Below are 144,179 nucleotides of genomic sequence, written 5' to 3'. Positions count from 1 at the left end.
GATTCATTTTACTATTATTAAGACAAACAACAAAAAAGCCATGTACCGAAGCAAGTCCAGAGTTTTCATAGTGGCTCCACAAATAGTACTCCCCATTCCTTGCTTAAAATACCTTCAACATGTCCCAAGTGACCCTGAGACCACCAACTTCATAGGGGAGAAGTTAGTGGCCTAGAAAGGCAGATGCTCAAAACCTGACATAGTTTGTGGATAGAAGAGCAAATGTAAGATGCCAGAGCTAATTGCTGTCGGTAGCCCGTAGGGACCCCTGTCTAGCTGGTACTGCTGACAAAACTTTTCATCAGACAGAAATGAGGGCTTTAAGAATATCCCAGGATTTGATTTGGGCAGGCATGGCAAAAACAAAAAATCCCTAAGATCCCTATTATACATGCGTCTCAAATCAATCCTTTAAACACTCAGTGACTCACACAGTTTGGAGGTGTTTTCCCCTCCTGAATGGCTGCCTTATGGGCTGGCCTTAGAAGACAAGGTTTATGGCAAAAAATAATTCATCAGAACACTTACTTGACTAGAACTCAGGACTAATTCTCAGCTCTGTCTGACCTCTCTACTGCCTTCAAGCTGGGTGTTGTGCTGAGGAAGGAGCACGGATGGAGTGTAGGTATAAACTCTGGTTATACCCTGTAATCAGTGGAATATAACAAATGTGAGATTTCTTGAAGGTGCCCAACCTTGTTGAGTATCCAGCCCCATTCACCAGCCTCTGGAAGAAAATGAACTTCCAGCTTGATCATGAATTAATAGGCAGAACATTCAAAACCAGAAGTCGATTTCCTTGCTTATAATTTTCTACTTTCCTTTTTTGCTGTTAATGCCGGTAATTAATGAAAGTATTTGTGTTTGAGTGAGATTTCTGTCCCTCCCTCTGCATTGTCAGTGTTGGCTTTGGATCCCACAAGCGTCTTTCTATTTGTGAGTCAAGAACTACACCCCAAGGTGCCATGGGGAAAACCATGAATAAGGCCAGGGGAAAAAGCAAAGCAAGAATTGAAAGAATCTTACCTCTAGAATAAAATAAACTTGTTTCAACTAGAAACAAGGAAAATAAGGATTATTTAATCAATAATACTACTGTCTCTTGACTTAACTGAATTTATTATTTCAGTGTCAATGTGTGTATATAAATTAAACATCTCTGAAAACATACTTTTTTTCAACCTAATGTAAGTTTCCTTACCACACAAGGACATTCAAGGACATGCTATCTGAATTGTAGGGAGAACACTTGCAACCTGTAGCTCATAATCAAATATCAATATGGAGCCTAATGTGATGGTTAACATTTGTAAAGTGGTCTCTATGCAAGCACTATCACATAATTTTATTTGATTCTCATAACAGCACAATGATGGGGTATACAAGCAATTAAACTTAGACTCAAAACATTCATGTAGCCCTTATAAGGCCACACAGCAGTTAAAACTACTGAGTCCATGTGATCCCAAAGCCAGCGATCTTAAGGACTGCTTTACAGTGTGAAATAGAGGCCTGTGGGATTTTCTGCAGGTGAGAGTATGTGCAATGTGTGGTCATGATATGAGAGTGCTGGGTGAGAGGTCAGTAAGTATGAATGTGAATCTGGATTCCATTGTGCAACCATTAGATAACATTCACTAAGTCATCAGTTTCCTTATCTGTGAAATGGGCATAATTGGATTGTTGTTGTTGTTTTAAAATACATTTTTTATTGATTTCAGAGAGGGAGGGAGAGGGAGAGAGAGAGAAATATTAATGATGAGAGAGAATCACCTATTGGCTGCCTACTGCACACCACACACTGGGGATCAAGCCTGCAAACTGGGCATATATATGCCCTGACCAGGAATTGAACCGTGACTTCCTGGTTCACAGATTGACACTCAACAACTGAGCCACTGCGGCCGGGCAGGCATAATTGTTTGACGGACTTGAGGCCTGGGTTGTCCTGAAGGCCAAATGAGAAATAAACCAACACTAGCACTCAGGAAACTGTAAAAGCTCTAAATATGAAGTTTTATCATTTCAACATTATAAAGAGATACATTACCATCCTAGTTTCTTAAATGATAGATAATGATTCAAATAAGAGCATAAATGAGTTTTGCAGACACAGGGAGAAGTAAATGAGATAATGCAGAGTAAGAGAAACAAGACCCATTGGAGGGGAAAACATATGAGAAAGGTTGATGGGCTCCCATGGCAGATGGAGCTCAGGGAAACCACACACAGCCCAGAGGCAGTGTCTATCACACAAGATCCAGAGGAGTCGGCCTTCCCAGGCCAGACAGAAAAGCAGATCTGCTGGGGCAGAAAATTATTTGACACCCTCTGGACTCTCACAATCTATTTCTTAGGATACAGAGAAATATAATTCTGATCGTTAAATCTTAGACAATAAAAAATACTGGGTGCAAATGAAAAAGTGAAGTAGACATGGGATGGAATTTGAAATAAGCCATCAGTCCAAATCTTGTTCCAAATAGGAAGGCTTTATGTACATCTCTGGATGGAGTTAACTTCCTGCTCTTGAACATTAGCCAATAATAGCAGCCTCCATTTGTACACCCTTTCTCCCCTTAAGCCCCCATAATTAACATTTTATCCTCAATAGAATGGGACTTTGATTTTTTCCCATTTCCTAGACTGGTCCATCTCTGAAAAACTGCATGTTTTCCTTCTGAGCTTTGAGGGAGGTTGTAACGTAGGCTCGTGTCTTGGCTTTCTGTCCTTTGTCCTGTACATACTCAACTTTCAACATGTTGTGTCAGCTCATGACTTCATACTTGTATATAAATGGCTTTAAGCCTTTAGCTCCAACTGGCCACCTTTGCGGAGGAACACTGGCTCTGCAGGAGCACCACAGCCTTCTAGTTCATATTCCACTGTTACCTACAACTCATTATTCATCCTCTCAATTGCCCTATACAACATCTCTGCTGTTTCGTCTTTCTTCATTTTGTCAATTATGTTTCCATTTTCCAAATGAGCCAAGGTCAAAACCTCTTGAGTTCATCACATAAAAAAAATCAACCCCTTTGACACAACTGGAAAAATTATGTAGACAGATGATTCTCACATCTAACCTGTTCATCATACTTACCCCCTTCTTCTTGATCCCGCAAAGTAAATGGAGCTGCTCCATTATTTCTGTGTAGTATTTCGCTCACCTACTCACCAACCCATCTTTACCTTCCTTTTTCATTGGACCCTAATTTAGGTCCTTTAACTTACGACAGATTTTTAACAGTTGACAGATTTTTTTCTAACTGAAACCAGTCTCTCTCACCTTTAGTCTTTCTACTGAACTGTTTACATGTTCCAGATTAATAGTCCTAAATTTTTAAAGTCAAATCTTCCCCTAATGTATGTTTTCATTGGTTCACAGATCTTAAGAGGAGAAACCTCATAAGAGGTATGTCATTCTTTTCAAAGTTTTATTTCATTACACCCTACCAAAACACTTAGGTTCTCTCAAAACAATTATTTTGTTTCATTGCCTTTACACACTACTTGTATTTCCCTGCCTTTGTGCCATCCATCTCGTGGTATGTCCTCACATTTTCTGTGTGTGTGCCTATAACCTTTTAACTCTGAGGTATTATGCCTCATATAAACTTTAAGTCCTGCTTTCATTACCTTCCATTTGCTCTTCTAAAACTATAACTGTCACACATGTTCTATATTTATCTAATTTAATGTGTAATTTACAAAAGTAAATGCATATTATTAAACCAGAATAATTTGTCCCAAGGAGCCCTATCATGATGTAAATTCAGGTCCTCTGAGTTTCACCTTGTAGTTCACTGTCAGTATGAGAAAACATGTAGACATTTCATGACCTGAAGGTCAACCCACACAGGTTCATGGACAATAGTCCTATGTAAACAAACTCAGTGTCTCATCTTATCGCCTTACCCATCCATCAAGCTGAGAATCCTTAAGCTGTCACAGATGCTCCCTGCGGCCACCTCCCATGTCTAGCGTTCCTAACCTTGGCAGCAATACCTCCTTCCTTTCATGTTGTGAGAATAATGCTGGTGGTAGATCATAACCTCGAAGCAGCAGGAATACAGTGTTGGACTTCTACCTGCCTCCTCTGAGACACAGCTACGGAGCCAGGCACCTGCTGTTGGATGAATGCCCAGTGCCAGGGAGTGCTCGTCAGCACATGAGGCAGAGCTCTGCCAGAAATCAGTGAGGTTCCATGTTTCCATGCATAAGTTAAGTTGCAAATGCAGCAGAAACAGGAACAAATATAGGACTAACCCCATGTGTGTTTGGGAGCGGTGGTAGGATGAGAAGGTAAAGGCAAAGAAGGACATGGCAGACTACAGGAAGGATGGCCTTGGACGCTGTGGCAGGAATCTGAAAGTATAGGCTTGAGTTCAGTTTCTCAAGAACCAAGTTTCATCTGTTAAAAACAAGATAGCTTTAGATGATTTTCTGGGTTTCCCCTTCTTTATATTTTTATAATTCTAGGAAGGAAAGTATCAGAGAAAAGAGAGGAGGAGAGAAAATGACTGCAGTCTGACTGGAACCAGGTAGATTTAGCATCTAAACAACCCAACAATCTTCTGCTATCTTCCACATATTAGGAAATAAATGAGGAACAGTTATAGAAATTTACCACTCCTTTTCTTTTTTCTTCTTTTGTCCCTTTCTTCCTTGCTTGCTTCTTTTGTTCTGCTTCTTTTCAATACCAGCCTCAGCTGCCATCAAAGGCTCACTGGGCCCTATGGGAACAAATCCTGTGGTGCACAGCTCCTTCTTGCCAAAGGTAAACAGAGGTCAGGTTGGAATGGCAGCCAGGAGCTTGGCACTGGCCAGAGTAAGGATCAACAAGAGATGAGAACAGCAAATCAGGGCACACCCTGCTTCCCGGAGCCAGCTCTTTTCACATCCCTCATTGTCCCCATGTTATATTCTGCCAGGACCTGGGGCTGAGCCTGGCAGTGATAAACTGTGGCCAAAATGCCTTCAAATGATCAGGAAAGCCACGTAGCGGTGAGCCAGGCCTGTGCTGCTTGCCTAGTGTCTTCTGATCATCTCCCCGGCATTAGAAGCATTCAAGTAGAGAAGGGTGACCTCACAAAACCCCCTGCATCTCAATGATCTTCTGATCTTTCTCTAGATCAGAGTTGCTTAAGCCTCAAACATGACACTTGAAAGAAAAGAAAATCCTAACCTTAGTTCATTAGCAAATCACTGCTTCTCTCTCCCTTTCTGCTCACGTCTCAGTGTCAGTCTCTACTTGTTTAAAGTATGTGCTTTGGGAAGAAGCCTTTCAAGGTGCTCCCAAGCTAAAGTAAAAATGACAGGAGATTTATGTTTCAAGTTGCTTTGTGAATGATGGTTGTGTATAACTTGGGGTTAATGTTGAGAACATAAGGATATCAGCAGAATTAATGAAGGTGGCTAATCATTATGATCTAGTTTCTGCCATGGATCCTTGCATACAGACTGCATGCAGTATATCTGTGCTTCCAGAGAAGAGAATGTGGGATATATATATGGACACACACACACACACACACACACACACACGCACACATTTCCTTCATGCCCCCACCTACCCACCTTCAGGTAGGGAGCAGAAGACAGTGATGAATAGACTTAGACTCCAGGAAAGAAATTTAAACAGGATCTAGGAAAAGCAGATTTTGGACATCTTGCCAACCAATCTGTTACTTAAGTCAAAGATAAGTCTACTTATTTTCCTCCAGTATTTCTTCCCTACCTTTTCCAAAGTTTCCTTGCATAATTCCACAGAGAGTAAGAGATTGCATAGTTAAAAGGAATTTATTCATATATCAAATACCGTGCTGAGCACCCACAGGTAAATTATTTACCCTGTTAATGTATCCTTTCTGTAAGGATGAGATAGGCACATGACAGGATGCCCAGGATAGGTGGTTGAAGAATGGGAAATGGAAACACACACGATGGCAGCAGATAATGAAGACAGTAAAGATAATAACATACCAGAAGCTAAAAATTTATCAAATATTTACCACATGCTAGGCCTTGTGCTAAAAGCATGTACAGCTCTAACAATCTTAAAACAAAGATACACAAAAAATATAATATGCAAAACCATGTTCATTTCAATCCAGTGAACCCAATCTTTATATTTCTCTTGTTTCTCATGTCACTAGCATACTATGCAGAATAAGTGGCTGGGAGGTATTGTTTTAGGTTTGGGAAAACAAACTTAAAATCCTAGCACTGGTCCACACAGTTTATGTAAACCTGGACAATTCTTTAACTTCTCTAAGCACCCCATTTTTATTTTATAAAATAAAATATTAACATTTTTCTTACAAGGTTATTGTGAAATTTATATTCATTATCTCATAGACCTTGATTTCAATATGTTAGATTTGGGTGCTTAAAAATGTTAATTACCACCTGACACCAAGATCTACCCCCCCGCCCCGCACCCCCTCCCAGATCTTGATTTCTAATACTCTTCTCCAATCAGAGGAACCAGGGTTCCTTGAAGAAATAGCTCAAACTAGGACTGGGGCAGGTAATAGTCAAGATGAACCCAAAACATTTTACAGTGCCAGAAAGAAAGGAAATTCTCACAAGCAAATATTCCAATGCCTCACAATGATGAGAGGTGTCAAAGAGACACGGGAAACAAACGATTTACCTCCCATTAGCTAAGCTACATAATTTGAACAACAAAATAAAATAGTATTAGATTATAATCCAAACTATAAAATAAACATATATGAGTCTATGCTGTTATAAATGACTAAATTATTAGCAAATGGGTAAAATGGATAAATTTCATGTTCAAAACATAACTTCTTCTCTTTCCTTAAGTGTGGTTTGTGGATAGTGATTTTCTTCCAAAAAGTACAGTGTGGAGAGAGGAAATAACAGTACCTTTACAGTGGAGAAACCTGACAAACACTCCCTCAGCCAGGTGATCAAGGTCAACATCAACAACGATAATTCATATTGATAGTATACACCCTTGATATGATGTGTTGAAAATGGTACTTTACCTCTGTGGTTTTCTTCCCCAAAACCCATAACCTCAATCTATGAGAAAAACATCGAACACATTTCAGTTGAGGGATTTTCTACAAAACACCTGACCAGTACTCCTTAAAACTGTCAAGGTCATCAGGAACAAGGCAAGTCTGAGTAATTGTCACAGTCTAAAGAGGCCTAAGGAGACATGACTAACTGTAATGCAGTTTCCAAATGGGATCTCAGAACAGAAAAAGGACATTAGGTAAAAACGAGGAAAATCTGAGTAAAGCATGGACTTTAGTTCATAAGAATGGATCAACCTTGGTTCATTAATTGTAATAAATGTACCATACTAATGTACCATGTTAATAATAGAGGGAAATAGGTGTGGGGTATTTGGGAAAGTCACTATACAATCTTTGAAGTTTTTATGTAACTCTAAAGCTGCTCTAAAATATCCCTGCTAGTGTTGCTCAGTGATTGAGCATCGACCTATGAACCAGGAGGTCAATGTTCCATTCCCAGTCAGGGCACATGCCCCAGTTGTGGGCTGGATCCCCAGTAGGGAGCGTGCATAAGGCAGCAGATCAATGATTCTCTCTCATCATTGATGTTTCTCTCTCCCTCTCCCTTCCTCTCTGAGATCAATATGTTAAAAAATAAAGAAAACTGCTATAAAATAAAAACCTAAAGGTTTAAAAGTATTTTGAAATGTTGGATGACTTCTTTTCGTTTATAATGATTGATGGATAATTGTGAATGCAGGGGAAGCAGTCACAGCAGAGGTGCTATAATTAGGCAGTGAGGGTAGCTGTGTATTTAAAGAGGCCTTCACTACATGGTTTCTCTTTACTTTCCTGAGTCCCTAACAGGCCTGGGTAAGGAAACCTCAGTTAAATGGAGGGTCTCTTTAGGCCTGAATGTGGAAAACACATGGTGACAAAATGGGTTTAGGAAAGATTTCCGAAGAGCTGAAACGGAGGAAGTGTGTTTTGTAGTTGTTGTTTTTAAAGCCTTGTGCTCAGGACATGAGTTGCTGTCATTGATGGTAGAGGTGTTTGTCTGTTTTTTTTGTTTGTTTGTTTTGTTTTGTTTTCAAACAGAAATGATGAAACCCCACTGCACACTCAGTAAGGAGGGTACTTGGTGACAACTTCCACTCACAAGTGTACGGAGGATTGCCTGAGGTGGGCCAGGTTAAAGGGAGAGAACAGGGGAACTGCAGGGGCAAGAGGAAAATGAGTTGTCTGAGGAATAGGGAGAAAACTGGTCTATACTTTAGCAACAACAAAACGTCCCAGCTCTGGGACATCTCTGTGCTGGGGTCCCAGCACAGCCTTGTGCATTTCCAATTCCCTCATTTCCCAAGTCTTTGTATCAGTAAAAGACAGATGGTCTATGACTGCCAGGCAATCAGAAAAACTGCCAAGTCAAGGAAACTTGGTGGAGTGAAAAGCTGTGGTAATCCCTGTTAGCTGAAGAATGAGGGCAACTTGCAGAGCTGGGGAGGAGCGTGCTCTACACACAATAGCTCTTTTTTATGAAAAGGTATGTTTACAAGCCTGCAACTAGCACCTTTCCACCCCGGGCCTCCTCCTGCTCCCACTTCTGGAGCTATGAGTCAGGGAAGCCCATCTATTATATCTCAGGCATGCGAGCTGACTATAAAAAAGGCAGAGCTGATTTATTTCTGTTGTGTGGAACACAAGCTCTATTGGCATCTGCTTTTCACTGAAAAAGCTGAGCATTCAGATCTTAAAGCTACAGCTCAGAGAAGTTACGCTAACTTCTACAGGTGATTTTTTTTTTCAGAGACCATGTACTCCACAGCTATCAAAACTATCATCTGCATCAATTAACTGCTAATCACCTCCCTCCCAACTTCAATGTCACATGGCTCTATAGGAATGGTTAACATCTAATAAGGATTAAGTCCTAAATCAAGAGAGCTTGGGAAAGTTGGTAGTAAAAGCAGAAAGGAGTGGCAATTATATCATAAGACACTGGGAATTCATAGTACAAATGCCATATTATGGCAGACCAGAACTATGGAGTTGCAGAGTTTAGAGATAAAATTCCTCGTCTGACACTTAATTCAGTGGTACCCAGGGGAGTGATGCTCTGGCTGTGAGCTCAAAGCTGTCAAAAATTTGGGGGCCTCCTATATTTCTGCTTGTTCAATTTTTGTAGACCGTGGAGGAATGCCAAACTCCAAGCTACAAGTCTCTATGCAAAGCCACGTATAATGGAGCAATGGGAAAATGGACAAATGAAGGAAGAATCTAGGTAGTCATATTGAATTCCAGCCTCTCCTCTCTTAGCCAGACAGCCCCCCCAAGTCATCTCTCATCCCGCAGACCCTTGTGCTGATGAAGCATCCAAGGATGCCATCATACTCCCTGTCTCTCTAATCTCCATACCATCAGCTTGGCAATGGTGGCAGTCTCTTGTGATGCCGCTTGGGTCCTGTGTAACCCTTTGTTCAGAAATCTAGATTTGCATCCACATCAGGTCTCCTCTCCTTCATTGGACTACCTTTCAGTGAATTTCCTAGCCTGGTCGTATAGCTCCTTGCTCACAACCAGGCCCTCCTTTGTCATCTCGCCAACCAGTTCACCGTCTCTGAACTGTAGCATGTTCATTCTCACAGCAGGGTTCAGGGCACTCCTGCTGCCTGAAATACCATTCTCGTCCTTCCTCCTTAGCAAGGCCTGAGCAATTCCACACAGTGTCAGCCTTCCCCATGGATTCTCATTTTGATTCTCATTCCATGTCATGATTTCCATCATGCATCATTTGAGTCAAAATTCTATTATTTTCACTTACTTCACAAAGAATATTGATTATTTTGCCATAGCTGGTTTGGCTCAGTACCCTTGATTCTGGTCAAGGGTACATAACTTGGTCACAGGCTTGATCCCCAACCCTGGTAGGGGCTCGTGAGGGAGGAAACCAATCCATGTGTCTCCCATTGATGTTTCTCTCTCTGTGTTTCTCCCCCTCCCTTCCACTCTCTCTAAAAATCAATGGAAAAATACCCTCCGGTGAGAATTAACAACAACAAAAAAAAAAATTGGATTATTTTTATATATGATCTCATTCTAAAAAAATATTTAGGTAGTTTCATGTTTTCATCTTTCTTCAGCAGTTAAATATTGTTTCTCAAGTAACAGAAAGTATGACTATATTGCACTGTTACCTTAAAAATCCTAGGTCCCAAAATCAGGGCTCATGAAGGTATGGACTAGTTGACAATTTATGGGAATCCTCTGTGGTAAAGTGAGGAAGTTTTGGAGTCAACCCTACTGTCTAATATCACCTTTGACACTTTCTAATCACCTACCTCATCATATTGCTCTAAGGGCTAGAGGAAATGTCACATGAAGCACTTAAACCGTGACAGACACAAAGCAAGCACTCATTAAGTGGTATTTGTTTTGTTGTTCCTGTTGTGACTGTTATTATCTTTATCTCTCTCGTGTCCAGTAATAAATCTCATCAGAGCATGAATGTGTGCTAGATCTTTCTTCCATCATAGATTCCTTCTCATCCTATCTCATACCATGGCTCTCCACTGATGTTTCTCCTGAGAAACATTGCACTACATGTACCATACTGTTCTGTCTTTTTCTGCTCTTCCCCCATCTTTTTTTTTTAAACGGTTTCTTCTGAAAGGCAACTTTGTTGGACTTCCCCAACATTCTCTGGAGCAGAGAAACACTGGCACTAGAAAAGAGCTGTCTGACAAGTGGCAAGGAGATTCCTGGGTGAAGATGCTTCAACTCAACCACCTGCTGATTTGGCTGTCGAAGCTATATGCTATCTGGGGAGGCATCCTACAGATAGACATATGTATGCCTCATGGTAGAAACAGTAATCAGCACTGCCAACTAAAAATTAACATTTTGGATTATTTTTAAAAAATGCCAGAAACAATCTCATTCTGTCTGTAGTCATCTCAAACATATCTATTAGGCCACCATCCCTCCTCTGGATGGACACATTGCAGTTATTGCTCAGAGCCTTGTGGGGGGTCCATCGTGAGCCAAGGCCTTAAGTACCCTTTTGCCAGCCATCTTTTCTGTATCTGTCCTTTGACAAGATGGTGTTAATCAGGTTGTCCTGTTATCAAAGTGGACATTGGCTATTTCTCTCTACTTGGGCAAGACTAACCTCCAAAATGTTACAGACCAGTCAGTCATTCATAGCCACATATGAGGTTTCTATTATCACCGCCACTGTATTGGTCCAAACTTTGTCATCTACCCTGTCCTATTTTTCCTTCTCTCCTCCTTCTCAGTCCAGCTCTTATTCTCCTGTCAGACAGATTTGGAGACCTTCAGACCCGAGACCAGCCCCTGAGGACCACGTGAGCAGCAGGGCCATCTGGAGAGGCAACTCTCTCCTCACTCATATGCTCTCACTCACCCCTCCCTCTGCTCACGCTTTACCCCCAGTGGATTGTGTTGAAGGCCTAAAACAATCCTGGCAAGGTCACACTGTTTGATTCTGCTGTCAGTTTAAATTATGTCTCAGCTTTTATATCTAAATCAAAATACAAGAGAATTAAAAAAGAGAGAGACAGCAAAGAGATATGGCAATATCCTACAGTGAGTGGAGAAATGACATTTCAATTGCCCCATTGATTTGTTTCCTTGACAGTTGCCCCCCTCACACACCCTAAGAGGTTAACATACACAAACTCTGAGCCCACTTCAAGCCTCTGTAGATGGAGCATACACCTTCTTCTGGAGTGTAAGAGAATACGATATTTTCTATGATGACAAAATAATAAGTTATTTTGAGATGATGATTTTAAGAAAAAGTTCGATCATTTATGTTAAAATTAAGCTATTTTTTCCTCAGAATTTATTTTTTTGCATTTTAATTTCTTTATTGATTAAGGTATTACATATTTGTCATCATCCCCCCATTACCTTCCCAACCCCCCTACTGCAGTTCAATAAAATTTCTTAAGTTCTTATAGAATATGTGTGCTTTTTAGTGCCTATATTTTGTTCAATTCAGCTCAGCCATTACCAAGACTAGAATTTAAAGCTATATTCCACTATTAGGCTGTGTCTAAATAACTTTTTATGAAGCCAAGGGTAGAAATGGCTTATTTGCTGCATGTGGCTGCTCTCCATTGGCTCTGAATTTTGTATGCTCTATTCAACAGAAGGGTAATGCTATTTGTTTTACAAGGAGTTCGCTTGGACACTTTCACTGAAGCATACCCACAGAGAGTTAAGACCTCTGTCCATTAGTTTTTTGTTTGTTTTTTTTTAAAAAAACTTCAAAACAGATTGCAGTGGTCATAAGAAAAGTTGGCAGCATTAGGGACAAACACTGTAAAGTACTATACAGGTGTGAGATAGCACCCCATTTAAACATGGTGTGAACTGGTATTTTACTGACAATATCACCATTGCATTAAAAAGAAATTACAGCTTTACTTATTAATTCTGCAATTGTCCTTCCTACACTGGAAAAACAGTCTACCGGTTTTATAACCTTTCCTGAGTCTATTTTACACTGAAAATGTTTTTAAGCCCTTATAGTGGCCTCCAGTTTTCCTTGCTTATCCTTGTGTGGTGTTTGATTTATTCTGATCCAGCCATGACACATAACCAGCATTTCTAACAAGGGGTTTTCATTACAATTAGTAAACAAACATTAAAAAACAGTGACTGCCCTCAAATCATTTATAATTAATTAAAGTTAGAATGCTAGTCTATTTCCACTCTACTATTGTTTGATCACTAATTGACAAGTATCAAAATTTCTCTGAGCCTCAGGTTTTGTTTTTTGTTTCTGTTTTAATCTGTAAAACAGAGTTACCACTACTTACACAGGTACTTTACAGAGTGTTTATAAAGGCTAAACATGATAATATGGCATTGATTTTTAATTGTCAAGCTCTATTTGATTGCAAGATATTATCAGACTCTAATAATGATTTTGACTTTGTTGTCACCAAGTACTAACCCTCTATGTCAGTGATTTTCAACCGGTGTGCCACAAGAATTTTTAAACATTCAGTACCTGCCTATTTAGTCAGGGGCACTGACCTCTTTTCCCTTAGGTTGTCAAATAACAAAAATGATAATAGCCAGCGCAACAATAGCCACCTGGTGTGAATGAATCAAAATTATACTTCTATTTTTTGTCACATCAGTGAAAAACACAATATGTTTTTGTGTGTGCCACAGAATGTTAGAATTTGAGATGAAAAGGTTGAAATTTGATTCTATGCATTTATAGGCACTTTGGGTCTCAAAATTCTGCAAAGACAACTTTCTTTACTAGGTAAGAGAACATTACGATATTTTAATTAATTATATAAACTCATGAATTATGTCTAGTGAAATGGCTAGTGGTTAGATGAAACCTGGTGATATTGTAGATATGAAATGGCTGGTCTTTACTTTGAAAACCCTCTTTGGGATAATAGGTTAAAGTCGTAGGTTCTTATAATCTTCCACTGGAGTTGGAGTAGTAACATTTGCAGAGTGCTAACAGAGTGTTGGTATTCTTGCTTCCCCTTTGTGCCAACAGCAGGAGAAATGCTGACGTAACACCCCACATATCCACTACCCCAATTTTGGGCTACGACAATAACAATAAAAAGGCCAATTGTAAGACTTCGGTACCAAATATCTCAGGAGCATTATGCTTTAATTTTCTTGTCTCACTGAGACTGAACTATGGTTACTACTTTAACTATTAGGTGGTAAAATATAGATGTCTCTTGAGTATAAGTACCAGAATACAATGATACTATTTTTTCATTCAAATTTAACCTTATATTTATTTGGTTTATTGCAACCAAAAGTCATTATATTTATTTTTTAATATATTTTTATTGATTTCAGAGCGGAAGGAAGAGGGAGAGAGAGATAAAAATATCAATGATTGGTTGCCTTCTGCACAGCCCCTATTGGGGATCAAGCCCGCAACACAGGCATGTGTCCTTGACCAGAATCAAACCCGGGACCCTTCAGTCCACAGACTGACGCTCTGTCCACTGAGCCAAATCAGCTAGGGCTATATTTCAAAGAGGTTTAAAGTATAAGACTTTCACAATTTTCTGATGTTACCTCACTCCAAACTGAAATAGAGAAAAAGAGGGAAGTTACTTTAAGAATTTGGTATATTTTACATGGTAACTTAGATGGTGATTTACTTAACTTGCATAAAATAACTACCCTTTATTGTCACATAAAAGATCAGGAGTTTTTGTTTGTTTGTTTGTTTTGTTAATCCTCACCCAAGGATATTTTTCCATTGACTTTTAGGGACACTGGAAGAGAGTGGAAGAGACAGAGAGAGAGAAAAACATCAATGTGAGAGAGACAAATCAGTTGGTTGCCCCTCCTAGGGCTTTGGCACAGTGAGGGAGATGGGAGAAGATATATGAAGCTTAAGCTTCATTAGCCTTAAGGCAAATTGACCTCTAAATGCACCTTGTAACCTTAAGTACTTTTGAAAACAAAAGAAAAATACTTATCCAAAAATGAAAATATATCACATAACCCAAGGAAAGCTATAAATCATGTATGGACTAAGAATTTTATTCGTCAATTCAATTTTCTAAAATATATTTTTAATTTATTTCAGAGAGGAAGGGAGAGGGAGAGAGAGATAGAAACATCAATGATGAAAGATAATCATTGATTGGCTGCCTCCTGCATGCCCCACACTAGGGATCAAACCCACAACCTTGGCATGTGCCCTGACCAGGAATTAAACAATGACTGGGAATCAAATCATCACATCCTGGTTCATAGTTTGACATTCAAACACTGAGCCATGCAGTCCAGGCATCAATTCAATTTTTATTGTTTACCTACAATGATGTATTAGCTGGAAGGTTCACAGATGAGTAGGAATTAGGAGTTCAGGGTCTAGGGCTGGAGTCAAGCGTATTTCTAAGTAACTCAGCAGATGATCCCATCTAATAGAGAGGGAATATGCAAATTGACCCACACCATCACAAAGATGGAAGCACCCACAGCCAATAAGGAGGGAATATGTTAATTGACTGCCATGCCCTCAAAGATGGTGGCGCCCACAGCCACAAGAAGGCAACACCCAGTCCCCTCAGCCCCGCCAGGGTGGCAGGCGCGTCTGCCTCCATAGTCCCCCAGTCCCCTCAGCCCTCCAGCCACCCAGGGCCGCCCAAGGCTCAGGTAACCAGGACTGGCCAAGGCTTGCACTGCCAGCAGTGGCAGCAGCAGAGGTGTGATGGGGCGTCGCCTTCCGCTGATCGCTGGGTCACCTCCCACCCCTGAGGGCTCCCAGACTATGAAAGGGTGCAGGCCTGGCTGAGGGACCCCCCCACCCCCTGCTCCAGTGCATAAATTTTAATGCACCGGGCCTCTAGTCAAGTAATAACGCTCTACTAAACTAGTTCATTTGACATTCATGATCTATGAAGGCTTCTCTTAAGAGGTGGATTCTGAACTGGCCCTTAAATAATAATGGTACTTGCAAACACAGAACTAAGATCTAAGAATTCAAAGAAAACAGGAAAAGAGAGAGGTATTTGCAATGAGAAATAAAGAAGAAAAGATTAATTAAAACTGAACCTTGGAAAACTTTCATATGCAATTACAGAAACAAGTTTATTTTTTATTTCCTCTGTACCATATGAAACATGCAAAGTTTCTTTGAACAGGGAGTTGACTTGAACATGTGCACTTTGGGCAGAGTTTTTGGTAAGGGTGACCAGGAACTTGAGACTGTTGTTATTGTTGTGGTAGGAGTGGTGAGGGCTTCTCCTAAAGATGAGATTGTGGGAATAGAAAGAAGAGAATATAAGTGGGATGCAAAAAACAGACTAGCTAGATGAGGGCATATAGGCAGAGAGGAAAAGAAAATATAAAAAGATAAAGTTTAAAGCCAAAGACTGTAGTGACACTACTAACTGAGATGGATGTTGCTGAAGGACAAAGATGGTAGGGAAGTGGAAGAGAAGGAAAATAGGTGGGATTCATATTAGACAGCCACAGGATATCATGTGTGGTTTCCCAGCAGAAAATTGGAGAGACCATGAACACTATACTCAGCTGTACAAAGCACTGCTCTTTCTCCTCTGACCTGAAGTGCTTTGATTTTTCTCTTGAACTCTTAGGTCCTTCTCCTAAAAGTTAATGACATTCTCCAACTAACTGGATAGCTTCTGCACTCTTTTGAATAACCCCGTTCAATATATACCTTACCAATGGAATCCTTTAGGATTATCCCCTGAAGTATTATAATCATACATTTTGAGTTATACTAAATTGATTGGATATTCATGTCAACTTTTTTAAAATATATTTTATTGATTTTTTACAGAGAGGAAGGGAGAGGGATAGAGAATTAGAAACATCGATGAGAGAGAAACATTGATCAGCTGCCTCCTGCACACCTCCTACTGGGGATGTGCCCGCAACCTAGGTACATGCCCTTGACAGGAATCAAACCTGGGACCCTTGAGTCCGCAGGCTGACGCTCTATCCACTGAGCCAAACCGGTTAGGACTTCACGTCAACTTTATTTCTGCTCTTCCTTCCTTGCAGGTTAATCTAAAACTTCTGTTAGAATAGGTTGCAAGCTTTTTTAAAGGCAGGGAGCCAGACACAATATACTGGTATACCACTATAGTGACCAACTCAGAACTATTGGCAAATAGTAGGTTTTTAAAACAATCATAATCATCCTGCATAATAAAATGGTAATATGTAAATTACCATCACTCCGCTACGCCCACGATTGGGCCAGCAGGAGGCGCAGGGGGCGGGACTCAGGGTGGCCGGGGTAGCTGATTGGGCCAGCAGGACGCTGAGCTCGCGGCGCCAGTGGCGCCGCGAGCTCAGCGTCTGTGCCATGGCTGCGCCAGAGGCTTTCGGAAGGCCTGGTGCACCAGCGGATAGACAGCCAGCTCCCCCGCGATCAAAAGCCAAAGCGGGGGAGCTGGCTGTCTGTCTGCTCCGGCACAAGGCCTTTCAAAAGCCTCCGCCGCACCGGAGGCTTACGGAAGGCCTGGTGCACCAGCGGACAGCCAGCCAGCTGGTGCACCAGGTGCATGATTAAATCATGCACTGGGCCTCTAGTTGTTATCATAAGAGCTTATATTTTTAAAATATATTTGTATTGATTTCAGAGAGGAAGGGAGATGGGGGGAGAGAGAGAGAGAAAGAGAAAGAGAGAGAGAGAGAAAGAGAAAGAGAAAGAGAGAGAGAGAGAGAGAGAGAGAGGGAGAGAGAGAGAGAGATCAATGATGAAAGAGAATCATTGATTGTCTGCCTCCTGCACTCCCCCTACTGGGGATCGAGCCTGCAACCAGGTTGTGCCCTTGACTGGAATTAAACCTGGGACACTTCAGCCCCCAGGCCAATGCTCTAGCCACTGAGCCAAACCAGCTAGGGCATAAGAGCTAATATTTATTGAGCATCTAGTTTATGCCAAGTGCTGCTGCCTATACAAAATCCTATCCTGCAGCAATACTACAAAATGTGCTTTTAATGCTCTTTACATGAGGAAAATAAAGCTAAAAGAAATTAGAAACTTCCACAACTCCACTTTACTAGGGCAGAGTTTTTATACAAATCTATTTTGCTCCAAAACCTACCAACCTTTCCACAAGAATACAAGGATTTTCCAAGCAATTTCCACTTAACCCTATACTGAACACAATTTATGTTTTTCCTAAAAATGGAAGAAGGTATTTAAGTATATTACTATGCCTCACTATTGGACTACATATAATAATGATCTTGTTATTTAGCTGTACTAAATGTTCATTTCTGACATTAAAATATTAACCTAATTCTTCTTAATAGTATATTTTATGTACCAGTTTTTAAATAAGAGTGAACGTTGCAGCAGGGTTATTCCTAGATAATAAATGAATATTTTCCAACTTATATCACAAAATTCAATTTGTAACTGGGTTATTCAAAACTTAGGATGCATATTTCCCCATTAAAATTATGTTGTAAACAACTACTATATTCTTCTAGATTGCTTTATGTTCACCTTTGATTTATCATGCATCATTTTTGCCATAGATTATAATTACTTATGTTTGTTTCCCTTTCTCCTTCCTTCCTTGCCCAACATAGACTGTTAGCTTCCTGAAGGCAGATCACATGCTTGCCTTCATCCAAATATATACAACTTAAATATCTAATACAGCTGTTACAGTAGATACCCATTCCTCCACTCATCCCTTCATTTATTCTAGCATGTCTATTGTGTGCACTAAGACTGATGCTGAGGATACAAGGTGGGTTAAAGAGACTCTTATTAATCTTATGATCTGATGAGGAAGCTAGCAAATATTTATGAAACTACAGTATGTATTTGAAATGTATTGCATGTGCTACACAGAAAAATTATGAGGAACAGTCAAAGCATAAATAAAGGAGATTAAGTCTGAGGAGTTAGGATAGAATTGAAATAAATTTCCCATATAAGAAATGAGATAAATTGCATTCATAGGTATGCCTATTACAAATGACATTTTTTATTTTTTTTTCTTTATTGATTAAGGTATTACATATGTGTCCTTATCCCCCCCCCCCCCATTACCCCACTCATACTCTCACCTCCCCCCTGGTGTCTGTGTCCATTGGTTAGGCTTATATGCATGCATACAAGTCCTTTGTTTGATCTCTCTATTATTGGTTAGAATGGGGTTTTAAATAATCTATAAACAAATAGTAATTTATAACATTTCAATGGAAAAAAATATACTCCAATATCCTTCTTCAAAGAATAAAAATGGATCCTTTCTGACCCTCCATCCTTGACAGCACAAACAGTTATCTACTTATTCGTGCTGAGACTTGTTATCGTAAAAGCTAATAAAAGTACAAATAAAGGCCAATTTCCTCCAGTCGCTGAGGATAATACTACAGTTATAGGGCCCATAAGGAGGAGAATGATGGCTTCTAAGGCAAAGTTTGAGGACTTATCATACTTCAGAACCATTCTGGAGTATCCTTAATTGAGGATCTTTGGAAATTGGCAAGAGAAAGAAAAGCATATCATCAGACCATTGTGAAAATGGATGATTTCTTTCTAAGTCACTTTCCACCCATATCCTTCCATGTCCTTCGTATAAGGACTGCTCAAAGGATGCTGCCACATTTCTACTGGGACAACTGTCTCTGTATGAGTCAGTGTGAGAGTTGGCATGGCCATAAGGCCCCTGGCTATTGCCTTTGCACATGTGGCCATGAGATTACATGATCCTGTACACTTAGGCACACAGAATATTTGATAATCACTGATTTGAAACACATGGTAGACATGACCAGTGAAATAACTAGGGGGATTGGCTTTCAACACCAAGTTTTATGTAATCCACAAGTCATTATGAACTGCAACAGCAACTTAGTTAGTAAACAAAAATCAAAATTGAAAAATTAAAAACTGAACAGCTCCAAACATATTTCCAATTTGAGTAAACCAAAATTAAAGCTATTATCTTCAATCTGTAATCTTTATCCAGTATTACTGATTTTATTCAAAATGAATGTTTCTCCTATAAAATAGCCAATTATGTCTTCTTCCCCTGCTAAATGTTGCTTTATCTCCTCTCTCCATGAGATATTCTACTTTCAGTCTTTTGAAAAATGACTTCTATTTTGATATTGATTTTGAAATCATGCATTCCCAAACTTTTTTTATCTAAGCAACCTTGTGTCTTCAATCTGTGTTTCTCTTACAGAGCATGTCCATCCCACCCACACAATATAGCTGTTCTATATGAATAGCAATGACTAGCACAATTCTCTATTTAACATATTATTGAATAAATGATATCATAGAGAAGAACTGTAAGTTATAATGTTCTAGATCCAGAAAAAAAATCTGACTTATAGCTGAAAGGAGATGGACAATAGTTCCTTATTTGGGGAATGATGATGGACCATTCATTAGTGTTCCCCAGTGCTTTGTACATGCTCCTGTTAGCTCTTACTTTAAAATTATGTCTTTTTTTATATTTCTCATTTCTTCTTCACTAATCTCTGATTTTTTAAAGGACCAGAATGGCTTCTAGTTTCTTTGTATCTGTACTTAACACAGTGGCTGATTTGTATTAGATGCTTAATGAATACTTGCAAAAGAAAGAAATAGAAGGGAAAGGGAAGGAAGTAACCTCAACAGTAAGCAAGGGTTAGGGGATCTGAGTGAATAATTAGGCAACTCAGGCAAAGTTTATGGGTTAAAGATGTTGGATTTGATTTTCTTTAAATTTCTCCTAGTATTGTATTTTATGGCAATGAATGTGGGGAGAGTAATATTGCATATGCACTTTGCATGGTGCTTATGAAGTGTATTGCAGTGTAAGTAAAAAAACAAAAAACAAAAAATGCAGCCCTGGCTAGTGTTTCTTAGTGGTTAGAGCATTGGCCCATGCCCAGAAGGCTCTCAGATTTAATTTGCAGATTTGATCCCTGGCCTTGGTTGGGGCACAGGGGGGAAGCAACCAATCATTGTTTATGTCTCTCTCTCAGTCTCTCTCTATATATCTCTCCCCCTTCCACTCTCCACTCTCTCTAAAAATCAATGGAAAAATATCCTCAGATGGGTATTAACAAAAACAACAATAAACCCACAAAAATAGATGACTGCTTTAACAAAAGGTTTCTGGCATATTTTTTGCAATTAGTCAGCTTTTCAGATATTTTTTCTTTGAAAAGTTGTAAGTGCATACATCCTGAAGACATTTACCTGTCATAATTCATATAATCTAAGGGGGGGGGGGCTATTAAAGTCCCAAACAAGAAGAGAAAAAGAGACAGAAATAGACATTTATTGTAGACTTACACTATGCAAGGTGCTGAGCAAGGCATCTTGCCTAAGTTATTTAATTGAATCCTCATGACAACCTTATTAAGTCATCATCACTCTTCTCTAAATGAGGAAACTGAGGTTCTGCAAAATGAAGCTACGTGCCCAGTCTACAAAGCTAGTAAGTGTCAGAGCTGTAGATCTGCTCTAGTACTGTCTGACTCTGAACAAAATGCCCTTTCGCTATGCAAAACTGCAGCTGATGATAAAAGACAAGCTTTAAATTTTATTTATATCACAAGCCATGTCAATAAATATTTTACATACTCTGGAACACTGCCTCTCAGACATTTCCTTCAAAATCTCCTAGAGGCAGAGGAGAGAAAATGCAAACATTTGGGGCCAACTGTAGGCACCTGATGCATCTGCTATAAGAGCATTCTCTTGGAACCCATGTGTTTCTTCAACATTAACACAAAACTTTATTCTCTTACATAACAGATCTATGGTTATCTTAATATAAAAAGAACAACCCCTTTTCTTGAAATCAGTGAGTAAAACTGACACTCCATGAGCATGTAGTATGTTCTTCAGTGGCTCAGAAAACTTGTTCACACACTTAGTCACCACTAGGAATATCCACATCTCCAAAGAAGAGTAAGATTCCAGGATTTTCCCACAGCCAAACTGAGAAATGTCTGTTTTATTTTGTTTTGTTTTGTTTGTCTTATTTTTCTAAAAAATACATTTTATTCAAGTGCCCAAAGCTGTGTTGATGGGTTTCTTGAACCTTAATAAATAGGACCCTTGATCATTTTCTTCCCTTTCCATTTTTCTTAGGAAAGACATTCTTTTTCAAGAATAAAAAAACCTTAAAAGAGTGGAAAATAGAATTGAACATTGTGGAAGTCCTGGAAACTTTTTAGAATATTAGAAGTTAAGGTATCCCTCTTGTTCCTACTTGTCTAAATATGGAAGCTTTGAAAATGTTCTCTTTCTCTTTTTACCATAGTTATAATACATTCTTCCTTAGAGCTAGAAGTAATCTTATAGATAATTTATTCCAACCTCTTTTTCTATATGTGAGGAAATTGAGACCCCTATGAATGGAAATTACTAGTCCACTTCCACAGAAGTGATTACAAATAGATCCAGGTCTAGAACTCCAAACCCATGTTTCCCAGCCCAGTGCTTTTAGCATAGCAGATACTTCCAATATTAATCATAACTTGGCTAAGGAATATCCAACCTCGCCTTTGAATTCTATTTGGGCAGACAAAAATTCTGAATTATAACTATGACTTTACATTGCCAGTTTGGCATGATTCAGCAAGACATCCAATTGCCATTTAGAAACTTAAAGAGGTCAAGATGGCTCAGCAATGCCTACTCTCATTGTTGTCGATGGGTGGCATAGCTCACAAATTGCCTGGGTTCTTTTCCCAGCCTTACAAAGGGTTCAGCATTCTGGAGAAAGGGGCTGCACGTAGATGATTATAGAGTCCAGAGACGAAAGATAATTTTAAAAGGCATTGGGGGTCAGAGGTTCTTTAGCTGAAGGAGCTAAAGACTCATCCTTGACCAAGGACCAGTGCTTTTATTCTAACACAATTTGTCCCAAGGGAAGGTAGAAATATACACTTCAAAGGGTAAGGTATCAAAGGGTACAGAAGCATTGTCAGTTTCCGGAATAGCCTATAGCTGTTCAGGTGTTTGGCCAACAAGAGGCAATAAAATGCCCTGAGCTGTCTGGCAGTTAACTATTATCCTATTCAGGTTTGTGGGAAGTGCCATTTAGCCATTTCCAACCGGTAAACTACATGTGTGGCTCACCCTTGTTGAGCCCCCCAAGCTTCACCAACCTTTTGGTGAAACTCTTGTAATTATTACATGCTGGAATTGGTTCTCGGCAACAAGGGGTAAAATCTGTTCTCCAGCAGAATTAAACTTTGCATTTTCACTGGCTAATACAATTGCTTTCTAATTTTGTTTGACAAACAAAATCCAAAGTGTGTTATATAATATCCCCAAAGTGAATTATATAATATCACTTGTAAAAGAGCATGCCATGGAACTAGATATGGCTAATCTAATCCAATTTGTTGTCTGCCCCCAGGGTACAGTTTATAGTTTTTATGATTGGATGAAAACAAACAAGTAGTAGGGAGTGGTGAGCTCAATTAGTATGTTTCTGTCTCATAGTTGTGAAGAAGTAAATGAGTTAATACATGAAAGCCTTTGGAACAGTTTCTAGCACATGTTAAGCTCTCCATAAGTGTTTGTAAAGGAAGTATTTAAGGATCAAGTACTTGAAAGAGGAAAGGACAGAGTGATGAAACTTAAAACTGGGCTGGAGACATGTTAGGGTTGTTTAAAGTGGCCTCAGGGAGTCTTCTGCTCTTTCTGGGATTGCTCCTCAGTTTAGATTAAGTCCCTCAAGCTCAGGAAGAGCTGCATTTACATAAAATACCCAAATGGCCAAAAGGCTTCTTCTGAGACACCAGGAATCCATAGACATTTCCTACCTAAACTGCAGCTCTGCTCATTTAGCAAAGTATAATTGCACAAAATTATCCTCTACTTCTGTGTCTACAATACCCACTTCAGCAAAACCCTGAGGTTATATCACAGTTTTTAAGTAAAGAGCTCAGAAGCTCTCCTGATTCTTGCTAGTCTCCTCTTAATTGAATTAGCTAGTTAATAAAATCAAATCACTATTTTCCACAGTGATTGCAACACCTGGAATTCATAAAGATTTGTCCTTTATTCTGGACCTTTTGGATTTCCACAAATCAAAATGATGACATTAAGCCAAATACCCTTTCTTCTCTTCTGAAAATGAAATACACATAACCACTGATTTTAACACCAAGCTTAAATATGTATTCACATATGTTAAAGAAAGGTTTGCTTATATAAATTCATCACCACTTTTTTTTCTTAGTTTCCTATAGCCTTGATGAAATCATCTGAGAAGTTCATTCTTGCTAAGTTAGTAAGCAAATACATTAAGAATGGTTTCATAGTCTGACTTGTTTAAATGAAATAGCTCTAATGAAGAATATATATATATTACTCAATTTCTATTTCAACTGCATATTTTAAAAATTAAGTTTAGCATTATAAAGGCTATCTATGCACATTGTTGGAACTCCAGGTGTACAGAAAAGTGGCTGTTTTAATGGACTTTTAAATCCACATTTAATGGATTTTTATTAACTATGATTCATAATTAGGATTATATGGCCTAGAATACAAGGTACACTGTTTTCAACTGTATCAAAAGATCAGGCATAAAATATCACATTTAATATTGTATCTTCTTTACCTGAGATATGCGAGTTTTGATTTTTTATTTTATTTTTTTTTTTTTTGCGGGGCTGGTATTCTTGACCATCATTCTATACTCACAACATTCCACCAGCTCCTAACGTTCTTCCTCCAGTCTTCTTATAGAAAGAGCCTAATGGCTGTGGTGAGCAGCCACAGAGGTAAGCAATGTTCCCACACTTTTAAGGAGTCATGGTGAAGTTTGGGTAACTATTTAACTGAATCCTTAAAAAAGCTATGATAAGCGTCTATTTAAGGAAGAGTGTCCTTGATTACACAGATAATGGGACAAAGTCATCTGCAGGTGGAAAGAAAGACCAGGACACTATGTTAAGGATGCAAAGCCTTCAAGGACTTATTTCTCTTTCTGGCATGGCAGGCAGGCAAAATACATAGTGTATCTATTGAGTCATCTAATTTGGGTGAAAAAGATCAAATAAGCAAGTAATTTTGAAACTTACACCTTTCCAATGTAGAGAGACATACTTATGAGCCTGGGTAGTCCAGTACATTGCAAGTTGAAGGTCAACAGAAGAACAAAGAGGTAAAAAGTAGGTTAATATGAAAGGAGGAGAAGAACATAATTGTAGCCTCTGATCTAGAGAAGAATTCAAAGGTCGGAAACAGTGTAGTCATGTTAGGTTTCCTATTGTGTATATGTGTGGGGATGGAGAGAGCAAAGGATGAAGAGTTGGGCAGGTGAAAGAGAAGGAGGCAAGTTTGCACTATTATGGGTTTTCAGCTCAGAACAAACAGAGCCTTGAAGTTTGTGAGATGACATTGTGATTATAGCTCAATCAGAGGTTAAGCCTTTGAGAACAGGTGGTTACAGAAAGTGCTGGAAAGTGGGGTAGTGCCATCTGTTTGCAAGGAGTCATTTGCTTTTTAAGAAGAAAACTAAAATCACTGCCCTACTGATGACAGGGTGCTGGGTGGTAAGTTTTGTTGGGGAGAATATGGAACCATAACTCAAAAGAGAATGGATATTTCATGATCTTCCAGTGACTTTTCATGAAGTATTATTTTTTAGTAAATAATATATACAGAAAACATGCATTTCCATTCACAAGGATATTATAAAGATCTACTTATTAAAACAGTGTTTTGAACTCCTGGTAAATAGATACTCTATTAATTCAATATGTAATTATTTATTTCCATGGGCCAGTACATCAGACAATGATTTTTAGATGCATTTTAAGCTGAATTTAATCACATTTTCTGAAACTTGGAAATAGTCTATTTCTATTTGGACAGATGCCAGGGTGACATGGGCTGATTTATTCCAAACAACTCTCCTAAGATAATATCAGTTGGCTTATAAATACCAGCGAATAGGCTTTAGAAAGTTTCTCAGAAATTAAATTTAAATTAACTGCTAAGTTGCTAAAGAATTCCCAAGGCACCCTCAAGTTTTAGAACTTACAATGTTGTTGCTGGTAAATTACAGAGAGCCATAGCTATACCCTCACTACTTAACTATAACTGAGGAAAACACTACTATACTTTCAGACTATCTTGTCTAATTAATAAATAAAACATCTGCTTAGTCAACAAATATTTAGGGAGTATCCATAATGTGCCAGACATGGTGCTAGATATTGGAGATAGAAGTATAAACAAGAAATGGACTCTGAACTGTTTAGTTGATAAAAAATAGTATACAATCATGTAAATTCTAACAAAACATACAGTATCTGTTGAAAGTGTACTAAAGGAGAGGGTTGTGGGTTGAGCTATGGCTAAGGTAAAAAACACATATGGCTCTCTGGTTAGAAATCCTTTAGCAGGTGTCTGGTTTGGTAAGCTTGTTAAAACCAGCAGGTTATATATAAGTATCACATGATCTCACTCATATGTAGAATCTAATGAACAAAATAAACTGATGAACAGAATAGATTAAAAAAGAAACATAGAAGCCTGGAACACACTGATGAATTTCAGAGGGAAGGTGTGTGTGGAGGGGAGCAGGGGCGGGGGGTTGGGGGGAGATTGGGGAGATTAACCAAAGAATTTATATGCATAACCCATGGGCACAGACAATAGTGTAGTGAAGGCCTGGGGGGCAGGGGCGTGGTGAGAGGGATCAATGGGAGAAAAAAGGGTACATATGTAGTACTTTCAATAATAAAGATAAATTATAAAAAAAGAATCAGCACAGCAAGTCATGTGGACAATCAAAAGCACACATGTAAGAAGCTTGCTCAAACCAAGAGACCACATTTAATCTACTTGGAATTGTTTACAGTATAAGTTTTTAGGGAAAGAAATTACAGTAACAACAAAATAAAACAAAAGTGAATCAGTACATAGTTTTTCATTATTGCCTAGGAACTCTTGGTAATCTAGGAAAGACAAACAGTGGTAGGCTATAGTGGTTTTATAAATGTTAACCCTAGTTGATTTTTCCATCACAGCCTCATTAAGTAATGAAATATAGAATGTGGTAACTTAGATGACAACACCCTGGAACAGTCAAATGAGAAATAAATGACACCAAATTGAACTGCATGCAAGAATGATGGGAGGATTCTCCTGAAACATTTAGCTTGCTCTAGACACCTATTTGATAACCTGAAACACTGATGATTGAAAGGTAGAGAGAGAATGGAGAATACTGAGAGGGGAGTATTAAAAATGCTTAAAGACTAAACAGATCAAACAAGAGGAGCATACACAAATTAGAATTTTTGTAAAACCTATCCATGGATGCCTAGAAAAATTACCTAAGTACATAAAAATGTAAAAATATGTATTTAAAGAAATGTTGTTTTAAGGCTTTCATATAAATGCAGTGACTAACTGCTGACAAAGTTTATCCAAGCTTGCCGGACTAAGTTTTAATGAATAGATGAGACTAATTGTAATTAGCAACACTCATCTATATAAAACGAGTATCTGATAATTTATTTAAATTTTCTTTCCCTTTCTTAAAATGGTCTGTAGAAGTGCTTTCCTATAGAGTGAATTAAACTTAATTTTGTTTAGAGGCATTGTGTGGATGTATTGAGATGTTCAAAACTAAATGGAGGCATTTTGAATTGTAAAGAAGAGGTTGAAAATCATTTATTTATAACCCTATTTATTGACAGAACAAATTTTAAGATTTTACAATAATGCAAGTAATTACAAACTAGATCATCAAATCTTATAAATTATGCCAAATGCATTTGAATTATAAGTTAAATAAAATGCCAAATATATGAAAAGTGAGCAACCAGTAAAATGTCAGCATAGAACTATCCCTGATTAACTCTCCAGGCAACATAATTCCAGAAAAAATGTTGCTAGAAGAGCCATGCATAGTCATGAAGAAATCTCTTGTAAGTAAACTACATCAAGCCTTAATCACTTAAAAAAATTTTTTTTTTCACTTGTAATGCTGATGGCAAGACACCCATGGAATTATACTGGTGTCAAAATAAGCCAAAGGAAAATGGTCTGGTTAAAGGAAAGATCCCGAGTCTGGATTATGGAAGGGTCCCTTTATTAACCTTTGTTCAAGGATATGCTTGTGTATTTCCAGAAAACTCCTCCAAGCCTGTGTGAAAACTTCAACAAGGATCCGAGAGAGGAACTGACCAGATTACTCCAACCACAGATAGCAGTAGCCCCAAGCAACATGCTGACAAGACACAGGAGAAGCAGTCCAGAGATGGGGGATGGTAAAGACACCTTGCCATGCTAGCAGTCATCAGCTGTGTGTCGGTGCAGGTTGTACTGGACATAGCCAAAGAAGGTTGGACCTGCATTGCCCCTGCCCACTGTTTGTCCACTATCCAGAACTCAAATATCATTGCTGTCATGTCACGAGGGGACAGTGATTGGGAAGGGGACCCATAAAGAACTGTTGGCCCAGAAAGGAGCCTACTGCAAACTAGTTCCTTAGATGCCTGACAGCAATTTAAAAGGACATGAAAGAATTCAATCCTTTTCATTGAATCCAAAAGTCTTAAAAGGACTCAAGCCCTGCAAATGGCACACACTTTTCTAAAATTATTAAGAAAACAAAAAGGGGGAAATGCCAGAGGGTAAAACCAAGTAGTTAGCATAATTATGCAAGAAGTCCACTGGAAGGCTAATGGACTTTGATATTCAGGAAGGGCTGAAAATCAGCATAATATTGCCCTTCTTTTGGCTGAATGGCTGAAGGCAATCCCCTAACCTGATAATCCATTTACTGTTTACCAAACTTTACCTTTGATATGCCATGCCTGTTTGCTTTGCTAACGGCAAATGTGTATTCTAATAAATAAAATTAATGGGTCTGGGGTTTCAGAGAGCCTCTCCGCTAGAGAGTAAGGTCTCCACCTGGCTCCCCATGCCTTCTAAATTTATATTTCTTGTCTAGTATATTTGTTTGTGCATCAGCCCCTTTTCCAGACCTTGAAACCTAGCCATAAATGGATGTGGCATTCACATAGACAATCATCTTATTTTACTTAAAATGAAAAGTACAAGTTATTATAATAACCAAAAAAGGCAAGCCAAAATTAAATTTAGTAAAATGTTCTTATATGTTTTAAAAATAATGTTTATTCAATTTATAACAATGATATACTTTCATAGAAAAAGTCACATAATATAGAATGTAAAATGATGTATCGCCTCAAATGCCATCACCTAGAAATTGCCATGATTGGTATTTTTTATAATGACTTTTAGATGATGATGCATGTATACATATATTAATATAAACACAAGTATACATGACATGGAAAATGTCCTACATAAAATCTCTTTTTTTCCAAAACTCAACAATGTGTTCTGAACAGCTTTTCAAATAAATTAATTCTACATAATTATTTCAATGGAACTATACTAGCAAAATTTAATTATAGCTGGAGCCATCATACAATTCAATAATAATTGATGAATATTTACAGTGTTTTCTTTATTATAATTCCTATTATAAAGCATTCAGCTGTGAGTATTTTTATAGATATAATTTTAGCTAGAATAACTTTCTAGAACTAAGACTGATAGGGCAAATCTGTGCACAATTAGCATTGGAATATCTATATACAATGAGTGGCCAGGGTATTATGATCTCTGAATGCATAATAATCTGTATACACACACAAACACACACACACACACACACACACACACACACCCGGTGCATGAATTCGTGCATGGGTGGGGTCCGGCCAGCCTGGCCAGGGGGAGGGGACATGGCAATTGGCCAGCCTGCCTGCTGGTCGAGCTCCTGGTCTAGGGGGAAATTTGCATATTAGCCTTTTATTATATAGGATAGGATATACACTGAATGGCCAGATTATTATGCGTTCAGAAATCATAATAATCTGGCCACTCAGTGTATATAAAAGGCTAATATGGTAAATGTCCCTCCAACCGTCTGACCAGTCACTGTGATGCACACTGACCACCAGGGGGCAGACACGCAACATAGGAGCTGCTGTGACCCACACTGGCCATTTATAGAGAAATGGCACCAGGGACCTGGCACCCACAAAGCAACCCTTGGCTTCCCCCAAGTGGAACATAGGTCCTGTCACCACCCCAGAGTGACAGCCCACCAAATCGCAGACACCATGGCGCAAAATGCAGCCCACAGCCCAGCCCAGACAGGAAACAGTCACTATGGGCCTGGGTAATGATGTCACATAACGTCCATCTTCCTCTCCCTCGCAACTAGCCTCCTTGGAGTTTCTTCAGCCCAGGAAACGACTTGCTTTATAGCCAGGTGCAAACATTTTACACTGTAACCAAATGTCTGTGAAGCGTTTTCCCGTGCCTCATCTCATTTGATCCTCACAAAAGTCCTGGAGTAGGTAGATAGGAGACTCAGTGGAATTCTATTTTATTTTCATTAGCCGGAAAATGGAGATTTAGAAAGCTTAAAAACTTGACCTAATTGAGAAGAACTAAGAAATGGACCTTGAAAATTACTTCAGGTTTTCTCACTGAGCAGAATATAGTCAAACACTGCTGCAGTGAAATATTTTACCCTTTCTTCTCCTTCCGTGATCTACAATAATAATCTGCTTCATGCTGATATTTACTGCTGTGTTGCTGACAATTACCTGAAAGAGAAGTTGGTGTGCTTCACTGGGCTGGAAAAAGTTTAGCTACATCAGAAAGCAGGTCTAATTAAGCCAGTTTATTCTCTATATATAAAAGGCTAAGTTGACTTGTGCATGTGCCATACATATAAAGCTCTTGCTGGTGCCAATCGCATGCATGTTTCCATCTGTCATTGTCGATCATGAATTTGGTTGCCACTTCTATTATAGAGAAAGGGCGAATAGCGATATTAAAACATTTCTTCTAATTAATTTCCTTTCAATGTGCACAAATCTGTGCACTGGGCCTCTAGTATTGTATATTAGTATGCAAGAGTGTCCCATTTGTCCAATTTGTTAAGTGAGCAATGGCATTTTCTTTTCTTACTTTTCTTCTTTCGTCACTTTGTCAGCTGTTACTTCCCCAGCCTTCTTCTATACTCCCTCCCTTCCTTCCCCCTCCACTCCACTCCTTTTCTTCTTGGACTCCATCTCCAGTTCTTCTTGACTTCCTGTCTACCTACCTACCTACCTACCCACCTACCTACCTACCTACCTAACTATGTTTACTAGCCACTCACACTTCATCTTTTTTTTTTTTTTTGCCTATTTAAATCCTTTGCCAATTATTTTGTTGGGATTATTATTTTTACCCAATTGATTGGTAAGAGCTTTTATATAATAAAGAAAAATATGTTTTATCCATGATGTTATTGCAAATATTTTCCATTAACTGCCATTGTTTTCAAATTTACCATGTTGTGGTTATTTTTTTTTTTACATTAAACAGTGTTGCGGGTTTATGTGATAACTAGTAGCCCGTTTGCACGAAGATTCGTGCAGTAGACCTTCATTCACCTTGCTGCCTGCACCAGTTTTCTGCTGGCTCCGGGGACCCAGGCCTTGGCTGTGGCCACCGCCTTCTGCCTTCTTTCAGGGTCTGGGCTTGGCCCCGGGCGGTGGCCTTGGGCTCGGCCGCACCCAGCATCCCTGCTACCTATCGCAGGAGTTGACCCCCAGTGGTTTCCTGCGATCCGTGCAGGCTCCCGGCTGGTGCCCAAGGCCGGGAAAGCCTCCGCCCGAGGCGTTCCCGGCCTTGGGCTCCACCACACCCAGCATCCCTGCTAAGGATCGCAGAAGCCGACCCCCTGGTCATTACCTGGGATCCGTGCAGGCTCCCTGCTGGTACCCAAGGCCAGGAAAGCCTCCACCCGAGGCGTTCTCGGCCTTGGGCTCCGCCACACCCTAATGTCCCTGCAACGGTTTCCTGGTGGGCGTGGTTGGTGGGCGTGGCTTGGGCGTAGCGAAGGTGTGGTCAATTTGCATATTTGTCTATTATAAGGTAAGATATGTATAAATCATTTTCTATATTGTTTTTAATTTTATGTTTTTAAATGAGGCTTTTAAAAATTCAATTACACTTTCTGCTAAGTTTTTGTGATTATTTTTATTTTTTACATTTCAGTCTTTCATTCATTTTTAAATTTTTTTCAAATAAATACAAGATCTTCAGTCTAACATAAGTAAGAAAGAGATCAAGCTTTCCTTTCTTCCAAATAGCTAATGTCTCACAATTTCTTGAATAATCTACCTTTTTTAGAGAGATATGAAAAGCTTTTTTTTTTTTTTTTTTTTTTTTTACCATACCTGACATTCTCTTATACTGTTGGGTGAATCTTAGACTCTCTGTTCTACTGATCCATTATATCAATTAAATCACAGTGTTTTAGTTAATAAAGTGCTATAATAAATTTAATAATTGATAAAATGTTTTAATTTTAATTTCTGCAATCTGTCTTAAGGTATATAGATGTGTTTAATTTAATCATGTATATATACAAAAGCCTAAGTGACCATTACAACCGATCAACCAGTGGCTATGACGTGCACTGGACCACCAGGGGGCAGATACTCAATGCAGGAGCTGGCCCCTGGTGGTCAGTGCACTCCCACAGCCAACTTCCCATGGCTGGCCAACTTCCCACAGTTCCTTCCCCTGCCAGCCCCCATTGGCCCCTATTGGGACTGGGCAAGACGGCCCCAATCAGCCCCAATTGCCAGCCAGGCTGAGGAACCCCACCCGTACACAAATTCGTGCACTGGGCCTCTAGTGAAATAAATAATATCTGCAAGAGTACTGGACAATCTGTGAGGCATATCTTTTCAGTTAAAATCTTCCAATTAAAAAGTTGACCTGATGATTTAATATTTTATTTTTCTGCACTCATCATGTCTTGACATAGACTAGTGATTTTCAACTGGTATAATGCAAGACTTTTAAAAAATGTAATAGCTGACTATGTAATCAGGGGCACTGACCTCTTTTCCCTTATATTGTCAAATAAAACATAAATGACAACAGCCAACACAACAATAGCTGTATGGTGTGGATGAATCAAAATTTTATCTATTTTTATCAGATCAGCAAAATATATATTTTTTGATGAGCTGCAGAATTTTAGTAATTAGTTTTTGTGTGCCATGAGATGAAGCTGGTTGAAAATCGCTGATGTAGACAGGTTGTCCTACTCACTATTCAATAAGATGGAATATTAGATTTATAAAGTTATAGGTACTCAAATTAGGCACATATTCATTTTCTTTTCTTTAACTCATCCATCAGTGGACTCCTATCTTTAAAAGATTACTATAATTAAGTAACTCTTATCTATTGCATTTGAAAGCAGGACTTTCACACAAGTTATTTCAGACCCCTGCCCTTCTAGTGATAGGTGCTTTGTGTTTGATCATTTTTGTCTTCCTTTCTCTGGCTTCTGAAATGAAATAGCAAGAGGGATCTTCCTGGAGGAGCATCTTTCTCTGAAGTTACAAGGAAGCAGCATCCTTCACAGCTGGCAGTGCATGCCTGCATAATACCTAGATGCCAGAAGTGCTCTTGAAGAACAAACAGGCAACCTGTTTCCTCCTCAAGCAGCAGCAAAAACTGTCAAAACCACAGGTGCACCAGGAACCACCTCTCCATCAAGCTGTTTACATTCCTCTTTCAGTCTAGCATTTGGCAGCTCAGGTCTATCCTGGCCTTGGCAGCAGCAACAGTCTACCTCTCAGGATTTAAGTCATGCAGATGGTATTAGGATTTAGCACATTAATGCCTGCCTCCTACAATGAGATAGAGTCATGTCCCTGGGCCAGGCAGTGCAGTGTTTTTATTTAGAGAAAAGGTGAATAGGGTCATACAAGCCAATTATGCAATACTCCTGTTGGAGGACTTTGAATTCATGTTTCAAACTTTGAATTCACATAGTCTTCACATAAGCTCATGATTGGTGGCTATGGAGCTAAAAAGTAAAATAAAATATAATGCATTCTTATGTTAAAAGCATATTTAGAATTAAGTTTGTGTAATCTCTTTACATATGACTTCCAGGAACTTTAATAAAAACCTAATCTTTATACTTGCAAAAATGCCTGACCTCAAATTTCCAATGAGTTGTCTCTTGAAACTATTAAGTTGTCTTTCTAGAAAAAAAGCATTTATTTTTCATAGTTGTAATATGATTCCAAATTTTGTGACATTACTTACAATGTAAGAGATTATTCCATTGAAAAAAATACTGACCATGATTTGATTCAAGGTGTTAGAATAAAATATAAATATATAAAGTTAAATCTCCGTAAGTTTTAGAAAAGAATATGTATGTTTAATAGTCAAATGACATTCTGGCTTCAATAGTAGCCAAACATGACTATATTGCATATTCAAAGGTATTTATTCTTTATGAAGATAAAGCTAAACATAGTAAGAATCATATGGTCTATTTACTTTGGTTAATCAAAATGTAAACTCAATTTTAAGGGATATCTCAACTTAAATTTTACCAAGTTATCTTACTAATTCTTCTTCTTCTTTTTTAAAATGAAGTTTATTCTAATATACTAACAGGAACCCAATTGCCCTGCCAGGGCACTTAAATATGACTTATATGCAAACCAATTAAAAAAATATTTCTATTTCTATATCATTTGAACAAATATAATGTATTTCTTCATTGTGCTTTATCAATATACAGCCAGCTTGTTTTTAGTTAAGTAAACTACTTTTTGAGGAGGTACAATCCTTTATTATAATGCATCTCTACTTGCATCTTACTATGTTCAACTACAATATGCTGGACTCACTGAAGGTTGAGGGCTTTATACAATCCATAACCCAAAAACAGTGGTATTATATTCATAAAAGACAATGCATAGGATTAGGGGCTTAGAAATCCATCAACCGTCAACCACCTTTCAGTCAAACACATACCTTATATTATTAGGTTTCTGCCACCAGGGAGTCTGTGGATTGTGTTCTACCTGTGAAATTATGTTCTCAGTCTAAGTAGATGAGTCTAAAGCCAATAGAAAGACATTTTCATGGGCCTAAAATATAATTTAAATGCTCCTTTGGGGTTACTTGACCTTCCTGGGGCTTGATCCATCAGAGGTATATGGGAGAGCTGATCACAGGGCAATCTTAGTTGAGTAGATGAGCTCTCTTGGCCTCACATCTGATTCATAAATTTGTTTTAAGATTCCCAAGACAACTCAGAGGACTCTTTATCCCTGTCTAGCAGGTGGTTAGCTGAGCCAATTCCTGCAATCCTAGGGTAATACTGTCAATGAAAAGCCAAGTGAGCCAACTCACGAAAACATCCAGTCCACTTTAAAGCACACTGTTAAGAAGGAGGAGGAGGAGGAGGAGGAGACATCAGCATGGGAGTGGGGGTGGTGATGCCAAATGAGACCATTCTTTCAGCCCTCAATAGAGAACTTCAGTACACGTGCATACCACAGACAATGAACGTCTCCCTGTTCCTGAGAATTGGCTGGGATAGAAGACAGAGGAAAGAGAACCCCACACAAGCACAGAGACTTACCCCGATAGGTTGCTCCAGGCAGCTTGAGTTCTAGCCAGAATGTGGGGAGCTCCTGAAGCCACAAGCTTAGTTCACAAACTCCCACAAAACCATGGAATTGATGGGAACAATAAATTCAGCTGCTACATTATTATTTACCTTTTATTATTTTTATTCTTTAATTGATTTCAGAGAGAAAGGGAGAGGAAGAGAAAGATAGAAACATCAGTGATAAGACAGAATCTTTGATTGGCTTTCTCCTGCATGCCGCATACTAGGGATCAAGCCCACAACTCAAGCATGTGCCCTGACTAGGAATCAAACCTCCTGGTTCATAGGTCAATGCTCAACCACTGAGCCAAGCCAGCCAAGCCAGCCGCTACATTATTGATACCCCACAGTCAGTGCTATGATAAGACAGGTAAACTAGGTCCTAGAATGATGCAGATTCTTTATTTTTAAAAAAGATCCTTGTTTTGAAGGAAGGATTACTGAGTGGGAAAATGGGTAGTCATACTTTCTAAAATGCCTTTGTGGCTTAGCCTAGGGACTAGGTGGTATTCTCACATCTTCGAGAAGGCTACTTCTGAAATCAGTGTGCAAGGAAAAGCTATTGAGTGCACAGTGCTGGGTCTGGCACTGCCATGGTAGCTCATGTTTTTAAAGAGTTCTCTTACTAACTACAGAGATAGCCACCCTTCTTCAAACCATCCTGCCTATGACAAATCAATGTTGCTCTCTCTAATTTTCCTCAAAAATGTCAAAGCAGCTTTATCCTGATAAAATACATTTGCAATTGAAATCTCTGGGTTAAGGCGTAGACATTCCTGCCATCAACAATTTCCATTTTTACCTAAGGCAGAAATGAGAAACTTCTCTTTTCAATTAACTTAAATCTCAACAGCAGTAATACTCTGGCCTCTGCCAAAAAAGAGTGTTCCTCTAAACCCTGAAGGAACGGCCGGCATTTGCACCCCTTCTTGTTTAGGGCCCTTCCTAGATCCATCTCATATTTTTCTCTGCCCCCACCTCCCTGCCACCACCCCCTCTGTATAAATGTTTATGTTCCTTATTTTTATTTGTAGAGAGAGGGTAAATTTGTTCCATTTTAAAAGTAATACTAGCCCTAGCCGGTTTGGCTCAGTGGATAGAGCGTTGGCCTGCTGACTGAAGGGTCCCAGGTTCCATTCTGGTCAAGGGTACATACCCTGGTTGTGGGCTTGATCCCCAGTGAGGGGTGTGCAGAAGGCAGCCAATCAGTGATTCTTTCTCATTGTTGATGCTTCTATCTCTTTCTCCCTCTCCCTTCCTCTCTGAAATCAATATATATATATATATATATATATATATATATATATATATATATATATATATATATGTAACATATAAACTTTGTTCAATTTTATTTGTAATTATATTTTCTATGGTTGGAGGGAGAGGGAGTCCCTCTGCCAAGTTAGCACTATGGCATCTGAAGGTGGCAGGAACAATCCTGCTCTGTGCAGTGCTGTCAATGTGATAGAGCCCATTGATTTTCCTGGCTAAGTTAAGAATAACACTAGGGTTGATAGATTTGTGAGGACAGCTGGCCCTAGGCAAAATGAAAAAATAGGAAAGGTTTGTTTGGTGCTCAGGTGTCCTCTTACTCTATTTTTTCCCTCCAGCTCCCCATTTTGCTTTAGGAAACTATGGCCCTTAAGGTCTCTCTCTAGATCAAATCTGTTCCAAAGAAAAAGCCAATGAACCCCTCTCCCGCCACCCCAACCCCCCCCACACACACACACACACTTTTCAACATCCGTTTTTACCTACAACAATCCTTACTTTCTCTACTCACATATGAAAAAGAGCAACCCATTTTCTCTTCAGGCCTAATGAATACCCTCATGGAGAATATTAAATGTAAGTCCTATGGTTTCTTGATGAATTGTTATATCAGAACCTCTCTGACTATCTTCAGTCCTTCCTTCTCCATTGCTTGTCCACTTTTCACAGATACATTCTGTAGTCCCTATCCCCACAAACCAACATGCACCCCAAACGGATAAAGCAACCAACAACACACAAACACAAGCAGCACACAGCCCCCTGTTCCCTCAACCACCTTAAATGTCTACTCTCTCCATTCAATTCTCTTATCCAAGCTCCTAAAGCCATTTTCTACAGACATTTCTACTGCCTTCTCATCGCACTTTCCTTACCACTTCACTCTTTGAAGTCTCTAAGTCTTCCAAAGGTGTGTTCTTGAAAGACTGACTGCAAGAAGCCCTGATAATCTAATCCAATCACTCTGGGGCAGTTCCCATTCTGCCCATCTCTCTTTAGCATTTGTTTTTTGCTTTGCCTTTAATGCTATTATTTTCCCCCTGGGACTCTTATCCCCTCCCCATGTTCCAATAACCCGCATCTTTCTTTAACTTCTTAAGTGTATGGACCCTCCTGCCCCCCTCAAGCTGTCAAGGGCCTCTACTCTTTGCTGTATGTGGTCTTTGCCTTAGTGATTCCATCAATTCCCCTACTAAAATACTATCTCTTTGCATGGGGACATAAAATCTTTATCTCTAACCCAAGTCATCTGTATAGCTCCATCCATGGTTCTTAATACATTTTGTAAAAAATTTACCTTGGTACATTCATCAAACACCCCAAACTCAATTTTATTACATCTTCTTTTCTCTTATCCTCTTAATATCTCTTGTTATTCATTCTGCCTTCACTATTTCAGGCATCGGTTCTAAACTAGACAGCTCCTGATACCATGCTTTCTTTTTCCTGTATTGCTGCATTTGGTGTGCCACCTCAGCCTTTGCATTTTATCTGCAAAACAGATTTCTTTCCATGTTAGTGCCACTATAATCAAGAGACATGATGTCCCTTACCTGAAATACTTGGTCTTCTCACTTCTAAACACTGCTGGCAGATTAATCTTTTAGAATACAGCTATTATCTTATTATCCTATGCTTAAAAACCATCATTAGCCACTCACCACTTTCAATTATAGCCTAATTACTTTACCTGGCACTTAGGGCCTCACATAACACAGTGTTGAAACAGCATGACCAAAATTCCTGCTAAATAACACTATAAACTCCTTCTAAAATATGACCTAGCATTTTCTTAATCTCTATGGCTTTGCTATTTTTATGGAAACCTAAGAAACACTGCTTCCAAGTCTATTTCAGGAACTGATTTTCATCATTCTGGGCCAAGCTAAATGCCAGCTTCTTCATAATAGATCTATAGATCTCTATCCTTTCAAATCAGATGGCGGTGCTCCTTCGGAGTCACTGAATTATCTGTGTGGTTTCTTATGGGAGTTATTTTGAAATGAGGGGAAGTGAAAATGTTTCAAAAAGTATAACCATTTTAACATAACAAAATTATTATACTTTTTTTAAAAAATGGCTTGACATAGTAGCATATAATATAGAAAATTTTTCTTAAAATGTATAGTAGATACCCAATAAATATTTTTGCGTAGTTATCTCAGAAATACCTTTGCAAGATTGAGTTGACCCAATATATCTTTCAGTGATGTTTAGATTAAAGCCTTCTTTCTAATTGTGCAAAGAGCTACTAGTCTTTTATTAAATATATGGTTTTATTAAGTAGGTTAGGAAGTTATTCTTTGTCACTGCCTTGTGGATTTTAGTGTACAAAGAGTCTTTTTAGGTGCTGCTAAAGTCACCCTGCTTTCTTTCTTCTCATTGGCTTAAGGAAAACCCATTTCTAATATGAAACTGTTTAATAGCTCTCTCCCCTAGACGTTTATCTTGGGCACGTCCAGTGTGCAGCAGCTATCACAAGTGTATCACATGTGATACCAGTGGGATGCCAATAGGTAGATTGTAACCTGTTGGTTCCAAATGAAATATGTAACTGACTCAAGCTGAGCACAAATTCCTTGTCAATAAGTCAGCAGTTAACTCTAGGGAAATGAATAGAGATGAGAGGATCAGCTTCCTTCCATTTTCTATAATCCACTTCTAGTCCACTGTGCCTGCACAGTCTTAAACCGTGCGTGAGTGTGCAGGCCAAAAACATGTTGGCTGGAAAACATGGGAAATGAGATTAGAAAGTACTGTAACTATTTTGCTGGTGTAGAAATATGCAGAGAACAGTTGACCCCCCTGTGAACAATGCAGTGTGGGAGACTTCACAGAGGTCTAAGTTCTTCTTTGCTCATTAGCACCTCATTAAGCTATCCTAATCTAAAACTTTTGTTAAAGCAGAGGCTGCTTAAGGAATAAACTGAGAAATGCCCCTAATAATAGTATCTTCAGAATACCTGCCTCTGGTTACACTCTCCTCTCACCACTGGGTTTTAAAGCACAGGCAGGGCTGCAGGGCACACCCACCCCACATTGCCCTGGGCAAAGCCATTGCATATTTAAACCTGAAATGCATCACACACTGCATGCTGATTTAAAGCAGAAAATGGGAGCACTGCAATCCCAAATCTAAGTCCCTCTCTGGATGCTAAGAGCATGAGAAGCAGAAAAGGAGGAATAGGAAATCTCTCTGGGAAGACAAGCTCTTGCACCCCTACTTCCAGCAGCAGGCAAGGCAAAGCCACCCGGTGGGTCTCAGTTCTGCCTCCTCTGTGAGGAAAGCAGTGGGTTTTAGGCTAAGCAACACTCCATCACAACAGACTCAAGTCAGCAAATGCATTTTCTGTGGAAAGCTGGAGATACACAGGGCAGATGACTTTATATTTTCTTTTTCTTTTTTTAAGGAAATGGGCTTATTTTGTACTAATTCAGGCCAGGTCTCCTGGATAATTGCTTCATCTGACGAGAAGCCCAATAACAGGGATGAAGTGACGATACTTCAGGGAGATGAGTGCACAGGGCTGTCATGGGTTCTAAACAGTGAAACCAGAGGTAAGGGCAAGGCAAGGCAGGATGGGACACAGCAGGTGGCTCATGAGTTGAGCTGGGTGTTTAGGTTGACTGGTGCATGACCTTATAAAATGGTATCTCAGGCCTCTTTAGCATCTTCTGTTTATTACGTGTGTGCTGGAGGGACTTGAACAAAGGATGGGAGGAAAACGATCAATTGACCCCAGTTACAGAACACTCATGTTTCCCAGATAATGTAAAAGGGCTGATCTGGCAGAGGGAGGGGGCAGGAAGGAAATCCCCATTTATTGTCTTTGCCATGTGAGTCCCTGTGTGCTCAAACACTGTACTTAACAATATAGATTCATTTTATTTAATTTTCATTATAATTTTAAAAGGTTAATATTAAAAGAATCCCAATCAGTCACATAGTTAAGGAATCATGGAGGGTGTGAGCTGCCTGCTATCTGCCAGGGAAGGAGTGGGTATGGGGATGCTGTGTTCAGGAGAGTGAGCGCTGGGAGGTCAGAACCAAACACTGGAGGCAGCTGGAGAAACAGGGACCATATGATGTTACATGTAAGATTATAATTCAAGTTGAAAATACCATGGTGGATCCTTTTCTCCTTAGTAAGACAAAATAAGACTATTGCGTGATATGCAAGCCTATTTCTATGATATATGAAGCCCAGGAAAATATTAAAAATTGAGGCCTACTAATGCCAGACACTGGACGACATTTAACGCCAGTGGTCTTGATCCGGCATCTAGAAGGGTTCAGGAATCTGGAGAAAGATTAAAGAATCTGTGCATAGATTACATAAGAGGTCCAGAGACGAAACATAATTCTGAAAGGCATATGGGGGGCAGAGGAGCATGGCTAAAGAAACCAAGTTCTCCTTGTCTCAGGACCCCTTGTTTTTTATTAACACAATTTGTCCTAAGGCAAGGTGGAGATATACACTTCAAAGGATAGGGTTTCCTACAGAATCCATTGTCAGATTGGGGAATAGCTTATGGCTGTTCAGGTGTTTGGCCAGTAGGAGGCAATAACATGCAGATTAAGATGCCCTGAGCTGTCTGGCAGCAAACAATCATCCTTTTCAGGTTTGGGGAAAATGCCTTTAGCCATTCCCAACAGGCGATAACATATGTGATTCAGCCCTTGTTGAGTCCCCAAGTTCCATCAACCTTTCCATGAAACTCTTGCAATTATGACATGCTGGAATTGGCTTCCAGCAGCCTATATTCTATTTCTCAAAATAATCCCATCATATTCTCCTAGAAGGCAGATCTCATATTGAAATCCTGAAATCCTTGAAGGTCTGAGTCTGAGGAAGGGGAAGCTGAAAGAGCTGGCCCTGCCTGATAGTCTTTGCCCAGGAATGTCTCTCCTTCTCAGCCTGTTTGCAGCCTCAGTCCCATATCAGATCCATTTGTGAGGGCCCCCATCCTCAAGTGCATATTCTGGGACAGCCCCTGAAACTGCCCTTGGCTAAACCTCTCAAGGGCAGGCAGGGAGAGGGCAGTGCAGACCTAGGAAATGAACCTGGGCTTCTCTGGGAAGGGATGCCAGGTGCACAGGGCATGGTCTAGAAGGTGGGGTATGGATGCCAGGTGGGTATTCCTTCAGGCTGCTGACTCTTCACCCTAGAAGGAGGGATATGGCTGTGGAAGGACCAGACAGAGGAGTCTAGTGGGTCTAGGAAAGAATGTACATGATTGTTAATCTACCTCAAGTAACCAGGTTGGGTTTACAGTAAGAAAACTGCTCAGCTAAGAAACTTCTGAACTTCTGTAAACTGTGCAGACCAGCAGCATTTTATATTTATTTCCTAGGCTGAGAAGGCAAAATGTCACATAGCATACATCGCATCATTCTTACCTATAGATAGTAACCTAGTCAACAGATAAAATAAATGTAATCCTAGAAAGAAAGAAAAAAGGTTTCCCCAAATAAACAGAGGAAAAAGTATCTTTTGAAATCAGGTAACATATGTGATTTTAGTTAAATGAATTAATTTTTATGAGTTTTGGGTTCCATAGCTATAAAATTAGGGCTAACACCACTTATTTTCAGGTTTGTTGAGAATATAGTAGCTACATGTAGAAACCCAGCTATTCTTGTGAGTGCATCCTACCTGCTAATAAACATTAGTTCCTCTTTCTCTTCCTCTCTCCCTTGTCTTAATTCCCATTTGCTAAAAATCCCTCTAATAAGTGATGAAAATATGTTTTCATTCTAAGATTCTTGAGGGTTATTTGATAAGACACATTTTGTATCTACTTATTTATTGTTTTCATTAAGGAGAAACTGTCTGTATTTATTGTGATACTCTCATCTCCTTGGGTTTATTCCTCCCTTACTAAAACACACACACACACACACACACACACACACACACACACATGCACATGCAAGATAAAAGTATGCACTGAGCCAAATTTGTGCAAATTAAAAAGTATTAAATAGATGGGTGAGACTAGGATACCCTAGAACTCTGTTTTACAATCATTTCCCTTCTATGTCTCCTTCTCCTTTCTCACCATGCTTTTATCACTTCTAACTACTGAAAGAGAACAAATTAACTTAGTGCTAGGAAAGAGAAGATGGGAAATTATATGACCATGGCTGAAGACGACACACAAGGGCTAGATGGGGAAACATGAGGCAAATTTGTATCAGACGGGTGGCCTTGCCCTTGCCCAATGAATCATTGCACCACCTTTGAGATTTGGTGTTTTATTTTATTCTTCCCATAGAATATGCATTTAGAATCTTCAGTGTGATTGCTCAGTATAAAGGGACAATATGCTATGGCTTCTATTTGATCATTTAGAATGTAAATCAACAATTTTAGGCCCCTGTATAAAGGAGCATTATTTAAAATCTAAAATCTTAGCCTCCTTAGACCCTTTAACTTCTTTAGCATACAAATCCATGCTTCACATTTATTTGAGAACCCAAATCATTTTTGTATGAGATGTGCATCGTGTAGTCTCAGGCTTTTAAGCTTTAGCTTGGCCTGAATGATGCTGCTCATGCATAAAGATACAAAATAAGGCAGTGGAAAGATATGGATATATCTTCTAAACTGAAATGAACACACCATTTTGCAACTACTACTCCTTCTACCCCTCCCAGAGGATATGGGCATTCATATACAGTTCCCCCCACTTTCCAAAAATAGAACATTTCTGTGAAACCTTCTGTAAGTTGAAATGGTATAAAGTGAACAAGCTATTGTATACTATTAATTTATATGGGAACAATCTTTAGCATTTCCAGACCCACAAACCAGGGAATGTATAAGGTCTTTATTTCATTCGCCATAATATATATATATATATATATATATATATATATATATATATATATATATCCAGTATTACACTAAGCATAACAGCCTTACAGGCTCTCTTAGGCTTTTCTTATACCCTAGGACACATATTGCTAATAAATGTACAACCTAAATTAAGATAAAGCACAGAAGATCACAGACACAGTTCAAAGCTATGGCATTTGATACTGAGACGCTGAGTACAATTCCTGGAAAAGGAGCTTGGTGGAGCCACTCAAGCTACTCAATGCATGCTGCCTCTACAGTTGCTCTATGAACAATAAATGCTGAACACCATTTTCACAAAAGCAAAAATCATCTTCCGATATTTTTTGGTTAGTGAAAACACATACTGATGCAGGTCTTTCATAAAAGCAAATTATATATGGTGCATACTAGACTTATTGGGGTGATCACTTTGTGAGGTCTACAAATGTCTAATCACTATGTTGTATACCTGAAACTAATATAATATCGTATGTCAATTATAATTAGAAAAATACATTTAAATGAAGGCAAAGTGGCATAACTCAAACTTTCAAGAAAACACACACACACACACACACACACACATACACACACACACAGCAAAAAACAGGCTCACCAGTTCACTTGGAGCTGAGTAATATATAATTATATAAAGAAAACATATTGGAGAGTGAGCAAGAAACTCAAAAGGCAGCATGGACAAAAAGCAGCATAGTGGAACATTGAAATGTCAGAGGACAAGGCTGAGGGAGAAATCTCAGTTCACAGAAACAGTCAGCTTTCAGATGAGGTGTTGGCCTGTGAATAACACAAGGATGGAGTAATTAAAAACAAAAATTGAAAGGAATCTCACACTAAGTGGTGACCAGTGAGGAAGGAGAGCTGGTCTACTGGTATTCCCACTCACTCTCCAGGAATGGAATTCCAACTCCAATGTACACAAAGTGGGAAAAAGGGGAATGGGTGGAAAGGACAAATTAAAAACACAGAGAGGAGACAACTGCTGATGCAGAAATATTTTCTTTCTCCCGCATGTAGATACGCACACAAACACATATAAACACATACACTCCAGCGATGAAGGTTGCAATCATCAAGGGTATTTCTGCCTGAATGGCTTGTAGTGGTTGACTATTGAATTAAATCTAATGAGAGAGTGAAAAGAGGCAGATCATAGGACACGGAGTGAATTATAGTGTAGATCTCTGAAAATTATAGGAGCTGTGCACATTGGCAATATTAGAAAATAGAAATGTATGGTCCTTTCTCCCTCCATTTTTAGTGATGCATGGATATTATTTGTGCACATTTCTCTCTAAACCACACAGAATTCCAGGAAGAGTGTTTCTGAAGTGACTTCTCAGAATCCACATTTGGGGTATGCATATTGCCCTTCACATTAGCTAAAGTACAGAGCTGGGAAGAGTTTGGACTGGTTGAAAAGAAATCAGATTATGACCAAAGAATATTTCAAAACCTAGGAAATGCATTTCTCAGCATTGATCTTGAATTTCTTCATGCCTTGAGCTTGGCATTGGCTTAGTGCGCAATGTGGTATGGTGCTGACAAGCTTTTGCAAGCTGGGGTATTTTCTCATCTATCTGCAAAAGTAGAGCATGCAGTTTCTCAGAATGGGAAGAAATTAGTAGATTAGGCATTAGATTCTGTTTTCTCTTTTCTTATCTTCTTTTTCATCCATTTATTCTCTCTGGCATTTAAACACACTTATCCTAATTTACTTCTTTCCTTGTAGAGCAAGTTGATGTCATTTAGTTTAATTTAGCCTATTTAGTCCAATACGTTAATTGGTTAATAGAACATCTGTATGCATCAGGTGACAAGGATGCTCATAGGCATGCATTAAGCCACGGGACACCCACACACGCACACATGCACACTCACACACACTCTTGTTCAATAAGACTGTGTGGATGGATGAGGATAGTTCAGCTCCTCCCCTCAGAGACTGCAAAGGTAAGGTGTTCCTGCTCTGCTCTGCACTGCAGCATTGCCCTTCATATTAAAAGTTCTGCTTGGTAGAGTTCACAGGCCACAGCAGTTCAGAAATTAATTTCCATAATTATCTCTTTAACTTCCTCATTATAAAAGGCATCATCCCTGGATGGCAAGAAGCCAACCTGCTGACCCTAACAGGACAGTGCTCCACACAGACACCCAGATCAGCATGTGACTCTTTTGTCTTTTCATAAAACACGAGTCAATGGCAGGAATGCTGTCTTGATTGTAAAACGGGGTTAAGAGAGAAATAATAATGTGAAATAATGATGCTCTGTCACAGAGGCGTCATGGAGCCATGAGTGTGTGTGAACTTCTATGTGAGATAACCTTCAATCTGAATCACTGCTCCAAACTCACCAGTCCTGTCACCATGTGGAAGTGAGTTGACTTGTTTGAGCCTCAGTTTATTGCTGTTAATGGAGGATGACAGTGTTGAACAACAAGAACTGGTGTAAGGCTTAGATATCATGACATTTCTCCATAAATGGTATATTTGTAAACAAACTAAGCGTTTTGCTGGGAGCATTAATTTAGTTGGGATATTTCCAAAGAAAGTCTTATAGAGACATGGAAACTATAGAGTTAATTGTTGCAGTATTGACAGGAGGGGAATTTTATGTTCTGCCTTTTGCTTTTTGAATATTGAAGAAAAAGGGACTTTTGGAGAATTTATTATATAATATGAAATGTATCTATTCTTTGTCCCAGGGTTCATGGCACAGAGCTCCTAATATCCTTGGAATTTTTTCATAATCATCCTTATTATTTTTTCAATCACGCCTGAGTCCATGCTAATGAGATGATGTATGGTGGGACCCCTAGATAGCCTCAGAATGGGGCGGGCTGGTCACCCCAAAGACCAAGTAATTAAATGGTTGGAACTTTTACTTTTTATTTTTTTTAAATATATTTTATTGATTTTTTACAGAGAGGAAGGGAGAGGGATAGAAAGTTAGAAACATCGATGAGAGAGAAACATTGATCAGCTGCCTCCTGCACACCTCCTACTGGGGATGTGCCCACAACCAAGGTACATGCCCTTGACCGGAATCAAACCTGGGACCTTTCAGTCCACAGGCCGATGCTCTATCCATTGAGCCAAACCAGTTAGGGCAAATGGTTGGAACTTTTAGACACACCCACTGACCTCTGGGAAGGGGAGAAGGCTGGATAGAAAATCTTTTAAACAAGGAAGTATGATGAGCTTCAGAATTGGTAAGCAGATCTACATGCCAGGATGGTGGTATACCCCATTCCAGAGACATAAGCTCTTTTGTTTGGGACCCTCTTGGACCTTACTCTATGTACCTCTTCATCTGAATGTTCATTTATATCCTTTATAGCAGGGGTGGGGGACCCTTTTTCTGCCAAGGCCCATTTGCATATTTATAACATAATTTTTGGTCCATACAAAATTATCAACTTAAAAAAACGAGTCTACTATATTTGGTCAAACATTTAATTAACTCACCCCTAATGCCTGAGCAGGGCCAGACCAAATGATTTTGTAGGCCTTATATGGCACTTAGTTCCCCACCCCTACTGTAGAAAATAGGTAACTGTAAATAAAGCATCTTCCTGAGTTTTGTGAGCTATTGATGAAAATATTGAGCCTAAAGAGGGGGTCCTGGTAATTCCCAATTATAGCCAGTTTGTCAGAAGTATGGAAGACTTACGACTATTGTCTAAAGTAGGTGATCACCATATTCTTAAACTCGTGGGATCTGACACTAACTCTAGGTAATGTCAGATTTTAACTGAATTGTAGGTCTCCCAGTTGGTGTCTGAAGAATCGGAGTGTGGGTTGTTGGTGTTGGTAAACACTCCGCATCATAATAAATTTGTTAACTAGCTAATAGATTTTATCTCCATTTACCAAATGAGTAAAATAAGGCTCATGGTGTGTAAAGCACTGTATGTCCAAGGTCACATATTAGATTTGAGACTGCAATCCTGGTCATTGGATGCTTGATGCTAAATATGTAATAATAACATCACACCAAGTCTTTGGTGGGTGGTTTTACTTCAATAAATTATCATGAAAATAATAAATCCTTACCAGTCTATTGTGACCACTACTTAAGTGGACAAAGGAATGGTGAGCAGTAGAAGTAGAGATGATTAAAGCAGATTTTGCGGAGAAAGAAAATGATGAAGAAATGTGAAAAGGATGTTCCAAGAGAAGAGACTACCTTGAGCTTTTAATACAAGGAGAAAAAAATTATATAGAAAGAATAGTAAACACCCCTGTTCAGGCAAATCAGGGCCAAACTAGAAGATATCAGGAGTAGTTTGGTTGAAAGGAAGACTGGGCAATGAGTCTCTGTGCCCATGCTGAGAAGTGTGGACTTGCTAAGGTAGGTAACAGAAAATCCCTGCAGAGTCATTCATTTTTCTTTCATTGATTTATTCATTAATTCATTCATTCCCACATTCAGTTATACATTCATTCTTAGACTGAATGATTATTATGTCCCAAATAAACTTCTGGATATTATGTATACAAAGAAAATTAATAGTACTGGCCACAGGCAATTTAAAATACAGTGAAATGACAAACATGTACTTGATGCTATTTGACTAGTCCCAAGGTGATACAGGGTTGAGGGGTAACCAGCCACAGAGTGATGGGAGAAGGCTTCAGAGAGAAGTTAGTATTTGCTCTGGGTCACAGAAGATGATTGGAAGTGCTTTGGGGATAGAGTGTATGATTGTGGATTGAAATGGACAGAACGTAGGTTAGCAAAGGCCTTTTAGACCCATTACTGCACTTCAGAAGCAAAGCGATCAGAGCCTAGGGTAGAGTTATAGCTGTGGAGATGAATTTTAAAGGGAGATATCAGTAACATTTAGTCACTGATTATATTTGGAGGTCAAAGAAAAGGGAGCAATTGCATGCATTTACAATGATGAGACTGGGACATTGAGAGGATTGTAGTGAAATTATTAATAATTAGGGGATGAAGAAGGACTGATGACACTGCTCCTCAGTGCTCCCAACATGGTCCTTTCTCCCCATCCAGAAAAGAGCTCCTAGACCTTAAAAGCCACAGCATAATTTTGGTCTTTATCTCTCCCTTTAGAATATAATTAATGGGCCAGGGAACAAGAGGAGACTGTGAAGGAGACTGGAGCTGGCCCCTACAGGGCACTCAATAGATGTTTGTTCAGTTGCATTTGGTCAGAGAGGTGTGAGAGGCAAGGGCATCACCTATGACAACCCAGAGGGAATTCTGAGGGTACCACCACAGTTTGGCAAAAGGCAGAGAGACTGTAGACTCCTGAGCCCATCTGGGATGGCATTTCAGCACCCACAAAAGTGGAAAATTTAGGATAAGTGTCTTCACTTTGTTCTAACTCAATGCCCTTGTCTATAGGTTGAAAGCATAGTACTCTTCACCTTAAGAAGTATTGTGAGAATTTGGTTAGTTCATGAAATACTTCAGTAACTTGACTCCACATTTAAAGTTATTAGAACAACATTTGGTACAAAGGAAGTGTTCAAAAAGTGTTGCTATTATTATCACTTACTGAAAACACTGTTAAATTAAGGTAGAGATAGAACAAAAAAAATGAGAGCTGAATACAATTACTGGATATTATTTTAAAGAAAGCCATTTCAGGGGAGGGGCAAAACTTCAGTCGAGAGGAAAGGAGACAGTGAACTAAATGAATCATCAAGTAGAAGAACACTCACAAATCAAGTCTTGAAGCATAGAACAGGAGTCATGAGAACAGAGGTGGCTTGTAATATTTATACTGGCTCAAAGGAGTCTACCAGAAAAAAAATATTAATACTACTGCTGCTGCTACTATTAATAATAATCTACACTAATAAAATATAAATATGCAAATTGACCATACCCCCATACCATTGCCCATCAGCCAATCAGAAGTGAGTATGCAAATTAACCCAACGAAGATGGTGGGTTAATTTGCATACACAGGCATGGAGCTGCCAGGTGGGGCGAAATGCCTGCTATGAGGGGAAGAGCGGGGGCGGAGGAGTGGCACTCTGTCCGGGAGTGAAGACATGCAGGCTCCCGGGCATCTGGGAGCAAAGCCAGGGGAAGGAAGACCTATTCTTGCATGAATCCTTGTGCAACAGGCCTCTAGTAGTAATAATAATAATAATAATAATAATAATAATAAATACAAGTAAGAACCACAATACCTTTCAATGGAAAATAAATGTGAGGGGACAATAATAACTGAGGCCGGGCAAAGGATGCATCTTTTCTAATATCACATATATTATTCCCCAAAAAACATCTTGTAGTCCAGTCAGCATGGCCCAGTGGTTGAGTGTTGACCTATGAACTAGGAGATCATTAGTTTGATTCCCAGTCAGGGCATATGCCCAGATTGTGGGCTAGATCCCCAGCAGGGGGTGTGAACGAGAGAGCCAATGGATATGTCTCTCTCATATGTCTATCTCTTTATCCCTCTCCCTTCCTCTCTCTCTAAAACTTCAGTAAGAACATATTTAAAAAAAAAAAAACATAACATTTTGCACATGGCAAGTATAAGCTCATCATTCAATTGTTCCAGTTAAGGCATACACCAATAGTAATAGAGAACTGAGTTTATGTGTTGTCAGATAAAAATTCAAATACGATCAAATCTATAAAAAATAGACAATGGCGCAAAAACCGGTTTGGCTCAGTGGATAGAGCGTTGGCCTGCAGACTGAAAGGTCCCAGGTTCGATTCCGGTCAAGGGCATGTACCTTGGTTGCAGGCACATCCCCAGTAGGGGGTGTGCAGGAGGTAGCTGATCGATGTTTCTCTCTCATCAATGTTTCTGGCTCTCTGTCCCTCTCCCTTCCTCTCTGTAAAAAATCAATAAAATAAATTTGAAAAAAAATAGACAATGGCATTCACATGACAAATGAACAATGCCACAATTCTGGAAGCAAAAAAACTTTCTTTACTTGAGATAATAATGGGAACAACCACACATGTGACATGTATGCATGTAGTTGATTCCTAGAGTGGTCACAGCTAACCTAACCCTAGGGTCTAGTTCTTTTCCAGGTACTCTCCACAATGTTCTTTAATATGTCCCCTCCTTCCTGCTGGCAAAATCTAAACAATCTAAAAGCATTGCCCGTGAATACAAGAAGAACAAACACAATTGTTAGCAAATGTGCATTTTAGCTCCTCACTCCCAGGGTTTTCAAAGTAATGAAAACCAATTAGATAACACTCAGCAGCTATAGTAAGAGAGAGCAGTGCATTCTTACCACTACTAATAGGGTTTTTAATAATAGATAGGTTTCTCTCTGCAGAGCTGGAGTTGGAAGTAGCACAAGTATCAATTGCACAGCACTCTGCTGACCAATACCCGATGCAAAAATGTTACATAAATGCAGATGGTCTGTCACTTTAAGCTGGTCAGTCAGAGCCAGGGCAGAAGTCACAGAATGGCCAGAGAAAACCTGAATAGGTAAGAATTGCAAGAAAAAGGAAATCAAGAATTCTCCTTACATAATATGTGCAAGGTTATAAACTACCTCAGGAGGAAACTAGAGAGGCCCAGGTCTGAAGCATTCAAAGGTACAAGTTAAGGTTAAATTATTCAGGTCAAGGAATTTTATGCTATGGAGATGTTGACTCTGATTCTAAGTAGAACAACTTATATCTGCAGGTGCAGTAATACTGTACAAATCTTTCCTACCTGAGGGTAACCAACTGCCTATAGGGTTTTGATTGTTTTGTTCTCACTACATTTGCTATTCAAAAAAAATTAGGTACCTAATCCTCCTTTACTTAAAATACAAAGTATGTGGAAAGTATTTGTCTTGTTGTCATAGAAACCATCATTAAAATAATTCTCCAACTCTACTTAATTCATCAGTCCCTCCTCCCTTGGAAACTGTCAAAAGGGGGTTCTTTAAAGAGAAGGAAATAGTGTTTTCCAGGAGGCAAGGGGTGGGGGAAGGGCTTAGCATAGGTTCCTCTGTGGGCTTCCTAAATGCAAACTGCCAATAGCTCCACCCCCTTCCAGCTCCTATGCTCTTCTTTCTTTCCTTCCACACCATTCCTTTAAGTATAATCGTTTAGGTTTATGAAAGGAATTTCCTCAGGGAGTGTAGTTATCCTGCACATTTTGTATGATCAGATCAAGCTTGTGAATAATACATTTGTCTGTGAATAAATTCCCCAGGGCATGTCCTCCTGGCTGAGCCTTTATAATGAACCATTTGACTGTAATTCAGTTAAGAATGCAGGAGATGTAAATATATGTGGGTGGAGAGAGTGTAGAAGACTTCAAACCACAGTGAAACCATTTCCTCCTCAGGATTCAGTGCTGCATTCTAATGCTACTTAGAGAAAGCAGCTGCTGGTGGCATGAAGTGAAATTCTAATAGCATTCCAGAGCAAATGAGAGCAAATTGAATTATCCCTGACCAAAAATACTGGGTTGGACAAGATAATCACGAGGAGAATTGATGGGCTGCAGTCTAAAGAGATCACTTTTCATTCTGCCCCTGCCAACTTCATGACCCAAGACAACACATTTCACCCCTCTGAGATGCCCCATCTACAAAGTGAAGCTTCAAGACTAAACTCAAAGGTCTCTTAAAATGAGAGAGAGAGAGAGAGAGAGAGAGAGAGAGAGAGAGAGAGAGTAAATTTTACAGCAGTAAAGGAGACAAAACAATGCTGATATATTCTGAAATTTTGCAAAAATGTCAACAATGTGTTCATTATTAATTAATGCTTTAGAAGGAATATTTTCCCTTCTAACCACAATAATCTATAATCTCCTCTGAATATGATCATGTAATGCTTCAGAAAGAGTTGCCCAAAGATGTGTCCCTGTGGTATGCAGATTATGTTGAGCTAAAGGCAACTAAAACCTTGTAGGTTCAAGAGAAGCTTTTGCACTTCCTTAATTACCTAGGAGAATTTAAATTAGGGCCCTGCCCACCATAAGAGTTATTACCAGAAAAAAATCAAACTTTTTTATGGCCTATCTATAGGGCAGGGCACATTTCTAATTACTGAACATCTCCTCTTCTATGGTCCTGCAAATGACCTTCCTCCCCTCTGAAGCCCCAAGGCATTTTACTTCATCCTTAGCTCAGAGTGCCACATATTACCTCATTTTAATTCTCTCTCCCTGGACCTCTCATGTATGTAGGATCTCTGACTATAGCATGTATATAATTAAATTTGGTTGTTTTGTCTTATTAATCTGTCTCATGTAGATTTAATTATTAGACCGGCCAAAACTACAAAAACATTGAAGGATAGAGTAAAATTTCCTCCTCCTCCACACTCATCATGCAGTAAATGACACATATTTCTTATTGACTCTTATCTCCCCAAGGTAAGAACTCATGCATGCATTCACAGCTTCTAGCTGAACATTTGGAACATACTAAAAACTAAGAAACATTTTCTGAGTGGATGAATAAATAAATGTACAAATGAAGATATGATCAAATAGAAAACAGAGTTTATAAGCAATTTATAGATATCTTTAGTCATGAGGTGGGAAAATGTGCTTGTCGTGCTAAACACGCTTCTATGAAGGTGACACTGGACAAGAAGCCACTGTCCTGGACAGGCTCCAAAATTCCCAAGGCTGAAAATGTGCTCTCTCCTTCCCTACCAGAGGCTCAGACAAAGACCACTGTTTCAGGTCCCTGAACCTTCCCGCTCAGGGACTACAGCATATTTTCTGCTCTGTTGATTTCATGGTCACTATCGATGTGGGAAAACTATTTCTATGGTTAATCTTGCATCCATTTACTCAGCTTCTATTATGTGTAAATCCCTTTGCTAAGATAAGTGGATAATGCCAAGATGCATCAGAGATAATTTTAGCTATTATAGAGCTGGGATCCCTTTGGATGACTAACAGAAAAACTATGACTAACCAGAAATACATGCTTATCAAATTAGTAGCATTAATAAGTTACAATGGGAAGAACTAGCTATTGACTGAATACCATGCTTCTAATACTATAGCAATTATGTTTTCTCATTAAGTCCTCACCATAACCATGAGTATTATATAATATTCATTCCAATATTCAGACATCATAACACCCAGAGATGTTTTAAACAACCTGACCACATTTACAATACGAATGAGTAAGTACTGAATCAGAAATGTCTTCCAACCTACTGAGCTGCATTCAAGAGAAACACAGGCAGCTTTGTGGAAAGGGTACTTTTTAATGACGGAGAGAATTCACAAGGACATAGATGAAGAAAAAGGGACATTCACAGGCTGACAAGGGAAAACTAAGGACAAATGAGAGTTAGAATATTGGTTTACTTAGTACAAACTAGGGCTATCTAGCTAAGATGATCCTGAACTAAAGAGTTTGCACTTTATTCCATTTGTAATGAGTTACCACTGAACATTTGTAAGCTAGGGAGTGAATAATAAAAGAAGTTTAGGAAATACAATTTGTTGTTTCTGTGCTACACACGGGATGGCAGTGTGCAGTCAGAAAGGTAAAATGTATTTCTTAATTGGCTAGATATAAAAGAATTAGTAGCTGAGAGTGTATACAGGCCCAAAGTTAGAATCATCACTTCTAAGCCTTAGGTTCAATAAATGAAGATTGCTTTCCAGTTAGGAAAAAAGTATTGGAAAATCAAAGCTATGAGTTTTGGAGGGTGGAGAGGAAATAATCGAGGAAGTTGTCCACAGTGCATGAAGTTCAAATACAGGAGAGTCTCTTCATGCAGCCATAGTCATCGAATTAACACCTGCATTCCACAACATATAGGCTACACAATACAGTCTTGGTAAATTTGATCATATCCTACAATATCTAAAAAAAAAAAAAAAAAAAAAAATCCCTGCCAAAATACAAAAGAATCCAATAGGTAAAGGTAAAGAATACTATCTGAAAATAATTTATTTCCTAGGGTAAGTGAGGTCAGGACAAGGGTTGTTTGTACTTCAATATTCAGAAAAGAGCACATAACTGTTATGAAATTTTTTTGGTTAAAAATATACTCTCTTATTGTTCCTAAAAATAAATTTAAAAGTTATATAAAAAAGAAAAGAAATGTGGGCAGTGTGGAGGATAAAACCAAATGTTTTCCACTGCATGTTTGCGATGAGATTAGGGGTTTGTAAAAATAATAGCCAAACCTCAGAAATTACCATTTGCCAGGTAATATACTAAAAGCTTTACATTAATTAACTCATTTAATCCTGACAACAACCAATGGGGTAGTACTATAGTACTATTATTATCTGGAAACTGAGAAACAAAGATTCAGAAAAAATTACCCCAGGCCACATAGCTAGTAGGTGGCAGGGCTGAGGTATTGGACTTAAGAGGTCTGCCTCCCATGTCCATTCTTTTGCTTAATCACTACCCAACTCTGTCTCTTTGACATCATCCTAAACATGCTGATGTGCTCTATGGAGTAAGCAGGTCAGCAATGAACCATTGGGATCATTCCCATGTGAATCAGCCACTCTGGACCCAAGAGGAAACAGTGAATTCTCAGATGGGGGCTGGAGAACTGAGATGACTGGAACCACACACAGGGTCAGGGTGACACAGTAGATAAAGTTTGTGGCCAGGAGTCCAATGACTTGTGATGGAGTCTTGGCTCCCTTACAAGCCTCCATCCAGGTACTTAGTGTCTACAGAACCCTAATTCCTAAAGTGCTAAAAAGATAAAAACTAATAGGTGTATCATAAGTGTGCTGTGAAGACTAAGCAAGTATATTTAGTTGAAGATATTTAGTTGAAAAAAACTTGGAAAGATTTCGATTGACTGCAAAGTGTTTCATGAATACAGCTGTTGAAATATTTATTTTAAATGCTTTTATCTTACCAGGACTTTCTCAGAAGCAAACAGCCCCTCACTTACCACTGGCTTACTCTTCATCTGCACCTTGAGTGCAGGTGCCCCGAGAGCTTCTTCAAATGCTTTTGCATGCTTTTCCCTCTATACTGCATAGATGCTGAGCCCACCAGGGGGTATGTTTCAAAACTCACTGCTATTGACCTCTAAAATCTGGTTCTTGAAAATTATTATTTTTTCTTAAATCAACCATTTAGAAAATTGTTAAATCATCCCTTTGTTTCCTAGCCCTGGCCGGGTGGCTCAGCTGGTTGAAGCATCATCCTGTGCACCAAAAGGCTGCAGGTGAGATCACTGCTCAGGGTGCATACGGCAGGCAACCAATTGATGTTTCTCTCTCGTCTCTCTTTCTGTCTCTGTCTCTCTCTCTCTTTCTCCCAAAACAAATAAGAAACATCCTCAGATGAGGATAAGAAAAACAAGCAAACAAAATTACTTTGTTTTCTATAATCACTCATGCATCCTGAGCTAATGATCACTTCTTTCATGTGTCAACCCTGGGGGAAAAATTAAAATAAATCTCTCTATAATTTGGGATGTAGGCTTAAGGAGTGGAAAATATATGGCTTCCTGTCTTGACCATCAATTTACTTATTTTTAGAACTTGATTGACAAAAATAAGCTCCCAGAATCTCTCCAAATCAATTAGATTGGTGCAAAATTATATTTTGTAGTAACTTTTCTTTTTCGGGGGAAGAGAGCAGCAGGATCACAGTTCAGTATAAATATGATAACTTACAAGTTGCAAAAATCAACCATCATGATTAATCTAGTGAATGAATGAGTTAATTTAAACAGATTATTTTACAAGGATGTAAATAATTTGTTGTCACCTGAATTTATGTAATTACCATTTTGTGTGCAATCACTATAACAAAACAGTATCCCCAGATTTGTGTAAAAAGGTGATTTAAATATTTTATGCTTTACTTTGTTACTTATTTCCCCACCCCCCAATTCTTTAACCTAGAGCAATTACGGATACAAGTCCAAGTATCTGGGTGGGTGCTGAAGTCGAAGCACTGACAATACCCTAAATTATGCAACCATTTATATCTTCACTCACAATCCCTTTAAGGGACTTTCTTAACTGTAAGTTTATCTTCTGCTGGGAAGTATTCACTAACACTTCTCCTGATTTTATAGTCTCTTCTAGGGACCACAGCCACAAGTAAACCTGGTACCCCAAATACCCATGCCTTCTTACCAGGACAAGGAAGGGCCAAATGCTGCTCTAACTGTTTTAAGAGAGAAACATGGGGAGTACCTCTACTTTGCTAAGCATGAAGAGACCTCCCTCAAAAGAATAGTTGTCACTTTTTTATATATGAGTACTTTAACGATGATCAGATATGTCATGAGTATAAATAGGCTTTTCTCCCCTCCTTTCCTTTCAGCAATCTGCTGTGTGGGCTGATGTACACGGAAAGCGCTTGTCACCAGTGCACTGAAGCTAGCAATGTAACATTATAAAAAATCAACTTGAACTTAATTTTTCACATAGTTACTGTTGGGATGTGGGAGGAAAGTGTGTGTGTATGTGTGTGCACGTGCGTGTGTGCGTGTGTGTGTGTGTGTGTGTGTGTGTGTGTGTGTGTGTAACATGAAAATTTAAAATTTCCAGAGCACACTTATTTATTTTCTGGTGTGCTACCTGAACACTGCTGAGAAATTATTGAAAGTAAAAAATCATTCCAAAGTTTTATATTAAAAATTATATAAAACTAGGGGCCCAGTGCACGAATTTGTGCACCTTGAAAGGAACTTGGGCTGCGGGCTGCAGTGGGCACAGGGGTGGGTCTCAGCCCATCTGCTGATCCATTGCTCAGCCCCTCCCGCCACAGCCCCCCAGTCCCCTCTCTGCCAGCAGTCCCGCTCCCACCACCACCAATAACACCTGCTGAGTGTGTGGAGCAATTGGGGCTGGCACCAGCAGCGGGTGCAAGCAGACCAATGCTGTCAGCAGGTGCAAGTGGCAGCTGCTGCCCCAATTGCCCCTCAAGAAAAGGGGGAGGTGGAGAAGCCTTCAGGGGCAATCAGCCGCTCGCACCCACTGATGGCAAAGAGCTATTGGGACTGACTGGGCCCTGGAAGTGGGTGCAAGCAGCAGCTCCAGCATCGGCTGCAGGTGTGAGCACTGGTGGGACCATGGCAGGGGGGAGCAAAGAATTTTCAGTAACCACCAAGGCTCACCCTGATGACAGCGACAGGCGCCCAACCTTGGTCTGGCACCCCCGCTTACCTGCTCCACCATTCCGCCATGGCAAACATCAGCCATGTTCCACACTCTGCCACTTGCTCCAACGCCTGCCATGGTTAGCGCATATCGTAGCAACTAGTTGTTTGGTTGTTCCACTGTTCGGTCTATTTGCATATTAGGGTTTTATATATATATAGATATTAAAAATGTTCTTAGTGGAAATATCAGCTCTAAGGTATCTGTAAAATTATATAATGAATAATGTTTTGTCACAGTTTTGAAAATACTAGTAAAGGATCAGCTAATTTTCACTCTAGTCCCCTCCATGGTGGATGACAATGATACATAAACCACTGAAGGATAAACATTGCCTCATTTCAATGGGAGATTAAGGTTGTTTCTCACTGAGGCCTGGAAACAAGACTGACAATATGGATGCAAGTTTGTTTTATGAAGTATGAAATAATTATGTAATTTTGTTGTTGTTGTGGAATAAGTTTTCTGGGCATGTTATTTACTATACTAGAGGCCTGGTGCATGAAATTTGTGCACTGGAGGGGGGCGTTCCTCAGCCCGTCCTGCACCCTCTCACAGTCTAGGACCCCTCAGTGGATGTCAACCTGCCGGCTTAGGCCCATTCCTTAGGCTCTTGCATTCTTGGGCCCCTCGCTTCTTACCGTCTGCCTGCTTGCTGCTCCTTACCACTCAGCTCACTGATCCTCAGCACTGCCATGGAGGCAGGAGAGGCTCCTGCCACTGCCACTGCACTCGCCAGTCATGAGCCCTATCTTTCTGTGTAGTTGTCTGTGGGCCAACTGTTCTCTTCCTTCTCATTTAGGATGAGCAGCATGTGAGGGAAGAGCATGCTATCATGGAACACATAGGGCTGCCTGGAGCTGAGGGGAGTGGCCAGGCCCATGGGGTAAGAAGTTGACACAGAGGACACTATCTCACCCAATTATAGGGCGGGCTGGCCAGCCTTCATCTGCCTAACCCCACCCAAGGAGGGTCCACTCCATTCTCCATCCTTCCTTCTGTGACACCTGTCACCCTTGCAAGTCCTCCCCCAAAGTGAGTTCAGCTCAATCCCTGAATATAAAAAGGCATGGGGGGAGCCTCCACTCCAGTGCCCCCTGATTCCCAGTGACAGGACCTGGTCGACAGGACCTGGTCGACAGGACCTGATCTCAGGACGGTGGCCACAGCTGCAGAACATAGATCTGTTTCAAGACAAGTTGGGAATGCAGACATTCATATGAGCCCCTATTCCAAAAGGTGGCAGTTTATTCACATTGTGGCAAAGACACCTTCAAGAGTAACATAAGTGGGTAAAGTCAGGGCCAAGCCAGGCCATTTTCTCATCCAATCTCTCTGAGGTGTGTGGACAGAACCAAGTGTCAGCTCTTCGAGGGACACTTCCGGGGTTTTTTTTTAAGACTAAAGGACAGTAGTCTGTCCCCATTCTTGTTCTTTGGGATTTTTTCATCATCAGATAAAAGGATACATACATTGGGGCAATCCTTCTCCTAGATACAATATTCCAGTTGCACCCATGTGACAACGACAGCGCCCCTCAGAGGGAGGGAGCCGACAGATGGGGAGCAGGGAATTCTGAAAACCAAAGTGATGACAGAGATGCTAAGACTTTCCTTCACACGTCTGACACCCCTCCTCAGGCGGCCTGCAGGCCTGGCATCTGCTGGACCTTTAACACTTGATGTCCTGGCAGGCTGCCCTGGGCCCTGCTAGGCGATGTGCAGGGCTGCCGGAGACTGGGGGAGTCGCCACCCCCCCACTCCCAACCACTCCTAGTACAGCTCCTGCACATGGGCGCTGGTCTCCGGGGGTCACACCAGGATGACAGCATAGATGCCTTCCATTTGCCATAGCAGTGCCCTGTCTGCACGCCCATCATCCACCTGGGCCTGGTTCCTGCCACTTAGGCATCCCCAACACAGGCCAGGACCTCCACGAAGTGTCAGGGGAACTTGCTCCTCTACAGCTTCAGGACCACTTCTGGATGTTCCAAAAGCCATAAGCAGCCTCAAAGCATAGCAGAACCTCTCCATCCCTTTCAAGGGTGACCTCCTGGAAGTCTTTGTTCCTCAGGGTGCGGTAGGTGAGCACCCCCACATCCTCATTGAACAGCTCCTTGGCCATGTGCCTGAAGATGTGCACCAGGTACCCGCCTCGTGAAGCCTCACCTCCTCCTCCTTCATGTCCACAGCGGCGTCATTTGAGGCAAGGTCACTTTGCTCCATTATCTGGACAATTTCACCTGAGGTTAACATGCAGTCAGCACCCTGGGAACTATGCAAAGCTGTAGGAACATCTTCTCAACGGGCCTCCAGTTTCTTGTTATAATACGGGGCCGCAATGACGTGGAAAATCTTGTCTAGGGACAGGTTCTGCCTTCTGGTGAAGTAATCCTTTACCAGAGAGCCCATGATCTGCTGGGGAGACTTGGCCAGTAGAGGTGGGGGGTGACCCAGCATGTGCTCTGCATATTGGACCCAGCTGGGGCAGGCGGAGGTCAGCATGGGTAGCTGGAATATTCCTCATGGTGCTGGCAGTACCAATACACAAATTCCTTCTGACTCTCCAGGATGCTGAAGTCTGCAGCTATCTTCATGTCAAAGACAGTGCACTGCAAGGCTTTTGAGGAAGCTGCAGAGCCTTCTGGATACATCAGTGACACTGAGGCTGAATTTAGCAGCAAAATAAGGCAGAGACTGAGGACACATGAACACTGCCAGCACCTTGTGCTGTGAGGTATCACATTACTTATTAAGGTTCAGATTACAAAAGAAGTCCTTGGTGTTCTGTTGAGAAACTTGGACTCCTTCCTCTGCATTCACACAACTGTCACATGCCAGGCAGTCACTCAGAAATATCTTGGCATCGGTCAACTTATGGAATTCTCCCTTCTCTCTGTTCTCCTGAGCCGGACTCCGGACATTGACTGTAGCATTCTCTTGGTCATCGGGTTGTTTTTTATTTTTATTTTTACTACATTCCCTCCGTGTGCAGTGCTCACACTTCATCTGGAATGGGGTGGGCAGGGGCCCGGCTCGAGTGACCTGGAGGAAGCATGGGGAGAGCAGTCACTGCTGGTCACCCGTGGTGTTGCTGGTGGTATCCTTTCTTCCTTGTGGAGCATCTAGGGAGGGGAAGCAGTCGCAGTACCCGAGGCTGAGTTCCAGGAGGCCAGCAGCGCTGTTGGGATCCTGCCAGCGGCGCTGGTCCATTGGTGCCTGGCCTGTCCTCTGGAGATTGAACCTGCAGGACTACTAAGGGAGCCAGTCCCCAGTTCCACCCCGCCTCCACCACTGATTGATTGGAGTCTGAGGGCCAGGAGAAGGGACAAGTGGTCTGCTTTCCACCTGCCTGCTTTCCAGTTGCTGCTGGCACAGATTCATCAGAGCCTGAGGGACCCCGTTCCCCCCATTAGCCATCCCCTGATCAATGGAGCCTGTTGTTTGGTTGTCCATCTGGTTGTTTAGGTCGTGATGGCCCCTGACTTTTTATATATTATGATGTACCTTGTATCGCCCCAGCACATGTTTCTTTCCTAACATAATAGCTGAACCAAGAGTCAGGAAATTAGGATGGGCTCTCAGTCTGTAAATTTTTGCACAAGGAGTGATTACATTTCACCCATCTAATAGATAAGACACTTGATAACACATACTCTTTAAATATCAGTTCAGCCATCCCTTAAGTCTTACCTCTGCTACTGGTATTTTTGTTGGCAATATAGTCTTTGTTAGGAGTGGAGGGAGCAAATGGATCTTGGCATCAGACTTACCTGATATAAAACATTTCTTGCTAAAAGACGATGAACTAAGGCAAGTTACTCAAAGTGTTTGATTCTCAATTTCCTTGTTTGTTTTTAAAAAATAATTTTATTGATTTTTAGAGAGAGAAGAGAGAGGGAGAGAAACATCCATGTACAAGCAAAACACCAATCAGCTGCCTCCCACATGCCCCCTACCAGGAATCAAGCCCTCAACTTGGGCATGTGCCCTGACCAGGAATCAAACCAGCAACCCGTCAGTGCATTGTACTATGCCCAACCACTGAGCCACATTGACCAGGGCTTTCCTTGTTTAAATAAAAGAATAAATATTAGAAAAATGCCAACCCATGGGCCAGATATTTGGCAAGCCCTCTAACTATGGCAGCTGCTACCAGTATGACTACTGTACTCCTTCCCTTTTGTTGTAGTATTTATTATTATAATTACTACATGAACCCTTTTCTTTCCTCATAATATTTTTCCTATATCATAATGTAGGTAAGTGTGCCATTCTCATGTACAACCCAGTCAAAACTATGTCATATATGCATAATTACAGTGTCACTAGTCCCCAAGCATCCCAGCAACTGCTTAATTAATAATGGTTATAGAGCAATTTCTCTACCACTGAACAATTCTTTATCAGAATGAAGTAGTCTATTGAAAGCAGTATGTACTATGGTATTATGTATATAGGTTTTTCTTGTTGTTATTGTTGTTGTTATTTGTTCGCATTTACCAAAAAGCCTTAGAGGTAAAGTAACTTCTTTAACCTAACAAGATCCTGAGCATGGAGCTGTGTGAGCAACTCAGTATCTCTCACGTCTCTGAGGCTGGAGGAGAGAGGTGAGCTGTCAGGGCTTGAAAGAGGCAAGGCATAATGAAACTGAAGCTGGCGCATCAGTCCTTTGTACCCAACACCTCATTAAGTCTATCAGAGGGGAAAAGGTTCAAAGACACTTTTAGAATACTAACCTTTTTATCTTGCATGGTTACAAAACTGGCCACATGTAGGGAAGGAAAAAAATGAAATGAGCTTAAACTTAAGATCCTTGTGTGAAATCAGGTAAATTTTTAAAAAATATTTTTATTCAGCATGCTTATTGCTCATCACACTCAACTTTCCCTACATATTTCTTACTTTCATTTCCTTTAACTTCTCCCTTCAAGGGATAACTAAACTATACATTCCAGTGTGAAAACTCTCTGGAACATGTAACTTGTAGGGGCAGGTGTGATAATGCCCTGTCCCTCTGTTGGCTCCTCACCTCCTCTCTTCCAAATCCCTTACCCCCTTTTCTCCTCTTGCTTTGCCCTTCAGACCTGTGCTGACAGCCTTCTAAAGATGAACTCAACAGAAGGTATTATGTGTGGAAGTTCACTGCATTTATAAAATGCTGGCCTACAATAAGGCAGCTGTGGCGCGCACACACACACACACACACACACACACACACACACACACACGGGAGGTGGGGGAGAATAATGGAGTTTACTATACTGACGACCATGGTTACAATGGCAGGGATAGCAGACCCTAAACATCTAGGAATTAAGAAGTATGGAATTCAAAAATTTTGCTACCTAAGAGAGTATTTCCCACAAATCTTATGAACATATGATGGAAATGTTCAGGAAGATCAGGAATGACATGATATGGTATAAAGACAAACGTGAAATTCAAGAATGGACAATGGTGTCTACTTATTTTTACTCTAACGCTTAAAAATATTTTTACTTATTTTTAAAAGTAGCGAATGTGGGGCTAAACTGCTGGGTGCAAATTTAGGTTCCATCCTGGGAAGACAGATATCTTGTCAGTAAATAAGAGTTAAAATAGTACCTACTTCCTAGGTTTGTTCTAATATATAAATAGGTTTATATATTAGAACAACATTCTTCCATTACTATCTGAGTCATAAATGCTTATAAAGCACATGTGTATAGTGTGTAACTTATTATTATTAGAGGAATGTAACGGATTTGCATTTTATAAAATGGACTAAGTAATGTCCCTTGCATTCTCTAATTATTCACTTCCCCAAAGGAAAAAAAAAATTGTGTTCCTATTGCTCTAAAGAAAAGTTTTACTATCAGGGCCCCCAAATACCCACCTCTTTCTGACTTTTAAGTAAAAGGTTATTTGATGTCCACATGGAGGAATTTCTTACCATCTCATAAGTACATACGGTTGCAACCATTTATGAACAGTAGGAGGGGGACATTTGTCAATGATGGAACCATGGGCCAACACAGGAAATCACCAAATCTGGGTGACTCCACTGCTCCAGAAACTCTGAGAACTTGTCAGCTGGCATTTTTCTCATAGCCAGTGACAAGTCTATGACATGTGACCATAGAAAACAGAAAAAGTATGCTCATAAATGATGCATTAAAAATTAGAACTCCTTGATTTAAGAACTCTTTTCATTTTAACTCCCTGCAATGCCCAACTATGCCCAAAGGTAACAATGCCTCTACTTGAAATAGCCTCCTTTTTATTTTCTCTGCATCTAGTTCTTAAAACACACATCTCATGCAGTCAGTGATAACTACAGCCACCATCATTGAGTCATGTAATGCACACTGACTTGAGAACTTTGTATTTAATCCCCACAACAATTCTATGAGGTAACTGCTATTGTTATCACCCCTCTACTCATGAAAAACTGAAGCTAATGGAAGTTAAATTATTTGCCCAAAGTCATACATAGTAAGTGCAGAAATAAGAATGACATCCACTCTCTGTTTAATTCCACATCCCATGTGCTCAGAAAGTGCTATCTAGAACCTCACCTCTCTCCAATTTCACGTATAATATCTGCATCTAAAAGATCATTTATTGTCTTCTGTCTTCCTTGTGGATAAGTTTGTCCATGGTTCTTTCTACAGCAACAAATGTATACTTTTCATGTGTTTAATATGCTCTCTGTCTGCCACAGCTTCTTGTTTTACCTTCTGAGAAACAGACACCCCGAATCAAGTCCCTATCATTGGCAAGGTTTGAAGGCAGAGTAATTTCATTTTTATTTTTATTTTTTGGTTACTCTTAAAATCATAATTAACTCAGATGTAAAAAATAAACATCAGTTTCACATCCAAAAGATGATGGATGTTCATGGAGGAATTAAAAAACATAAATTGTTGGACCATTTTAAAGGGAGTGAGGGAAAATTTTGGAAAGATAAGGCCTCAGGCTAATGGAAGACAATTGACATTTTCTTTTAGGAGTTGTTAATTAAAAGAGCATTAAATATTCCCCTGAAATCCTTTGTCAGTCAACAGGATAGGCCACTGGAACTGCCACTGAGGGGCCCATCAAAGCCTATAACATTCTCCCAGAGCAGCTCATTACAACCATTTTAAAAGGTTTCCAATGCACTCGCCAACATCTTCTCAAGAATTCATTTCTATAAAACACTCAAATGTTAACAACCTGCCATGGAGAAGATGCCATGCAGAAGCATTCAATCAACATCCTACAGCAATGTCCAGTCATCATTATTTTATATAGGTCAAATCCTGTTTTTAAAAGGCCTATGAATAGAGCCAATTATATATAAGAATATTACATATGATAGAGCAAGCATCATGAAACCATGCTTAGGAAAATGTAATTAAGTAAATGAAGCTGGGGAAAGGGTTTTATATTTTTCCTGATAAAGAAGATGCTCACCTTATACCATACATGCAAATACATTTTAATTTTATTTAAAGAAAAACATAGCTGAATATATAACATTCATCAGGTCTGTAGAAGAACTACAAAATTTCTAAGACTTTAAAAGAAATCAAAAGTGAAAGCTATTTTTCTAATAAAATTAAATTTCTGAGAAAGAAAAATTGAAGTAGAATAGGAGATAGGCAAGTTAACAGAAAAAAAATTAAATGATTAAAGTTCATATTATATAAACATCCCATTCATGTAAATAAGAAAATCAAGCAAGTCATAGCTAAATGAACAAAGGCTAATAAGAAAAGTCAATGTAGCCCTGGTTTGTGTAGCTCAGTGGTTAGAGTGTCAGTCCATACATTGAAGGGTTCTGAGTTCAATTCCCAATTAAGTGCACATACCTGGGTTGCAGGTTCCATCCCTGGCCCTAGTTGGGTGTGTGCAAGAGGCAACCAATAGATGTGTCTCTCTCACATCAATGTCTCTCTGTGTATTCCTTCCTCCCTCTCTTCCACTCTCTCACTAAAATAAAATAAAATAAAATAAAAATCGATGTAGACAAGAGTAGTTACAACAGAGTTGTACAGTGGAAATGAAGAACCGGACATCCCAAACAGAAGGCAATACAAAACTGATACTACTGGAAAGATAAAAAATAAATGACAATGATGACTAAAGAATAGGAAGGAAATCTTAAATCTTGCATATTCATGAATTGCTGCTAACTATGGGTAAAACCCTTTGGAAGAAGATTTAGCTTTAAAATTCAAGTCCTATGACTCTTCAAACCCTCTGACCAAGTCATCCTTCATCCAGGAATCCACCCTACAAGAAGTATATTGAGATAAATAAATAAATATGAACATACTTACAAAGGAGATTTTTGAAATGGTATTAAAAAAAAGAGAAACAATATATACGTCTGTCAAGGAGGATTAATTAATTAAGCAACTTCTAAACACATATAACCAATTGAAAGAGTATTTGTGAAGAATAACTAGCTACATGGAGAAATGCTTATGATTTAATGTTAATAAAAAATGTGAAGTGGAAAAATAGATATGATCAGTCTTGAAAGAAGATATATAAAAAGTCCAATTCTTAAAAGGATAGAATTCTGATTTTTCTTCATTTAAAATATATGTTGCTATGATAATTTTATATGAGTAAAATCTGCAAAAAGAGTTTTCATTAGAGATTTAAGTGTAAATAAAACCTCATTGAAAATATCCTCAGTGTGAGTGTCACTTGCAACACAAGGTTGCTGAATTCTAGGTTGCTTTAGCCAAAATTGATAGTATAGTGGTTGAAATATTTGATGTGGGATATGGTTTGTGAGGAAACAAATTGTTCTCTGCTGGACCAATTACCATCCCTCTGGACTACCTTTTTCCTTTCTTTTTTTTTTTTAAATAATGAATGAAATGTGTAACAAATTTTCTGCAAAAAGCACACAATCAGGTATCTTCAGTATAAGAAAGTAAAGGCGACTGTGTTGGTCTAACTAAATTATTCATAACTGAAAGTTTTTTAAAACTCTAGGCTACAGACACAGTCATAGAGACGTGGAGATGGACATGTTTATTTTAAAAACTTAATGTATTTTTATCTATGGAAGTTGAAGGACATTTTCCAGGTCTTATTTCTGGAGTAGAATGAGTGAATCATGATAGTAGTTAATATTTTTAGGCATTTAGTATATGTTAGCCTTGGTAATAAACAGTGTACAGTCAATATCTATAATAATAAAAGGGTAATATGCTAATTAGACTGGACGTCTTCTGGAGGTCATTCCAGACGTTCTTCCTTACAAAGCCGGGGCCGAAGGGAAGCCAGCCGGGTCCTGGGTGCCTGCAGGCAGCCTGGGGAAACCAGCCTGGGTCCCAGGTGCCTGCCAGTGGGCGAAGCAGGGAAGCCTGGGTCCCAGGTGCCTGAGGGAAGCTGGTGCCAGCAGCCGAGGGAAGGAAGGCCTACTTTTGCACGAATTTTCGTGCATTGGGCCTCTAGTCTCTATATATAAAAGCCTAAGCGACCAGTCGACTGCTCGACCATTCTACTGGTTGCTATGACATGCACTGACCACCAGGGGGCAGATGCTCAATGCAGGAGCTGACCCCTGGTGGTCAGTGTGCTCCCACAGCGAGAGCACTGCTCAGCTGACCAATAGGTGCCAGATGCAGGCTCATGGCTGGCCGCAGTCCCGGAGAGCACTGTGAAGCGGCAGCGAGCCTACTGAGCGGTGACGGCAGGTGCAGAGGGGCCAGGATGAGCTGGAGTGGCAGGAAGGAGCAGCAGGCAGCGCTGGACTGCTGGTTTAAGCCCGATCCCTGCAGGCCATGCCGAGGGACCCCACTAGTGCATGAATTCATGCACTCGGCTTCTAGTATTATTATAAATGTCACCGTTATCTCCATTTTACAGATGAAGAAATTGAGGCACAGGGAACATAAGTATGCCTTACATGCTATACAGCTTATAAGAGGTAGAACAAAGAATCCATTTAGTCTTGTATCCTCACAGCTAATACACCGTAAAGAATCATACTCCTCTTCCACTCTAGTAAGTTTTTATTGGGAATATAACCATTAATTATAGGATTTTACTAACACTGGCTTATAAAAACAGTTAAGTTTGACTTTGTGGACACATCTGGGGAGCATTAGTAAATTATAACTTCCTTTACCTGCTTACTAAAGAATATCAACAACTCAAGCCTCTGTCATGCCTGTTTCTCGATTATATCAACTTCCGAGTGACTCTTAGACTACCAGCACCAGTAGGGTGGTGGAAAGTATCCTAAGGCTTACTTTGCTTACCATCATTGGCTGGATGTGTACTCATGGGGCAGATAATTTTCTAAAACTCAGTTTCCTTGTCTATAAGGTCAGGAGAGTAATATCACAAAACTGTAGATTAAGATAATGTATGCAAAGTACCTAGCATATTGTCTGACACACAGTTAGCCACCCAAAAGTTAATGAAAAGCTTTGATCTTTTTCATTTGTTTAACACAAACATATTGAGCCCTAACTTGTTGTGAGCACAGTGTTGGGTGATGGAGATGTAGCTGTGGGCATGATAAACAACCTTCCTGTTCTGATGGAGCCTATGTTCTTTAGCATTGGGTGGTAAAAAATAGAAATTATTCTTCGGAACAAAGGAGAAAGCACATACTTAATTCACAACTTCACTTGCCTCAATAAACATTTGCACTTATGCATGGGATAGCACTAATAGCTCAATAACAACCACTGGATAATGAGGCAAACCATTTATCGAGACTGGAAGTGTCAACAGAGGCATAATTCACTAATATGTTAATTGTTGATGGACATTTGCTGGTTCATAGAAACTCACCTTGTCACCCTTGCAAATGTCATTTGTTATAGCTTGCAAATTTTCATATGGACAGGAATTACCTCTAAACCAGACTGTGCAAGTCCTTGTAGAGTAATTAATAAATATTCATGATGCTGATATTGCTGCCAATGGTGACAAATTCTGTACATTACAAAGAGTATTTTAAAGATGTGGATGTTAATCTTATGAGACAAAGACATTCTAATATCAGTTCCAATATCCCAGGAGTCTTAAAATGCTATAACATATCTCTCTCTCTCTCTCTCTCTCTCTCTCTCTCTCTCTCTCTCTCTCTCTCTTTCTTGTATGTATACCTCTTTGAAATATGGAGCCATGCCTCAGTAAATATGTGTATGAGTTTGTACTTTAAATATTTATACATTCAAAATATACATTCAAAAATTCAAACTTCAAGTTTCTATGTAAGCACTTGAAATTTTTGTTTTTCATTTCATGACCAGATTAAATATATATACTTTCCTAGAAACTTTTACTTATCCATCCATCTGCATATTTCCATTCATCAAACTGGAAAGATGTAGTGAAACAGAGGGATACATCAATAATAAAAACTTAATTTGGGAGAATGCCCTATCACAAACCTTATGGAAGCACATGTAAAGATGTGCTTTGGAGATGATAACATTGGTGATGGGAGTAATGAAGAGCACCTTGAGGAAAGGGTGTCAGAGCAATGGGAATAACAAGCAAATATCCATAGGTGCATGGTAAGAAAATAAACTCAGAAAGGATTGAGGGGCTGGGAAGATTGTTCCTTTCCTACTTGCCAGGAGATGGAAAGAATATGGGAAATGCCCAAACTGGTGGGATGTGGTAGGCAACAGGTTAAATTGCTGCTCGGCTTTCTGCTCGCCTGCCTGAACAGGGTGCAGTGGTTACGGGTGGCAAGGAGGCAGGCATTGTCCTTGACCAAGAGGAGTGCATCCAGTGGAGGGCATTATTTAAAAGACAATCAGCTCAATTGGTGTTTATTGCATGTAACATTATCATATTTAAAATAATTTTCCTTGAGATATTAATGTTTATTGCATGTAACATTATTATATTTAAGATCATTTTTCTTGAAATAAAAATAAAAAACTGGAAAAAAACAAGGGGAAAAATAAATAAAATAAATTACAAAAATAAAAGACAATCAGCTGATTCCCAAACAAGTCACGGAAAAGTTTTGAAAGACAGACTAAAGAGGTGTAAGCTGCTTTTACAGCAATTCTATTCATTTCTTGTGTAAATACAGGAAATCTGTTAACAGCTTTGAATTTGTAAACTTTAGATACACAAATAAATAAGTAGTATTTCATTTTCTGATGCTTGTTAAGATATTCTTACCAACTTAGTGCTAGTTAAAGACTAAAAAACAGCAATGCTTCTAAGCCAAAAAATACCCAATAATGTATCATTTAAAAAGATTTTTCAATTAAGTTAATATGATAAATTTGAGATTATGCATGTTCCATCCTGTTAACAATAATAAAACAAATTCTCTATCTGCAATTTTTTAAAAATAGACATTTTGGTGGGTAAAAAGCTTTTGAGACCCCTGCTGACAGTAGAGGAGAATTGCAACCATGTTGCCCTAACCAGACAGTAAATATATTAATTTTCCTCGTTAGCCTAGTTACCTTAAATACATGTATGCCAATTCTCAAATGTGAAAGGTGCATCACTATATGATTAATATATAAAGGTGAATTATTAAAATAAGGAACTTGTTACACATTGGGATTTTTATTTTGCTTAAAGTTTATAGGTCTCCAAAAACAATTACACGTCTTACATTATATAAAATAACTATTTTAGTTTGTTTTTTTAATATAAAATATTATACAACTCTACACATATACAGATATTGTGAGAATAATACTAGCTAGATTTTTCAAAGATAATGTGGTATTCTAATAAAGAACAAATACCAATGTTAACTTTGATAAATATATTAATATTTTCCAAAAATTTTATTGAGGGCATATTCTATGTTAGATACAACTCTATGAGTTAAAAACACAGTTGTCTTATATTAGTCAAGTACCCTGCTTTGAAGAACTTTCACCTTTTGGGGGAAATAGATAAAAAATTATATGAGATAACTTCAGATTGCAATGAGTGTGCTAAAACATTACAGCATGGAAAGGAGATAGAGTGATGAGAAGGTAACTGTAGGGGGACTGGTCAGACATTGCTCCATTTAAGAGGTAAAATGTGGATTGAAACCTATATGCTGATAGAAAAATGTTGCCACGTAAAAAATGGGAGGTAGACAGAGCAGCAACTGAAAAATCTGGAAGGTGCAGACAAAGGATAATTATGTAATTAAAAAGACACACATAATGGGAACCAAGCTTGGCTCAGCCTCCACCAGGTTTATAATGTGGATCTTCGTGTTCTCTCTTAAAGGCATCCTTATGCAGTAAAAATCAAGAGTCTTTGGAACTAGACTAAAAGAGAACTTGGGAACAGTCCTAGGAGAAACCTTGGACAAGTTTCTGAATCTTTTTTAGGTAGCTGCCGCATCTGAAAATTGTTGAAAACTGTACCTACTTAACAGGTTTTCTTGGTAATAAAAACCGATATACTATGTAAAAAGCATAAGCATAAAAGGCACTCAGTAATTTCTCATTATTCTTTCCTCTGATTCAAGGGTTCCCTGAGTCTCAATTCACTAATAAGTCTCAGCTCAGCTACCAGAGACAATGAGATCAGAGTAAAAATATCCACAGGGCAGGCAGGCAGCTAGATGCGATGTTGAGTTAGTGAATAACCAAGGGCAAAGGTGGCACTTTAGTCTTCTTTGTCAACCCTAGGCCTAACACAAGGGCTGACACTGAGTGGGGAAAAACACTTGTTAAATAAAGAGACTCAAAGGAACTAGCTTTAGGTAATCCATGAAAGATAGTGTATGGCCCTAACGTCATGTGAAAATAAGACTAACACTTTATGGTCTCCAATGACTGCCAGCCATTCCAATGATCTATGATACTGTGACCTCATTGCTTTCCACTGTGGAACAAATGGTAAGATGAGGTCCATGCAACCACATATCCATAAGAAAAGGCTTTTGCTAAGAGACATTTTATAATAGTTACAGAAGGCTATGGGTATCTCAGCATGCCTATAGGAATATTAATTCAGGATTTCCAAAATTCTGGCCCATGATGATAAAGAAGAAACCTTGATTTTCCTGAAGGTAAGTTTTGTGTGTTTTTTTTTCAATGTAAAAGACTTTCTTTTATTTTGAGGTTATGTCATTCCCATATTTTGATGAATGTGCCTTATATTCCTAAAAATTATAGTGATAGTAGATGGAACATTTTCTTGAACTTTTTGGAAAAATAAGCAATTGCAAGTCTTGGGGAGAGAGTACATCAATTTTACTTTATGTAAAATCCACCCCCAAAGAGATGTGAGAACTTCTGGAGTACCTAATTTATTGAAGAGTAGATTCAAGGAGGAAGAGGCCTAATGTGAGTTTTGTGAGGGGAACAGGCTCAAAAATAAAAGTTAGAAGGGGCATAAAAGAGTGGAAGTTCAACTGATGTAGAAGTCACATTATAAATAACTAGAGGCCTGGTGCATGAAATTTGTGCTTGTGGGGGGTACCTCAGCCTGAACTGCGCCCTCTCCATTCCAGGATGTCTGACTGCTGGTTTAGGCCCGACCCCTCTCACAATCCGGGACTACTGGCTCCTAACCGCTCGCCTGCCAGCCTGCCTGCCTGATCACCCCTAACCACCTCTGCCTGCTGGCCTGATGCTCCTAACTGCTCCCCTGCCAGCCTGATTGCCCCTAACCACCTCTACCTGCGACCTTATTGCCCCCTAACTGCTCCCCCTGCTGGCCTGATCTCCCCCTAACTGCTCCCCCCTGCCAGCCTGATCGCCCTCTAACTGCTCCCCCAAGCCAGCCTGATCACCCCTAACCACCTCTGCCTCGGCCCCTGCCACTGTGGCTTTGTCCAGAAGATGCCCAGAAGATGTCTGGTCTAATTAGCATATTACCCTTTTATTAGTATAGATATGTCCAATGCAACATGGACCGAGTGAACACTTAAATATAGTCAAGTTCCCTTCTCTCCAGAGGAAGTTGGGAAACTGTGGGCTTTTGGGCAACCCCAGAAAATAGACTGGGGTTGAAGGAGATGGATAGAAGGAAAGGCTTATTTTTTAAAAATCCCTACATTGTTGCTTAGTCTCTGACTACATTTATCAAGCTCAAACTGGGATAAGAATAATGCTCCAAAAATATCAGAGTAGAGAAAGATGTAGGGGAAGGAGGTAAGTACCCTACGAATGCCTTAGCACAGACTGTTTCAAGATTCCTGGTTCTGAGCTGATTCAGGATCAAGCTAAACTTAATCCTTCTGCACTCCCTCCGTTGCATAACTATCTCCCTCTGCTTAAGGCAGTGTGTCTAGGTAAATTATAGTTATTTAAACATTCACTTCCTTAATTTATTTTCATTTGGCTGCAGCACCTGCCTTCCATGGAAGCACACTAATAGCACACTTATATTCCATCATAAGTTAAACTACTCAGCGACCAGTCTGCACTGTGTAATCACATTGCACTACAATAATTTATACTCATTGATATACATGGATAAGTGTTCTTAAACCATGTTTGAATACTCTATGTGCTGAGTGTTTATGGGTGTGCCCTTTACATCCACTACAATCATCTTGAAGGCCATGGCTAAGATTTCTCTCTCCAGCAGAGTGTCAAGGTTGGATTCAAATCCTAACTCTACCACTAACTAGCTGAGTGAATTTGGAAATTGATTTAAAATATGTGTACCACTGTTTCTTCATCTGGAGTGGCTAATAATATTAATCTGCTTCAGAGAATTTTTGAGGTCAAATATTTAAAAGAGTGACAGATCTTTAGTAAATGATCAATATTTGTTAGCCATTTTGTTGTGAAGGTATTGTTAAAGTGTAGACTTAATCTCGGACAATATTCCCCAAATCAACTCCCTGCTCCATCAGTTCTCAGCTACATAATTATTTAAGCATATTTTATTGATTTTTTACAGAGAGGAAGGGCAAGGGATAGAGAGTTAGAAACATTGATGAGAGAGAAACATCGATCAGCTACCTCCTGCACACCTCCTACTGGGGATGTGCCTGCAATCAAGGTACATGCCCTTGACTGGAATTGAACCTGGGACCTTTCAGTCAGCAGGCCAACACTCTATCCACTGAGCCAAACTTGTTAGGGCTCAGCTACATAATTTAAAGCAAATTACTCGACCTCTCTGTATCTTGGCTGCATCAATTAAAGGAATAAAACAATTAAACTTAACTTCAAGGGTTTTTTAGGGAGCTCTAGAAAAAAATATATGTATCACTTAGAATAATAGTCACCTAAGATTTGGAAACAGCCTAAGTGCCCATCAGCAGATGAGTGGATTGAAAAACTGTGGTACATCTACACAATGGAATACTACTCTGCGGTAAAAAAGAAGGAGTTCTTACCATTTGCAACAACATGGATGGAGCTGGAGAGCATTATGTTAAGTGAAATAAGCCTGGCAGAGAAAGATAAATATCACATGATCTCACTCATTTGTGGAATATAATGAACAACATTAACTGATGAACAAAAACAGATCCATAGACAGAGAAACATCGATCAGAACGTCAAACCTCAGGGAAGGTAGGGGATGGTGGGGGTAAGGGAGAGAGATCAACCAAAGGACTTATATGCATGCATATAAGCCTAATCAATGGACACAGACAACAGGGGGGTAAGGGCATGAATGAGGGGGTGGGGGGTAATGGGGGAATAAGGACACATATATAATACCTTAATCAATAAAGAAATTTAAAAAAAAGAATAATAGTCACCATATATAAAGTGCTCAGGTTATTATTATAAAGCAAGAGTGTTCTTTGCTTTAATCTTTTCACTCTCTGAGTTATAGATTTGGGTAATTTCTACATTACACAGATGTCTCAATTACTTCTTTGCCCCTTTCCCATTCCTCAGTTCCTCCCTCTCTTTCTGTTTCCCTCTGCTCTCTTATTCCTTTCTCCTCTCTTTTCTTCTCCTCGGTTTTTGTTTTTGTAATTTAAAATCAATGTCTAAACCAGAGGCTCTCCAGGAAAGAGCTTTCTCAAGAGAATAAAAGGCAACTACTTTAAGCCAAGAAATAAAACCAATTTCAAAGGAAGTACAGTCCTGTGATACTTCTCTGAAAAAGGCAACATCTGTAGCTATTTGTCCTGGGATAACCTTGCCCTATCAAAATTGAATCAGAATGCTGCGTGGGGCCTTGAAATAGCATGCCTGCCCTCTCTCCCCATGAAAAGGTTATGATCACATTCGTTTGTAGGAGTAGAGGTGTGGGAACATCTTCTCGTTCGGGATTCTCAAGTAAAAATCCTAGTAGTAAATTGTGTGATATACTGAGGATTAAATTAGTTAAGTCACTTGATGATGTGAAACACATCATAGTAAGAGAGACAGAGATAAATATACTCAATGTTTTAAATTAGAATTTGAAAGCGAGGACCACTGGTCCTACAGAAGAAGAGAAGAATCAAAGATAGAAACTACTGTAAAGAAGAACATAGGTCTAAAGAATAAAGGATTTTCTAATGGACTCATTCAAAGCCATACAGAGACTATCTTGAGAATGAGGTAGTTGTCCCAATATAGGCTAGATAATCACTAGAGGAAGATGCTACACAGGGTTCAGCAACACTTAAATATAGATTGAGATTCACACAAGTCCAAAACCCTTTGTTGTGTGACATGCATTTACAAAGGCGAATATTCACAATGAAACTGAAACCCAAAGTAGCCAAATCCTTGGAGACTTTGTGAATTTGGGAATTCTTTCCCCCTTCAGTGATTTAACTTGTCCCTTTATTTTTTTCTCTCTTCTGGCCCAGAGAAGACATGCAAAAGTAATTTACAATTCTTGCCTTCCTAATTTGAAATTTTATAAGACCAGGAGAGTAACCAGATTATGAAAACACTTGATTAATTGCACAAACCAGCAGTTAAATATTATCGTTTAAAGACTCAAGTAAAAAATATTTCTTTTCCTTCAGAAAGAAATATGAATGTTAAAAGCGTGGTGCCTCACAGAAGAAAGCTCCATAATTAATCTGTAGAGCCATCTCCACTGTCAAAAGCAGAAAGGCCCCCGAGGAGCTACTTTCCTATAGAAGGAGGAGGCATCCATGCTGACAGTGATGATGAGAAAGACCGGGAAAAGGATGTGAGGATTACTCTTAGAACCTACTGGGTACCTTGCCTACTTATAAGAACTAATATTTCTTGAGCACTTACTATTGACCTGAGAATATCCTGAGTGATTTCTATGAATTAATTTCTGAACCCCTGCAATAAAGAGCAATCTGTCCAAAGTCTCCTAACCAGTAAGTGGAGGAGCAGGATATGAATGGAGGCCATCTAACTGCAGTGTACATGGATATGTCAACCTAGACTACTATTGTCCATAGCCCAATTTGAGGTATGATTTAAAAAGTATCCACATCTGGGGAACAGACACAATGCCCACTACCTGTTCCTAGAGCAGTTATTTATTCACTGTGTAAAGTTGAGTTGCCCTAGCCAGACAATGTCTGGAACTCTAGGTTCAATGTCTGGATCTCAACTTGAAGAATATCAACTACCTGGAGTACACTGACACATTTTATCTATGAAGATAAAATAAAAATACCTCAATAAAGTCTCAGTATTAATCACTTCAATATTAGTGAAAAATTAACTATGTGTACAATAGTCCCCCCTTATCCACAGTATTGCATTCCATGGCTAAGTATATCACACAATTAACCACCAATGGCCAATTTCCGTCCATAAACATTATATGGAAAATTCAAGAAATAAACAATTCTTAAGTTATTAAATGCATGCCATTCTGAGTAGTGTGAAGAAATATCACACTGTCCTGCTCCAACCCATCCGTATATGAGTCATCCCTTTGTTCAGCTTGTCCATACTATACCGCGCCCCCCCCCCCCCCCCCCCGCCACACACACACACATACTCCTTAGTCATATAGTAGCCATCTCAGTTATCAGATCTGCTGTCACAATATCTCAGTGCTTGTGTTCAAAGTAACCCTTACTTAGTAACTGCTCCGGAGCACAAGAGTAGTGATGTTAGCAATTTGGTTATGCCAAAGAGAAGCTGTAAAGTACTTCCTTTAAGGGAAAAGGTGAAAGTTCTCAACTGAAGGAAAGAAACAAATCTTATGCTGAGGTTGCCAAGATGAATGGTAAGAATTAATCCTCTATCTGTGAAGTGTGAGGAAAAAGAAATTTGTGCTAGTTTTTCTGTCACACCTCAAACTGCAAAAGTTACATCCATGGTGTGTGCTAAGTGCTTCGTTAAGATGGAAAAGGCATTAAATTGGTGGGTGAAAGGAATGAACAGAAAATGTGTTCCCATTGATGGGAACTTGTGCTGGAAAGCATTGAGCCTATACAAAGACTTCAGCAGGGGATCCCCTGAAACGAGTCACCACATTAATATAACTTTTATTACAGTATAGTGTCATATTTGTTCTATTTTATTATCAGAGTTTTATTAATATCTTACTGTGCTTAATTTATAAATTAAAGTTTATCATAAGTATGATGTATAGAGAAAAGCATATTATATGTGGGGTTTGGTACTGTTTATGATTTGACATGCATTGGGGATCTTAAAATATATCCCCCAGATAAAAGGAAGACTACTGTATATGTGTGTGTATAAGGAATCCTTCAAAAAATCAATTAATATGTTTAGTTCAATGTATTAATTTTTCATAAGAAGGTATTTCCTGTGTAATCACTTTATCATTATTCTACTCCATAAGAACACAGAACAACTGGATAATTTCTTTCTCTTCCAATTCTTAAAAGTATCACAACAAACTTCTCTAGACTTAGGCAGAGCAATTCCACATGTGATTATAAGTGTGGTTTCCATGGACTTCCTTCAGTCTCTAGCATGAGAGGAAATGATAAAACCCATAAAAATAACCCATATGTATATACTACTTTGCTATTTTAAAAGCATTCTTACATTATATTATTGATTGAAGCTTTTTGTTTTTCAGTCTTAAAGCTATGAAAACACATACGCCCAATCTACATTATGTTTGTTCTGCTATACCACTATCTCCACCCTTGACCTATACAAAGCCTACAGAACTGAGAAAAATAAACTCACCTTGGAAAAGACACTGTAATATGTGCCAAGATGCACTCCTAGTTCATCAGACATTTTTCCGAAAACAATCAATACAGTAGCCCGAGGCAGACAATTTCAACATACATGTACTTTTGGAAATCAGATCTCATTATACCAGAAACTTTCTCCCTTTCTCAAAAAACACAGAAATTATGACAGAAACTATATACAGAGTTGGCCTGAGGGGAAATTGTGTAGTAGTCAAAATGCCTCCTACTTTATTGTATGTGTAGTTCTCTTCTCTCCTTTTCCTTCCAGTGGAACAACCCCCGCTTCCCAAAATTTCCCTGGCACCCAGAACCTTCATGGTCTCACTCCCCATGACCTGACCCAAATCCACTTTGAGAAATTATTTTAAAAACCCATCCCAACAAACATGTAAAGGACCAGCATAGGTTTGAGGATATCAAAGCCCTTGTACTCAAAGGACACAGTGCAGAGGGCTACAGACATTAACTAGAGAACAGTATTTTATGGAAGCATATGTTATGAATCCAAATTCAGGGCTCTTTGAAGGTTTCCACATAGAAAAATAATCAAAAGAAAAGAGATGGTGAGGACTTATAAATTCTCTTTGGTGATACTGAAAATGGAAATATTTTTAAAGCCATCTTTGCTGCACACCGATTCTGAACTGCCATAGAGGAGAGATAGTTGATGTGAAACCAGTCAATGCTGGAGACGCATCCAAATTACAAATACCAGTGCATTTGAGCACAGACCTGCACAACCCTGGGTTATAGAGTAAAATGAATAGAATACACAGTCACCCAATGCAAGCTTGTTCAGCATAACTGAGTGGCCCCCAATGGCATAACATCTACTGCCTGCTGTCATGACTGCCCTGGGTACATGGGCCTAGGCTCTGTCACAGGCTGTTCTGTAAAGGGTTACCACACCAAGCTGGGGGACCACACAGAGAATACATCCCTGATTCACACAGGTTCCCACCCCATCATCATATGTTACCCAAGTAGTCACAGCAAACACTAAAGACATTCCATGCAATGTTGTACGGTGGCTGGTGTGACATGGTGAATAAGGATGTGGACTTGAAATCACACAGTCTGACTTAAAACCGGGCACTGCCACTCTCCAGTGGTGCATGTAGTCGTGTAGAGTCACTGCTCTGCGTGCTGGTTTCTTCAACTATAAAATGGGGAAAATTGATACGGTCTTTGATTTTTGGGGGACCTCAAATGACATAAAGTATATATGTCACCTGAGATATAAAGCTTAGGAGTCAGTTAAAAGTAATAGTGAAAATGATGATGCTGATAATAAAAATGGTATCGCCAATGTGGTTGTCAAAAGGTAAGCACATTTCAAATCACTCAGCCCTGTGGTCAATATTCATAGTGGTTTAGAGCACAGACTCAGAAACCAAATATTTTGGACAAACTACTCACATTTTCCATTATTAAGTTTCCCACCTAAAATGAAATCGCTAACAGTACGAAGCGCAGATATTTGTTGTGAAGGTGAAATGAATTAACACATGTAAAACAGAATGGCGCCTGATATAGAAGCAACCTGAAGTAAATCTTAGCTGTTATTGTTGTCACTATCCTGGACAACAGTGGAGGTGAGAGCATGGTAAAAATATGGAGATAACTCTCTGTAAGAGAGTCACAGTTCTCCAGAAGGATGGCAGGAAGTGTGTGGTGGAAGGGTCTCATCACGTTCATTCTTCACACATCCTTTTCCCTTCATTGGTTCTCTTGCCTGGGTCAGCAGCCACAGGAGCCCAGCTGAGATTCCAGAGTCATACTCCAGAAATCACTTTATTAGTTTTGGTCTTTATCGAATCACAACTTATTCTTTTCCACTGAAAATATATGGCTAATACCTAATAATATATCCATTCGTTACTTTGTATAGTATTTTTGTAAACTATACCAAGAGTTTGGCAATAAAAATTATCTGTTAGGTGGTTGTTCATATTCATGTGAAAATGATAAAGATACAACAAAAGCAATGCCTAGAAAAGCTATGACATTGATATTTTCAGGCTCAGAACATCATTGCCATCACCACCACCAGCATCATTATCATCAGCAGCAGCAGCATCACCATCGTCATCGTCTTGTTCATATTAGCTACCATTTATTGATTATCTATGAAATTTTCTTCTTAGCATACTCACCATAACTTCAAAAAGCAATTATCACTCTAACCGTTAATCTGTGTTTTTTCATTAAGATACTTTTTTCCCCTACTTCTGAAATTAAAAGCTACACAATGCACAGCAATACTTCCATCCTACGTTTTCCATATATAGCAGACCCATTTTGAAACACAATAGTAAACCATTGCCTGAAGCACTCAATTAACAATGAAACAAAATGAAATGTTTAGTTTATAATAATGCATCACAGAGGGCCAATTCCAATAGTAACCTTCGAGTAATGCTAGTTCAGTCTTTTGCGGTAAGACCATTCTATTGTGCTTTGTAATTAATAATTTCACACATGGATATTGATGACAGGATTCAAACAGGGAATTCGCAGCACCTCAGAAAATCTGTCCCCATCAAGGGAACAGCGGGGCTGGCTCGATGAGCTCCATCAGCTAGGATAATTATTATGAATAAGGAGGTGTGTCACCTCCCTGTAAAGGGCAGGGGTGCCTGTACCAAATTACATACAAGCTACACAGAAGTCAGTTTGTTGGAACATCTGAGATACCCTCGGTAAATGCAAATAGCCCAATACAACATGGCTGGTGCTGTCAATGCAGAAAACAAAACTGAATTTGGAAAGCAGGATAAGGAACTGAGGACTGGCTAAGCATGCAAAGCCAAGAGAATGGCTAAACCCAGGCCAGAGGCCAAGAAGAGTCACTGCCAATTTTCTAGGAGCAGTCACTGTTCAAATATTTAATAACTTCCAAGTATTCTTTTCCCTCTTTTTACTATTTATTTCCCATCTTGCCAACTAAATCCTACTCTACACTGACTGCACTGCTAAGAACTCATTTTCTTCAAGTCTAAAACTCCGACCTCCAAGTAGATTTAGATAATGCAATGGGAAAGAAGCTATGCATTTTAATATTTTAGGCTCCAGAGTACACGAAAAAATCATGCCAGTGCCAAAGCTTCAAGTCTATCTTGTAAGGAGAAAGGAACAAAACAGAAGTATCAACAATACAGAGAGGTGTGCCCCAAATGATAAAAGAGACACATACCTGAAAACTCCCTCAAAAAAAGTTATTTAATGAAAAAAATGCATTAGAGAAAAATGATCTTTAATAGAATTTCACCATGCATACTGCTGGAAAGGGAATGATATTCCCCTCAGTGCTTCTTTGTGCAAAATGGAGATTTGAATACAGTTCACTTACCTTGAAGAAAGGTACCACTGAACGTTATATGATGTTATAGATAGAACTATTTAAATATTTCTTAATCTTACGTTATTTACTGGTCAGTTAGCACTTCTGGGTAAAGACTCACAAATCAAACAGAGGTGATAGAAGATACTGAGATGTCATTTGATAGCATATTCAGTGGAGAACGTCACTATGTACTGAGGCAGTCCAGCAACCATAGTTCTGTTGTAAAAATCAGTTGCACTTACCTAGAAAAAAAGAGAGAGAAAAAGGGGGGAAATGTTAAGAGAGTTCTTTGAAACCAATGTTTGTTCATTGCTTCCCTTTTCCTTACTTTTCACATTCTCTTTACTTTTCAGAAAGAGCCTTATCAGTATCTCAGTATTAGTATCAAAAATCACATGAATACAATGGGGAAGATGATGCTTATCTTTGTGTATGATCCCCTTTATTCTGACTCCACCCCCCCCACTCCACCCCCCCCCCCCGCCCGCCTTTCTGTCCTGCTGTGCACACTATTCTCTCTGGCTGTCTAGTCTTTAGTGTTCTGTTTAGAAATAACCTCCATTAAGAAGCACTGGTACATCTTTCAAGTCCAAGTTAAGTCCTGCTTCAATGTGCAAAATGGAGATTTGAATACGGTTCACTTACCTTGAAGAAAGGTACCACTGAACATTATATGATGATATAGATAGAACTATTTAAATATTTCTTAATCTTATGTTATTTACTGGTCAGTTAACACTTCTGGGTAAAGACTCACAAATCAAACAGAGGTGATGGAAGATACTTACTTCCCTGTAAGTACTGCTGCTTAAACAGTAGTTGTGATACTGAATTTTATAGTTAACCATCTACCTATATGCCACATACTAGAATATGAACTCCCTGGGAATAAAGTCTATTTTGTCCCATACTTTCCACAGCACGATCTATGATATGAAAAATTTCAATAAGTATTGATGAATGAATAAATGAACTAATGAATATGCAAAGAGAACCTAAAAAAAAGAGGTAGCAAAAGATAGAATTGATGGCCTACAAATGACTGTATAATCTATGTTTTAAGAGTGAGCCCTAAGGATGTTGTCCTGCTTCCTTTATGCTAAGCTTCTCAGTTTGGAAAAATAATCACAAGAATATAGAAGCTGTGGGTTAGAACACTGAGTTTTTCATGGATATAACATGATACTAGGTCCATTTGAAGATCCAGAGAAGGAAAACATCTCTGAGTGGCTCCACTCAAAAGCGTCCATGTCATGTGTCTGCCAGTGACTTGTACAAATGTCCTTACTCCCTAACCCTTGCTTTCCTCATATGTAAATAAAAATCACTATATTTGGCTTATCAACATCACTATTTTTTTAACTTTTTACATTGACGTAATTATAGGCACACAGGGAATTTCAAATTAGTACACAGAGCCCTGGGAACCGTCTCCCAACTTCCTTTAATGAAGACATGGTATATAACTGTAGTACATATGAAAAGCAGGAAACATCACCATTTATTGAGCCAGATGAGATGTTGGAAGTAAATATATGTTTCATTGCATTCTTTTTTTTTTGTTAACTATCTTTTATTCAACAATTACTTACTAAAGGCTCACTATATACTAGGTATTATACTGTACACTAGAAATACATTTGAGATCAAAATAAGTCTGCCCAAGATTGGTTCATTAAAACATTGTGCAGTAAGTTCAATTTGTGCAAGATTCAAAAACAGGTATATCTAATTCAAACTAGAAAGTCTCCCTAAGGTGAATGTTTAAGTCTAGACTTATATCTGAATAAGTTGGAATTGTGCAGGTAAAGAAACACAGGACTTATGCAGGGGAAAGGAAGAGTATATGTGGAGGCAAAGAAAAAAAAATCTAGCGTATTTCAGTTTGAATAGCTGTCATGTTTGTTTTTCAAAATTGGGTGAGTGGTGGCAAGTTTACATGACTAAAAGAATAATTCTGCATGGTTGTATGAGTGTTGTAGTTAAGAGATAACCTATTGAGAAGGAAGATCTGGATAAAATAGGGTTTGATAGGCCAGGATAGAGAGTTTGGAATTTATTTTAAGAGCAATTATGGTCCAGGGATATAGATTAAACAGGGGAGTATTATAAACAAATGGTTATATTCCAGATGCCTGTAGAGAAATTAATATGATGGGACAAATGTGGAAGTGGAGGCAGGGAGATCAACTAGAGGTTGTAGCATTAAGCCAGATAAGACACTGTAGCAAGTGCAGCCAATACAGTGGGCAAAGGAATGGAGAAACATGCAGTGACTGCTTCAATGATGGCACTGACTTAATTGGAGATAAGCGGTATATAGGCGTGAGAGGGAGGCAATAATAAAAAAGATGTTTCCAGGTTGAGCAATACATGTTGGTACAATTCAAGAGGAGGTGCAGCTTTAGGTGACCTATGATAGTGAAAGCACTTTGTAACCTGGAAAGTGCTACTAAATGTAAGTTTTTTTCCTATATGCATACATAATACTGAAAAAGATTAGAACAAGAAGTGGCCTATTTTTAGAAAGCAATGTCAGTGCATGTCTCCTACACAGCATGTCGAAATTGGTTTGTGGTGCCACTTAGTAATGCCAAGACAATTCATTAAGAGAATCATGAACAAGCAGGTGTTTCCATTAGAGCTTATTCTAATAAACACATATACACACTCACATTCACACACAGCATCCAACCCAGTGCACAATTAAACTTGCTGAAACACCTAAAGAATCCAGTCAAGAAAAATGTGGTAGAAACGCATTTTTTTTTCATTTAAAAATGCAAACTAATCTAACACAAAAAATAAAAGTTGCTCAGGATATTGGTGATTAAATAGACCATCATGCTGATTACTTCTCAGCACATTTAAATAAATATCAATCAACAGACCATACATTCTGAGACCATTTGGTGACTTAAATGGAATTAGTGATGTCATAAGTTTCAAGGTACCAAAGATTAATTAGACTATTGTTTTTCATTAAAATAATTATGTATGTACTGTCTGATTCCATCTACTTGATTATGTGTTGCTTAAGACTTGGATACACATATTACTTATTTTTGAATTTCCCATGGGGCACAGCAGAAGGCTTGCATGAAATAGGCACCCAAAAACTATTGCTGTATTTAGGAACTTCATTACAAATAAAATGCACTCAGCTATACAAGTGATTTATTTTCAATCTAATAGTATCGGTGGTGATTACTTTAAAAGAGTGCTAGTGTTGGCAAGGTATCTATTCAACTTTTCAGGAAAACATCAATTCTCTTAAGTTGACAAATGGTAATTTATCAGAAGAAAGTAAGGAGAAAAAGGAAATTCCATGAAAGGATTTTTCAAAGTAACAGGCTTATTAATGTTACTGATTCATAAAATATGCCTAACAAAACAATCTTGAGAAGATTCACAAGATAGTGTTATTTTTTAAAGTTTCTTTCACGTATATTGCCAATTCCCTCTTTGACTTATAGCAAATCAATAATGAGGCAGATTTTTGAAAGGAACGTGTGGAGTAAAGCACAGCCAGCAGTGACATTACTATTATTATTAACTAGAGGCCCGGTGCACGAAATTCGTTCTGGGGGAGGGGGGGAGTGTGTGTCCCTCAGCCCAGCCTGCACCCTCTCCAATCTGGGACCCCTTAAGGGATGTCCGACTGCCCGAACCGGGATCGGGCCTAAACGGGCAGTCGGACATCCCTCTCCCAACTGCTCGCCTGCCTGCCTTCCTGATTGCCCCTAACCGCTTCTGCCTGCCAGCCTGATCACCCCTTAACCACTCCCCTGCCAGCCTGATTGATGCCTAACTGCTCCCCTGCCAGCCTGGTCACCCCTAAATGCCCTCCCCTGCAGGCCTGGTCCCCCACAACTGCCCTCCCTGAAGGCCTGGTCCCCCCAACTTCCCTCCTCTGCCAGCCTGGTCCCCCCTAACTTCCCTCCCTTACAGGCTTGATCACCCCCAACTGCCCTCCCTTGCAGGCCTGGTCCCTCCCAACTGCCCTCCCCTGCTGGCCATCTTGTGTCCACATGGGGGCAGCCATCTTGTGTGTTGGAATGATGGTCAATTTGCATATTACTCTTTTATTAGATAGGATGATTTTAATGAATGACTTATTGATGGGGAACCACTGTACTCGTTAGTTGACGTAAGGTAGTGGTCGGCAAACTGCGGCTCGTGAGCCACATGCGGCTCGCGAGCCACAGTTTGCTGCTCTGTTGACTAATGAGTTTGCCAACTACTGATAAGGGATGGTTTTCATGCTCCCCCAACTGAGCCTGTGATTTTAAAGGACCATGAGATGAAAGTCTTGCCCTCCTTCTGGCCTATGGCATTTCGAATGATTTCATACCAGTAGAGTGTGAGAAGTTGATAAGACTCTTAGTCTTGTTCCAATCTCCACTTTATAGCTCACCCATTTTCTGAGATGGTGTTACCAAAAGCTGAGGGCTGGAGAAGCAAGACAGAGGGTCACAGCCTGCAGCTGATATGGCTGTGTCACCACCTGCTGTGCTGGAGAGGCTGGGAAAGGGAGTAGCAGCTAAAATGGCATGGCCACAGTACCTCCTAAACCCACCTTGGCATCTTGCTTTGTGTTATAAAACATATTTTATATCCTGATCACATCCTACATTTCCCCTGATATTTTGAAAAAATTACAATCTGTTTTTGCGAATGGGCCATAGTTAGATATTCAGCACTAAAATTCTTTACTTTTTTTTTTTTTCCAGAAGAGAACACCTGAAGTGCTTACCGATATTCTTTACAACAAGAAATCAGAAGTCCCTGACCCAGAAAAGATCTCTCCATGGTAGATTGGTGAGTGCATCTTAGCCAGGCTTTTTAAAAGTCCACATGCTATCTGGATAAAAATCTGGAAGCAAACAACTGGAGTGGAGGCAACTGTATTGATGCAGTCTAATTGCCCCTACATCTTCAGAAAACAGCCTTGCTCCCACTGAATAATATTGCATACAGGTTTTTATGGTGACAAGAAGAGAAAAACTATGAGGAATTGCCAAGATATTGGCCCGGAAAGACAGGCTAAGCTTATATAAACTTTTGCAGAAAAAACTCATTGAGCTGGGATTGATTGTTACTGAACTTCTTGCTCTGGAGTTGCTGGCAGGCATCACAGGGCCAGCACCCAATTCCCAAACTTTACAAGCAAGTCTTGCAATTTTATGAGACAGTTGCCTCCATTAATTAAGTCAGTGGCTTCAGGGAGGTCACAGCTCTCAGTGTCCCAGTTCTAGGGACCATTGATGTCTACATTATCCAAAGTGGCTCTGCAGAGAAGCTTCCATGACTCAGTAGGCGAAAGGAAGCCATGTTGTCTTATCTATTTTTATTTGAGACCTTAATCATTTTCACTTGAGCAACCAAAAAAGAGAGGACGAGTTCAAGGCTATCAGCAAACATTCTATTTCATAATTGTATTATTGGCTGAATTATTAATTGAATGAAAACATTTAATGGGCATAAAAGTCACTTGGAAATGAGATCAAATGTTCTAGGCACTTCCCGCCTAGACACAGACCTAAAGCAAAAGCACTCTGACAGTTTGATTACTATGCACATTAGTGCAATCTAGTTGGCTCCAAATTCCTAGACTGGAATTCCTTGGTTTCATAAATGTCTGTCCTGGTTGTTTGCTTTTCTTGCATGCATAGAAAAACCCCAGGTATCATTCTTTTCTTCTGATAATTCGCACATTTTTATTGCAACACTGTCTAGCATTGGCACTATCAGAAATGTCTTGTTCCATCTTTGTACCTGTGTTAGGGAGAGGGACCCAGAACTGTGGCTCAGTCCTCTAATTTGTATCCTTATAGAGGCCTCTACTAAAGCATCCCTGTTTTCTTTATGATCTTATTTTCTTCTACCTCCACCATAACCACCACTCCTCTCCCCATTCTACTTCAGTCACACTGTCAACCTTAGTGTACCAGCCACATACCAATATAGGACAATTGTATTGTCTGTGACCTCTGATTGGATCAGTCTTCCACCAAATACTTATACTCTATCACTTCCTTCAAGTATTTGCTGAAATTTTAACTTTTCGAAGAGGCTTACCCTGACCTCTCCTACTCCATACTGACACCTGACACTAACACTGCTTTGAACCCCCAATCACTTAACTAGCTCTACTTTGTCATTTAATCCTAGCACTTTTCCCTTACTGACCTATAAATTAACTTATTTGTATACTTTTAAATTTATGCTCACCCATTAGAATTTATGGGGGTATTACATATGTATGTTATGTATTGTTCATGTGTATAATGTATGTGGTTAGTAAGAGCAAATTTCCATAAATATGTTACATGGATTAATGAAACAGTGGGCTCTTAGTGAATCTGTTTCTTTCCTCCTTCTTGAAATGTGTATGCTTCCTAAAAAATAGATTATTACTTGTCCTGCCCTCTCCTATAACTTGTTTGTCCCTGCTGGCACCAAACACTTGTCTTATTTTGCTGACCCTGATTTCTTCCCCTCCCATTGTATTGTTAGCTCTGTTTTCTTTCTTTATTATTAATCAAGTCTTCAAATGTCACTGTCAGTAACCATAGTAAGAAGGATGCACCACTGACAGAAAACAAGATTAAGTCTTAAACGTGTGGAATTGAAGGAAATCCAGGTACTATCGTTTCTGATCTCATTACACATCAGCCAATCAATGGAACTCTCCTCTCACTGACCTGGAATTCTAATACACAAGTCACCAGAGCTGGAAAACATCAAAGAAAAATCCGTTCTCTTGCATGCAAACCATGTAAGTTAGTAATAGCTACTCAACCACAATTGACCTGCTAATTAATCCATAGATTTTTTTGTTGTGCCTTTAATCATTTTGACTGATAGATAACTAAGTCACTTTAGAAATACTCATTCTCTGCTCAGACTCACCAACTAAATGCTACTAGAGTTCGTAGTAATAAAACACTAAAATATATTGACTCCCTGCCAACTTGTTCTCTTTCTCTAGCTTTCTTTTCTACCTGTCAGCTGGTGCTACTCTACCAACAGAATACAGAGAAGGGGAAGGAACAGCTAGTAAATGAATAGTTTGTATCACACGTGAACGATTTGTCATCTGAGTCAAGAAACAAGTTGGTCCTGCTCTTTCTGAACTGAAGATTGACCTGTCCTGCTGACTCCCCATCAGTAATTTCAAATCAGCACAAACATAACTGGATTGGACCTTATTCTCAGAGTCCCCTTTACTGAGAACACGTGGTGGATTTTCATCTTTCATAACCAATCAACAAGTGATGTATATTTTCTGATGGGACCATATTTTCATGTGGAGATTCACAAAGTATCTACTGAACATGTTAGTAGTATATACTGACCCCATATGAATCCCATCCTTTGATTTGAAGGGCGCTCAACTCTATCTACTGTCTAAAGAACAACTTAAGTGCTGGCTTCTTCTTCCTGTTCTGACGCTTATCTACTGTGTGCCTTTACAAGTGTCTGTTCACCTCTCTGAGCCTCAGTAGACAGAATGGAAAGAACTGGCCACATATCTGCCCCATAGGTAAGTGGCTGAGTTTATATTTTGTCACATACAAAGGACAATTCACAAAGGGTAATTATTATTTACTAGAGGCCCAGTGCACAAAATTCATGCACTGGAGGGGGGAGGGTCCTCAGCCCGGCCTGCCCCTTCTCACAGTCAGGGAGCCCTCAGGGGATAGCCTGCTGATGGCTTAGGCCCACTCACTGTGGGGAATGGGCCTAAGCTGCAGTCTGGTCTCCCTCTGCTGGAGGCAACCAGCTGATCAGGGAAAGGCACCACTCCCATCACCCCCTTGCTGCTGCTACCTCTGGCCTCCCTCTGCAAAAGGCAACCTGGTGATCAGGGGAAGGTGATGTCCCCATCACTCCTCTGCTGTTGCCACTACCAGACACGAGGCTGCCTGAGCCTTGGCCTTCACAGCCACTGCGGCTTACCTGAGCCTCGCCCAGCCCTCATTTCCTGAGCCTCAGGCTCTCGCAGTGGCAGCGGCCACCAGTGGCTTGCCTGAGCCCTGGGCCAGCCCTGGGCAAGCAGCAGTTGCCATCACATCCCCAATGCTGCAAGTCCCCGCCCCCGTTCATGACTCTGCAAGTCCCCGCCTACCTATTCCTGCTGTGCATGCAGCCTGCTGATTGGTTGTTACTGTGATGGTGTCCCAACCAATTTGCATATTACCCTATTATTAGATATATTTCCTCTGAAATATCATGTAGCACTTTATATTTGATCAAATGTTTGAAAGAAAAAGAAAAAAAACCTGAGATGTTGCTCTAAACTCTAGTTACTGTCATCAAAATGTGTGGCTCCATCAAGCCAGGTTGATGCATCATTGGTAAACAGACTAGCAGAGGAAACCAAGATGGCAGCATAGGTAAACACCTAAACTGCTGCCTCACACAACAATTTCAAAACTACAACTAAAAGACAAAACATCTATCACCCAGAACCATGGGAAAGCTGGCTGAGTGGAAATTCTACAACTAGAAGGAAAGAGAAAAGAGCATTGAGACATGCACAAGCACTGAAAAGCTGAGGAATGGAGGCACATGAATCAGGCTGGCAGCGGGCGACTGGGTGTGCAGCTTTTTTCAACCCGAAGGGAGACAAGCTCCCAATTACTCAGAACTCCAGTTTCTGGGGAGACGCTGGGGACCCAAACTCCTATGGGGAGAAGCTGGACTGTCTGCCATTGGGTCAGAAAGTGAGGGTGGCTTTCTTGCAGAGGTGCACGCAGCAATCATTGTTTACTGTGCTGGGGCGCGGGATGCAAGGACTGGGAAACGCGGAGACACAGAGACGGCTACTGGCAGCCATTGCTGTTTGCCACACCCTAGCCTAGTGACTCCCTGAGACCCCGCCCCGCACAATCTACAAACCCACCTAAGCTCCATGCAGCGGCTTTTGCATATAAATGGCCTGCCCTATCGCAGCTTAACCTAACTGCAGCTCTGGTCAGACAGCTCCAAAATCTCCAAACACCAAGCAAAGAGGAGAAAACTGTAGTTCTCGCTGTAGCTCCTGCTGGGTGGCCTCAGACAGTAGCTGACCTGCACCCCATTGGAGTATCTAGTGGTCAGTGTGAGATGACACCAGATTTCAACTCCTCACATTCATAAGTGACACATTCAAGAAGCAGACTCAGTGAGCACCAAAGCCTCACTGAAGCAAGTCCTACCCCATAAGCGTGTCTCCAGCACAGCAGTTCTTCCATTATAGACACAGCGGGTCCTCACAGCCAATTGGCCTGGAGGTCAATTCCTCCCAGTGTACCAACAGCAATCAAGGCTTAACTATACCAAGACTTTGCACTCAGCCCACAAAGAGGTGCACCAAGAGTGTCCACCTCAAGTGATAGGGAAGGCTGGACCACTGGGCCCTATAGGTCACCTACCACAAAAAACCACTCCATCAACCCAGGGAAGCAGCAAAATGCAGAGAAAAAGAAACATGTCACGAATGAAAGAAATGGAGGAAAGCAAACTACTGGACATAGAGTTCAAAACCACATTTATAAGGTTACTCAAGAACCTTCTAAAAACCGCCAAGAAACTTGATGACACCTCAGAGGAGCTTAGTGAGACCTTCAAGGACCTTAATGAGAATGCAAAAAAAATGGAAAAGGACCAGTCAGAAATTAAACATACACTGTCTGAAATAAAGAATATACAGAAATTCAACTCTAGATCAAAGGACCCCAAGAATCAAACCAAAGATCTGAAATATGAGGAAACAAAAAACACCCAACCAGAAAAACAAAAAGAAAAAAGAATCCAAAAATATGAAGATAGTGTAAGGAGCCTCTGGGACAACTTTAAGCGTACCAACATCTGAATTATGGGGGTGCCAGAAGAAGAGAGAGAGCAAAATATTGAAAACCTATTAGAAGAAATAATGACAGAAAACTTTCCCTACCTGGTGAAAGAAATAGACTTACAAGTTCAGGAAGTGCAGAGAACCCCAAACAAGAGGAATCCAAAGAGGACCACACCAAGACATACCATAATTAAAATGCCAAGGGCAAAAGACAAAGAGAGAATCTTGAAAGCAGCAAGAGAAAAATAGTTAGTTACCTACAAGGGAGTACCCATACGACTATCAGCTGATTTCTCAGCATAAACTATGCAGGCCAGAAGGGAGTGGCAAGAAATATTCAAAGTGATGAATAGCAAGAACCTACAACCAAGATTACTCTACCCAGCAAAGCTATCATTCAGAATTGAAGGTCAGATAAAGAGCTTCACAGACAAGAAAAAGCTAAAGGAGTTCATCACCACAAAACCAGGATTATATGAAATGCTGAAGGGTATTGTTTAAGAAGAGGAAGAAGAAGAAAAAGATAAAGATAAAAATTATGAACAACAAAATAACAACAAATAAATACCTACCAACAAGTGAATCTAAAAATCAAGTGAATAAAAAAAATCTGATGAACAGAATGGACTGATGAATATAATAGAATCAAGGACATAGAAAGGAGTGGACTGACAATTCTCAGGGGAAAGGGGGTGTGAGGGGTGCGGGAAGAGATTGGACAAAAAACTTACACCTATGGATGAAGACAGTGGCAGGGGGTAAGGGCATACGGTGGAGTGGGGAATCAGGTGGAGGGGAGCTATGGGGGGAAAAAAAGAGGAACACTTGTAATAATCTGAACAGTAAAGATTTATTTTAAAAAAATTTAAAAAAATTTTAAAAAGTAAATAGACTAGCAAAAATCATGCTTACTGTGTAGTCTTCCTTTATAGGAATTACTTTTTCACCCATTTGGATTTCCCAGCAACTTAGCGAGCCCCTCTGAAAATGCAGCCAGAAATGTGAACCCTGCTTGCATTGAAGTGTGGCTGCTAAGCAAAGGCCTGCCCACTTGGAGGCCTCCTGGGGCCCTGGTGTGAGAACAGAAGTGTCCACATACAGAACAGGTTGGGAGAGAGCCAATAGCACCTGACCAACAGCTAGTGTGACTGATTTTCTAACAACAGAGAAAACTTCCAATGAAAATGTTTCTCTTAAAGGTTCTCAGTTTATGAGGTTATACGTTTATTTCAAATAATACTGTCCATGGTCAAATATTTTTAGAATTCCCTATTAGAACTGCCTCTTGTGACAGTTTACTGGATCTTTAACTTTGACACTGATTATGTCCAAATGTTACCTTTATAACTCAAACAGTTTTACTAACACTAAATATATTAAAAATAAATATGTCTCGAGGAGATTTTGAAAAGAGAATTGTGGGGATGTCTCAATTATTATAGCAGAGTCAAAATAAGAATATGCCCTCCTATGGTAAGTTTATGTTTTCTACACTTGTTCTCCCTGAGGCACAGAACTGTGAGGGTAAAAAATATGACATTTGGAGCGAGACTCTTCCTTTAACTTCTTCCATAGGAATTCACTAGCCATGCTGACAAATAGCTATTCCATCTATCTGGGGTTTAATATTTTCATCTTTATAGTATAGAACCCATTTTATAATGTCATTCAAAGAGAAAGACTTAGATCTATATAAGACATTAGGATAGAATCTGGCGTGAGGCAAAAAAAAACAACAGGAATGTTATTTATTTTAGGCTTTATTACCACTGCTGAAGTTATTATTTCAAAGACACAGAAGATAACTTGCAAAGTGTCACCCCACAGAAGAGGTGAAGGGATCCATGAAGGAGCAATTTCTTGAGGCACCAACCACAAAGATTTATTCTTCACTAACCAAATCTGCCTGCACTTATATACCAAGAATATCCAGAAAATCATGAGATGGAAACTAAGATGATAATGTAGCACAAGGGATTTAGTGGGTGGAAAAATAATACTATTATTTTGTTTGTTGGTTGGTTGGTTGGTTGGTTTGTGTGTGTGTGTGTGTGTGTGTGTGTGTGTGTGTGTGTGTTGTTTTTTTGTTTTTTGTTTGTTTGTTTTTGCAGAAATAGCTATAACACTAAACATTGCTTCAGAGATATTTGATCTTTTCTTTCCACAGAAGCTTAAAATAAGTGATAGACATGGCTCTGAGTCTTCAGTTGAGCTTTAAAATTGTCATGATGTGGTGTATTTGTGTTAATATAGTAATTTTAACAACTTAAGTAGAATACATTATACTTATCCTGCCCTCTGATTGCCAATAGTTTGTGAGCACAGAAGGAAGCCCTCTGCAGAAATATCCTACTTCATATTCTGGAGAAACAGCCCAGCAAAAGCAGATACATCACCAGATCACCGTTAGCAGACCTTACCTTAATAAAAACAGGAAGAATAAAAGTGACATGTCTATCATTTATTTTTCTATCCAAATATAGAGCAGTCATCATCAATGGTTCCTATCATTTCACAATAATAGAGGGTGTGTGGTAATTTAGGAAGGTATGCAGGACAGAACTTACCTTATACTGCCCTTGTATATAATTACACTGTCCTTGTAGTTATCATGGTGCCATTGACAAGTGAAAACAATATGATGAAGTTGTATTTGGGAACATCTACATGTTCCTTTTAAATAATCCCAGAATAAGGGGTAGATTAGCTTTGTCTGGCTGCTTCAGCTTCCTTCTTGATGAAAATAACATAATTCTCTTCTTACCACATCCGGTGGCTTTTGCTCCTGCTCCTGCTTCTTAAATGTTCTGCCATATTTTTTTCATCAGTCTCTTCCTTTGGTCTTTGTGTTACTGTTCTAACCTTGTTCTTGCAGTTCATGAATTACTCTTTCCCTCTTCTCTTCAGTAACTCCAGTTCTTCTTCTTGACCTCAACTATGCACTTTCTCTGGGGTACAATTACTGACTCTGCACCCTTTTACGACTTTCTCTGAAAGAGCCCATATATTTTCTTATTCATCTTGTATCCTTAAGCAAATTACCTCCCAATCTTTCTCTCTAGCACCAGCTTCTTGCAAGGCCACCAAACCTAGTGGATATCTCTCCCTTGGCAATTTAATATCACCTTAACTTCATGATATTTATTACCACTTCACCTTGCTTCCCAAGATCACCCCGTTTGAGCCAATGGGGATTTTTTCTAGTCAATTGGAGTTGACATTTAAGAGAACCCTGTGACTCTTTCTTCATCTCAACCCAGCATCTAAATAGTCCACTATTTCTCTATATTTCCTTTTAATGTCTCTGTATTCTGTCACTAAACTGATCTAATTATATGCATTTTAATTTTGTGTTTCTAGTTTATAGCTACTCACAGCTGCCTCTTTTTTGCATTGCCTCCATATTACCTACATCATATAGCACCGACATTCTTTAAACACTTGGTTTTATTAAATCACTCTCCTAAATAAGAATTTACAGCTTCTCTTTTTTGTCTTTTCAGAACAAATATAAAGTGTTCATCCTGGCACTTCAAGCCCCATTGAAGTCTTGCAGTCAGATCTCCCAAAGCTCTCAGAGAAGATAAATTTTTCTCTGCTTATATGCTAAACACATTCCTGCCCATCCGTCTTTCCTCAGCCATTTTGCCCACCTAGAATGCCCTCATCCCTTCTCTAAGTCAAACAAATGTTTGTCATGGATTTTCTTTATCTCTATCAATTCAGACTGCCTTCTCTTTTTCAAAATGTCAGCATATTTTATTACTAGTTCTCTGAGGTCTAATAACTTTAAGTAACCCTATTTCTGGATATCAATTCAAAAGAAACAAAGTCATTGTCTCAAAGAAGTATCTGGATTCCCATGTTCACAGCAGCATTATTCACAATAGCCAAGGTATGGGAACAACCTGTGTTCCTCAGTGAATTAATGGCTAAAGAAAATATATGTATATACAATAGACTGCTACTCAGTTTTGTTGTTTTGTATTATTTTTTTTAAAGTGGGGAATCCTGTCATTTTTAGACAATATGGTTGAACCTGGAGAGTGTTATGCTAAATGAAATAAGCTAGACAAAGACAAATACTACATGGCATCATTTACATGTGGATCTAAAAAAGAAGTCTAACCCATGGAAGCAGAGTAAAAATGTGGTTGCCAGGGGTTGTGGGTGGGGAAACAGGGAGAGGCTGGTAAAAGGGTACAAACTGTCAGTGATAAAATGAATAAGGTCTGTGGATCTAACATACAACATTGTGACTACAGCTGATAACAGTAATAAAATTTGCTAAGAGACTAGACATAAAACTGGACTTAAAAATAGCAAATATGTGAAGTGATGGATGTGTTAATTTGCTTGGGAAGAATCCTTTCATAATGTATATACATATTAAATCATCATGCTATACACTTCAAATATCTTACAATTTTGTCAATTAAAGCTCTATAAAGCTGGAGAAACATGATGGAAAGCAGGAAAGGTAGCTGACAGATCACTAGAACCAGGAAAATGTCCCAGATGTCCCAGATGTCAAGAAGGGAAAGTAGTAAATTTCCTAAGTTCAGGCTGAAGAGATAGACAATTTTTGGCAAAATTCTAGAAAAAAATTAAATACATGTTTTTTGGACCTTTATTTGTTAATGAATTCAACAAATATTAATTAACATATCTCTGTGTTGCTGGGAACATAGTAGTGACTCAGAGACAAGGTGCCCTTTCTGATTAAAACATTATATTGGGAGCAATTTAGAAAAAATTAGAAGTCAGTCAACACCAGGTGTTGGTAGGTAGCTCAATGGAGTAATGTCAAACCTCAGAAATAAGACTTTGGAGCAGTAAAACAGGCCACTGCCACAAACAGTCCACTGTGCTACTGATTTCAACAGAGAATTTGACTTTGTCTCCCATGATATTCTGAAAAATAAGAGGTGAAATGTGACCTTTGATTCTAATTATACTCAAAAGAGGTTCTTTCCCATTCAACATTCAATACCTTGTCAAATTTGCAGGTGACACAAAGCTGAAAGCAATATCTAATGTAGCAGAAGACAGGAGCTAGACTCAAAGTAATCCTGACAGGTTGGAATAGCAGCCTAAGCCAACAAAATGAAATATAATAGGAGTAAGTATAATATTCTATATTTGGCTATAGAAAAAGGTTGTTTTTTTCAAAACAGAAAATTCAGAAAGCAACAACTTATAAAAAATAACATGATAAATTAAAATTCATCAAATTTAGAAAATATGTTCATCAGAAGACATTACAAAAAATAATAGGCAAATTAGAGATGGGGAGAAAATATTCACATAGCAGCTATCTGATAAAGGACTGGTAACCATGATACAAAAAGAACATCTACAGCTCAATAAAAAAATTGCAACTTATTTGAAATTCTATCATCAACGTATCCGAAAATGATCCATGGATAGAGGAATGAATAGAGAAGTGATAAAACAATTCTGCAGTGTTAATTATAGAATGTATGTAGGTGTTTAATATACAGATTTTTCAACTTTTCTGTATGCTGGAAAATTTTATAATATGTTGAGCAAAAATAATCAGGTTACAATGATATAAGTTGCAGAAATTCTATGTTGCATATTTAATATAAATATTAAATGTAAGAAAGACCAGGTTACAAAAGTATGTAAACATGCATGTGTACCCGTGTGTGTATGTGTGTGTATCCCACTGTGTCTATCCCACAGTTAGAGTGGAATGAATGGACAACAAATGTTTAACATTGGCTTTCTTGCAGTGCAAAGAGATGGAAGGAGGGGGAAAGTAATTTTTATATTCTTGCTTATTTGTTTTGTACTGTCTTGTAATGAATGTGAATTGTATATTTTAAAAGTCATTGTGTTTTAGGAAGAGGTCCTATAATTTGGATGAAAAGATATTAAGCTCACAGGATTTATCCAATTTTGGCAGAAGCGATGCACAGTAGAAGGAAGCAAAGGAAGGGTTGTTCGATCTTAGTGGCTGGCTATGGAGGACTAAGCAGATGAACAAATCACAAATAAAAGAGATAATTATGTTGTCATAGATGTAGGTGATAATGCCTATCTCATTACCCTCTGTCATCACAATCCAGACACATGGCACTCCTTTTATTTCTTTGAACACAATTTTTTCCTCTGTTTAGATCTTTACACATACTTTCTTCCTGCTCAATATATGCTTCATCCTCTCTCTCTTCTCTAATTGTACTCATCCTTCAGCTACCACTCTTCCTCCCCCGCCCCCGCCGAAGAATTCCACAACTTCACAAATTAAATTATGGCTCCCAGTAACACTGCACTTCTGTAGCAGTTATGATAATTAATAATAGCATCTTTATTGAAGGGTCATTTGTTTATCAAATCTTCCCTGTTAGAATGAATGTTTATCACTGTAAGCTGAGTGCCCAGAATAGGTTAGCACATGAGAAGGTTCAATAAATACTATTAAATAAATGAAGTTTCTAAGTTCAGTTCCAGACCTATTAAATTGCCATCAACACAGAGATTCCAAGATGGTGATGTTCAGCAAAAAAAATTTAAGATATGTACCTGTGGTTAATAAGAAGAAATGAAACTGCCAGGCCAGCATGGCTCAGTGGTTGAGTGTCGACCTATGAAGCAGGAGGTCATGGTTCGATTCCCATTTGAGGCACATGCCTGGGTTGCGAGCTCTATTCCCAGTGTGGAGTGTTGAGGAGGCAGCTGATTGGTGATTCTCTCTCATCACTGATGTTTCTCTCTCACTCTCCCTCTCCCTTTCTCTCTGAAATCAATAAAAATAATTTTTTTTAAAAAAAGAAGAAGAAATGGAACTAAAGGTAAAGTTTTGGCAGCATCCAAAGATAGGTCTTTGGTGTTTTTGAGGATGAAGGTTCTCTTCCAAAGGGAAATGTATATAAAGAAAAGGGCAGGTGAGTATAGATCAGGCCCATCTTGTTGATTTCTTTATCATTTTCCCTTTATCCTCCTCTATCTTATTCTGTTTAAGTCTTTTTATCTTGTTCTTACTTGAACTGGAAACAGGGTGTCAGCTTAACTAGCACTAAATTAACTACAGCCTTAACCGTGTGACGTGACGATGGGCTCCAGGACAAGCTTGCTATTTCCAATCTTGGCAGCTTACACTTGGCTTCTAGCTTCTCTACTTTTCTGCATGGTTGGGAAAGATAGGCAGCAAATGTAGGAGCAGATTCTTAGACAGAACCTTTCCAGTACCATGGAAATGCTAGGAACTCATAGGGCCTCCTTCTTTCACAGCCAGCAGATTCATTATTTTGTTTAGATTCATTCAATAAGTATTTATGAAATGCCCATTCTATACCATCCCCTATGTTTAGTAATAAAGGTTGCTACCCTATTGGGACTCACAGTCTCGTGGGCTAAGCGACAATATATAGTTAATCAAACAATATTCAACGACTAATTCAAGATCCCATTAAGGGATGGGGGAGGGGGAGCAGTGCAACCCAAACATGAGAGGGGTTGGTCAAGTGAGCACCTAGGAGGAGATGATGTCTAAGCTGAAAACATGAGACAGAACAGCTATGCAAAGGGAGAGGAGACGAGTTTCAGGTAGAGGAAGCAGCTCTGTGAAAGGCTGGAAGCAGAAAATTACTTAGGATAATCAAAAAACTAGTAAGGAGGGAGCAGCGTGGACAAGAGGAAGTGGATTTGTGATGGAGGCAGGAATCCAATCCTGTAGAGGTCCATGGCTGTGCCTGGAACTTCAGATGCCTGTGAACACTAATGGGTTTTAGCACAGAAGCCACATGATCCCAGGGAGCAACCTCAGGTATTCTAACACTAGACTTTCAAGAAGATGGTCCTTTACAATTTGTACTCCAAGCCATTCTCCAAATTACAAGTTAGAAGAAACTGAAAGGAATTTGAACCATGCGGTCATGATAAAACAAGAACCGATATGTCAGTATTTAATGCTTGCATTTCTTTACTTTACTTTAATGAGTCATTTTAAAGAAAAAAATTAAAAACCTGTTATTTATGCGCACCGATGGCCAAAAGAAAGGCAACACGCTTTATATAACGAGCTGAAAAGAACGTTAAGACATTACCTTGGTTTCAACGTTTTCCTAACAGAGAAGGTTGTTCCATGCTGAACAAAGTCCCTAGAGCCTCTTCCTGAGGCCATTAGCAATTAGGTACTCATTTGTCTGAAATAATTGTGGCTTTGCCATGTATAAAGTAAAATAATTAAAAACAAACAAACAAACAAAATGATAGACTGGATTTTCCTTCAAGTTTCTTCTGAGATAAATAATCCAAGAATCTCCAAGAGACTTCCCTAACTAACAAGTTGTCCAGTAAAGAGAATCTGGCAAATTTGTAGGTATTTGATAGATGTTAACTGATTTCTGGGCTGAGAGTAGATATATGATATTGCTGGGGAGGGCAATATCTGAATAATGCTGAGAATCTGATTTTTAACAATAACCATCATACATAAGAAACATCCCAGGTAATAGTGTGAAATATTCTCAGCAGCCCTCGAGTCAGTCAAATTCAATTTGGTGTGATCTGAAGAACACATAACACATGAGAGATGTGGCGAGTCAGCAGGTACCAGGAGGCAGCCAGTAGGGGAAAGGAAGGCCAGCCACAATCTGGAAGCAATTGAATGCTTGGGGTGGGCCTTGCCAAGTAGGGTGGAAAAGGCAATGAAAGGCCAGAGGATGTAGAAGATGGAGCCCAAGGTGGCAGAAGCCCTAGGAAGGAATGTGCCCACTGGCACAGGCACTCGATTGCCAGCCAAGCAGGGGATAGCTCAATGGAAAACATCTAAATCAGGTCAGGCCTGCCCACTGGCAGCAAAGCCAGCCCATCTATGGGGTAGTAACAGCAGTGCCAAAGGTAGAATCAGTACATCCAGAGGAACATGAGATGGGCAATATCCTCAGCATGGGTTAACGGAAGTCCACCAACTGGCAAGGGCAATCCATTTCAGCAAAACAGGAGAGCAGTGTGCAAAAGCCAAGAGATGTGATTTGAGCTGCGCCAAGTAAGCAAAATGGTCTCAGAGGAAATATCAGCTTCCTACCAACCAGAAGGCCTCTGGCAGTGTGAGAGCTGCATACATAGCCAAGTGAGGCTGGGCAAGGACCATGGCAGCAGGCACGTCGGACATGCAGAGGGTGTAAGCCAACAGGGCCCATCCATTCTGCTTCCCAGGGGCCAAGCATGGCCTGCAAGACTGGGGCCACTGGACAGGAGTCTGAAAATTGAGGTTTGAACTCTGTTTTGCCATTAACTGCAAGACCCTGAATTGAGAACCCATTTCTTATTGTCATCTAGAAGTTACAGGTCTCTCTCCCCAAACCGAATTCCAGCCCTGAGCTGAGAGTGTGGTGTTCCAAATGCGATAGCTTTCCATAATGCCATCATCCTACTCTGAGATTCCTGGTTGTCTAACCATTTAAGAAACTGCTGGTTCTGTCTTCTTTCTTAATGCATATTGCTCTTTCTGCGTTTCAGCCTCTGCTCCTGCATACTTTATCCCACGGCCTAAACTACTCTCCACCACCTTTGGCTGGGATACCCTTTTCCAGAACTTGTATCACTTCCATGAGCACCATCTCTAAGTTTTGGTTTTTCCAGATTGGCCTACTTCTTAAAAATGCTGCAGGGCAACATATAGCATGTTAAAATTCTCCATTCTGACTTCCCACCAGGAAGCCTAAGACTTAAACTAAACATAAGGAGAGTCACAGTCATATTACAGTTTAAACATCCATTTCCCCCTTTAAAACCATGTGCTGTCAGGTCAGAAATCACCTCTTCCTTTAAATTCATAATGTAAAAAAAATCTATCTTAGAACATATATTCTATAGCATAGTAAATTATGACATCATTTGCTTGACTATCAACTATATCTAGCACAAGCTTTGAGGTGGGGGTATGAGGAAATCCCAGAGCTTGCCTTCCCTCCTGCATCGACTTACAAGAATCAATTGCAGGGTGTTGCTTTGGTTGTTGAGAATATTGGGGAAGAGATAAAAGTGGCTGATGTGGTGAAAGAAAATGAGTGGTGCACAAGAATCTATAAAAACTCAGAAAGTCATGTATCAAAGGAAATACTTCATATACTTGCTATAAAAAGTAAAATGTATCTGATAAGTTTATGCACATTTTTATATCAATACAGCATCATGCTTTAATTCTTCCATGACTTTCATCCCCCTTAATAATAGGTGAACATACTTTTAAAATGTTTTTCTTTCATAATATTTTAGTCTGATCCTTTATATAGCTACCAGAGGCCCAGTGGACGAATTTGTGCACCAGTAGGGTCCCTCAGCCTGGCCTGCGGGATTGGGCAGAAACTGGCTCTCCGACATCCCCAAAGGGTCCCGAATGGATTGCAAGAGGGCGCAGGCCAGGCTGAGGGACCCCACTGGTGAATGATTGGGGCCGGGGAGGGATGCAGAAGGTTGGCCAGATGGGTAAGGACTGTGGGAGGACTCCAGGATGAGTCTGCCCCATCTCACTCAGTCCCGATCTGCTGGACCCCAGCAGCAAGCTACACTACTGGTTGGAGCGTCTGCCCGCTGGTGGTCAGTGCACGTTATAGTGACTGGTTGACTGGTCGACTGTCTGCCCCCTGGTGGACCGTGCACGTTATAGTGAGAGGTTGAGTGGCCTTAGAATATCATTAGTATACTATTATGCTTTGATTGGTTGAACAGACAACTAGATGACCAGACACTTAGCACATTAGGCTTTTATTATATAGGATGATGACTGTGGTGATTTCTCTGCTCTCATTTCTGACTTTGTTTATATGGGTTTTTTCTTTAGTGAGTCTAGGTAGGGGGTTTTCAATTATATTAACCTTTTCAAAGAACTAGATAATTGTTATTTTTGTTTTAATTTTTTGTATAGCCTTTTCATTCTCTATTTCATTCAATTCTGCTATAATTTTTATTATTTATTTTATTCTGCTGACTTTGGGTTGCTTTTGCTCTTCCTTTTCTAGTTCTTTAAGATGTGATGTTAGGTTGTTTACTTGGGATTTCACTTGTTTCTTGAGATAGGGCTGTAATGATATAAGCTTCCCTCTTATTACTGTTTTCGTTGCATCCCAGAAGTTCTTTTTGTTGTTTTTTTTTGTTGTTTTTTTATATGTCATTGATTTTTTTTACAGAGAGGAAGGGAGAGGGACAGGGAGTTGGAAACAGCGATGAGAGAGAAACATCAATCAGCTGCCTCCTGCACACCCCCTACTCGGGATGTGCCTGCAACCAAGGTACATGCCCTTGACCAGAATCAAACCTGAGACCCTTCAGTCTGCAGGCCGATGTTCTATCCACTGAGCCAAACTGGTTAGGGCCATCCCAGAAGTTTTGATATGTTGTATTGTCATTCTCATTTGTCTCTATATTTCTTTCTTTCTTTTTATTTTATAGGTAATTTTTTTATTTTTTATTTTTATTGTTTAAATTATTACATATAGTAGTACATATATCTCCTATTTTTTCCCCATTGACCTTCCCCCAGCCTCCCCTACCCCCTGTCGCATGCCCTCAACCGCCCCCCCCCCCCCCCGCAGTGTCTTGTGTCCATTGGTTGTGCTTATATGCATGCATACAAGTCCTTTGGTTGATCTCTTTCCTATTTCTTTTGATTTCATATTTTATTTTTTTGACCCAGTCATTTTTAGTAGTATGGAAACAACCAAAGTGTCCTGATATAGAGGACTGGATAAAGAAGATGTAGCACATATACCCAATGGAATACTACTCAGCCATAAAAAGAGATGAAATAGTGCCATTTAGAACAACATGGATGGACCTTGAGAACATTATGCGAAGTGAAATAAGTCAATCAGAAAAAGCTAAGAACCATATGATTTCACTCATATGTAGGATATAAAATGGAAACTCATAAACACAATTAGCACTGTGGTAGTTGCCAGAGGGAAGCGGGTGAGGGTGAAGAGTATCCTAACATATGCTGACAGGAGATTTTACTTTGGGTGGTGGGCACATGATGCAATATACAGATCTTGTAACAAAGAAACTCATACCTGAAACCTATATGTTCATGTTGTCCGATGTTACCCCAATACATTTAATAAAAAAATAATAATAAATCTACATTTAGCTCTGGCAAAAAATAAAATAATAAATAAATAAATAAAATGTTTTTCTGATTGGACTTCCTATTATCTGGATCCAGATTTCTTCCCAGAGTTAACAGTTTTCTTACCTCTCCCTGATGCTTGGTCCTCTACCTATGTGTACCCTGGCCTTACTAACCTTCATGCAGTCCCTCAAATATACATCCCATTTATTTCCTCTGGGCATTTCCTTCTGAAACACTTATCCCAAAGCTTTCCTGTGGTTGATCAACTCCTTCTCACGCTTCTAGGTTCTTCTTAGAGGTCGTTTTCCTGATTCGCCCATAGGCTGCATATTTTTTCCCCACTTGCCATCTACTCCCATAGTACTTCTCCATTATACCACTAATAGCAAGTGCCATACCTCTGGGGTAGAAATGAAAGATGATGTATGTCCTATGCACCTCTGTTCCTGCTAGTTATGTGTGTTATTCTTAGTTGAGAATAGAAGCAGTCCTCCCTACATGACTCAGATGCCTTAAAGACAATACTCATTGACTGGTCACTGAAAACAGTCTAGGTTGGAGAAGCAGGACTCAGGCCACCAAGCTTGTTGAAACAGGAGAAATTTGTGTTTGTGGAGTTTGATGCTTGTGAACTTTTTCCTCCATCTGTCCTAGAATAATGGTGGGTTTTCTCTATGGCTTGGACTTATGAAACAAATGAAAGGAACTGTACAAAATACCTAGAAATCAGTGTGGGAATAATCAGACTTCATTTAATCTTATCTTCAATAGAGAACACAAGGCACTATGTTGAAAATACCCTTATGTCTGAAAGCTACCTGTCATTTCTGAATGTTTGGTCACTGTGATTAAAAATAACTAATGAATTAGAGTGAGGATAGAGAATATTCTCCATTAAAACTAATTTTCTAAAACAGTATAGTATCTACTATGGTATTTTGCACACAAAAGGCCCTTAGTAAATATTGGTTGATTGACTTAATGCTGAAAGGTATGTCATCGGGGAAGTGTATCATACAGAATCAAAATGATCAATAAAGTTACTATATACTATATCTCTTATTCGTTCTACCCTAATGATACTGTCACTTTATCAGAATGAATAAAGATTATTTTTATAATGAGTTTCTTCTTTAAATGTTTTCTTTTTAAGGCCTGTATTACTTTCCACCTCAAAATCAACTGTGGCCAATCATGGTATACAAAACATATGCCTCTTAACTCATTGTCATTGAAAAATTCCTAAAATAATTTGGTATGTTCGGAGCTTAGAAGTGAAATTAATATGATTTGAAATTCTGTTATTGGTTCTGGGAAGTAGAAAGGAGAAATTATGAAGAAGTGGCAGTGTTTGAGTAGGCATTAGCTTTGAACAACCTCAGAGTCCTCACAGTGAAGTGGTAAAGGGCAGCTAAACAATGCAGCATCATGTAATGCCCACACACACACACACACACACACACACACACACACACACACATTTTTTAGTGGAACCATTGCTACAGGGTCATAACCCTACTCCAGAGACCACAGGACACACAAACCTGTGAGATGTGCCATACCAAGGGATGTACTGGTCCTTATCCTGATACTCCATTCACACTTTGCATTCTGGTGCCTACATCAAACTTATCTTACGTGAGGACTCCAAATGTTTGTAGGCCCTCTGTCCCAGGTTCAGAGTGGGATATATCAGAGTGAAATTCTCTCCCACCATTGCTGCCAGTCTTTATGATTTACATTCCATCCATACAATGCTGCTCTCAGTGCAGAAGATTTTCAGCCATGGAAACCTGGGTTTAGAGTGTCACCATGCATGGGATCTTTATTGTCATGAGGTTTGATGTTCTGGGATATTACATGTTCTGCCCTGCAAGATCTATGTCCCACCTGTGACAACCAGCATTATGCATAAAAGAGCACTATGGCATGAAACAGCATGCACACATCTGAGTTGGTGGGCATTGCTAGCTTCTGCTTCCAGTCTCCAGGGAAGATTGCAACCAAATCAGTATCTTTGGTCCCCACAACCCAAAGCAAATTTCCTGCAGCTTCTTCTTAAGGGAGTGAAAGCTGCTTAGAGCAGCGTGTAAATTCATGGCAAGAAGCAATAAAGGTGAGTTTTATACATTCCCATTATTGCTTCTACGTCTTTGCAATAATGTTTATTGACATGTTTGAATGGAGCACAAGCTGCAGTTCAGTTCAACTGCCTGTGAAAATGGGACATTTTTCAAGAAACAAACTTCGCAGTTTTTAGTAGCTCTGACAGTGGGTATTAGAAAAGATATTGATGGGAAAAGAAGAGAGAGTAGGCAGGCCTAGGGGGAGAGTGTTAAGGAATATACTCAGACAGATGCCTACAGTGGAGGAAGAGGGGATGACTGAGGATGGAAAATTGAACACTAAACACATTGAGGAACTATCGGTTGCTTTGAAACATATGCACTTGTATGGGGAACATCAACAAAAGCTCTCTGTCTCCTCTACAGTGATGCTTTTCATGATCTGAGTCCCACTTTGTCCCTTCTCCCCCCCAGTCTATCTCCAATGATAATCCAGTTCTTCGGAGTGTGTGTATCACACTGTTATTCAGGATTCTTATGAACTAAACAGTGAGCACAGAAACTACTTAGCATATAACCTGCCTTTAGCTATTAAATGGGTCACTCCACCATTAATAGGGAACACGCTTATTGTGGGTGTGAGGCACTGTGTTAGGTACCAGGGTTGTGAACAGACCTTCTGCCAGGGACTATGGAGTCTCATAACAGAGCACGCTGCACTCATTAACAATATAGAACCACTTACACATATCAAGGCTCAAAATGGTCTAGTGGTATTATTTCTGACTAGTAGCCCTGCGTACGAATCCGTGTGCCAGTAGCTCGCCAGTAGCTCACTGCTGCCCTCCAGTAGCTCTCCGCCTGCTGCCTTGCCCTCCTGTAGCTCTCCCCACCCCCTTTACCCCCGCCCCCCCATAGCTTGCTGCCCTGCCCCATCCTGTAGCTCCCACTGCCTGCTTGTAGCCAGTAGCTTGCTGCTGCCCTCCTGTAGCTCCCTCCACCCCCTGCCCCCCTTCATAGCTTGCTGCCCTGCCCCCTCCTGTAGCTCTCTGCCACCTGCTTGTAGCTCACTGCCCCACCCTCCTGCTGATCCGTGATCCGGTCGTTACGCAGTCAGTCATTACGCTTCATGGCGTAACAACCATTTGCATATAAGATCTTTATTATATAGAATTTTTCCCCTACCAATGACCTAAATGACTAATAAAATGTTGGGAACAATATACACATTAATAGATACCTATTCATGTCCCAATACAAATATAATCCAAATGTTCAAGGCAATAAAATAAGAGATACTAATAGCTCTTTTCTTTCTCTTATTCACATAAGCACTCCGAGTTGCATTCCTCCATGCACTGAGGCAGGGCCCTCCCGGCAGTCAAATTCCCAGCACAGCTTTCAGGCCTCTGCTGCCTGGTCCTGGTCACTCAGTCAGTGCTTCCTTCCTCCTAAAGCTCAGCAACAGGTAAGACAGTTTTTGTTTTTTGTTTTTTAATATGTTTTTATTGATTATTTTGAGAGAGGAACATCAATATGAGAGAGAAACATCTATATGAAAGGGAAACATCGATCGCCTGCCTCCTACACATTGCCTACTAGGGACTGAGCCCACAACCTGGGCTTGTGCCCTGACCAGCAATCCAACTGGCAACCTTTTGTTGCATGGGACAATGCTCTGCCAACTAAGCCACCCCCTCTATAGTTTTGAACTATAGTTTTAACTCACTTCTTTGACATACAATACATGAAAGAAAGACAGAGAGAATAATACAAACTAATGGCAATTTATTTCTAACAATAGACTACACAGGACAGGGATAAGACAGTTTTGTCCCAGGAATGTCATCACTTGTCTTGAAAAAAAGTCAGAGTCTAGCTGTACTGCTGGGAATGGCAAGTGTGCGGACCTCGACTGCAATTGGTCATTAGTTTCTGGCAACAGTGTGTTAACAAAATCCCAAAGTTATAATTTCACCAAAATTCTTCTATAATGTGCTTTTCCATCTGAATTTTTATCTTCTCTCTTCTCTGGCCTCTCTAAACCCCAGCTTAGCATTTCATTTAAAACTTGCAATAGCCCTGGATTCTTTGCTATCTTTTCCTCCCCAGAGCTCTTTGTAAGTAAATCAAACCTGTCTCTATTACACCAGACCCTACATTTAGGAAGCAGGCTCTCAGAGTGCAAGAGGGGTGTCAGTTTAACAGAGCTGTCATTGTTATGTGGGTATCAAGACACTTATAAAGCATACTGTTTGATGATGGCATCCAAGATCCAGTTTCACCCATTTTTCATGGTCTGCAAGAATGCTATAGTGCTCATATGATTTTAAACTCATTTTGATTACTGCAATATCACAGATCCTGGTTTCTCTTTGCATAATACCCATCCCATTCTTATAATGGACACTGTAACTTCTACCTATTTTGATGCCATTTACATTCAATTTTGACTCTGGCTTAGCAAATAGAAATGGCTTTTTTATTAATATATCGATGGCTCAACTAATGCTTACTTTGGAAGGCATATGTATTTGTGAATATGTATGTATCTGTGTGGGTGTGTGGGAGAGAGAAGTGACGGGGAGGGAGAGGAGAGGTGGGGAGGGAGAGATGGGAGGAGATGGAGGGAGAGAATGAGAATGAACATGTTGATCAGGAATTACCTGGCTCAGAAAAGAAGTAATTTAGTGATAAATGATTATCCATTTAGAGGTAACCAGTATCAGCAAAACCTGCCTTAAATTAATCTATCTGCCAATCCTTTCAGATCTCTCATACAGGATAGTAGAAGGCAAGTCGAATCAGCCATGTCACAGAGACTCTCATAAACCATAATAAATTGGCATAAATTTCATTTCACATCTCAGCAGTTCTGGCCCTAATGTCATAGACAGAAGAGGGTGGGGGTTGAGAGCCAACACTAACGAGGAACAGTGAGATAGAAAAGTGTCTGCCCTCGCCTGGTAGAAACACCTTCCACTGGAGCTCAGAAACTCAGACAGCAAAGATTCACCAAGCTGAGGCTGCTCAGTAATAAGCACACAAGACAGGGAATCAGAAGTATGGTCCTACCAGGTACCAGCAGAGCCTCCTTGGCAAGTCACCTGAGGTGATCATAGCTACCAAGAGAGCTGCTGAAAATGAAATCAGATTATATGCATATGTCCACACTGTAAAGGTAAAGAACGTTACCTGAAGACAAGTCTATTAGTGGACAACATGCCTCTCATGTGCCAGCCACTATACAAACACCAAGCTCTCAAAGTGCTTATGATACGACGGGCCTGTGAGAGAACTAGAAACATACCTTTAGGAAACATTTAAGTCCCCACCAGAGTAGAAACAAGTGCAAAATACTCTAGAAATATAGAGAAAAATATAGTTTGTGATGAAGGCTATTATCATGGCTCTCAGATACATCATTTAGGTATCAATTTCCCTTAGAGATTTGTTAAATAACTTGCACCCCATCACTAAAAAACTTGTTTGCCTCTTAGCTACCCTAATGAATAGAATGTGGCACCTACAATCTACCTAGCCTATACAATAAAAGCCTAATATGCTAAGTGTCTGGTCGTCCAGTCAGCGGTTCAACCAATGAAAGCTTAATATGCTAATTATATGCTAAGGATGTTCAACTGCTCACTATGACGTGTACTGACCACCAGGGGGCAGACGCTCTGACCGGTAGGTTAGCTTGCTGCTGGGGTCTGGCCAATCAGTATTGAGCAAGATGGGCTGGACATGCCCTAGAGCCCTCCTATAGTCCCTCCCTGGATGGCAAACCTTCCGCATCTCTCCCCAGCCCCAATCGTGCACCTGTGGGGTCCCTAGGCCTGGCCTGTACCCTCTCGCAATCTGGGACCCCTCAGGGGATTTTGGAGAGCAGGTTTCAGCCCAACAGCAGAACAACCAGTCGCTCTGAAGCACACTGACCACTCAATGCAGGAGCTGCCCCTGGTGGTCAGTGCACTCCCACAGGGGGAGCACTGCTCAGTCAGAAGCCGGGCTCATGGCTGGTGAGCGCAGTGGCAGTGGCGGGAGCCTCTCCTGCCTCCACGGCAGCACTAACCTGTCAGTGGGACATCCCCTGAGGGCTCCCAGACTGTGAGAGGGCACAGGTCGGGCTGAGGGACACCCCCCCCGCCAGAGTACACAAATTTCGTGCACTGGGCCTCTAGTATATATATAAAAGGCTAATATGATAAGTGTCTGACTGTCCCACCGGTCACTGACCACCAGGGGGCACATACTCAGTGCAGGAGCTGCCATGACATGCACTGGCCATGTACAAAGAAATGGCACTGTGAACCCCCGCTACCACCCCAGAGCAACACCCCACCAAATCACAGCCAACTCTGCCTAGACCCCACAATGCAAAATGCGGCCCACAGCCCAGCCCAGCCAGAAAACAGTGGCTGTAGGCGCTGGGTAATGTCGTCACATAACAATGCCCAGCTTCCTCTCCCTAGCAATGACTAGCCTCCTTGCACTTTCTTTAGCCCAGGAACAAGACTTGCTTTATAGCCAGGTGGAAACATTACACACTTGAACCAAATGTCTGTGACTTTTCCTGTGCCTCATCTCATTTGATCCTCACAGAAGTCCTGGAGTAGGTAGATAGGAGACTCGGTGGAATCCTATTTTCTTTTCATTAGCTGGAAAACGAAGATTTAGAAAGCTTAGAAACTTGACCTGACTGAAAAGAAATAAGAAATGGTGACTTCAGGTTTTCTCACTGCACAGAATATAGTCAAACACTACTACACTTAAATATTTTACCTTTTGTTCTCCCTGTGTGATCTACAATAATAATCTGCGTCATGTTGATATTTACTACTGTGTTGCTCACAATTACCTGAAAGAGAAGTTGGGATGCTTCATTGGGGTGGAAAAAGTTTAGCTATATCAGAAAACAGGTCTAACTAAGCAAGTTTATTCTATATCTATAAAAGGCTAAGTTGACTCACTCATGCACAATACATATAAAGCTCTTGCTGGTGCTAATCGCATGCATGTGCTCCCAATTGTCATTGTCGATCGTGAATTTGGTTGCCACTTCTATTATAGAGAAAGGGCGAATAGCGATATTAAAATATATCTTCTAATTAATTTCCTTTTAATGTTCATGAATTCGTGCACTGGGCCACTAGTTAATAATAAAAATAAACACTATAGTAATTTTAATGTCTGGGGCCATTGTATATTTTCACATGCTGTAGTCTAGTACCTTAGTGTGAACAACTAATTATACTTATTTTACATTTACATAAACACTCCTTTAGGGAACTGTTTTTAAAATATTGACTAAAACTCAAAGTACTTGTTACTTGTTCAAGCAGATCAAAGGGAGATGGGAGAGTATTAACTTACTCAGTTGATTTTTAAATTGTTTTATTATACTAATAGAGGGCCAGTGCACAGAATTCGTGCATGGGTAGGGTCCCTAGCCCTGGCCAGTGATCAGGGCTGATCTGTAGGGCGACCAGTGGGGTGATCAGGGGGCACTCGCTGGCACCTGCCTTGGCCAGCCTGGCGCCACCCACTCACCAGCCACACCCCCCACCATAGCTGGTCGCTTCCCTCTGTGGGGCAACCGGTAGAGTGATTGGGGGGTCCCACTGGCACCCACTGGGTTGGCCTGGGGCCTGCGGGCTGGGGGCAGCTCCTGCATCATGCAACTGCCCCCTGGTGATCAGTGCACATCATAGAGACTGGTTGTTCCACCGGTCATTCAGTTTATTTGCATATTAGGCTTTTATTATATAGGATAAAAACTGTGATGCATAATATTGTCAATGATATGACATCATTATTATTATATAACTTGAGGCTCTGTGCACAAAATTCATGCCTGGGTAGGGTCCCGAGTCCTGGCCGGTAATTAGGGCCAACCTGTGGGGCAACTGGCAAGGCGATTGGCAGGCTCCCACTGGCACCCACCTTAGTCAGCCTGGCACCACCCGCTCGCTGGCCTTGCACCCTGCCGCTGCTGCCAGTTGACTCCCTCTGTGGAAGGACAAAAGGGGCATTCAGGGGTCCCCTGCTCACACCTGCCTTGGCTGACCTGGGGCCTGCAGGCTGGGGGAAGCTCCTGCATTGAGCGTCTGCCTGTTGGTGGTCACTGTGCATCATAGCGACTGGTCATTCTACCAGTCATTTCTGCCGGAAGCCAGTTCCAGCATGTCATAATTGCAAGAGTTTCATCAAAAGGTTGATGGAACTTGGGGACTCAACAAGGGCTGAGTCACATATGTTATTGCCTGTTGGGAATGGCTAAAGGCATTTCCCCAAACCTGAAAAGAATGATCGCTTGCTGCCAGACAGCCCAGGGCATCTTAATCTACATGTTATTGCTTCCTCCTGGCCAAACACCTGAACAGCCGGAGGTAACTCTTCCATTCTGACAATGGATTCTCTATCTAACCCTACCCTTTGATGTGTATATCTCCACCTTGCCTTAGGACAAATTGTGTTAATAAAAAGCAAGGGGTCCTGAGACAAGGAGAACTTAGTTCCTTTGGCTAAGTTTCTCTGACTCCCCAATATGCCTTTTAAAATTATGTTTCCTCTCTGGACTCTTATTTAATTTAAACACAGCCCTTCTCCAGATTGCTGACCCCTTCTAGATGCTGGATCAAGACCACCAGTGATACATTCTGCAGTTTGGTCAATTTGCATATTAGGCTTTTATTATATAGGTATTATATAAATACAGCTATGATCTTATTATTTTCTCAAGAAGCAACAAATGTTATCCTTTCCATTTTATAAATTATAAAATGAAGTTTGGGAACACTGAATTTGAAAACAGGTCCAGATTCTGAGCACTTGGACTCATGTTGCCTACTAATTCATTGCTATCAAAATCTACAGATGGATTGACCATTGGTACTGCTCCCAAAGAAAAGCTACATTTATATATTTGTAAAGTTCCTAGAACAATATCATAAATGCTTTAGATACTCAATAAACATTATTAGTGATTGAAGTTAAAAGATTTGATTCTTACAATGAGCATACTCTACTTGTTATAAAAACCACTACTTCATAAAATTATTATCATTAGATGTCTAAGAAAATCTCAATGGATAGTATAATGCAAAAGCCTAAATTTATCTAAAGCATGCCAAATTACCTAATATGTATATAAAATTAAAGTTTCAACCCAGTTACTAAATACTTTGGATTTAGATGTTTTTTTCTGGGGGTGGGGTAAAATACTATCTTTATATTACTAGCAAAATATCTGCTGACCAGTGTGGCTTAGTGGTTGAGTGTAGACCTATGAACCAGAAGGTCACAGTTTGAGGTCATGGTTCTACTAGAGACCTAGTGCACAAATTAATGCACCAATGTGGTCCCTGGCCTGGTCTGAGGGATCAGGCTGAAACCAGCTCTCTGAAATCCCCCAAGGAGTCCCAAATTGTGAAAGGGTGCAGGCCAGGCCAAGGGACTCCACCAGTGCATGATTAGGGCCTGAGAGGGACACGGGAGATTGGCCAGCCAGGGAGGGACCACAGGAGGGCTCCAAGGTGTGTCTGGCCCATGTCACTCAGTTCCGATCAGCTGAACCCCAGCAGCAAGCTAAACTATCAGTTGGAGTGTCTGCCCCCTGGTGGTCAGTGCACATCATAGCGACTGGTCGACCAATCAACTGCCTGCCCCTTGGTTGTCAGTGCATGTCATAGCAAGCAGTTGAGGGGCCTTAGCATATCATTAGCATATTATGTTTTGATTGGTTGAACAGATGACTGGATGACCAGACACTTAGCATATTAGGCTTTTATTATATAGGATTCCAGGTCAGTCTGGGTTTTGGGCTCGATCCTCAATAAGGGGCCTGCAGGAGGCATCTGATCAATAATTTTCTCTCATCATTGATGTTTCTATCTTTCCCTCTCCCTTCTGCTCTGAAATCAATAAAAATATATTTAAAAAATAAGTTATCAGCAAAATGTCTAACTATAAAGTGAAAATTTCAGAAAATATCATAAATATTTTACCTATGCAATGTCAAACTACATAGATATTTGTAGTGATTCACCTGGTTTACTATAAACTTGAATTTTCACTTGGATATTTTGAATTATATATATACTAGAGGCCCAGTGCATGAAATTCATGCATGGGAGGGGTCCCTCAGCCCAGCCTGCACCCTCTCTAATCCAGGACTCCTCTCGCAATCCAGGACCGCTGCCTCCTAACCACTCACCTGCCTGCCTGCCTGATCACCCGTCAGCACCTCTGTCTGCTGGTCTGATTGCCCCTAACTGCTCCCCTGCCAGCAGGATCGCCCTAAGTGCCCTCCCCTGACAGCCTGATCGCCCCTAATGGCCTCTGCCTCAGTCCCTGCCACTGTGACTTTGTCCAGAATGACGTCCGAATGGATGTCCAAAAGATGTCTGTTCTAATTAGTATATTACTCTTTTATTAGTATAGATAACATATATGCCCCTAAAAAGTTATATTACACTTTAAAAGTTTATACACTTTAAATTATACAGTACATATTCAACCTCTTTTACCCCATTTTTTTTTTTTTGTGTGTGTGTGTGTGTGTGTGTTTGTTTTTTTCCCTAAATATATCTTATTGATTTTTTTCACGGAGAGGAAGGGAAAGGGATAGAGAGTTAGAAACATCAATGAGAGTGAGAGAGAAACATTGATCAGCTGCCTCCTGCACACCCCCAACTGGGGATGTGCCCGCAACCAAGGTACATGCCCTTGACTGGGAATCGAACTTGGGACCCTTCAGTCCGAAGGCCGATGCTCAAAACGGTTAGGACCCCCACATTTTTTTTTCAGATTATTCATGTTTGTAGATATGGCATTAGTTAATTTTTCCATTAATTTTTAGAGAGAGTGGAATGGAGAGGGATAGAGAGAGAGAAACATCAATGTAAGAAACATGCCTTCAGTTGCCTTCCTTAGGAGCCCTGACCAGGGATCCAACTTGAAACCCAGGTATGTTCCAGGTGTGTTCCCTGACCTGGAATCGAACCTGCAACCTTTCCGTGAACAGGACCATGCTCACGCTCAACCAACCTATTCACGTCAGCCCGGCCGTTATACAATTTCTGGAATTTTATTTCAATTAATTATCACACTGTGGGTTAGGTAATATTCACATTTTGCTGATGAGGAAAAAACAAAACAAACAAAAAAAAACCCTCTTCATTTTGAGACATTATTCTTCGCTCATCACCATGTTTTCCTGCCAGCCCTAGAAAGGCTCTTGATGGCGGTTTCACTGGGTATCCAGAGTCGGAAGCATTCTCCTCACCACCACCCTCTCCAAAGCCTCCTCTGCACTGGCACTGAGGCTGCCCTGGAGGGTGCCAAGGCTCTGGCCAGTACCGCCATATTTGTGGCTATGGGTGCCGCCTTCTTTGTCGTGGAGTGATGGTTAATTTGCATATTATCCTTTTATTAGTGTAGATAAATCCAAGCCTACTATATCCAGCTTCTACTATAAACATACATAGAAAATACAGAAAATAACACCCACCCAGGTGCTTCTTTATCTAACATATAATTAAGCATATACAGTATATTGGGCATGGTGGCAAGAAAGAGTCCCTGCTTAAATGAAAGAGGGACATGGCCTCCTGGAGTATAAAAAGCACCTCATGTGCTGTATTCCTATAGCCACCATGTTGTCCTGTCTACTCTATGCCTTAGGGTTTGCCTATAAACAACTAAATTTTGTTATTCTTGGCACTTATATGAAATCTTCCTTTAGAGACACAAAGGATTCCCCCCACCATGTTTATTGAATTCTTTGGGGTGACACTGCTTAACAAAATTATACAGGTCTCAGGTCTACAATTCTACAATGCAGCATCTGTACACTACATTGTGTATTCACCACTCCAAGTCAAGTCTCCTTCCATCACCATTTACACCATCTATTCCCCCACCTTTCCCTAACCCCCTTCCCCCTGCCATCACCACACTGTTGTCCATGTCCATGAGTTATTTCTCTTTTTTTTCTTTTTTTACTCTAACCCTCCAAGTTAGAGCCCTGCCAACCCAGCCCTCCAAGCCCACCCCAGACAGCTGTCAATCTGTTCTCTATCTATGAGTCTGTGAGTGGATAAAAAACAAACAAACAAACAAAGAAAAATTATGTTACCTTTACACAATCGAATACTACTCAGCTGTGAAAAAGAATGAAACCTTACCTTTTGTGACAGCATATGTGGACCTGGAGAACATTATGCTGAGTGAAATATGTCAATCAGAGAAAGATGAGTACCATATGATTTCACTCATATGTGGAATTTAATGAGTAAAATTAACTAACAAGCAAAATAGAGACACAAAGGACTTTTAAAGTATTGATTAAAACTTAAAATTTTTATAAGATATATAACATCCTAATAACTTATCTGACTCAGCGATATCATGACTGACTTTTGGTAGTCTTCAAGATGTATTTTAAATATATGTCATTTGACATCACTTAAGACCTGGTCCCATCCTTCCTCTTCAGCTTTAACTTCTGCCACTCATCAATAGGCTTCATGATCCCTAGAGCATCTACTCAGACCTGCACTGCATTTTTTACTCAGTACAGCAGATAAACCTATATAGCTAACAGGAACAGCTTTGCAACTTTGCTGACTATTCAATTTTACTTAGTTACCGAGTCAAAAAAATAAAAAAGTGACCTAAATATAATTGGCCTTTTTTTCTGTCTTAGAGTGCATATAGTTGGCATCCAAAAGCATTGAGCTGAATGTGTTGATTGAAATGATTTTGGGGGAAATCCTATATAATAAAAGATTAATTTGCAAATAGACTGAACAGTGGAACAACCAAATAACGAGTCGCTATGATGTGCGCTGACCACCAATGGGTGTGTGCAGAACATGGTGGGCATTGGCCGCAGCAAGATGGTGGAGCAGGTGAGCGGGGGCACCAGACCAAGCCAGGGTGCTGGTTGCTGTCATCAGGGCAAGCCTCTGGTGGTTACTGAAAATTCTTTGCTCCCACGTGCCACGATCCCGCCTGGCACTTGCACCTGCTGCTGGCGCTGGCCCTGCTCACACCCACTGCCAGCACCAGAGCCACTGCTTGCATCCACTGGCAGCACCAGCCCCACTTGCACCCACAGCTGGCGCCAGAGCCACTGGCCGCACCCCCTACCAGTGCCCAGCACTTGTCCCTATCACTCGGCGCCATCAGCAGGTGCGAGTGGTGGCTGCTGGCCCTGATCGCCCCTGAGGGCTTCTCTACCTCCCCCTCTCCTGGAGGTGATCAGGGCAGCAGCTGTCACTTGCACCCATTGCTGGCACCAGCCCCAATCGCTACGCGCCATCAGCAGGTGTGAGCAGGGCTAGTGCTGTCAGCATGTGGGAGCAGTGGCGGCAGGAGCAGAGCTGCCATTAGACAGGGGACCAGGGGCCACGGCGGGAGGGCCAGGCAGGGGCGCAGAGGATGGGCCTAGACCCTGTGCCTACCACAGCCTTTCGGCCCACAGTTCCTTTCGAAGTGCATGAATTCATGCACTGGGTCCCTAGTCAATTATAAAAGGGCCTTCTTCCCTTGCAAAGAGAAACAACTGTTTTTGCAAGGTTGAATAAACATATTTTAAGTTGAACAACAAACTATGCTGAGGGAGGTATGAGAAATGCTACAAAACGTTGGAAGAAGTAGGATCAGCTGCATTTATTTTTCTGAGAAGATAACCACAACACTTCAGTACCCAATAGTCACTGACAAAGATGCATTGTTGCTTCTGGAAATATCACCTGGTGGTTAAAAAAAAAAAGCCAGTCACTTCAATCTACTTCATCTTCTGGTTTACAGTGTTTGGATTTATAGCCACAGCCTCACCCATTGCCAAAGGCTCCATACTGCCTGTTGTCATTCACACTGCCAGACTGCAACTTCTGCCAGGATTCATGGCCACCATGCTGCTCTCTCATTGCTGAGAGCAGATGGCTGGGCTAAGGGGCAGCCGATTGCCAGGGGGCAGAGACAATCATGTCGGGGAAGAGAGAATATGGTGGCCACAGGGACATACCTCATTCTCTACTGAGACTGGGAAGATGTCTTTCATGAACTTCTCCTTCCTTTAAAGGTTTTAATTAGGTAAGCTAACATTCATGGTAAGCTTCAGGAAGTTTGGGAGAATCCTAACATTGAATATGAAATGGTCGGTCATAGTTTTTTTTTTTTTTTTCAGGGAGATCTAACTCCATAGATATCTTCAGAGAGACTTGACCTCCTTCTTCCTACCTTAACATATAGCATGTCTATCTATAGTATCGCTTTATGATAATGAGAAGTCTGCTGAAACACTCTGAATTGTTTCAACTTACAGAATTAAATACTTAGGAGAGACTTATAAAACCAGTGATTTTGATTCAAGAACATACAGCAGTAAAATCTGAATCAAGGAAATTATAACAAGAAATTCTAAACAGGTTGATGTAAATTATAATAAGACAACTCATTGGCTATGTCCATACTGGATACTGTGGTGGTACCATCTTTGTACAGTAGAGGATAAAGAGAGATTGTCATAGCAGAGGATAGATTGTCTACCTCTATCTATCCCTTCCACTTAACCTTCTGTTACTAAACAGAGAACATATGAGTGAAAGAGGAGGTGGGGAAAGGAATTTCATAAAGAAGGTATGAGTCAAGTTTCAAGTAAGTTAAAGCCCCAGCCTATAATTTTCCCACATTGCCTCCACTGGGTGGCTTTCTCTGACTTCACCACCCATAGGTATGATGGCTTGCCTTCCTCGGACACACAAAATCCCAACTCCAGCACATGTCAGGTCCTACTTATCTCTTTGCATGCCTATGCCCCCTCTAGATTGTGAGCTCCTTGAAGGTATGGATATTGACTTCATTTTTTAAATCCATGGTCCCAAATATGCAATAAATTCAATAAATATCCTATATAATAAAAGCCTAATAAGCAAATTGACCGATCTGCAGAACGACTGGTCGCTATGAAGCGTACTGACCACCAGGGGGAAGATGCTCAATTCAGGAGCTTCCCCCAGCCTGCAGACCCCAGGACAGCCAAGGCGGGTGCAAGTGGGGGCCCCCCAATCACTCTTCTGCTCACCCCGAAGATCAGCCCTGATTGCCAGCCAGGCCTAGGGACCCTATCCGTGCAAAATTTTGCACACCGGGCCTCTAGGGATTAAATAAATGTACAAAATAGGACCTTTCTAAAACCCTCACTGCTAGTTAATGATGAGGCCAGACTAGGACTATGAACATGCTCAGTGTGTAACATACAACCAAAATCACAGTCTCTGCATGTGCATTCATATAAGACTTGGCTATAGATTCAGGCAACACAGTCCATCATAGTTACTCTGGGATCTTGGTGAGGTAAAGAAGAAAGGAATAAAGAGATGAGCAATTTATGTTAGTAGTTTGGGGTTCAGTCTTTATTTTTTTAGTTTTTCCCCAATCCATTAAAGTACTATATATTTTTTTATTTCAACATTAATAGAATCTATATACTCAAATTTAACAAAGTCCAGTTCCATATTATTTTCCTTTAAGAAAATTAAAGCCCAGGGAAGGCAAGTGACTTGTCCAAAGCTACACAACTAGTTGGTGGCAGGTCTGAGAACCCAAAAGGACAAGACTTAGGTCTCCACAGTCTCATTCTCTCCACAATATTGAGTTGCTACAAATGTTTTAATGTACATCCCAATATGCAATAAAATAAATACCAGTGGTAACGAGAACACTAATAATGCCAAGCCTTTTGAAACAGTCTAAACTGTGTCAGTTAATTGTACAAATCTTTCTGGGTTTTCATCTTCTCAGAGGATTTTAGAGGTTTTAACATTTCCAGGAATAGAATAAATCCAGGATAATAAAGATGTGACAGAAAAACAAACACTGTGCTTAGGGGGTTAGGGAACCAGATTGAATAGTGTGGAGGGTGCATTAAAGACAGTGGGTAATTGGAAAATCGGTATGACAAGCCTGGCGTTCCTCCCCAGCTGTGTCTGTTGGCATGGCTCCCCACTGCCTCTCTGAATTGTCTGAGAAGGTCTACAGTGTGCTGGAAAATGCCCTTCACTCTTTAACCTGTGATGCAAAGCCACTACATGGTGCAACCCAGAGGTGGGAATTCTACCACCAGTGTTAGCCACTAGAAAGAATAGAGGCTTGTTCAGTCATTCTAGTGTTTAAAACAAGAATTAGTCCCATTCCCCAGGAATGTTTGGAAAGGTATGTGTGTGTGTGTGGGCGGGTGTATTTTTGATCATCACAGTAACTGAAGGTTTCTGCTGGTATTTAGTTACTAGGAATGCCAGATGCCCTGCAATTCAGGGGGATAGTCTTGCACACATACACACACAAAAATGTTGGCAAAAAATTGGCCTACTGTAAATGCCAAAAGCATCCCCCACCCAGAGAATCAATGAGAGTATTCTGTGCTCCTGTGCCCTCTCGCAGCTCAGACAAAGGAGAACTTAGAAGCAAGTGTCAAGCTTCCAATATGGGAGTTTTCCCAGGGCTTGCCTTCCACTTAAGTAAAGATTAAGAATATGAAGGAGATGCAAAGTATAAAATAGGTTTATTTTTGGTGTACCCGAGGGTGTTATAAGTAGTTAGATAAAGGATGTCTAGACAAATTCACTCATTAACACAGGACCATTGAAAGCCTAAGGGTTTCCCTATTATTAACCTAAAAAACCTAGTGAATCAAAATCTTTAAAGAAAGTAGGAAAATCAGGTGCTATCTCTAAAACAAAGTCAAAGAATATAACCAGGATAATACATATATAGATATACTAGAGGCCCAGTGCATGATTGAATCATGCGGTCCCCTACACGCTTTCGCTTTTCGCGGTGGAGCTGGGTGCCTGTCCGCTGGTGCACCAGGCCTTTGGGAAGCCTCCGGCTCGGCTGAGGCTTCTGAAAGGCCTGGTGCCGGAGCAGACAGGCACCCAGCTCCCACGCTTTTGATAGTCCGTGGCTGCTGAGGGGGGCTACCCTGCTGTTGAGAGGCGCAGGGGGCGGGACTCCCACCCCCTGCGCCTCTCAACAGCCGCTGAGGGGGACTGCCGCGGACACCTGGCTACCCTGCCGTTGAGAGGCGCAGCTGGGTGTCCACTGCAGGCCCCCTCAGCGGCTGCTGATCTGGCCTTTGAGAGGCACAGGGGGCGGGAGTCCCGCCCCCTGCGCCTCTCAACAGCAGGGTAGCCCCCTCAGTGGCAGCAGATTCGTGCCTCTCAATGGCCGGATAGGCTACCCCGAGTCCCACCCCCCAGCCTCCCGCCGCCCAATTGTGGGCGTAGCGGAGTGATGGTAATTTACATGTTACTCTATTATTAGATAGGATGATATATGGCATACCTATGATATATGATATATGACATATGACATATGCTATATGATATACGATGTAGGACAATTCCCTAGAGCTGTGGTCGGCAAACTGTGGCTCATGAGCCACATGTGGCTCTTTGGCCCCTTGAGTGTGGCTCTTCCACAAAATACTACGGCCTGGGCGAGTCTATTTTGAAGAAGTGGCGTTAGAAGAAGTTTAAGTTTAAAAAATTTGGCTCTCAAAAGAAATTTCAATTGTTGTACTGTTGATATTTGGCTCTGTTGACTAATGAGTTTGCCGACCACTGCCCTAGAGTAACCATAGGCCACCGATGTGGAAATGAAAATGCCAGCATATTTAAGCAAAGACTCCAGAGCAGCGGGTATATCCTTCACCCAGGATACACTCCTCAGATATAAGCTATCTTCAGGGCCTGCACTGATTTTCCACAGAAGTATGCAGTGCCTCTCTAATCTCAATGATCTCTGCTAGTCCTTCTTAGATCTATGAGGACTATTCTCTGTTCCCAAACCCCACCTGCCAGACCAACTCTTGAACATTGTTCAGGAAAGTTAAGCAGGTGATTTTTCAACTTAATTCAGAAAACATTTATTAGGCAATCACTCTTTCTTGGACTACTCTGTGGGATATACAGTAACACAAATCATTCATCTGTTACTATTTACTGAATGCTTGACACTTGCCCAGTTCTGTGCAGTAGACAGTAGGGAATGTACAATTTTAGTAAAGCTGAAAGATAACCTGTCCTCAAAGAATTCAGACTCTAATAGAAAAACAATGGGTAAGATTTTTAGGGAAGGTTTATAAAGTATTGGGCGGGATTTAGAACTATCCATTGAACTAGATTGAGAATATGGAGAAGCAGAAGAAAATGTGTTATGTAGAAAAAACACCGAGCTAAAGGCATACCTTGCACATGCACTCTTCCCCATTACCAATCCCCAGTGGCTCCATTCATAATGTCCCTGTTTCTGAAAACCTTGACATCTCCAATTCATCCTAGACTGTACCATATAGTTCAGAACTTAAAGTTATATACTGCTGTGACCATAATGTAGTTTTATTATGTAACTCTCTCATGTCCTGGGACACATGGTAGTCACCCTGACTATAAAAAATATACTGTCTCTATTATTTGCAACTTGCACAAAGACGTATATAGAACTAAGTGTGCAGCTAATCATACATATTGCCTGAGGGCTTTTGACTTGCATAGAATAAATATGATAACCTAGGGATGCAGATATAGATTGATGAGTTTTTAAAGACTGCTGGTACAGTTGATATTTGAAAGTCATCATAGTCACCATAATGCTTCAGCATCCAACATAACACCTTGCACAAACTGGGTATTAAGTGAATAGTTATTGAAGTTAATTGACAGGAGAATTGGTATTTCTATAGATTTCTGTGATCTTAGTATTTCTATGATTTCCAGAAAGCTAGAATGCTTCTAGGAAACATGTCATTTGTATGGGAGAGATCTGTAATTTTCTGCTCAAAGTTTGGCTCCCTAATAATGGAGGTCACAAGACCTCCATTATCTTGCCTTAAATTGACCCCTTTTAATGCCATGACAAAGGATTAAACAGGGTTATTCTGTCTGGAACCACCATGAGTTGGCGAGAGAGAGTTCATCTTTGTCTCTTTCCTTAGAGTTTTAACCTGGCTGACACTGTCCACCCTGCTGTCTCTGGTCCCGTTTCCAGTTGAGGTCAAGACACAGCTCTCTCTAACCCTGATCCACGTGTTGCTGGCTTCTGTTCTTTAGGATCTTCTACTCCCTCATTTTATGGACCTTTACTCCCCCTCATGGGAGTCTTATTTTCTTTTCCAATGTAACTACAGTACCCAGTACAGTTTCAGGCATATAGTAAGCACTCAATAAATATTTGCTGAAAAAATGACATGGCTTTTTATGAAACCACCTTTTTAGGATTCTACTGCTGGCCTCCTGATTCAGCCACGTTCCAGTAATGTGGATCCTGAACCTTCCCTTAGTCTCTTCTACACAGAAGCGCCAATCTCAGAATCATTGGTCTTGGACCTTTTAACACTCTGCATTTCAAATTCCGTTCACTGTCTGCATAGCGAAACCTACACATGCTCTCATCGATCCAATATCAATAAAGTGGGTATTTATTTATAAAAGGGGCTTATTCTCTTTGACATCTGTAATATCTTCAACCAGAACATAGAAAAGTGGACAGAGGACCTTATGTAGTTGGTTCTGTTTTGTGAAGTGTGTGTCCATTTGAGGGAAAGGAACACAAAGGCCACTTAGATTGATAAAGTTTAAGTTTTGTTCCCTGTCACTTGGTTCTAGAATGTTCGGGGAATCCTGGAGATGACAGGTAAAACATCAATTCCTTTTCTTTGAAGGAATAATAGAAAAACTGCTATCCACAAAGATCAGAGTTCTTTTGAACCAATGCTTCACCCCCCTGCCCCCCCCCCCCGCTCTCCACCCCCCCGCCCCAGAACAAGTCACTGCTGGCAACCTGTACAGACCTAGAGCATGAGAGAGATAAAGCAGTGATTGTGTCATCTGCAATTTATCCTGGGGAACTGTGATGTGAGAGCACATACATTTAAATATTTGAAAAGCATCTTTTAAAATGAACATCAAAATGACAAATAATCTAAGTCAGAGAAAAATGCCCCAGTGTTTTCCTATCTCCCTTTTCTCATTATGGAAATAAATCCCAGATGAATCTCCAGACAGCAGACAGGGTGGGAAAAATGCTAGTAATCACAGCACAATAGCAAAAGAAACGTTTGCGGAAACGTGCCCACCTAGAAGAGCAGGGCGTGCGGTTTCACAGGCTGCTTGCAAGTGTGAGAGCTGAACACAAGAGGCTTCTGGGCTCCGGAGGAGCTGGGCCTGAGCTAGGAGGTAGCTGGGCTGGGTAAAGGGGCGGAGAGAGGCTTATTTACTTCAGGTTTCCTCTACTGATAGCTTGAACTTCAAGGGATTTGGAAGTTTGATTCGGATTAGTGTTCAAAAGCAAGGCAGTTTCTCACAACCTCATACAGCCCACTTAAGTATGTAAAACTACAGGGGGAATTTCAGGAAAATAAGCTCTCTAGGGAGACTCCCAGCCTTGCTGCCAGAACACGGTGTAGAAGCCAGCCCGTCAGGAGAAATGCCAGCCCTAATGAATCTCGCCGGGATGATGACCAGAATCTCAAAGCACTGAGAACTGTGGAAAAGAGGGCCCAGGGCCAATGGGATTCCAGGGGTCCGAGTCTGGGCTTAGGAGCCTGGGCTTGAGCTCACACAGAATTTGTGGAACTGCGTCTTCATCAGACCTACAGAGTGCAGGGGTTGTGGATTTGAAAATTCCAGAATCCTATCCAGCTAAGGAGCTGCCTGACGGGCCTGCTGGATTTGTCGAATGTTAGAACCAGGGCAGTCCAGTTCTGTGTAGTGCCCAGTCACCAACTGCAATGTTACTGTGAATGCAAGTCTGTGTGTTGCCTCTGAGAAGGGCTGTGAGAAAAACAGATGAAATGCAGCCATCACTTTGAGTACAGCATCTGCATCAATCACTGTCCAGTACATGCATTCCCAGTGACAGATTACATAATTCCTTTCTCAGGTTTCGCTTAAGAGTGTACCATAGAATATTAACACACACACACACACACACACACACAGAGAGAGAGAGAGAGAGAGAGAGAGAGAGAGAGAGAGAGAGAGAGATGGAGGGGAAGAGAGGGTTGGAAAGTTGGAAAGGAGAGGGGAGAGGAGAGGAGAGGAGAGGAGAGGAGAGGAGAGGAGAGGAGAGGAGAGGAGAGGAGAGGAGAGGAGAGGAGAGGAGAGGAGAGGAGAGGAGAGGAGAGGAGAGGAGAGGAGAGGAGAGGAGAAGAACTCAGATATCTCTCTCTCTCTCTAAGCCAAGTGAAAAATAGGATGATAGTATGTTAAATGAGGAGTGATTTCCAAGAGAAATTGTGTTGTAGGGTGGAGACTGTGGGGGAAATCATGGCCACTCCTGACATGTCCCTGCCTCTGAAAAGCTACAGGATGTGCTATGACAGCTAGCTCTTCTGAGAGCTAAGCATTGGTCCATTCTCAGTCTCCCCTTTGGACGGGGAAGAGTATAGTCCATGGAGGTACAATGAAGCATATGATTTACTGTCACTCAGTTATAAGGACACAACGAAAAATATTCCCCAGAAGTACTAGTATTTCCTTGAAAATGGCTCTGAGCCACATGCCAAGTTCATAGAAATGTAAGACAGAGGAAGGTAGCCAGGGAGGCAGGGGAGCGTCTTGCCTCCTGGGACTGGCTCCTTCCTGGGCATGTTGCTGAGCCTGCACCTGAAAAATGATGGTGATGGTATTTGCAGTTTATCAAGTCTTCCCGCAGAGGTGTCAGGCCCAGAGAACTCACTTGTCACTCCAACATTTCCTGGCATTTGCTAACCACAACAAGGAATGGAGGGCAAAAGGATTACAGAATTAAGCGGCATCAGTACAGCAGCTGGCAAGGGGCTGAGATTTAGCTGTCACTTTGAAGAAAACTCCATTTCATTTTGTGATTTCGAAGGAGTGAAAGTTACAAGAGGGGGCCTGCACCCTGCCTGGTGTGGCTCAGTTGGCTGGTCGTCGTGTCCTGTGCACCAAAATGTTGCGGGTTTGATTCCCAGCCAGGGAACCTCTTCCGGCCCCCTCCTCCCCGCCGCGCCCCCCCCCCCCCCCCCCGGCTCCAAAAAAAGAGGGGGCTGAGTCCAGTCTAGCCAGGTCTGCTAGGAAACATCAGAGATACCCTCAGGGTGTTGAGGGGTTTCCAGTGTCCAGTTTACTCCATCAACTTATTTATCCATTGGGTGTGCAGAAAATTCCACCTGGGTGCTGCTTGTGAGCTTGTGTGCCTGACACATGCCTGCTTCTCCACTAAGACTCAGCGTAAACAGCACCTTCAAGAAGTCCCTCCATCGAATATGCTCTTACCGTACCCTCCTGTCACCTGGTCTGAACTTTCCTGCTATGTTTGCTTTGCCACAGGACTATATGTTTCTCAAGTGTGTAGACATAGTTGTATTAGATATTCAACAAACTTTACTAAGAATAACTGTGTGCCCTGTATTGAGAATGGAGGCAAGGATGAATAGAACATCGCCCATAAAACCAATAAAGGACGGGCATAACACATAGTGACTAATCAATATGGATGTTTAGAAAGTAAAAATGAAGGTTTGTTTTATTTTTCTATGCTTGTTCTCCTAACCTGATGGAAATAAGGCCAGGGACATGTGAATGTTGAAATCTATCTGCATAGCAGCAGCCGTGGCACTTGGCTTCTCTGTGTGTGCCATATGTATTAATTTGGCTCTCTGATCATTGAGTCGAAACCACACACAATCTTAATTGTTACACATCCTTCATTCAACTGAGCTAGAAACAGGTGCCTAAGAAAAGACTGGGACATGCCCTAGCCGGTTTTGCTCAGTGGATAGAGCATAGGCCTGCAGATTGAAGGGTCCTGGGTTCGATTCCTGGTCAGGGCACATGCCTGGGTTGCAGGCTTGATCCCCAGTAGGGGGCATGCAGGAGGCAGCCGATCCATGATTCTTTCTCATCATTGATGCTTCTATCTCTCTCTCCCTCTCTCTTCTTCTCTGAAATCAATATATATATATATATATATATATATATATATATATATATATATATATATGAAAAGACTGGGATAGAAGTGAGTCAGTGTTTAGGAACATACACAGGGGTCTGAAAGACAAATCAGTAATAACAAATACAGGGGAGACTTCCTTGTTTCCTTTTTTCATTATTATTATTATTATTATTATTATTATTCCTCACCCAAGGATAGGTTTTACTGATTTTAGAGAGAAGGGAAAGAAGAGAGGGAGGAAGGGTGAAAAGGAGGGAGAAAGGGAGGAAGGGAGAAATAGAGAGATAGATAGAGAAACATTGATGTGAAAGAGATACAGTGATGTGTCGCCCCTTATATGCACCCCACCAGGGATCAAACCAGAAACCTAGGTATGTGCCCTAACCAGAAATCCAACCCCCAATCATTTGGTGCATGGGAAGACTTTCTAACTATCTTAGCCATTCTGACCAGGGCCCCTTCCTTGTTCCCTTTCTTCAGTTAATGATGAGCATAAGATTAACCTTTTCTTTTCTATAGAATTCCTGGAATAAGAAATGAATGGCCAAATGCAACTGGTTGATAATGCTTTCAACACAGAACTGATAATCTTGCTATTAGAAATCTATTGCACTTAGTAATCCCTTATCCCTGTGTATGTAATTGTTATTCATGGTGATTTCATCCCTGTGAAATTTGCATTTTGATTTGAATATTTCATTAAACAGAAATTTTCCTCATGTTCAGATTTTACAGGAAAAATGATGAATAATAATAAAAACTGGTTTTAGGGACTTATGTAAAAGATTAACTTTCAGGTATATATGGTTTATATTAGTAGAGATTGAACTCAACCCATTGGCATTTTCTCCATGAAAATCCAAACTGAGAGAGTTGATATTCACAATAAAACAAATCATCACCTTCAGTGCTTAAAAAATAAATCACTGTATTGTATGTCATCTAGTGAGGCAGAAAAATAGATAAATTCTTTATTATATATATTTTTATACCAAAGGATGAAAATGAAACTTCATTTAATGCTCAGTTAATTAGCAATCTTAATGAACCAAGTTATTTGACTTTCAAATTATCTTTTACATTATTTTAAAAATATATATTTATTTTTTAAATTGATTGGGGTGACATTGGTCAGCATGAACACACAGATTTTAGGTGTGAGTTTCAATGTTATAAGATATGTATAATGAGCCATGCACCCATCACCCAAAGAGAACTCTTCTGTCACCTTATATTAGGACCCCCTTCTCCCTCCACCCCTTCTCTCTAGCAATAACCACACTTCTGTTGGTGTTCACGAGTTTTATTTTTATATCCCACATATGAGTGAAATCAAATCAAGTTCAAAATGGATCAAAGACCAAAATATAAAACCCAAAACAATTAGTTACATAGAAGAAAATACAGATGCCAAACTTATGGACCGTTTTCACATTTATACACTGATTCATTCAACCAACATTCCTTGGTGCTGTATGCCAAGAATGGGAGAGCCACCATGATGTTCCTACTCTCAGGACACTCATAAAATGGTAAGGGAGAAGGCATTATAACAAAAATATCAAGACATTGTATGTGATATAAGACGATTCTGAACAAAGTTCAGTGGTAGCATAAGAGACAGAAATTCTCTGGGGGACAGGAAAACTTCAGGGAACTTCACCAAAGTAGTATTTCTATTTGGACCAGAGAGGACAAGAAGGACTCAAACACGCCAAGGACAGAATCAGGTAACTGCAGGGGCCTTTAGGAAACTGAAATCATATTTTATGGTTGGAGTATAGCAGGCAAAGTGGATAGAGGTGGGTGGGTCCTAAAGCTGTAGATGTGACAAGGACCAGAGCTCATAAAGAGAATTTTGTGAAAAGGATTTGTGATTTAGTAGTTAAGTAATATTTTTCTATTTCTACCATCACCTCTTTCTGTTGCTTCCTGAATATTCTTGCTTTAACCCCCCTGCCCTAAATATCTATAGAGTGAGTAATACACAATGTATATTTTAATCATAGACTAGTGGCCCAGTGCATGAATCCGTGCACCTTGAAAGGAACTGTGGGGTTTGGTTGTCATGGGGGCAGGTCTCAGCCCATCCTCTGTGCCCCCGCCTGGCCCCTCCCACCACAGCTCCTGGTCCCCTGTCTGCCTGCAGCTCGGCTCCCACTGCTGCTGCTCCCACATGCTGACAGCGCAGGCCCTGCTCACACCCGCTGATGGAGTGATTAGGGCTGGGGCCTTAAGTGGGTGCAAGCAGCAGCTGCTGCCCTGATCACCCCTCAGGAGCAGGGGGAGGTGGAGAAGCCCCCAGGGGCGATTGGGGCCGGCAGCCGTTTCTTGCACCCGCTGATGGCACCATGCAATTAGGGCCAGTGCCGGGTGCCGGCAGCAGGTGCAAGTGCCAGGCAGGACCGCAGCACGCAGGAGCAAAGAATTTTTAGTAGCCACTAGAGGCTCACCCTGATGACAGCTACCAGTGTCCCACGTTGTTCTGGCGCCCCCGCTCACCTGTTTCAACATCCCGCCACAGCCAACGGCCATCATGTTCCACCCTCTGCCACCTGCTGCCAATGCCTGCCATGTTCCGCACACGCCCCCTGGTGGTCAGCGCATGTCATAGTGACCAGTTCTGCCATTCGGTCTATTTGCATATTACGGTATTATATACATAGAATGGCTTTGTTGCTCTCTAATTGATTCACCTATTTTCATCGTGTTTCTACAGCTAGGTTATGTGCTCTGTCAGATCAGAGGTTAGGCCCTAAACTTTCCCTGCAAGCTCATAGTAATATACAGAGTTGCCACTTCAGAAATTCCTACTGACTGACATTTAAAACAATAAAAATCATTTTTTTTCCACTAATGTACTGTAAGTGCTGATAGATGTTCCGAAAGATAACAGAACCCTGCATTCTGCTTTGAGTTCTGAAGTACATAATCAATTCAAATCTTGTGAATCTTTTTCAAATACATCATGGCAATTGATTAACCTCCTCTCTCTGTCTTCCCCGAGGCAGCCTTCAAAGCCATCATCTTCAAATTCCCTTTCCCCCACTTAGAAGAAGGATGAGCTCTTCTAAGCTGCTTCTTTAAAAGGGGTGATTTGAGATAACATATGAGCTAAATCACATTTATATTTGAAATGTGAAAGTAAATACTAGTTGTAATCATTTAAATATCGAAATATGTATTTTATTAGCTATAAAACTGTGTCTTTAAAAATACTCACATCAGCTGCTCTGTGCTGAGCTGTGACACTGAATGCCATCTGTTTCATCCCTAAAACGATAGGCAGATCTCAAGCAAAGCAAGGTGCACTCTTACCCTAAGCAGACCTGTGAGGAATTAATTATGGGGGCCTGACTCTGACAAGGATCCCCACAAGTGGCTGCTCTGGACCAAGATGCAGTGACCCCACACCCTGTAAGAGCCCATTAACAGCCTGGTCAACTGCAGAAACAGTCATAGAACATTATATTCCCAGTCCCTTCTTCCTGACCCACAGGGAGTGTCAAGTGGATGTTAGAAATGGTGTCCTCATGTGATGAAAATGAGCGAGTTAATTATGGCATCAATACTGCTCAGCTGTCTCCCAACTGCCAACCCAGGCACTAAAGGGTGTTCCCATAAATTTGCCCATTTCAGTTAGGCATCACAAGCTCCATAATGCCCACCTTGGTATACTTTGGATTACAGAGAGGTTGCCAAAAAGGTGGACATAAAAAGTCACGTTTGTTGTTTCAAGAGTAACAATTTCAGTTCCTGACTAGGCTAATGGGTCATTTTAGACCATGGACTATGTATGCTTCCCCCCGCTAGCCCTCATCTAAACCACAGCATATAGTCTTCTCCTTCAAGCCCCTGCCATCCCGTTATCTCTAAACATAACCTCTTCTCTTTGAGGCTTATATTCCTTAGGATAATGACCACATTTACATTTTAGTAGTTCCATAACATTTGGGTATGCGAATTTTACTATTAAGATCACAAGCTATTGTGTAACCTTAACTATGTAGCACAGAAAAGTTCAGAGTGAAATACTTTACATGCGATCAAATCTGCACCATGAAACTTTAAGACTTAGAGACCTCTGCTTGTTCAGAAATAAACACCAAATCTCTGTAGGAAATCTGTTCCTTTCATATCTGAACTAAGAAGATATAAAGGTAGACATCTTTCCCGACATCCTCAGGGGTGGCAGAAGCTTGGCCACAGTTCTGACTAATGAGGACCCCAAGATTGTGACATAAATTGCACAAAATGGAATTACAAGTGAAGCCTCTGTCATAAAGAGTCTTAGTCACTTTCAGAAGTAGATGTATTTTGAATGTCTCCTCAATTTTTACCCATGACTTATTACTCCAGAGTCTGTTAAGATGTACTGGCTTGTTCAATAACATATAGAAAGGACTGGATCCTGAGAGACATAAATTTTAGCAAGTGTTATTTATTCTACCTCTGGGTCCCAGTTTCCCTTCCCCACCCTCCACCCCACCCCACCCCACTCCACTGAGCTGTCTTGTTGAGATGCGTTCAACTTTCCTTAAGGAGAGACACATGACCTAAGTGTTATCACACTCTTTTGTATCACATATTGTCAATAATACCTCTGCAATATACCTAAGTGCCCCAGGTATTTTTTTTTCATTCAGTTAATAAATATGTATCAAGAGTTTAGGGAATAAAAATACAGAAATAAGCTAGACAGAGTAGCCCACACATTGATGTCACTTAAAAATCTACTCATACTCTTTTATCCTAAAGTTATAAGTTCAAATCTTCTTAACCCTGACTTAATCCATAAGTAACTCTAAAAAGGTAAAAATATGCATTAACCTGGAAAAAGACCAACACATGGTTCTGAATGCCTGCCTCCAGGAAATGACTACTCGCATGCCAATGACAGGTTTCCCCTAAAATTCCAAAATATCTTGAACCATGAACACTGTGATAGGGACTAACAACTATCAAATATCAAAGTTAACCCTAGCATTATGACACATAGTACAACAGCTGGGTTTTTGAGGGAAATAAATCTCCCCTACTCAAAGCCAATGCATATACTATTGCGAAGCTACAATTAGTTCTCTGAAGTTGTATTAACAGTTAGTTTCTGTTATTGAAGAGGACAGAAGGATACTGGCAGGTATAACTTAAGCAAATACAAACAGAAGAGCAAGGGAGTGGGGGTGCGGAGCCAGAGTGAGGATTGAGGCAAACGGATTGGAGGAAAGAAGGGGGTGTCTATTTATTCTAGGAAGACTAGCAGATCCCTGAAATGGCCAGGCCTCTTGTCCTTGGCCTATGTCTTGAGCTGTCTGAGTCTTAATGCAAGCTGTTGGGTGCTCTGTGAGCCAGCTCTTTGGTCATCCTTAAGCTTTAATTTACAGGATGTGAAACCACAATATTAATGCTCAAATTACAGAATTAACATTAAGAGTCTTCCTGCTTTATAAAATGGGTGATAATGCAAAGTGGAAGTTGTTTAGTGGTTCCAACACATCAGCTTCCCACAAATGCCAGAGCTGGCTGCCTTTTAGTCAGCAGCAAATATGCCAATTCATTTCTGTTCAAGGTCATATTGTGGCTTCACTCAGAGGATTGCTCTGAACCCAAAGGGTCACAGTTTCCCCCATTAAGGTGGTGAAAAGTAATTGGGTCTACCCACTGTACAGTGATTGTAGTCTCTCTTCAACTTGACTATAAATCATAAGACAGTGTCTTTTCTATTATTTTGAAGTCTCCTTGATGTCTAGGAAAACTATCTCCCCCAAAGCATTTATTCAACCCTCTATTTATTACAAGGATTTGAGATCTTAAAAACACCAATAGTGGTTAGTAGATGATTATGTAAGACTAGAGGCCCGGTGCACAAAATTCGTCCACGGGGGGGTGGGTTGTCCCTCAGCACGGCCTGCACCCTCTCCAATCCAGGACCCCTTGGACATCCCTCTCACAATCTGAGACCGCTGGTTCCTAATCACTTGCCTGCTTGCCTGCCTGATAGCCCATAACCCCTCTGCCTGTCTGATCACCCCTAACTGCTCGCCTGCCAGCCTGATTGCTCCTAACTGCTCCCCTGCCTGCCTGATTGCCCCTAACTACCTCTGCCTGCCTGATCACACCTAATTGCTCCCCTGTCAGCCTGATCACCCCTACCTGCTCCCCTGCTTGTTTGATCACCCCTAACTCCCTTCCCCTGCTGGCCTGATCACCCCTAACTGCCTCTGCCTCAGCCCCCACACCCAGGACACAGGCTTCCCTCCTCTAGCTGGCTGCAGGTACCCAGGACCCAGGCTTCCCTCCCTCTGTCCAGCTGCAGGCATCTGAGACCCGGGCTAGCTTCACCTAGGTTGGCCGCAGGCACCCAGGGCCAGCCGCAGGTGCCTGGGACCAGGGGCAGCTTTGCCCAGGCTGGCCACAGCTACAGGTGCCCAGGACCACAGGCTTATTTCCCCGGGACCGCTGCAGCTGCAGGCACCTGAGACCTCAAGTGGCTTCTGCTGGGCTGGCTGCAGGCACCCAATACCCCAGGCATCTTCACCTGGGTGGGCCCGGCTTTGTCAGGAAGGATGTCCAGAAGGTCGTCTGGAAGATGTCTGGTCTAATTAACATATTACTATTTTATTAGTATAGATTCTATTGAGCTGGGAGAATATCTTAGCTAACTCTGTACACTACGGCAACATCAAACACAAACTTTTTCTTGCAATAGGCACTCAATAAATATTTCTTGATTTGTACATCACTTTATAGTCACAGACTCAGCAGAATCTCCAGCAAGGTTGGAAAGCCCTATTATTAAGCAAAATGATCCATAATCCAGTGTCAGGAATGAACTACAGATATTCAGAAATAAAGGAAAGCACTATGAATTGGAGGCCCATGGAGAAGGTAGTGCCTACATGGGTTTTGATATTCAGGAAGAGAAAGAGAGAAGAAAGAGTATCCCCACCCACCCACCCACCTACACACACAGTGTGGAAGAGCAAAGGCCACACAAAGCCTTGAAGCTGAGATGAAGTTATGCATGTTGGTAGCAACATGGAGCTAGACTATAAAAGGCCTTGAAAAACAATTTTTCTAAGCCTCAATTTTCTATTTATAACAATACCTATTGTTGCAGCCAACTATTGCCAGGTTAGCAATAGTCTTTGGAGCCTTCAATAGTATTTCATTAAAAAACAGATCAAGTTTCTATTTTAGTTCAAGCATTTATGGTCACTGATTGGCTATGTATCTTAGGGAAGTTTTATATTGTCCCATGACCTTATATTCCTGTTTGGTTTTTAAGATTAAACAAGGTAATGAGTATAAAGCATGTAGGATAAGAAACATTCATATACTAGAAGCCTGATGCACGAAGATTCCTGCTAGAATGGGCCTTCCTTTCCCTGGCTGCTGGCACCGCCTTTTCACTCTGGTCCAGCCCCGGAGCCTCCTCTTTCCACTCCGGCCCCGCCTTTCCACACTGCCTAGAGGCCCTGAGAGACCGGGGATTGGGTGTCCCGCCTGCGTCTTTGCCATGGTGATGATGCAAGCGTCCCGCCTGCCCCCCCGTCACATGGTGCCTGTGTATGCAAATTAACCATCATCTTTGTTGGGTTAATTTGCATATCACTCCTGATTGGCTGGTGGACATAGCGGAGGTGTGGTCAATTTACATGTTTGTCTATTATTGGGTAAGATAAGCATATAGAAAACACTTAATGTATAATAGTAAGTGTTATTAAAGGTATGGCATATTTTGTATATTTCTTCATGAAAAATAGCAAATAAAAATAGGACATAGGTAAAATTATAAGATGCAATAGGAAGTCCCTGCCCATTTTGGCCTCTGTGGCACAGCCTACTTTCTAGAAAAAAGCATAAACACTTAATGATTATCTACTTTTTCCTAAGAACTTGGGAGGGCTCATTGAATCATTACAATAAATTTGTGGCCGAAACCGGTTTGGCTCAGTGGATAGAGCGTCGGCCTGCGGACTGAAAGGTCCCAAGTTCAATTCCGGTCAAGGGCATGTACATTGGTTGCGGGCACATACCCGGTAGGGGGTGTGCAGGAGGCAGCTGGTCGATGTTTCTCTCTCATCGATGTTTCTAGCTCTCTATCCCTCTCCCTTCCTCTCTGTAAAAAAAATCAATAAATATATATTTAAAAAAAATTGTGGACCAAATATTCATTCTTTTATTTTTAAATTATCTTTATTGTTGAAAGTATTACAGATGTCCCCTTTCTTCCCCCATTGACCCCTTCGGACCCCCATCCCCCCCAGGCCTTTACCATTATGCATATATGCATATAAGTTCTTTGGTTAATCCCATACCACCCACCCTCTCCTATCTTCCCTCTGAGATTTGTCAGTCTGTTCCATGTTTCTCTGCCTCTGGATCTATTTTGTTCATTAGTTTATTTTGTTCTTTCAATTTCACATATGAGTGAGATCATCTGATACTTGTCTTTCTCTCACTGGCTTATTTCACTTAGCATAATACTCTCTAGGTCCCTCCATGCTGTCTCAAATCCCCATTTTCATATGATAAATTTTAGGCTTTGAAAAAGTCAGTGATTTACCTATCTACACACAGATTATAAGCTGTTACAAGATGCAAGGCCAGATATGTTTGGCTGTAATTTCTATGCTCTTCCCTAAGCAGTTTATAACCTTCCATCTGCTCAGGTACCTAGAAATCAACCTCTAGTTACATGAGGAGTTTTCATATTTAAATAGTCATAAAAAGTTAGGTAGTGAGGGGCCTTCTTTTTTACCTTTCCACTTCTACATATTTTTATTTCCTCATACTTTTAATAAATAAAAATTATATAATGTGGTTTATGAATAAAAAGAAAGGCCTTTTTCTGAATATTTTTCAAACAAACAAAAAACAAGATATTATAAAATATACATTTATAATAACTTGTCTCACCATGATTACAAACAATCACTGTGTTTCACTCTCCTAAGAAATTAGACCAGGTCTGCCTCTGCATAATGATGGCCCAAATCAGTCCATCAACAAGCTAGTTAATGCATACAGCAACAATGCTTTGACTATTTTAGAAATAGAATTACCTGGGCTTTCTTGATACTCCATCACTTTAGATGGACCCTTATACTCTCAAAGTTTCTAAAGCACCAAGTAGAATGTACACCCTGGAATTGAACAGCCCTAGGTTGAAATCCCAGCTCTGCCAATTGCTGTGGGTGTGACATTCAGCAACTTATTTAACTTCTCTAAGTCTTGACATTTTCAGTTGCATGGCAATACCCAGAACAACCATTCATGTTCTATTCAGCAACAAAGTGACTACAATGAGCCAGGTAATAATGGTGAACAACCCAGGGGTGCCAGTCCTCAGTAAGGAAGGAAGATATTAAACAATTTCAAAATACTTAATGAATTCAAACAGTAAAAAAAAGAATAATAGAGGGTCTAGGATGGGGATGAGAGAGAATTTTGGAGAATAGTTCATGATAGATTCTTACAGTGGTACCATTTAAGATCAGACCTTACAGACATGTAAGGGCAAGATGAAGAGTGAGGGAAAAAGCATTATATGGACATTAACACAATGTGCAATGGATTCAAGTGGGGAGACAGCTTTCTTTTGGGGAAATTGAAAAAAAGCACAATGGTTTTCTCCTGCTGCAGTGGGAGAAAAGTACAAGCTGAGGTGGGAACAGGGGTGTAACTAAAGGATACTTCATAGCCCATTCTAAGGGGTATGGCTTTTCTTCTAAGTGCATTGGGAAGTCATTAAAGTGCTTTAAACAGATAGGATAAGAGATGTGTGAGATTTTTGCAGGGAGATAGGGGGTATAAGACAGTGTAAACTTGGCATTCACATCTCATTTTTCCCTAAGGTTTCTTACAATTCTCTCTCTCTCAGCTCCCCTGAAGTTCTCAGATTTGAAGAACCTAGAGTGTGCTCTTATGATAACAAAATCTTCAACTTTAATGGATTTTATTTTTAATTTCATTTAAGATACAACTATATAATATACATATGTGTTTGCATAGATATATGTGTGTGTAAATATATATATATATATATATATATATATATATATATATATGTGTGTGTGTGTGTGTGTGTGTGTGTGTGTGTGTGTATGTGTGTATATATCTATACTAATAAAATCCAAGATGGTCCTTGCACCCTCGTGCGCAATGTTGTCACAAGATGGCCGCCACAAGATGGCCGCCACAAGATGGACACCACAAGATGGCCACCACAAGATGGCCGCACGCACAGCGAAGGCGGGGCCCGGCAGCAGTTCCATGCGATGAGGCCTGGGGGTCCCGCGGCTCTGCATGGCGCAGAGGAGGCCGGTCCCGGTGGAGGAAGCGGGTCGTGGCAGGGGAGGGCAGTTGTTGGCAATCGGGCCAGCAGGGGAGGGCAGTTGGGGGTGATCAGGCCAGCAGGGGAGCAGTTAGGCATCAATCGGGCTGGCAGGGGAGCAGTTATAGGGCGATCAGGCTGACAGGCAGAAGTGGTTAAGGGCAATCAGGCAGGCAGGCGAGAAGTTAGGAGCCAGCGGTCCTAGATTGTGAGAAGGTTGTCCAGCAGTTGGAAATCCCCCAAGAGGTCCCAGATAGGAGAGGGCACAGGCCAGGCTGAGGGACACACCCACCTCCCCCTGTGCAAGAATTCTGTGCACCGGGCCTCTAGTATATATATAAAATTAGGAAAGTAATTTGGCTTCCAGCAACTCCTGTGGCTACCTTACAGCACTAACTTCCTCACCTATAAAATTATGAAATGAAAACTATATGTATATAGTCCTTAATAATAGGTCCAGCACGTGGGAAGCAACTTCTATTATGAATTAGTTGTGACAAAGTTATAAATGCAATCCCCAAGATCATTGAAAGAGGCTATTATACTCTGGCAGATGCTAAAAAAAAAAATACAGTGAGTCATCCGGACAATACATTAGCAAGGGCCTCCGAATAGATGCTTAAAGGCAAAATCCAGTTGGTCTATGTGGTTTGATTGACTAGTGCCAGGATTTTTAGTTTTATATTGTTTGCTGAATTTGTAGCCCTTTAGGCAGAGCATAAAAACTCTAGTTAGACACCATGTCCATTAGTCCCTATAATCTCACATGCTATTGCTTCTGCCTCATGAATATGTCATGGTTTCACATATTATGCTCCTCAACACAGCATCTAGGTTTCCTCTAAGGTATGAATATGGAGAGTTCTTCCTCCTACCAGAGCCCTATGGTTGTAGGAAACCCATTTTATCACCACTGGAGAAGACAACTTCAAACTTGCTCTGAGTTTTCCTGTTATGATCCGGATCCATAGCATAGAATAGCATATTAGGAAATAGATCAGGTATCTGGAACTCTCTGGACAAAACCACATATTATTCCTCTTTAACAATCCTCCTGTACCTCAGGTTGACTTTAATATTGGAAATCAACTCCAGTTTATACTCACCATTCCTCTTCCCTTCCTCTCATTGCTGCAAAACTAGTTAGGGGACATTTTACCACCCCCTGCTCAGTGGCATGGTCTCCATGATACCCTGCCTATATCCATTTATATTGCTAGTTAAAATAAGCCCACTGAGGATAAGAAAGATGTTTCTTTTTAAAAATAAGTTTGCTGAGAAAACACTGCCTTATGGGATTTTGATGGGAATCAGGGAAATAACCCCAAGTGAGAAAACACCGGTTTTACAGTTTCCCTGGATAACACATAAGTAACAGATGTGCATATGACTTCCCTGTTAAGGGTACATGGTTGAAACTGCCCAGGGAAAGGATCACCCGGTGGCTGTTAGCAGGCTGTGTGTTCCCTCTGGGTTCCGGCCTCAGCTGACAGGAGTCCCTTAGGAACACAATGCTGCACATAAATTGCAAATCAACTTTGGAAATTACTCCCTGCTAGGAAATGAGATATGTGTGTTGTTAAAGACACCATAAGCAGAGAAGCAAACATATAAATAAATAGATGGACTTGCTGCTAAATTTCATGTTTGAAAAATGCATAAAATGTCCCCAGTATCATCTTTGATGTCTGACAGTAATCTAGGAATAAACAAACGGCCGAGGATTGTAAACCTGGTGATCTGAACTATATCAAAAACAGAATACCTTGAATATACAACCCATTCAATCAATGGTGAAGAAATGGATTGTGAAGAGACCTGAAAAGAAATGTGTCTTTAAAGCAATCAATTAACTGGTCACATGTAAACACAGCTGAAGGAGAAAGGAAGGAAGGAAGGAAGGAAGGAAGGAAGGAAGGAAGGAAGGAAGGAAGGAAGGAAGGAAGGAAGGAAGGAAGGAAGGAAGGAAGTCAAAAGAGATCTAAATTAAATTCAAGTTTGATTGGATTGTTTACCTTCTTCCTTTTGTTAAGTTGTATGAGTTCCCTATAAAATTTGGAGATTAAATCCTTTTCGGATATAACATTGACAAATATGTTCTCCCATGCAGTTGGCTTTCTTATTGTTTTGTTGATGGTTTCTTTTGCCGTACAGAAGCTTTTTATTTTGACGTAGTCCCATTTGTTTATTTTCTCCTTAGTTTCCATTGTCCTAGGAGCTGTATCAGTAAAAAAATTGCTATGACATATGTCTGATATTTCGCTGCCTATGGATTCTTCTAAGATTTTTATGATTTCCTGTTTTACTTTTAAGTTCTTTATCCATTTTGAGTTTATTTTTGTGAATGTTGTAAGTTAGTGCTCTAGTTTCATTTTTTTTTCATGTATCTGTCCAATTTTACCAATACCATTTATTGAAGAGACTGTCTTGACTCCATTGCATGCTCTTGCCTCCTTTGTCAAATATTAATTGAGCATAATGGCTTGGGTCGATTTCTGTTTTCTCTGTTCTGTTCCATTAGTCTATATGTCTGTTCTTGTGCCAGTACCAGGCAGTTTTGAGAACAGTGGCTTTGTAATATAGCTTGATATTTGGTATTGTGATCCCTCCAACTTTGCTCTTCTTTCTCAGGATTGCTGCATCTATTTGGGTTCTTTTATATTTTATTCCAGATTAATTTTCAGAGAGTTTGTTCTAGATCTGTGAAGTATGCTGTTGGTACCTTAATGGAGATTGCATTGAATATATATATTGCTTTGGGTAGTATGGACATTTTAATGATGTTGATTATACCGATCCATGAGCACGGTATATTCTTCCATGAGGACATACAGAAGGACAAGAGACATATGAAAACATGCTCAAAGTCACTAATAATCCAAGAGATGCAAATCAAAATGACAATGAGTTACCACCTCACACCTGTCAGAATGGCTATTATCAACTAATTAACAAACGACAAGTGCAGGTGAGGATGTGAGGAAAAAGGAACCCTCTTGTATTGCTGGTGGGAATGCAGTCTGGAACAGCCACTGTGGAAAACAGTATGGAGTTTCCTCAAAAAATAAAAAAAAATGGAACTCCCAGTTAACCCAGTAATTCCACTTCCAGGAATATATCTCAAGAAAACAGAAACACCAATCAGAAAGGACATATGCACCCCTATGTACATAACAGCACAATTTACCATAGCTAAGATTTGGAAACAGCCTAAGTGATTCAACAGATGAGTGAATTAAAAAACGGTGGTACACAATGGAACAGTACGCTGTTGTAAGAAAGAAGGAACTCTTACCACTTGCAAGAGCATGGATGGAACTGGAGAGCATTATGCTAAGCAAAATAAACCAGTCGGAGAAAGATAATGACCTCACTCATTTGTGGAATATAATGAACAACATAAACTGATGAAGAAAAATAGAGCCAGAGGGGAAAAATATTTTACAATTTAATAGAAGTAATTCTGTTATTTTCAGATTTTTAATATTTCCTACAATTTTTGTGACATCATACTACGTTAGTACAGTTTTTATAATATTATTATACTTTAAATCAATTTTTATTGAAATATTAATATGTATTGCACACAATATTATATTTAAGATAATTTTCTTGAATAATTGGTGTTTATTGCATGTAACATTATTATACTTAAGATTTTTTTTCTTGAAATGTTAATGTTTATTGCATGTAACATTTTTATATCTAAAATCATTTTACTTAAAAAAAAATTTTCACTTCTAAATAAAAAAGTAGGTTAAAGCAGGACTTCTTACATTTTAGTGTGCATAAAAATCACCTGGGGGGCTTGTTTTAAACAGATTCCTCCCAGAGAGGTTCTGATTCTGTAGCCACTGCCTGTTCCATGAGTCTATTGCTTTCACTTCATGGGGTTCTGAGAGCAGATGCATTGGGTATGAGTGAGATCCAGGCAAACTCCTGGTTCAAGTCTTGGCCCAAGGTGTGGCCCGTGGTTTATAGTGGCCATAGCCATTAGATGAAAAGGGGACCCAAGTTCAACCCACATTTGCTAATTGGAGGCACTGGCAGCAGCATCCTCCTCTGCTTTGGGGGAAACTGCTGCCTTGGCAGGGAGGTACATCTCTCCATGGATCCTTGAATCAGCCTCTCCAGCTCCTGCTCTCCCCCACCCTGCCCTTGTAAACAACAGAGAAACGAAATTAATTTGTAATCTAAAAGCCTTGTATCTGACCTGAAAATGTATCTTTCAATGAAAATTTTGACAGAGTGCTGGAACTGCAAAGAGCATTTTCTCTAAAATGGATATCTGTGTAACTCGACTGTGCTATCTGGTTAAATAGCAATTAAATGCCTCAAGACTCCTTGGAACCTTCAAAGATTATTTGAAAAGTAAATAAAATAAATAAATAAAATAAAATAAAATAGATCGAGAGACATAGAAGAATTCAACAGACCATCCAAGGTAAAGTGGAGTTGTTGGAGTGGGGAGTGGTTTGGGGGGCAGGAGATCAACCAAAGCACTTGTATGCATGCATATAAGCATAACACATGGACACAGTCAGTAGGGGGGATGAGGGCATGTGCTGGGGTGGGTGGGGGGTGGGAACAAGCGGGGAGGGGTTAATGGGGGACAAAGAATTCATATGTAATACTTTAAATAATAAAGAAAAATAAATAAATAAATAAATAAATAAATAAATGTCTATAATATATGTAAAAATTTTTTTAAAAAAATTTCAAGTTTGAATTTAGCCCAGAAATAAATAACCAAAATAGTGCTGTGGTATTAAAGAAACTCAAAATTCCCTTGTTCATAATCTTATGTATTCTGAAATTATAAATACACTAGAGGCCCGGTGCATAGATTCGCAATCCGGGACCCCTTGGGAGATGTCAGACTGCCAGTTTTTACCCAATCCCCGCAGACCAGGCCGAGGGACCCCACTGGTGCACGAATCTGTACACTGTGCCTCTAGTATGCATATAAGATCTTTGGTTAACTTCTTCTCGCCCTCCCCCTTTCCCCCTTTCTGTCTGAGATTCACCAGTCTGTTCCATGTTTCCATGCCTTTGTGTAGAGTGTCTGCCCCCTGGTGGTCAGTGTGTGTCATAGCTACCGGTCAAAAGGTCGAACGGTGGAATGGTTGCTTAGGCTCTTATATATATAGAAGATTATTTTTTCTACCTCAGTTTTGTCATCTGTGAAATTGGAATAATAGGGAAAATGCTAATGATTAGCTAGTTAATGTTTACTGCATTGTTTATTCTAATAAATTCTCTAGAGACTGGAAAAATGTAAGATGAATACAGAATGAAGTGAAAAAATCAATATAAATGAAATATTTACATATATAGTATATGTGTGCATAGAAAATAAATTACATGGGGGATGGTCATAAAATATTTTCCTAGGTGGAAAAAAAAAAAAACTGACCTTGAAAGTATAAAATGGCTCATTGCTAATGGGTGAAAATATTCCACATAACATACTGCCCATCACCAAACAGTTAATTTATACCAGCCAGCTGCATTTTGAGTAAGTCTTTAATGTATATTTATATTTTTAAATGCCATGATTATGATAGTCTGATAAAAGAAGCATTTTCAGTTGTGTGAGCTTTATAATTGTTTCCCAGTGAAATATCTGGGCTTGCCTACAGTTTAAAAAATATGTTGTCTTCCTCTCAATGGTTATTTTTCTAATATGTCTCATGACCTTGTAATGCTAAGTTGCCTGGAGTATATGTCCCTGGGCATCCAGAGAGTCAAACAGCCTGTCTTCATTTCTTCCATGCCAATGCCTGTCTCTACTTGGTGAAATTATATACTGGCAGCTGGGAAATTCAAGTCTGTCTGGCAGGAAAATTCAGAAGGTAAGAAAATCTTAGCTGCCTTAGAAATCAGAGGGCACATTCAAAATTTATTAGCAGCCGTTGAATTTACTCAGTTTACCGTTAATTTTTTTGAACACTTATTTGAGACTTGGTATAATACATGACAGGTCATTAGCAGTGGGACAAATTGCTGCTCTCAGCCACTGAGCCCCCGGTGTCTCCGATGCTGCCAAATGGCTAAGAAGTTTTCATTCAGAGCCACTAAGAGACTATGAGACGAATATGTTTCAAATAGTTTTGGGCAATTTTATTTTAAAAGTTTCTGATTATTTTCTGGCTGCTGTGAGTTAAAATAAAAACCTCTTGACATGGGGTGTTTTGAGTATACTTGTGTCTGGCATCATCCTCTCTAATAAAATGGTAATATGCAAATTAACCATCACTCCGCTACATAAAGCCACACCCACCGGCCAAGCCACGCCCACCAGCCAATCAGGGCGAGTATGCAAATTAACCCCAATCCAAGATGGCTACAGCCACAGAGAGCAAGGTTTCCCAGGTAACAGAGCAAGCCAAGCTTTCCATAGCCCTTGCAGGCCTAAGCCTCCACTCAAGCTACAAAGTTTCAATTATAGAAGGTAAACAAATTCAAACAAATGGCGGCAGAATGGAGCTTGAGAGAGCAGGCCAGGGTTGCCAGCGGCAACAGGGGAAGCAAAGCTTTTGCACACCCTGTCCGGGCTCACCCGCTTAAGGCTATAAAGTTTCAATTGTAGAAGGTGAATTAACTGCCACAGAAATGGCTGCCGCCCCAGGCTACAAAGTTTCAATTGTAGAAGGAAAATGAGTTCCAGATACCAGGGCCTCCCCTTGGGTTGCCAGGAGGCGTGGCCGGCCTGCAAACCAACACAGGCCCCTCGCTCAGGCCGCCCCACACCCCAAGGGAACCCCCACCCTTATCTATGACACCCTTCAGGGCAAACCAGCTGGCCCCCACCCGTGCACCAGGCCTCTATCCTATCTAATAAAAGAGTAATATACAGATTGATCATCACTGCAACACACAATATAGCTGACCCATGTGGTCAAAGATCCTGCCCCCATGTGGACACAAGATGGCCACTACAAGATGGCCAGCAGGAGAGGGCAGTTGGGAGGCACCCGGCCTGCAAGGGAGGGCAGTTGTGAGGGACCAGGCCTGCAAGGGAGGGCAGTTGAGAGGGACCAGGGTTGCAAGGGAGGGCAGTTGGAGGTGACCAACCCTTCAGGAGAGGGCAGTTAGGGGTAACCAGGCTGGCAGAGGAGGGAAGTTGGGGGCAAACAGGCTGGCAGGGGAGCAGTTAAGCATCAACCAGGCTGGCAGCGGAGTGGTTAGGGGGTGATCAGGCTGGCAGGCAGAAGCGGTTAGGGGCAATCAGGAAGGCAGGCAGGCAAGCAGTTGGGAGCCAGCAGTCCTGGATTGTGAGAGGGATGTCCGACTGCCCGTTTAGGCCCGATCCCACCAGGATCGGGCCTAAACGGGGATCGGGCCTAAACGGGCAGTCGGACATCCCTCCAGGAGTCCCAGATTGGAGAGGGTACAGGCTGGGCTGAGGGACAACCCCCCGCCGTGCACGAATTTCGTGCACTGGGCTTCTAGTAATCTATAAATTTGCAGATACATGTCTGAGAACGAACATGTGCAGTCCTGAAATATTTTATTGTGCTGGAAGGAGAAACATTTCTCAAGTTCCTTCAACCCTGGTAGTAGATTTCTAGAATTCTGGAACTTTATATAAATGCTTTATCTAATAACATTTTTATATGTTGACTAGATTAATTTTCTTATTATTAAAGAGCCATGGTAATAAAAATGTCCAAAACAATTGAGTGATATAATTAATAATGCACTGTAATAATTAAAAATATGAACTTTTATGTAGAAGTTTTCACTTTTTTTCTGAAAAAAAATTGATTTGGTAACCATTGGGTCATGAAACTTCTTCATTCTTCCATTTCTACTTGGTGGACAGTTTAATTGGTTTTGTTGGGTTGTTGGGAAGACAAAATAAGTGTTTCCCATCCTTGAATCATTGCCTAAACTACCCAAGATTTCCATTTGAAAGACCTTGGGTTAACTTCTCAAAATACTAGACTATTACTGCTAAGAGTGAAATGATGTGACTAATTAAAGTAAGCTTAGAAGTTTCAACTGACTCAATCAAGTTTATCCCTATAATAGTCTACATTTACTCAGTTGGTTTTCAATATGTTCTCCTTATGGGAAGACAGAAAAAGGGTGTCTTTCATCTACTTATACTGAAGATTGTCTAAAGCCTGGTTACTTTTGGAGGACATATTTTATAAACCTATAGGGAGAAAGAAACAGAGTGTGAG

Source organism: Cnephaeus nilssonii (assembly GCF_951640355.1).
Source record: "Cnephaeus nilssonii genome assembly, chromosome: 3".
Lineage (NCBI taxonomy): Eukaryota > Metazoa > Chordata > Mammalia > Chiroptera > Vespertilionidae > Cnephaeus > Cnephaeus nilssonii.
This window is presented reverse-complemented; position numbering follows the sequence as displayed.